Below are 144,179 nucleotides of genomic sequence, written 5' to 3'. Positions count from 1 at the left end.
CGTCCAATCCAATATATTCTATCATGGGATGATGCATCTTCTTTGACATGTTTGAATCCTTCAACCCCCATAGGTTACTACCAATAGTTCTGACATGTTAATCATTGTGATGACATCATAAGCATTCCCCTTAGTCTTCTTCCAATCCTTCATGGTGGGACTAACAACCTCTGCAACTGCTCGTTGTATAGACTTTTGTAATTGCCCAAATCTACCACCCCTAACACGCTTCTGAGTATACTCACAACATGACGCAAAATATTTTTGCTCGCATATCGGGCAAACCGGGATGGGTTATCCAACCTAAGGGATTTTGTTTTTCTTATGCCCCCTCTTTCCACAACCATAACATATTTCAAGAATCATCCATCATAAACCCGGGTGGCTAAACCCGAGTGGCTCTTCTTTCATATCAAACATTCCGGCTTATTGATGCCAATAATCCTCTTTCATTTCATAGATGCTCTCACCACATAAACTAGTTGCATGGTGACATTAATAGAAACAAGGACACTTCCCCTAGCAACTGGTTCTTTCATTCACTCCTTACTGCCTCGAACTCGTGGGTTAATCATATGGAAAATGAGACATGAAGAGGAAATTAGTTTCCTATCTTGAGTTCTATCGCACGATCTGTAGTATCAAAGAAGTGAGAAATTCCTAAATGTTCAAGTAGCCTCCTCATTATAGATGTGGTCGACAACACACCGATAAGAAGGACTCTACTAGACACGACTTCGAGACATCCTAGGACATTTTAAAACCTTAGTCTCTGATACCAAGTTTCTCATGTCCTAAACTCGGGGAGCACGACCGGCGCTCAACCGAGTGAACCCGGCCGAGCAAGCCTATTAGATTTATTTCTACCCAAACTCAACCATGAATAAAGAACAGATGTTCTCCATTAATCAAACATTGAAAAGATTTCATTAACAAATCCCATTTCATATCCATTAGTAGCTTCATTTATAATTTCCAAAATATTACAAGTTTATAGATATAATGAAAAACATGTTTGCTGAATAATAGCATTTCTAGTTCAACTCCCCACATCAAACACTACCCACAACGTGTCTACGGAGCCTCTAAGTACAACAGAAGAGTAACATGGAAATGCCGACAACAAGGCCTCGGCCATACATTAAAACAAAATATACAACTCAAATGAAATCAGGCCCGTAATAGAGTAGGGCTCACCAAAACCTTCTGAATAGATAGTGACTTCTAACGAGGACCAAAGCTGCCCGCTGATGAACCACCTGCATCCATTAAAGATGCAGCACCCCCGGCAAAAGGGACTTTAGTACATATGAAATAGTACTAGTATGTAAAGCTAATTGTCCTTTTTCAAAATAGAATGCCAATGTAAGAAAGGAAAAATAGTGGAAACAACAATCAATGATATTCAAATGCCAAGTTAAAACATAAAACATAACAATTTTCAAAATATAAAATTAATATATATTATTGGTTGGGAGATCATTAGCACCGATATACCACCGTATTTGTAGCACGGAGTCCGATAATGCCCGATCGGCTAATCCATCTCCCCACGAACAATGTGATTTGACATGTGATGCAAAAGAAAAGTACTACCTAAAGTAGTACCACCATGTGCACAACATGGCGTCCGATCTCCACCCGATCAGCTAGGCCGCCTTCCCACATATGTCGTGTGGGTTGACCATTCCAATCCATAATTATTACCAGTTTCATCCTAATTAAGGGGAATAATATCAACCCATCAATCTCATCCCACATAAGGGGAATAATCACAATTCACTCCTACACCGGTACGTGTAGTTTTAGGTATGGGTTGTTACAACCCACCCTTCCTCAGTTTGCTAATGATACTTCCCAAAAATATTATTTTTGTTTTTGCACATAAAGGTAACATAGGTACAAATGTATTTACCACATCGTCATTCACATTGTATGAATCTCCACTAGTATTTTCAACCAATAACAACAACAATATTCCCTTGGCTCTTTTGGCCATTTACAAGATTCTTTATTCAAGGCACGGTGGCCGTATTTGATATTTCACACTTTTATTTCTTCCTTATCATGTATCATCATCATAAATATCAACATATATAATATTCCGAAAATCAGAACTTTAAGTTCATTAGAAATGAACAATTTAAGCACAATAGATTTCTTTTCGAGAAATGGAGTAAAATAATTGGCAATTGATGCGCAAGTTAAAATCATCAACAAGTAACACACCATTTATTCTTGAAATACTTTTCCCCAAAAAGGGCAATACAAAATTTCCACTCACGAATATGTAAGAACACAAAACACATTGAAAATTCTCACAAAGCATAGCATTTGCTAAAACAGCCACATATGGGCATGACTTGAGTACATAAGCTTTTAGGCAATTCTATTTTTGAAATAATTGGAACATTTGAGTCAAAGCTCATTTCATAATATTTCCCAAATCATCCTATTTCATTGGCACCATTAGCCACAAGTATAACTTTCACTTTTGGCACGTTGGCCATATTTTATACCCCCAATTCACTTATTTCACTTCCAACCATCTTTATAGATTATCACCAATAAGATATTTCCAATAAAGACTTTAGGTACACATATGAGAAATTAAGAGTCTTAGGCATATCGAGTTTTTCTCACACAATTTGGCATACTAGCTTTCATTTGGAACACGACTCCAAGCCATAACATTTTAATACGCACTCAACACTTTGAACATATATATTCCGAATGAGCCTCATTCGGAATAGTCAAGTTTATAAGGGATAACCCGGAACATAAGAATTAGGAACTTAAGCCAACAATACTTGAAACTTACGGGAACATTATGGAATTCGATCCTAAGAGAGTAGTTTAGACAACATACCTCTCTTTGAGATTTCCTTTAATTACTACAACATTACGGGAATTCTAGCAATCCCAATCTATTTTGAGACATAACAAAATTGGACTCAAATTGGGAAGATATTCATGGTTTCAACTCATTTGAGCGTTATGTCGAAATCTTACATATTAGATGAAGATCTTGTGAAATTTTTAAGCCTTGAGCAAGAATTGATGAACAAAATAGCTAGGTCTTCTCTTTATCTCTCTAAGATAGCTCTCTCCTCTCTCTAAAAAAATCACATTTTACCTTCTAAAATGACCCCCTAAGGCCTTATATCAAAATTGGATAGGATATGAAAAATTCCAAATATGACCCCCGAAGTCAATTATGTGGTGCAATTGTGCTATAGCATAATCATTTTGTGAGCAGCAGAATTGATTATGTGGGCAGCATAATCAATTATGCGATAGCATAATAGTTTTTTCAAAATTTGTCCGTCTCTGTTCCACTTTGCGATGCTTATGCGGTCCGCGGAACCGTTTTGCGGTCGCAAAATTGACCGCAAAGCCAACCTTTGGGAATTTGTTCATAACTTCTTGTAGGAGTGTCCAAATGACAAACGGTTTGAAGCGTTAGAAACTAAACCCGAAGATATTGCATTTGATAGGTAGTTCATTACATAACTCCTTCAATATATGTAGATATGCTCATCTAAAGTTGAGTCTTATGAGTACTCATTTGGAATTTTAGTCTATCATGTAATTTCCAACTTGACTTAGACTTAGGGCTCTCCTTAGACCCCACATCACTTATAATATGACTCGTACACTTATTATCATATCCAATTCATATCCATCATATTAATAGTCCTCATCTGCATAATAAATAATATAATTAGCGCGCATAAACTTTCTTAATAGTGCTTAAGTACTTCAAAATTTTCTGGGGTGTTACAATGACTCTATTAGCAACAGTCGTGTATATATATAAAATGTTGAAAGTTCCTTCCATAATCAGTTGTGAGCATTTTTAGTTTTTGGTATTATACTTGGAGGCCTTGTTGGCCCAGATTTTAGGTTAAAGGGTCTAAGTATGGACGTTGGTTCCCACGAACCTTCGAGCGTCATGTGTCAGTCATACCTCCTGAGATTGGAGTGTGACATGGAGGATATGCAGGTATAGGTCATCCTAGAGGGGGCTTCTTGTCCTATTTTATGCTCTACCTCGTAAGACTGAGGCAGTCGCATCAAATGTGGTCATTACAAGTATTATTCCGGTCTGTCATAGAGATGCTTCAATTTTATTTGATCCGGGGTCTACTTATTCGTATGTATCATCCTACTTTGCTTCATATTTGGATATGTCTTGCAATTCTTTATATACTCATATTTATGTGTCGACACCTGTTGGGATTCTATTGTGGCGGATCGTGTCTACCATTCTTGTGTGGTTTCTATTGGGGACTCAGGGGCTAAAGCTGATCTTTTGTTTCTCAATATGATAGATTTTGATGTGATTTTGGGTATGGATTATTTATCTCCATTCCATACTATTCTTTATTGTCACACTAAGACCATGACGTTAGTTATGCTGGGGTTGCCAAGGTTGGAATGGAGAGGTTCTTTGGGTCATATTCCTAGTAAACTGGTTTCCTTTTTGAAGGCCCAACGGATGGTTGAGAAGGGATGTTTGGCATACTTAGCGTTTGTTAGAGATGTTAGTGATGATACTCCTATGGTTGATTAAGTCCCCGTAGTGAGGGAGTTTCCAAATGTATTCCCTGCAGACTTACCAGACATGCTACCCGATAGGGATATTGACTTTGGTATATATTTGGCACCGGGGACTCAGCCCATATCAATTCCACCATATCGCATGGCTCCAACAAAGCTAAAGGAATTAAAGGAATAGTTGCGAGAATTACGAGATAAAGGTTTCATCAAGCCGTGTGTTTCACCTTGGGGTGCACCAATACTATTTATGAAGAAGAAATATGGTTCCATAAGAATGTGCATTGACTACAATATATTGAACAAGGATACCATCAAGAATAAGTATCCACTACCACGCATTGATGATTTGTTTAATCAGCTTCAGGGTGCTACGGTGTTCTCAATGATTCACTTGAGATCGAGGTACCATCAGTTGAAAATCAGGGCTTCGAACATGCCTAAGATGGCTTTCAGGACTCCATATAGGCATTATGAGTTGTTGGTGATGTCTTTTGGCTTGACTAATGCTCCAACAACATTCATGCATTTGATGAACAATGTGTTCCAGCCTTATTTGGACTCTTTTTTCATTGTGTTCATTAATGATATCTTGGTATATCTCGTAGTAGGGAGGAGCACGAGCAGCATTTGAGGACGGTGCTCTAGGTTTTGAGGGAGAAGAAGTTATATGCCAAATTCTCTAAGTGTAAGTTCTTGTTAAATTCGGTGGCATTCTTGGTACATATGGTTTCTAGTGAGGAGATTTAGGTGGATCCAAAAAAGATTGAGGAAGTTCAAAGTTGGCCCTGACCTTCTACAGCCATGGGGATCAGTTAATTTTCAAGGTTTGGCTAGGTATTATCACCGCTTTGTGGAATGGTTTTCATCCATTGCAGCCTCATTGACTAAGTTGACTCAGAAGGGTACTCCGTTCAGGTGATTGGATGAGTGTGAGGAGATATTTCTGAAGCTCAATACTGCCTTGACTATAGCTCCAGTTTGGTTTTGCCTTCAGGATCAGGATCATATACATTTTATTGCGATTCTCCACGTATTCTTATCGCGTGTGTGTTGATGCAGGATGGTAGGGTGATTGCCTATGCTTCACGTCAGGTTAATCCCTATGAGAAGAACCTCCGGTGCATGATTTTGAGTTATCAGCTATTGTACACGCGCTCAAGATTTGGAGGCATTACTTATATGGCAAGTCTTGTGAAGTGTATATGAATCATCGGAGTCTCCAGCATCTGTTTAAATAGAAAGATCTGAATTTCAGGAAGCAGAGGTGGTTGGAATTATTTAAGGAATATGACATCACTATTCTCTATCATCCGAGAAAGGCCAATGTGGTTACAGACGCCTTGAGTAGGAAGGCAAAGTCATGGGGAGTTTAGCATTCATTCTAGTTGAGGAGAAGCCTTTAGCAATGGATGTACAAGCGTTGGCCAACAGATTGGTGAGATATTTTAGAGCCGAGTAGAGTCCTTTCTTGTGTTGTATCTCGGTGGTCCTTGTTTGAGCGCATTAATGCTCGACAGTATGATGATCCCCATTTTCTTGTCCTTACGGACATGGTACGGTGAGGTAGTGCTAAGTAGGTGACCATTGGTGATTATGGTGTACTGCGACTTCTAGGGTGGATTTGTATTCCTATATAGATGGGTTGAGAGAGTTGATCCTTGAGGAGGCTCATAGTTCACGGTATTCTATTCTTCTGGGTTCTGCGAAGATGTACCATGATTTGAAGCCGCATGATTGGCAGCGGAGTATGAAGAAGGACATTATTAGATATGTCTCTCGGTGTTTGAATTGTCAACAGGTCAATTATGAGCATCAGAGACCTGGTGGTTTGCTTCAGAAGATTGAGATACCAGAGTAAAAGTTGGAGCGCATCACTATGGACTTCGTTGCATGGTTGCCACGGACATTGAGGAGGTTTGATGTAGTTTTGGTCAATGTAGACATACTGACCAAGTCTACACATTTTATTCCAATCATGACTTCCTACACTTAGGATTAGTTGGCTAAGATCTACATTCTGGAGATTGTCCACTTGCATGGGGTACCTGTTTCTATCATCTCGGATCGCGGTACTCAATTTACTTCACATTTCTAGAGATCAGTTCAGCATGGTTGTGCAAGCAGGTTGAGTTGAGCACCACATTTCACCCTCAGACAGACGGGCTATCCAAATGGGCCATTTAGATTTTGGAGGATATATTGGGAGCCTATGTCATAGATTTCAGAGATTAGTGGGATCAACTTCTACCTCTAGCGAAGTTGGCATACAACAACAGCTACTAGTCCAGCATCCTGATAGCTCTGTATGAGTCATTATATAGGAGGCGATGTCATTCTCTAGATGGTTGGTTTGAGCTTGGAGAGGATAGGCTATTGGGCACATATTTGGTTTGTCATGCCTTGAAGAAGGTAAAATTAATTCAGGAGCGGTTTCGTACAACACAGTCCAGGAAAAAGCGTTATGCTAATAGGAAGGTTCGGGATGTAGCTTTCATGGAGGGTGAGAAGGTTCTTCTTCGAGTTTAGCCTATGAAGGGTGTGATGAGATTTGGAAAAAAAGCAAGTTGAGCCCTAGGTATTGGTCCCTGCGAGGTATTGGAGAGGGTTGGTGAGGTGTCCTATAGACTTGCTTTGCCACTAGTTTATCAGGAGTCCATATGGTGTTTCATGTTTCCATGTTTCGAATGTACTATGAGGATCCATAACATGTATTGGATCTTAGCTCGATGCAGTTGGACAAGGATATGGCTGATGATGAGGAGCCGATGGCCATTGTGGATAGGCAGGTTCGAAAGTTTAGGTAGAAAAATATTGCATCAGTGAAGGTTCAGTGGAGAGGTCAACTGGCCAGGGAGGTGACCTGGGAGATTGAGCATGATATGTGGAGCAGATATCCTCACCTTTTTTATATCGCAGGTATGATTCTAAACACGTTCGAGGACGAACACTTTTTTAAAAGGGGGAGAATGTAATGACTCGGCCAGTCATTTTGTGTATTTCAGCCCCATTTCTCCATGTGATGCTTCATATTTTTTGTTTTTGTTTTGTGACTTGCGGGGATAGTTGGTTTGGTTCCAGAAAGGTTTTAGAGTGAATGGGAACACTTAGTTCGTTTATTGGAAGCTTAAGTGATAAGAATTGATAAAGGGTTGACTTTTATGTAAACGACATCGGATTAGTGATTTGATGAATCCAATAGATTTGTATAGTGATTTTGGACTTCGGCGTATGTCCAAATTTGAATTTTGAGGTTTTGTAGTGTGTTGTGGTGCTATTTCCCAAAAGTTAGCAATTTGAAGTTTGGTGAGTTCCTAAGTTTGACCAGTGGTTGACTTTGGTGATATCATATTTGGATTTTAATTCCAGAAGTTGTATATGTTCGTTTTGTCATTTATGACTTGTGTGAAAAGTTTGGCTTCTTTCCGAATTGGTTAGGCTTAAATCAGACGTTTGGTTTGAAGTTTGAATGTTCATGAACTTAGGACAATTTAAATTTGCGTTTTGAATTTTCATTTTTTGTTGTCATGTTATCGTATGTGTTTGGAGGCTTTAGATAGGTCTATGTAGTGTTTATGGACTAGTTGGTGTGATGGGACAGGGTTTCGAGTGGCTCGGGTGAGTTTCGGACCACCTGGAACATTTCGGGTGTTGCGGGTTTTTGCTGGTGTCAGGCACTACTTCGCGTTCGCGGAGGTGTGTCACGATTGCGGAGTGCTTTGAGCTGGATAGGAAGTTCTTCTTTGTGTTCGCGATGGTGGAGTCTTGTTCGCGAAGGGTTGTGGCTGTTTAGACTTCGTGTTCGCGCTAAGGAGGCTACGTTCGCGTAAGAGGATGGCGGGCTGGGGGACAGCTGGACCTAAGCCTTCGCGTTAGCGAGAGGCTTGTCACGATCGTGTATTTTTGGGGGAGCTTGGGCATCGCGTTCGCGGGGAGGGGACCGCGTTTGCATAGAGTTAATATGGGCAGTGTATTTTTTGTGCTTTGCGAATGCGAGGCAGTGGCCGCGTTCGCGAAGGCTATCATCGAAGCAGACTTTAAGAGTTCTAATTCCGGGATTTACACCCATTATTTCATATTTGAGCCCTAGATTTTGAGAGGTGGAGATATTGGAGAGAAAATTCACTACTATATTGGAGGTAAGCAATTTTCACTCAGATTTGGCTTTATATCTTGATTCTCCATGAATTTCTACCCCTAAAACTTGAAATTTCAAAGGAAAATTTGGGGGTTTTGTCTGCAACTTAAGAGAGTGAAATTGGGGGATTTGGGAGTCGATTTGGATTCGACTTTGGAATCTAATCATATATTTGGACTCGTGGGGTAATTGGTAGTCCGGACCTACTCCTTAACTCGGGTTTTGACCTTGTGGGCCTGGGGTTACTTTTGTTGACTTTTGGGAATTTATTTAAATGTCGAAGCTTTATTTTTGGGGTTTTTTCCTATGAATTTATTTGACGTTATTGAGTTGTTTTTTGCTAGATTCGAGCCAGTCGGAGGTTATTTTTAAAGGAAATGTATTTTTAGAGTATTGATTTGGCTAGTTTGAGGTAAGTATCTTGCCTAATCTTGTGTGAGGGAATAAACCTTAGGCTTGGACTTTATTTATCTAATTGTAATGTTTTGATGTGACGTATATGCGAGGTGACGAGCATATATACGAGTTGATGAGCGTATATGCGGGTGTTATATATGAAATTGACCGGATTAGACTTTAGGCTTCTACTACGCCTTGATTTGGCTGCGTTATCTCTATGATGCATGTGTAATTCTTGTATGACTATGCGAGTTTATCCTTTCCATGCCAAAGATCTTGTTTTAGGATTATAATTTCCTAAATTGGCCAAGTTAGAAATTTGTGAAATTATTGATAAATTTATTTATCTGTAGTCGTGCTTATATGTTGAATACTTATCCGTATTTAATTATTTATTTATTATTATCATGTCCTTGTGCACTTTATTGATGAGTTATGAGGATATGCATCTTGATGATAATTTGTTATCTTGAATTGTTATGATTATGGCACATGTGGACATGTTGGGCGAATTGATTGAGTGTTGGCACAAAGTTTTTTCCATGTGATTGTGATTGATATTGTTATTGTGTCAATCTACAGAGCGATAAGAGTGGATATTGTTATTACAAAGCGATAAGGATGGATATTGTTATTGCGCAGTTGTACCCACACCAGCCGTATTGAGCATTTGCACTTTGTTCGGTGGTTTGAGGTCTTGAGTAGCTTCATATGGTGTATTACGACTTGTGTATATGATCGGTTTCGGTTTTCGAGCGATTGGAGATTTATTTGGAAAGATGATTCTCATTTTAGAAGCTTTATATTGGAAGAGTTGACCAAGTTTGACTTTTGCGTATTTGATCTCGGATCGGAGTTTTGATGGTTCTGTTAGGTTCAGATGTTGATTTTGGACTTGGGCGTATGCCCAGATTCGCATTCGGATGTTAATGGATGGTTTTGGTGCTAATTGGCGAGAGTTGGCAATTTGAAGGTTTGGAAAGTTCATGGGTTTGATTGGGAGTTGACTTCGAGGCTATCGGGTTTGGATTGTTGTTCCAGGAGTTGGAATAGGTCCGTTATGTCATTCGAAACTTTTGTGCAAAATTTGGTGTCATTGCGAGTTGATTTGATATGGTTCGGCATTAGTTTTGGAAGTTGAAAATTCATTAATTCATTAGGCTTGAATTAAGGTGTGATTCATAGTTTTGATGTTGTTTGGTGTAAGTTTAGGCCTCGAGTATGTCTGTGTTATGTTTTCGAATTGGTTGGTGTGATTGAACGGGGTCTCGAGGGGCTCGGGTGAGTTTTGAACCATTTCTCCTTCATGTGTGATTACTGGTTTTCTGTTGGTTCTGGTGTTGCGCATCTGCGATTGGTTTTGCACAGGTGTGGTGGTCGCAGAAGCGGATTCTTGGTCGTACCTGCGAAGAAGGCTTGAGGTGGGTGATGTCCGTAGATGCGGAGTAATGGACGCATTTGCAAGTCCGCAAAAGCAGTTCTTGTGCGTAGAAGCGCATATGTTGTCGCAGAAGCGGTGGGGAGCAGAGGTGAGCTATTTCGTAGAAGCGGAGGTGTGGCCGCATATGCGGTTCTGCAGAAGCGTGTATCTAATCGCAGATGCAACATAGCTGGCAGACTTTGATATATTCGAGGGTTGAGCTATTTTTATCATATTTTGAGTTAGAGAGCTCGGTTTTGGGTGATATTTTAGGGGATTTTTCATGATTTGGATTGGGTAAGTATTTTTACTCAGATTTGCTTATATTTCACGATTCCAGCTACTATTTTTTGTGTTTGATTAATGATTTGAATTAGTGAAATTGGGGATTTTAGTAAAAACTTTTCTAAATCATAAAATGGTGATTTGAAAGTCGATTTGAGGTCGGAATTGGATGATTTTAGTATGGTTGGACTCGTATCGGAATGGGTGTTCAGAATTTGTGAGTTTTGTCGGGTTCCGGGGTGCGCGCCTGGGGTTAAATGTTTTATTTTAGTTAAAGATCTTAACTTTTATTAATTAAAATTGGTTTCTCTTGCATTGCTTGTTAATATTAAGTCGTTTTTTGTTAGATTTGAGTCGAGTGGAGGTATATTTTTAAAGGAAAAGCTATTTTTGAGTGATGAATTGGCTTAATTAAGGTAAGTATCTTGCCTAACTTTGTGTGGGGGGGACTTTCCCAGAGGATTTGGTCTGATTTCACTATTTGAATTATGTGAAAGGCGTGTACATGAGGTGACGAGCGTGAACACGGGCTTATAAGTGGCATTTAACCGGTTTAGACTCTTAGGTTATTTATGTGCACTTAATTGAAGTTGTTATTTCGTGGAATATCTTTCATTTTTAAGTTTATTCCTTATGTTTCATTATGTTGTTGAAATTCTTAAATACATTATTGTTGAGCTGTGGGCTATATATGGCTTCGATCGGATTAGACCGTAGGCTATTAATATGACTTTATGTGATAGTGAGATCTATATAAAGCATGTTGAAATCACTTTATAACTACTTGATCATACTCACTACATTAATTTAGCCATAATCATGCCTTATTTAATTGAACATCCCAACGTTGTTATTATTATTTGATATGTCCTTGTGCACTATTGCCGGAAGTTGTGAGTTTATATCTCGATATGACTTGGTATCATTGTTGTGATATTGTGGCACTTGGTATTATTGTTTTGTGGTATCGTGGAACTTGTTGATATGTTGAGCGGATTGATTGGGGGTGTCAGCACGAGGTTTTGTCGTGTGATTACATCTATTGTTGTGTGCGTGGGACGAAATAAGGGTGGTGTTATCTCGGGTTGCCCACGTTGCAAAATAAGGGTGGCTATATGCGTATGTGGAGAAATAAGGGTGGCATATCATATCTATATGCACATATGACATAATGAGGGTGGGTATATAGGGATGTTATGTGATGGCCTCGGGGCGTGTTGTTGATGAAAGAGGAGTATCCTGGTTGCTTTTTTTGACTTCCTTGTATGTGTCATGCATATTACATGATTTGATGTGTTGTTCCCAATGTGCTACTCGGTGTATCTGATATTACTTGATGATTTGAGTTGTGATAGTACACTTGCATATGCATACACCATAGCATGTAATTTATACCAGTCCAGGAGTATGAAACTTGATGTTCGTTAATCATGTACATGTATTCTTGTATATCTGTTTTCTCTGTGTTATGGTTGGGACTGGTAGCCTGTGACCATGCTGGATGGATTGTGATATTGATCCTGTGACCACTCCGGCAGATTGTGTTATTGAGCATGTGACCACACCGGGCGGATTGTGATATTAAGCCTGTGACCATGCCAAGCGTTTGTGATATTGGCACGTGAGTTGTCTGTAAGGTTGTAACTTATGTTGTGGCATGAGATCTTTGCCGTGCGAGGGTGATTGATAATGTGGGTACGAGGTTCCATGTGTATAAGATTCGTGATTTGTAACTTGAGATTTATGGTTATGAGGTGTGGTGCCTCGGGGTCACTCCTGTTGTAAATCATGTGTCAGAACGGTTGTGGATTAGAACTGTCGTTGTTTGTCCTTAATTGCTTCCACTTGTATTTTATATGTGCCTTGATTATTTTTCCATTTTATCACATGATTACTCTTTGTTTCCATTTTGATTTTTTTATGTTGTTAGATTTATATTGATATTCTGCACAGGTTATTTGATTAGTGAGTGTCTTAACTTGAACCTCGTCACTACTCTACCGAGGTTAGTCTTGATACTTACTGGGTACTGACCGTGGTGTACTCACAATACACTTTTGTACATTTTTATGCAGATCCAAGTATTGGGGATAGCGGTCCCAGACAGAGTTAGCTTCTTGATCGCGAGGATTCAAGTTGCAGATGCTTGATCATCGCAGTCCCTTGGTGTTCTTCCCTTTATATTTGTACTGTCAAATTTTTATTCGAACAGTATTGTATTTTGAGATATTCTTATGTATTCAACTAAAGTTCATGACTTTGTACTACGTAGTCTTGGGGATTTATAATGATTATCGCCGTGTTGGCATGTGTCACCTACAAATTTCTCATTTATATTAAATTTTTCTTCATAATATCATGTTTAATTGGTTTAACTGTTGTAAGTGACTGGCTTACTGTCACGACCCAAATCTCAGATGTCGTGATGGCGTCTATCACAATACTAGGCAAACCGACAATCACAATAAATCATATATTTTTAAATTTGACAACATAATAAAATAAGCTTAAGAGTAAAATCTAATAAATAGCTGATAAGGAAATATCGCGACTCAATACAAAATCCCCCAAAATTTGGGTGTCACTGAGTACATGAGCATCTAAATGATAACACAGTCTGACTGATAAACATTGTCTAGAAATATAGAACAGTACAAATAACTGAAAAAGAAAGAGAGTTAAGGTCTACGGACGCCAAGGCAGCTACCTCGATAGTCTCCAACAGATAAAAGCTCCGAAGCTAGCAGCTGCCGTACCCGGATCTGTACACAAAGTGCAGAGTATAGTATGAGTATCACCGATCCAATATAATCAATAAGTAACAAGCCTCACCTTGGGCGGAAAGCAGTGACGAGCTCAACAAGTAAAGTCCAAATACAGAATTTAACAGTACAAAAATGTAGACATGCTTTCAAGTTTAACAGTTTAAGTTCAATAAGGATAAAATGTGCTAAGTGTGTCCGAAATGAGGAATGATACATCACTATATCTACATGTCAATTATGCATGCCAACTGTAATGCAACACGATAATGAAATCATATACACACTCTCGAAGTATCAATTCACTTAGTGCTCCCAGCCTTTCATTCCTCCCAGTCACTCATTCCTCACAGTCACTTAGTCCTCACAGTCCCTCAGTCCTCCCAGATGGTCCCACCAGCTCAACCACATCTGGAATATGCTCCTGAGCTGGAGAAACTGGTGGGTCTATAGGTACTGCTCTAGCTGTTGTACGAGCTACACCTTGGCCTCTACCGCGGCCTCGGACTCTCGTGGCCCTAGCTGGTGGTACTGGTGGTCGATGCCTTGAGTATAAAGGAGGTGAGTATGGGTAGTCTTGCATTTATTCCGGTAGGTGAGAGACCGCTTGCATCAGATGTTCAGGCCTTAGCCAATCAGTTCGTGAGGTTAGATGTTTCGGAGCCCAGTCGGGTTCTAGCTCATGTGGTTTCTCGGTCTTCCTTATTTGATCGCATCAGAGAGCGTCAGTATGATGACCCTTATTTGCTTGTCCTTAAGGACACGGTGATGCCAAGGAGGTTACCATTGGGGAGGATGAGGTTTTGCGGATGTAGGGTCGGATTTGTGTGCCCAATGTAGATGGGCTGCGGAGTTGATTCTTGAGGAGGCCCATAGTTTGCGGTATTTCATTCATCCTGGTACCGCAAATATGTATCAGGACTTGACGTAGAACTATTGATGGAGAAGTATGAAGAAAGATATAGTGGGGTCTGTAGCTCGGTGCCTAAATTGTCAGCGAGTAGGAGAGAAGAGCAGACCATTGAAAGTCTCAATTCCTATCCGCAAGTACGAGCATCAGAGACCAGGGAGATTGCTTCAGAGGCTTGAGATTCTGGAGTGGAAAATGGGAGCGTATCACCGTGGACTTTGTAGTAAGGCTCCCATGGACTTCGAGGAAGTTTGATTCTATTTGGGTGATTATGGATCGGTTGACCAAGTCCGTATATTTCATTCCAGTTGGGACTACCTATTCCTCGGAGTGGTTGGATAAGATCTGCATTCACGAGATTATTCGCCTTCACGGTGTGTCAGTGTCCATCATTTCAGATCGGGGCACACAATTTACATCACAGTTTTGAAGAGCAGTGCAGTGAGAGTTAGGCACACGGGTTGAGTTGAGCACAACATTCCACCCTCAGAAGGACGGACAGTTCGAGCGCACTGTTCAGATATTGAGGATATGCTATGCGCTTGTGTCATGGATTTTGAGGGTTCTTGGGATCAGGTTCTATCACTTGTAGAGTTTTCCTATAAAAACAACTACCAATCGAGCATTCAGATGGCTCCGTATGAGGCTTTGTATGGGAGACAGTATTGGTCTCCGATGGGTTGGTTTGAGCTGGCTGAGGCTAGGTTATTGGGTACTGACTTTGGTTCGGGATGCTTTAGACAAGGTTAAGTTGATTCAGGATCGGCTTCGTATGGCGTAGTATAGACAGAAGATCTACGCCGATCGGAAGGTTCGTGATGTTGCTTACATGGTGGGAGAGAAGGTACTTCTCAGAGTTTCACCCATGAAGGGTGTTATGAGGTTCGGGAAGAAGAAAAAGTTGAGCCCTCGATATATTGGGCCTTTTGAGGTGCTTGAGAGGATTGGAGAGGTGGCATACAAGCTTACTCTGTCGCTTAGTCTATCTAGTGCTCATCCAGTATTCCATGTTTCCATGATCCGAAAGTATATCGACGATCCGTCTCAAGTTTTGGACTTCAGCACTGTTCAGTTCTATGGTAATTTGACTTATGATGTGGAGCCGGTGGCCATTTTGGATCAGCAGGTTCAGAAGTTGAGGTCAAAGAATATAGCTTCAGTGAAGGTGCAGTGAAGAGGTCAGCCATTCGAGGAGGCTACTTGGGAGACCGAGCGGGAGATGCGGAGCATATATCCACGCCTATTTGAGATTCCTGGTATGATTCTAAACCTGTTCGAGGATGAACATTTGTTTAAGAGCGGGAGGATGTTACAAACCGGTTGGTGGCTTTGAGTATTATTGCCCCGCTCCCCCATTTATTGCTTATTAAATGCCCATTTATTGTTATATGACTTGCGGGGGTAGTTGGTTCAGTTCCGGGGATGTTTCGGGATGAATTGGGACACTTAGTCCCAAGGTTGGGAGCCTAAGTTGAAAGAGTTGATCAGATGTTGACTTATATGTAAATGACTCCGGAATAGAGTTTTGATGGTCTCGATAGCTCCCTATGGTAATTTTGGACTTAGGAGTGTGTCTAGATATTGATTTGGAGGTAGGTAGGTGATTTTGGCATGAATCGGCGAACATTGGAAAAATAAAAGTTTAGAGAGTTGAGAAGCTTAAACGAGAGTTGACTTTGTGGTTATCGTGCTCAGATTTTGGTTACGGAAGTTGAATAAGTCTGTTGTGTCATTTATGACTTGTGTGCAAAATTTGAGGTTAATCGGAGTTGGTTTGATATGTTTCGTCATTAGTTTCGGAAGTTAGAAGTTCATGAGTTCATTAGGCTTAAATCGATGCGCGATTCGTGGTTTTAGTGTTGTTCTATGTGATTTGATGCTTTGAGCGAGTTCGTATGATGTTTTAAGATTTATTGGTATGTTTGGTTGAGGTCTCGGAGGCTCGGGTGTGATTCCGATCATGTTCGGTGCATTTTGAACCTTGAAGAAGTGCTGATTTTTCAGTTGCTGGTTCCCTTATACGTGTTCACGAGAGAGATCTCGCATTCGCGAAGAGTACCTGGGAGGCAGGTGAAGATTGTTCATCACGTTCGTGAAGAGAGCTCAGCATTCGCGAAGGTCTGGGGAAATTGTGCATCGCGATCGCGAGGGGGATCTCGCGATCGCGTAGAAGGATGAGGTAGGCTTGGGCACCATGCCTTAAGCCTTCGCGTTCGCTTAGGCAGAGCTCTGTGAAGCATCGTGTTCACAAGGGAGCCTTCGCGTTCGCGTAAGAGGATTTTTGGGCAGTTGAGTTTTGTGCTTCGCGAACGCGAGGCACTTTCTGTGTTCGCGAAGAAGGACATCTAGGCAGAATATAAGATTTCAAAAATGAGGGTTAGAGTAAATTTTCATAATTGGACTTTGGGAGCTCGGATTGAGGTGATTCTTGGAGGGATTTTCAAGGAATTGATTGGGGTAAGTGATTCTAACTCGGATTTGGTTAATATATATGGATCTATCATTTTTTATCATTTAATTAGTATTTTGGATTGGAAACATTAGGGAAATTTGTAGAAACTTCATAGGCTTTAATTTGAGGATTTATAGGTCGTTTTGTGATTGGAATTGAGTAATTTTGGTATGGTTGGACTCGTGGTTGAATGGGTGCTTGGATTTTGTCAATTTTGTCGAATTCCGCGACATTGGCTCGGGGTTAACTTTTTGAATTTTGTTTAAGAACCTAGCTTTATCATATGGAACTGATTCCTATAGCTTGTGTTGTCTGTATCAAGTTGTTTGTCCAGATTCGAGGTGTTCGGAGGCCGATTCGCGAGGCAAGGGCTTAATGGAGTAGAGATTTTTACGGTTTGAGGTAAGTAACACTTCTAAACTTGGTTTTGAGGTTATAAATCCCCGAATTACGCGTTATGTGATTTGTGTTGAGGTGACACACATGCTAGGTGATAGGCGTGTGGGCGTTCACCGTAGGAATTGTGACTCGGTCGATTCCGTGGAACTGTGTAGTCATTTAATCTTGATATTATCCACATATTCTCCATATGTTAGAGAAATTGAGTTGTGATTCATATTAAAAATCATGCTTAGGCTATATGCTGGTACTGTTGGGACCCACAGAGGTCGTGTTGCTATTGAATTACTTGCTTAATTTGCAATTTTGTAATTTCAAATTAAGCAAGTAATTCAACAGCAACACGACCTTTGTGGGTCCCAACAGTACCAGCATATAGCCTAAGTATAATTTCTAACATGAATCACAGCTCAATTTCTCTAACTCGTAGAAAATACGTGGATAATAATAAGATTATATGATTACACAATTCCATGGAATCAACCGAGTCACAATTCCTACGGTGCACGCCCACACGTCCGTTACCTAGCATGTGAGTCACCTCAACACCAACCACATAACACGTAATTCAGGGATTCATACCCTCAGAACTAAGTTTAGAAGTGTTACTTATCTCAAACCATGTAAATCCGTACTTCATTAAGCCCTTGCATCGCGAATCGGCCCCCGAACTCCTCGAATCCAGCCACAAAAAACTCGATACAATCAACAGAAGCTATAGGAATCAATTCCACATGATAAAGCTAAGTTCTTAAGCAAAAGTAAAAAAGTCAACTCAAAAAGTCAACCCCGGGCTCACGTCTTGGAATCTAACAAAATTGAAAAATCCGAACACCCATTCAACCACGAGTCCAAACATACCAAAATTACTTAATTTCGATCACAACTCGACCTTCAAATTCTCAAATTAAAGCCTATGAAGTTTCTACAATTTTTCTAACCCAAACCACTGATTAAATGATTAAAAAAATGATAGATTCATGTATATTAACCAAGTCCAAGTTAGAATCACTTACCCCAATCAATTCCTTGAAAATCCCTCCAATAATAGCTCAATCCGAGCTCCCAAAGTCCAATTATGATATTTTACTCTAACACTCATTTTTGAAATCTTATATTCTGCCCAGATGTCCTTCTTCGCGAACGCGGAAAGTGCCTCGCGTTCGCAAAGCACAAAACTCAACTGCCCAAAAATCCTCTTACGCGAACGCGAAGGTGATGCTTCACGGAGCTCTGCCTACGCGAACGCGTCCCCTTGACCGCGAATGCGAAGGCTTAAGGCCTGGTGCCCAAGTCGACCTCATCCTTCTACACAAACGCGAGCTCCCCCTCACGATCGCGATGCACAATTTGCTCAGAACTTCGCAAATGCGGAGCTCTCTTCTCGAACGCGATGAACAATCTTCATTTGCCTTCCAGGTACTCTTTGTGAATGCGAGACCTCTCTCGTGAACGCGTATAAGGAAACCAGCTACTGAAAAAGCAGCAGTTCTTTAAGGTTCAAAATGCGCCGAACATGATCCGAATCACACCAAAGGCCCTCGGGACCTCAACCAAACAAACAAAAAAGTCCTAAAACATCATACGAACTTGCTCGAAGCGTCAAATCAAATGAAACAACACTAAAACTATGAATCGTGCATCGATTCAAGCCTATTGAACTTATGAACTTCTAACTTCCGAAACTAATGTCGAAACATATCAAGCCAACTACGATTAACCTCAAATTTTGTACACAAGTCATAAATGACACAACGGACCTATTCCAACTTTCGAAACCAAAATTCGAGCTCGGTAACCACAAAGTCAACTCTCGATCAAACTTCTCAACTCTCCAAACTTCTATTTTTTCAATTTTCGCTAATTCAAGCCAAAATCACTTACGGACCTCCAAATCAATATTCGGATACACTCATAAGTCCAAAATCACCATACAGAGCTATAGGCACTATCAAAACTCTGTTGCGGAGTTATTTACACACAAGTAAACATTCGGTCAACTCTTTCAACTTAGGCTCCCAACCTTGGGACTAACTGTCCCAATTCATTCCGAAACATCTCCGGAACCGAACCAACTACCCCGAAAAGTCACATAACAACAAATGAGCATGGAATAAGCAATAAATGGGGGAGCGGGGCTATAATACTCAAAACGACTGATCGGGGCGTTACACTTACCTAGTTTTAAAAACTAAGTGCAATCACGATCCTTAAGGTGAGATTTTGGGTCGTGACAGGAGCGATAAGGGTGTATATTTTTATTGAGGAGCAATAAAGATGGATATTGTTATTGTGACGGAATATGGGGCACAAGGTGACATATGCCTCTGTTTCTATTTGATGAGTTGTTTGTCAAAAATAAAAATAAAAATACGTTGAGTTATTATCACCTACTTTACCAAGATTCTTGGTATTATACTCCATTGTATATATTATTGTTGCCAGTTTTTCTGATATATATTACACAGGTTCTTTGGCTAGTGAGTATCATATGACTTGAACCTCGTAACTACTTCATAGAGGTTAGTCTTCATACTTACTGAGTATCGATTATGATGTACTCATATTATACTTCTGCATATTTTTGTTCAGATCCGGATGATGGAGGTAGCGTACCTCGTGAGTGAGCTCGTGACGGATCGAGAGGATTCAAGGTAGTACTGCATGGACGTCGCAAACCCTTAGAGTCCCTTTCTCTTATTTTATATTGTTGTATTTTCTTTCAAACAACATTATACTTATTGAGACTCGTTATGTGTTCTGTTTAGAGCTCATGACTTGGTATTACCTGATTTTGGGGTGTTGACTTATGTACTTATATTTTGGCTTCATTGAGACTTAATTTCATAGTTAATACTATAATTTCAGAGTTACTATAACGTATTTTGATGTTTTGTATCATTGTGTAATTGGCATACATATTCTTAGAGGTTATGTGACATCAAGACCCCTTTGGTGGGACTTGGGTTGTGACAATCTCAGCCCACATACCTTTTGGACGGGTCCTGCCTATTTATTGATTCGGTATATTTGACCAGTCCAAAATCAGCCCAACCGCTCATTTGACACCTCTAGTTGGAACTTCACTAAATTAGGCTAACTTTTTTGATGATTAAAATTAGCAAAGTTTTATCCAATTTTTTTTTAATTATAGGGTGTATATGGTATGAAAAAAAATATTTTTCTAGAAAATAAATAGTTTTATCACTTATTTTTTGATGTTTGGTTGGTGAGCGGGAAAAAAATTTGGATCTTTTTGTTAAGTGTTTGGTTAGTGAGTAAAAAATATATTTTTTAAAAAAATATATAATTTAAGCAAACACAATGAAAGATAAAATGGGTAAGGGGGTGGACGTGGGGTTAGGGAGTTGGGGATGAGGTGGTGGGGGTTGGTGAGGATGGAAAATAGGGTGGGAAAAGTTAAAAAAGAGTTTTGAAATATATTCTCTTCTCTTGATAGGGAAAATAATTTTCTTCAATTGGAGAAAAATGAATTCATGAGAAAAATATTTTTCAAAATACTTAAGCCAACAAAATATGAAAAAGTTAGAAAAATATTTTTTCAGAAAATATCATCCTTTATACCAAACACAATCATAGCCATTACATCTGAAGGAAAAAACACAGTTGAACCCCATTATTTTGACTAAAATTTTCTTGTTTGGCTGGAAAAAATAGAATTGTAGCCACTTTTTTTTTATTATATATTTTACCAGAGAAAGAAAAAATATAAAATTTGAACAAAATAGTCATTGCATCAAAAGAATAAATATAAATAAATAAAAGGCCGAGTAACATGTACATTGTATATTAAGAAGTAAGAAAAAATACCCAGTTGAAACAAATAAATAATTGTATATGATTATGTGCTAATTAACAATTGGACATTTAGAAGTTGATTTTTTGATTTTTCTTCGTTCCCATTGTACCTAAATGAGAGTGTATTCATGTTATTTACCACATCAACTTCTAGAGTAAATTATAACACATAGTTAAGGTCCAGATCGGTAACTAAACCTGAAGATTATAAGTCAACTTGGAGGGACTCAACTCAAACCAAGTGATCACGGATGCAAGTCCCAATAGAAACATTAACTGACATCAAATGAAAGTAGATACTTTTGAGTGAAGAGGAATTGCTAGGAAGACATCTTGAAAACTTGAGTGAAAACAATGGCCTCCATTTTTCTTTTTCACTTATTTTTGGACCCAAAATTGGCTAAAGGGGTAGTGGGGGCCAATTTCATATTATTAAAACTTTGGGGTTAACTAATACAATTAGAAAAGCTTTATTTTCTAGCACTTCTCTGTCTCTCCCCCCTCAAGAACTTCACCATAGACCTACTGCACCAGGTCGGTTTTGGTGTACCAAACGTCGATTTCGGTCCAAAAGCAGGCCACGATTGACTCTCTCGTGTCTACATAGACTCCAGTTCTGTATAGTTTTTTTTATTTTAATAATTTTAGGTAACTTCAAACTCATCTTTTACTTTTTCTTAGAAGTGCAATTTGGGTTAAAAGAATAAGTTGTTTCAAGTGAAATGTATGTATTGCTGTTATTTGTAGTTGGTTTTGTAAAACCAGATGTTCTATATCGAGGATTAATATTGGTCCCAATTGATCTACTTTGGGGTTCTATATATTCAATTACTGTAGCTATCGCGACCTAAGTTCTATAATAAACGTATGGTCGATTATTGTATGTTTTCATATGCTCGTCGGAACTGTGATTTTATTGATTGTAGCTCTATATTCAATTAAATGCAGCTCTATAATTTAATACATTTTCTTTACTTTACCTCTAATTATGGGATTTGTATCTCAATCAGTTGTATAAAGAGTAGACCATTATAATAGAATCAACACAACTTTATGCTCATTCTTCTCTAGCCTTGTACATTTTAAGTTCATGTTTCGAATTATTAACTGTGATATTGATCTTTTGTGTTTTTGAATTGCGATGTCGGTTGTTTTCGGATTTTAAACTATGATGTCAGCTGTTTTGGAATTTTGAACTATAACATTATTGTATCTCTAAATTCCTCTTTCCTTTTCTTATAGTCTTTATGTTTTTGCATTTTAAAATGAGTTTTTATAAGAAGTAAAATGCATGTGTTGATGCTCTTCTGGAGAGGGTGAATGTTGTCTCATGTTGATCTACGGATCAAATTGTTTGATTGTTGTAACAACTTGAGTCTATATACCTACTGTTTACAATCAATCCCTTTATATGTCCACAAAATATTATATTTTATTGCTCTACCATGTACGAGTATATTGACAATCACTGATTTAGTTGGTTACGTAGGTGTGATAAATATGGACACCATCCTTAATTAATTAAAAGGATCAATATAAACACAATCAATTCTATGAGTTGATAAGAAAATTCAAAATCTTAGAGAAGTTTGAGAGCTTTTGTTAATAAACATCCTTGGTATATACTTGTCGTGTAATAAACATCCTTTTCGGTTGACTATAAATTCATAATCCTGTCTGATAGTTATAACATCTCATCACAGGCTATTATATACAAAATCATTTAAGACGTCCTTTGCGGTTAGTAACACTTGATCTATAAGAAATTTATTTTTTAAATTCACTAGATCTAACCAAAACCAGATATTAGCTTTCACAATGCTTTGCTTTCACAATATCGGACTCACCGCAACGGTCAGTGTCACCTCGTAATGATGTCCCCAGATGCTACTGCGAAAAGCATGCAATTTTAAGGCGCTCATGGGGCTACTCCAATCCCGATCGCAGACGTTAGATCTGCAAATACTATGTGATTAATGAATATGTATATTTTATTATTCTTATAAGTTGTCTAACAGCTGATACACTCATTGTCATTTATTTTTAGGCATAGGATGAAGATCAATATGATTTCTAAAAGTGGTTTGATGAACCCTATCTGCAGGAATACTACAAAGCAGTGATGTTGGATCTTTGGAAAGGTACCGTAGAGCACGAAATGAAGATCTAGAAACTCGAAGAGAAATCTTACTTTGCTAAAAAGGTGATACATTGAAGAAGAAGTTTAAATTAGTTGAGAAAGATAATAATAAGTTGCAGAAGATATTCAACTGGTTAAAGTAGAGAATAATAGGAGAAAATGACTGAAGAATCAAGTGACTTCTTTTTTTATTGGCCTTTGTCGCATATTAAAAAATAACATAGTTGTGTCTTGAAGAACCTATTTTTAGTTTGATGTAGTTTATTTTTATGAATTTTGTATATCTAAACAATTGATTGGGTAATGACTCGGCCGGTCGTTTTAAGTATTTAGCCTCGTTTCCCCTATTTGATGCTTTACATATGTGTAATTGTGGTTACGTGACTTGCGGGATTGATTGGTTTGGTTTCGGGAGAGCTTTGGATTGATTTGGGATACTTAGTCCCTTGGTTGGAAGCTTAAGTTGTAAGAGTTGACCGGAGTTTGACTTTTGTGTAGACGACTCCGAAATGGTGTTTTGATGATTTCAATAGCTTCTTAAGGTGATTTTGGACTTAGGGTATATCCGTATTTGGATTCGGAGGTTCTTAGGTTATTTTGGCTTGAATTGGCGAAAGTTGAAAAATTGAAGATTTGGAAGGTTGATAGTTTTGACCGAGGGTTAACTTTGTTGATATCGGGTTCGTATTGTGGTTTCAGAAGTTAGTATAGGTCTGTTGTGTCATTTAGGACTTGCATGTGAAGCTTGAGGTCATTCTGAGGTTATTCGATATGGTTCTGCATGAGTTTTGGAAGTTGAAAGTTCATTAGTTTATCAGGCTTCAATTGAGGTGTGATTCATAGTTTTCATGTTGTTTGGTATGATTTGAAGCCTCGAATAGGTTCGTGTTATGTTTTGGGATTGGTTGGTATAATTGGACAGGGTCCCGAGGGTCTCGGGTGAGTTTCGAATGGGCTTTGAATTTTTTATGGCTATTTGGGATGTTCAATTCTAGTGCTTCCGTACCTGCGACTTATGGACCGCAGTTGCATGCATGCAGAAGAGGACATGGGTCCTCATATGCGATGCTGGTTGGAGTCTGGATGGGTGCGCAGATGCGAGGTTATTTTTGTATCAGCGTGTCCATAGATGCGGACAAGAAGGCGCAGAAGCGGACTTTGGCTGGAGCTGGGTGTTTTGCATCTACAAGGTGCGGGTGAGTGATCGCAGCTGCGCCTGGTCGGGCAATTAGTGGGACTTGCAGATGCGAACTTTTGACAACAAATGTGGTACCACAGGTGTGGTTGATGATACGCATAAGCGAAAAGGCTGGGGCAGAATATATCTTGAGCGAGAATTTATTTTCATTTATCACATTTTGAGTTATAGAGCTCGAATTTGGATAATTTCGGAGGAAATTTGCACGATTTGGATTGCGTAAGTATTATTTTTACTCGAATTTGTTTTATTTCATGATTCCAACCTCGATTTTAGTGTTTGATTGATGAATTGAGTTGAAGATATTGGGGATTTTAATAAAAACTTTTCTAAAATATAAATTGATGATTTGAAAGCCGATTTAAGGTCGAAATTGGATGAAATTGGTATGGTTAGACTCATATCAGAATGGGTATTCAGAATTTATGAGTTTTGTCGAGTTTCCAGGTGCGGACCCGAGGTTGACTTTTTGGATTAACTTTTTGAATTTTGTTAAAGATCAAAACTTTATTATTCATAATCTTTTCCTATAGTTTGTATTTATGATATTAAGTTATTGTGGCTAGATTCAAGCTGTCCGGAGGTTGATTTGCTCGGGAAGGGCTTATTAGTTGATAGATTTAGCTTGATTGAGGTAAGTATCTTGCTTAACTTTGTGTGGGAATAATTTCCTTAGGATTTGGTCTAATTTACAATATTTGTGCTATGTGAAACGACGTGTACATAAGGTGACGAGTGTGTAAAAGGGCGTATGTGTTAGTTGTGACCGGATTAGACCTTAGGATATTATTATACCTTGATTTAAAGTTGTTTGTTATATGAAACATGCTTTTATTTTTGTTGTTCACTCCCTACACCCTTATATTATTGTTATGATTTTTGTACACATTGTAGTTGAGTCATGGGCTATATCTTTTTTGTGCACATGAGTTGCGGGTGATTGTTATTGTTATCTTGTGATTGAGATGCGCATGCGGCGAAATAAGGTTGGTGTATATATTGATGCGCATGTGAAGAGATAAGGGGGCTTATGCGCGTGTTTCTAGTAAGGGAAAATACTTTATTGTGAAGCGCAAGCGGCGAAAAAGGGGGCTTATGCGCGTGAAGCTATTTCGAAAAAAATATATTTAAAATGTGAAGTTCATGCAGCGTCATAAGGGGACTTGTGACTCATGATCTGTGATTATGAGGTATGGTACCTCAAGGTGATTATTGATGTTATTCTTTTGTTGGAACGAATTGAGGATGTGAACTATCATTGTTTTCCTTAATTGATTAACTTGTATTTTAATTGTGTTTGGGTTAATTTGCTATGTTATCACATGTTTACTGCTTGTTGCCTTTTAATAAATTTTGCGTTCCATTGTCAGCTTTATAATGATATTCTGCACAGGTTTTATGTCTAGTGAGTGTCTTGACTTGAACCCCGTTATAACTCCACCGAGGTTAGTCTTGATACTTAGTGGGTACCATTTGTGATGTACTCATACTATGCTTCTGCACATTTTTGTGCAGATCCAGGTACCACTGAACGTGCCGGTCGTTAGTGAGATGATTTGAGATTGCTTTGGAGATTTCAAGGTATACCTGTCATTCTGCTCGCAGCCCTCGGAGTCACTGTTTGTTGATTTTCTAACAACTGTTTATTATATTTCCAAATAGTATTGTATTTTTGAGATTTCGCATGTACTCTCTGTAGAGCTTATGACTGGGTAACACCGGTTTTGGGATTTATTCTATTTTCTTGTTGTTATTTATGCATTGCATTATGGTAAGGGAGAGTGTTAATGCACGAAGGGTGATGCCGTGCCATATTGTGAGTGTTAATGCACGAAGGGTGATGTCGTGCCATGATATGAGAGTTAATGCACGAAGGGTGATGCCTTACCATTTTTATTAATTTTATGGTGAGATTGAGAGTAAAAGCACGAAGGGTGATGCCGTGCATTTTTCCTTACTGTATTCACTATTCCTGTTGATTCATGGTATATTGACTGCTCCGGTGATCATTCTGTTGTAGTTCTTTATCTTGTATTCCCCTCAGTATGTTCCCCTCCCGACATTTCCTGTTTAGTTCTTCATTTCTGTTATTTGCATATACACTGTTAAATTGTACAGGTTGATTTGTAGGTGCCTTGCCTTAGCCTCGTCACTACTTCGTCGAGGTTAGGCTCGACACTTACTAGTACATAGGGTCGGTTGTACTGATACTGCACTCTACATTTTCTGTGTAGATTTTGATACCGGCTCGGGTTGATCGAGATTTTGCTATTGGTACGCTATCCGGAGACTCAAGGTAGATCTGTACAGACCTTGAAGTTCCTGTCTATCTTTTCTGTTCTGCTGTTTCTTTCATTCAGAAAGTTGTATTTCTTTCAGACTATTACTTGTAATAAATTCCAGAATGTTCGTGAATTGTGACTCCAGATTCGGGTGGTAGTAATTAATACAGTTTTATGATATTTCGCACTTATTATATTTTATCTTAGTTAATTATTATTAATTACTGAATGGGAATAAGGAATTGGTTTAATGATTCTCTAACGTTGGCTTGCCTAGCAAGTGAAATGTTAGGTGCCATCACGGTCCCGTCGGTGGAAGATTTCGGGTCGTGACAGAGAGGTTCTCAGACTCCCGCTTCCTACACTCTGGAGCAGCGGGTTCATGTTGATCAGGCTCCAGGTGCTATTCTAGTACAGCCTGTGACTGTGGTTCAGCCTGAGGTCAGGCCAGTGGAATCAGAGAAGGAGCAGAAGAGGTTAGAAAGGTTCAAGAAGTATTTTTCTCCTACTTTCAGTGGCGCAGTTTCAGAGGATGCACGGGGTTTTCTAGACCAGTGTCACTGTATTCTTCGCACCATGGGCATAGTGGAGTTGAGCGAGGTCAACTTTACTACCTTCTAACTGACGGGATAGGCATATAGATGGTGGCAGGCTTATGAGGAGAGTAGGCCAGTTGATGCAGTTCCACTCACTTGGGCTCAGTTTTCTGATCTATTCTTGAGGGAGTTTGTTCCACAGACCCATAAGGATGCGTTGCGCACCGAGTTCGAGCAGTTATGCCAGGGGACTATGAGTGTATTTGAGTATGCTATGAGGTTCAGTGAGTTATCTCATCATGCATCTGCCTTGGTTTCTACTATTAGAGAGAGGGTCCGCATATTTATTAAAGGACTTGGTTACGGTCTCATATTTGGGATGGCACGGGAGTTGGAGACTGATACTCCATTTCAGCAGGTTGTGGAGATCGTTCAGAGGTTGGAGCGTATGCATGGCCATGACGAGCTTTAAACACATACTTAAATATCCAAGATGATCGACAATTTAGATTTGTGTGATTTAAAACTAAAATTTACTAAAAGTCTAAAATATGTACTAATGACAATCAACGCAAGTAATGAGTAAGGAAAGATATCAATGGGAGAAAATAAGGGGTTGATTGGATAGGTGCAAGATAATTGTCTGGGATTTAACTCTAGTCGATTCAATTCTAAGGTTCAAGTGAGTATCTCGAATTCACTCTATTATTAGTTCAAACGTTTAATAGAAACTCTTCTCTCGATTAAGTCTCAACCTCACAACAAGAACTAAGTTAAGCTCGGTGAAGATATGCAAGAATTTGTAGCTGATTGGTCTTTAGGAGAACCTCTTTCGATTATCCTCCTAACTAGGTCTAAATAATAATTCAACTAGCCTCTTTCGATTACTAAGAAGAATCAATGAATTTAACCAACAAGATACTGCAAAAATGTCACAAGTTATGCCTCTTTTGATTACATGAACATGTAAAAATAGATGCAAAAATTAAAACACCCAAAACGATTAAATACATAAAAACTAGAGTTAATATCCACAAAGAATTCTCAATACACCAAATCCATCAATCCCTAAAAAGAACTACTCCATAGATATGGAGAAATTCATCACAAATAAAGTTAAGTTAAAGGAAAACATAAAACAATCCAAACTCTTGTCTTGAGCGAGGATTGAAGGGTGAAATTCTTGTGCTCTTGCTTCTCCCACTTCTCCTTAGCCTCCTTAGGTCTAAAGTATGTCAAAAGTCCTCAAAATAATATTTTTCCATGTATATACACCAAGTAGGGTCGGGCCCAAACAAACACACCTTCTCTTTCACGAAATAGGACTCTTCCCGGACAGGACGTGATCGGTCACGCACCTGGAGATGTGCTCGCGCACTTGGTCGTGCATTTTGCACAGTACACTGCCTCACATGTGCGCCCAGTGCGCGCTCGTGCACTTCGGTGATGCCCGGGTCGATTCTTCGTCTCTCTCTTTGAATGCACTAGTGTCCGTTGATCCCCGAACTCGATCCCAACTAAGACCTTGGGCTTTTACTCAGACTTCAAAGCTCCAAAATAGCATGAATTCACCCCATAACATCTACATAGCTCGGAATCACTCCTACAAGGCATAAAATATATAATTAGTGCAAAACACTAGCGATTAAAGCTCAACTTAATTAAAGTGCAGTAAATTAGAGTGCGATAAGAAACTAAAACACGCAATTATAGCCTACCATCAACACCACATACTTAAACCATTGCTCGTCCTCGATCAATCAAACTACACTTTATAAAGACACGACCTTTTTAAACAATTCTCGTAACTCATCATACCAAGAATATTTAAAATAGACTAAGCACAATAGTGTAACATCTTCACCTCCAGATTTGACTCAGAAGTACCACGCATTATTTATAACTCGCTCACTTACTCTAACACAGAGGTCAACGACATTGCCTTTCCTTCATAAATCACATGCCCTCACAACAAAAGAGAGTAGTTCCACACACAATCAAATTTAAGCACAATTAGGAACTTCAAATAGAAATAATTCACTCACTCTTATAAATATCATTCATATGCCACAAACGATGAACCATAGGCTTGCCCGTAGTGTACTACTCTACTAATTTGAGCTCATTCAGTCAAGGATCAAGTAGGACTTTAATTGGTTGTAATGTAGACTGCGGGATAGGTAGGATACGTGTAGATATAAAAGTGACTACACCTCCCTAAGAAATTTAATACATACATCTCATTGTTAAAACCCCACACTTATGTCAAATCAATACTCCACCTTCTCATCAATTTACATTAACTCCCAACTTCTTTAAACACAAATACATCAAGAGTTACCACTCATCAATGAATAATTTTCACCACAAAACACTATGTATATTTTATTTTATTTTTTTCAATTTAAGTGGCTACTACTTTTTTAAAACAGTGCACCTTTCTCCTTATTTCATTAGCTCCACTCAAAAACCAACCCAATCACCCCACACTTAAACTTTTACAAAATTCATACAATTTCAAGTGCTCACTAGAGGTAAATGGTTCAAATAGATGGTTAATTCAAATAAATGGGTAAGGCTTGTAATGTGGTTACCAAAAAAACAGGATTACAGGCTCAACGGGGTTAACTACGATACATAACAATTTGGTGGATAAGGCATATAATTGGCTCAACAAAGAAATGCCTATATCACTTTCAAGACTGAATAAAACTACTATTTCGCTTTGCAAACACACGGGGCAAGTTCTAGATATCAAATGCAATGCACAGAATACACGAAAACTCACACACACATGGCACATAACTCACTCAAGATTGGATCATCAAGACACTCTAGCTAAAGCAGTTAAGCAAAGTTAAGATTATACAATTTAAGATACTTATGCAAGAATCAAAAACTAAGCCTAAGCGTCACAACTAAAGCACGCACTATTCTCAAGGCTTAACAAAATTAAGAGATATTGCCTCCAATTCAAATCATAGAACAAGGTTTCCTATTCCTAACAAAAATAAAAACTAACTACACCCGGTTCAAATAAAACCCTTGGAAAAGAACCGCTGCAAAAAGAAAAACCAAGGGGGAATTAATACACTACCTAACAAAATAAAATCTTTTTTGTCTTTTTCTTTCGACTTTAATCCCTCAAGAAACCTGTCGAATGATATCCATCGTCGGGAAAAATCAAAAATTTTAAAATTTTTATGGTTTTCCAATTTTTTTCTATCAACCTACTACAACTAACCAAAAGAAACTAACCAAATTAATATACATACAACATACATACAAATATATCCCCTACCCCACACTTTAAGTTGTGGCATGTACCCATGATACACAATTAAAAAGCATAAGGTAGAGGAAACTTTCCTGAATCTCTAGTTGGGGTCTGAGTCAAAGTCGGGCTCCATTCTTCGTGCCCGAACTAGTGCACACATCTACGCGGACAGCTTCTTCTCGGCTTTCTTGGGATACACCCAACACTTGTCTTTTTCACTCATCTCAGCCTTCTCTTTCGAACTTTTCACTCTCCACTCTACACTTGCAGCTAGCTTCTCCTTTCTCACCCCCATCTCCACATTTATCTTGAAAGTCATTGCCTCCTCACCCACTCTAAGCATGAGCTTTCTATCATGTATATCTAAAATTGCTCTACCCGTTTCTAAGAATAGTCTTCCTAAGATAAGGGGGACCTCCTTATTCTCCTCCATCTTCGCTACTATAAAGTCTACTGGAAAGACGAACTTATCTACCCGAACTAAGACATCTTCTCTTATCCTCCCGGGTATTATAATTGTTTGGTCTACCAGCTGCAAAGATATTGGTGAAGACCTTATCTCTCCAAGCTCATTCTCCAGCTTCCTGTAAATAGACAAAGGCATTAAATTAATTAAGGCACCAGAATCACACAAATACTTATCAAAATTAAGAGTGCCTAACGAGCAAGGTATAGTAAATCTCCCTTGATCTCCACACTTTTGTGGGAGTTTGTTTTGGAAGATTGCACTGCAATGCTCTATGAGCTTGACTACTGATGTCTCCTCGATCTTCCTTTTCTTTGTAAGGATCTCCTTCAAGAATTTTGCATAAGCTGGCATTTGTGAGAGCACTTCTGTGAATGACAAGTTTATATTAACCTGTCTCAGCATATCTAAACATCTCTCAAACTGCGTGTCCAGCTTTTCTCTATATAACTTTTGGGGAAAGGGTAGAGCAAGCATATGCTCGCTCTCATTAGATTCCTCCCTTCTTGAAGTTTCCTCCTTCTTCTTTTTCTCAGCTCCTTTCTTACCTTTCTTCTTCTTATCAGCTTCATTTTTCAGCTGCTCCTCAACTTCTTTTTCAGGTACCCCCTTTTTTTGGACTAGAGTGGGATCTTTCAATACTTGCCCGCTTCTCAAAGTCATGGCATTTACCGTTTCTTTTAGTATCAGCTGGTAGAGTACCTGGGATTCTCTTAGACAATACAGTTGTAATGTGTCCCACTTGCTTCTCCAAATTTCGCAAACCAGTGCCAAGTTCTTTGATAGATGAACCATGAACATCTAATCTCTCATTTGTCTTGACAATGAAGGACTTCATTAAATCTTCTAACCCAGGCTGAGTGGAATGTTGAGGCTGGAACTGCGGCCTCGGCTGATTCACAAAACCAGGAGCTCCTTGTCCTTGAAATCTTGGATTGTTTTGTTACCATGCATTTGCAGTACCCCCAGGTGAACTTCACGAAAAACCGGGGTGCTTCTGACCCATTGCATTGAAGTTATAATTCCCAACAGCGTTAACTTTCTCGATTGAGGCTTGACACTAATGAGTAGGGTACCCTCTTCCACATATATCACACGCTGCATGGGGCTCACTGTGTATCAAAGCTAAGGTCAGCTTCCTTATTTCTTTTGCCATGGCATCAAGTTGTACCTACACCGATGTGTTAGCGTTAACTTGGTGAACACCAGTTGATCTTTTTCTTTCAGCAATTTCAGAGGGCAACTGATTTGCGTCTTCAGATAACTCATTCAAAATGGTGACTATCTCCTCTGGAGTCTTTTTCATCAACGGGCCTCCAGCTGCATTGCTCAATGTTCTACGTGAGGTTGGTGTCAATTCATCCCAAAAATCTTGGAGTTGCATCCAGAGTTCAATTCTGCTATGTTGACCCTTTCGCACTATCTTCTTAAACCTCTCCCAAGCTTCAAACATAGTTTCAGTCTCGTTTTGGCAGAAGTTATGGATTTCTCTTCTAAACTTGCTCGTCTTAGCTAATGAAAAATATTTGTCAAGAAATTTTCTGGTCATCTCATCCCATGTTCTAATCGATCTATTAGGCAAGCTTCGAAGCTAGTGCTTTGCATCATCTTTGAGTGTGAAGGGGAATGCCCTTAAGTAAACTATATCTTTTGATACACCAGTGTATTGAAAGGTATTCATAATCTCTTCGAAGTCCATCAGATGATTGTTTGGATCTTCGTTCATCTTTCCTCTGAAAATATAAAAGTTTTGAAGAGTTTGAAGCAACCCCTGCTTCAGCTCAAAATTGTTAGCTGCAACTGGAGGTGGTCCCACACTTGATAATCCTTGATTGTAGATCGGTCTAACATAATCGCCAAGTAGTCTCCCAGCACGGGGATCTATGTTTTCGAATTGGTCTGCACCCAAAGGTAGATTTTGAGCAATTCTCTGAGCCATCTCCTCTTCATAGACAAGTTGTGCATTTCGAAGAGTTGTCTCCTCAGCATCTCTTGCACCTTTTTCTCTTTGCTGGGTTGCCTCTCTTGCAGCAAAATCAACATTATCATCATCTCCCGCCATAATTTCTTTGGTTGAGGATTGCCCAACCTTCTCTATATTCTCGGGGAGATTTCTTTTCTTCCTCAACTATCGCAGTTGTTTCTCGAATTCTGATTCGTATGGGAACACTTCCTTCCCAGAGGATCGAGTCATGCACCAATCTAACCTGTAGCCTGCGCATAATCAAGGAACACCAAACGTAAAAAGAGACAAAAAAATAAAAGAAAAAGAAAAATTCTTGAATTAGCACAACAAACTATTTCTAACACTATTAATTGTCAATCCTCGGCAACGGCATCGAAATTGACGAGCTTAAAATACACACTTAAATATGATTGCTAGTCGAATATAGTATTGAAAAATATTATATCCACAAGGATTGGATTTAAACAGTATTTTCGTAGCTTCTAGTGTAATTGCTATCCAAGATGATCGACAATTTAGATTTGTGTGATTTAAAACTAAACTTTACTAAAACTCTAAACTATTTACTAATGACAATCAATGCAAGTAATGAGTAAGGAAAGATATCAATGGGAGAAAATAAGGGGTTGATTGGATAGGTGCAAGATAATTGTCTGGGATTTAACTCTAGTCGATTCACTTCTAAGGTTTAAGTAAGTCTCTTGAATTCACTCTATTATTGGTTCAAATGTTCAGTAGAAACTCCTCTCTTGATTAAATCTCAACCTCACAATAAGAACTAAGTTAAGCTCGGTGAAGATATGCAAGAATTTGTAGTGGATTGGTCTTTAGGAGAACCTATTTCAATTATCCTCCTAACTAGGTCTAAACAATAATTCAACTAGTCTCTTTCGATTACTAAGAAGAATCAATGAATTTAACCAACAAGATACTGCAAAAACGTCACAAGTTATGCCTCTTTCGATTACATGAACATGTGAAAATAGATGCAATAATTAAAACACCCAAAACGATTCAATACATAAAAACTAGAGTTAATATCCACAAAGAATTCTCAATACACCAAATCCATCAATCCCTAAAGAGAACTACTACATAGATATGGAGAAATTCATCACAAATAAAGTTAAGTTAAAGGAAAACATAAAACAATCCAAACCCTTGTCTTGAGTGAGGATTGAAGGATGAAATCCTTGTGCTCTTGCTTCTCCCACTTATCCTTAGCCTCCTTAGGTCTAAAGTATGTCAAAAGTCCTCAAAATACCATTTTTTCATGTATATATACCAAGTAGGGTCGGGCCCAAACAAACACACATTCTCCTTCAGGAAATAGGACTCTTCTCGGATAGAACGTGCGCGGTCGCGCACCTAGATATGTGCACGCGCACTTGGTCGCACATTTTGCACAGTACACTGTCTCACATGCTTGCCCAGTGCGCGCTCGCGCACCTGGGTTATGCCCGGGTCGATTCTTTGTCTCTCTCTTTGAATGCATTAGTGTCTGTTGATCCCTGAACTCGATCCGAACTAAGACCTTGGGCTTTTACTCAGACTTCAAAGCTCTAAAATAGCGTGAATTCACCCCATAACATCTACATAGCTCAGAATCACTCCTACAAGGCATAAAATATATAATTAGTGCAAAACACTAGCGATTAAAGCTTAACTCACTTAAAGTGCAGTAAATTTGAGTGCGATAAGTAACTAAAACATGCAATTATAGCGTACCATCAGGCCGAGAGAGGGAGTATAGGGTGTCTAAGAGGCCTTGAGACTTTGGAGGGTTTAGTGGTTCCGACTCTACAGCTTCAACTCGTCATGGTAGAGGTTTTATCAGTCGACCAGTTCATTCTGCACTTCAGGCTACTCGCAGTGCTCCAGCTATTCAAGGACCTCAGAGTAGTCATTTTTGACAGCCATATTCTAGTGCACCTCGTGGACATGGTGCTTAAAGCGGTTATTCTAGTCGTCCGGGTTAGACTCAAAATCAATAGCCACGCTCGCAGAGAGGTTGTTTTGAGTGTGGTGATACTAGGCCTATGGTGAGAGGTTTTCCCAGGCTTAGGAGAGTTGGACCTCTACATGGTACTCAAGCTATGGTTTCTGCTCCAGTTGCTACTCCACCTGCGCAACCAGCTAGAGGTGGAAGAAAGGTGGGTAGAGGCCGTCCTAGAACGAAAGTCCAGGCCTGGTGTTATGCTTTTTCGGGTATGACTGAGGCCGTTGCATCGGATGTTGTCATTACAAGTATTGTTCCGGTTTGTTATAGAGATGCCTCAGTTTTATTTGATTCAGGTTCCACTTATTCGTATGTGTCATCCTATTTTGCTCCATATTTAGATATATCTCGTGATTCTTTCGTTACCCCTGTTTATGTGTCTATGCCTGTTGGGGATTCTATTATGGTAGACCGGGTCTATTATTCTTGTTTGGTCACTATTGGGGGTTATGAGACTAGGGTTGACCTTTTGTTATTCAATATGGTGGATTTTAATGTGCTTTTGGGAATGAATTGGTTGTCACCATATCACGCTATCCTAGATTGTCACGCTAAGACTGTGACGTTGGCTATGCCAGGGTTGCTGAGATTGTAGTGGAGAGGTTCGTTGGGTCATGTTCCTAGTAGGGTGGTGTCCTTTCTAAAGGCACAACATATGGTTGAGAAGGGGCGCTTGGCATACTTAGCTTTTGTGGGGGATGTTAATGATAATACTCCTACCGTTGAGTCAATTCCGGTGGTGAGAAAGTTTCCATATGTGTTCCTAGCAGACCTATCGGACATGCCACCAGATAGGGATATTGATTTGGTATTAACTCGGCATCGGGCACTCAGCTCATCTCTATTCCACCATATCGCATGGCACCAGTGGAGTTGAAGGAATTAAAGAAACAGCTTCAGGAATTTCTTGATAAGGGTTTCATCAGACCGAGTGTTTCACCTTGAGGTGCTCCAGTTCTATTGGCGAAGAAGAAAGACGTCTCTATGAGGATGTGTATTAACTACAGGCAGCTGAACAAGGTTACTATCAAGAACAAATATCCATTACCGTGTACTGATGATTTTTTTTATCAGCTTCAGGGTGCTAGGGTATTCTTAAAGATTGATTTGAGATCGGGGTACCATCAGTTGAAGATCCGGACTTCAAATTTTCTGAAAATGGCTTTCAGGACCCGCAATGGTCACTATGAGTTCCTGGTGATTTCTTTTGGGCTGACCAATTCCCCAACAACCTTTATGCACTTGATGAACAGCGTGTCCCAGCCATATCTTTATTCCTTCGTCAATGTGTTCATCAATGATATATTGGGGTATTCTCGCAGCTGGGAGGATCATGAGCAGCACTTGAGGATCGTGCTCCAAACTTTGTGGGAGAAGAAGTTATATGCTAAATTCTCTAAATGCAAGTTTTGGCTTGATTCAGTGACATTGCTTTCAAGAATTGCTATGGTCATTATGAGTTTTTGGTGATGTCACTTGGGCTGACCAACGTTCCAGAAGTATTTATGCACTTGATGAACAATGTATTCTATCCATATCTTTATTATTTTGTCATCGTATTCATTGATGACATATTGTTGTATTCTCGCAGTCGGGTGGCTTAAAAGGGTGCCCCATTCAGGTGGTCTAACGAGTGTGAGGAGAGCTTTCAGAAGTTCAAGACTGCCTTGACCACAGCTCCAGTTCTGGTGTTTCCTTCAGCGTCGGGTTCTTATACAGTCTATTGTAATGCTTCGCTAATTGGCATTGGGGGTGTGTTGATGCAGGATGGTAGAGTGATTGCTTATGCTTCGCTTCAACTGAAGCCTCGTGAGAAGAACTACCCAGTACACTATTTGGAGTTGGCAGCCATTGTTCACGCGCTGAAGATTTGGAGGCATTATATTTACGGCATGTCATGTGAGGTGCTCACGGATCACAGGAGTCTACAACATCTATTCAAGCAAAAGAATCTGAACTTGAGGCAACGGAGGTGGTTAGAGCTACTAAAGGATTATGATATCACCATTCTTTATCATCCCGGGAAGGCCAATATGGTGACCGATGCTTTGAGTAGGAAGGTTGAGATCATGAGTATTCTTGCTTTTATTCCAATTGGGGAGAGACCGTTAGCTTTGGATGTTCAGGCTTTGGCCAACAGGTTCCTGAGGTTGGATGTTTCGGAGCCTAACCGGGTTCTTACTTGCATGGTTTCACGGTCTTCGTTGTTTGAGCACAACAAGGTGCATCAGTATGATTATCCCCACTTGCTTGTCCTTAAGGACGTGGTGCAGCATGGTGGTTCCAAGGAGGTGACTATTGGTGATGATGGGGTGTTGAGGATGCAAGGTCGGATCTGTGTTCCGAATGTTGATAGGTTGCGTGAGTTGATTCTTGAGGAGACCCATAACTCGTGGTAATCCATTCATTCGAGAACCTTGAAGATGTACCATGATTTGAAACAACATTACTAGTTGAGAAGAATGAAGAAAGATATTGTGCAGTATATAGCTCGATGTTTGAACTGTCAGCATGTTAAGTACGAGCATCAAAGACCGGGTGGTTTGCTTCAGAGACTTGATATTCCTGAGTGGAAGTGGGAGCGTATCACCATGGATTTTGTAGTTGGACTCCCACGTACCTTGAGGAGATTCGATGTAGTGTGGGTTATTATGGATATACTGACCAAGTCTGCACACTTCATTCAAGTCATGACTACCTACTCTTCTGAGAAGCTGGCTCAGATTTATATTTGGGAGATTGTTCACCTTCATGGTGTGCCTGTGTCTATTATCTTAGATCGAGGCACACAGTTCACATTGCATTTTTGAGAGCCGTAAAGCATGAGTTGGGCACATAGTTCGAGCTAAGTACGGCATTTCATTATCAAACGGAAAGGCAGTCCGAGCGTACTAATCAGATTTTGGAGTACATGTTACGTGCATGTGTTATTGATTTCGGGGGTTCATAGGATCATTTTCTACTAATAGTAGAGTTCGCCTACAACAACAGCTATCTGCATCCAGATGGCTCTTTATGAGGCCTTATATGGGAGTCGATGTCATTCTCTGGTTAGTTAGTTTGAGCAGGGGGGCTAGGTTGTTGGGGGTTAATTTGGTCTGTGATGCTTTGGAGAAGGTGAAGTTGATTCAGGAGCGACTTCATACAGTGTAGTCCAGGAAAAAGAGTTTTGTTGATCGGAGGGCTCGTGATGTGGCATTCATGGTGGGTGAGAGGGTTTTACTCAGAGTTTCACCAATGAAAGGTGTGATGAGGTTTGGGAAAAAAGGCAAGTTGAGCCCTCGGTATACTGGTCCTTTTGAGATTTTTGAGAGAGTGGGTGAGGTGGCCTACTGACTTGCATTTCCGCCCATCTTATTGGGATTTCACCTGGGGTTTCATGTTTCCATGCTCCGGGAATATCTTGGCAATCTGTTACATGTATTAGATTTCAGCTTTGTGCAATTGGACAAGGATTTGACTTATGTTGAGGATCCGGTGGCTGTTTTGGAATGGCAGGTCCGGAGGTTGAGGTCGAAGAACATTACATCGGTGAAGGTTCAATGAAGAGGTCAACCGGTCGAGGACACGACTTGGGAGACTGATCATGATATGCGAAGCCGATATCCTCACTTTTTGGCACTTCACGTATGTCTTTATACTTATTTGAGGACGAACATTTATTTAAGAGTGGGAGAATATAATGAATCGGCCAGTTATTTTGAGAATTTATCCTTGTTTCCCCTATTTTATTCTTTACATATGTGTAATTTTTGTTACGTGACTTGCGGGGTTGATTGGTTTGGTTTCGGGAGAGTTTTGGATTGATTTGGGACACTTAGTCCCTTGGTTGGAGGATTAAGTTGCAAGATTTAACCGGAGTTTGACATTTTAGTAGACGACTCCGGAATGATATTTTGATGGTTTCAATAGTTTCATATGGTAATTTTGGACTTAGGCGTATGTCCAGATTTGGATTCGGGGGTTCCTAGGTTGTTTTGGCTTGAATTGTCAAAAGTTAAAAAATTAAAGGTTTGGAAAGTTGATAGTTTTGACCGAGGGTTGACTTTGTTGATATCAAGTTTGGATTATGGTTCCGGGAGTTGGTATAGGTCTGTTTTATCATTTGGTAGTTGCATTTGAAACTTGAGGTCATTCCGAGTTGATTTGATATGGTTCAGCATGAGTTTTGGAAGTTGAAAGTCCATTAGTTCATTAGGCTTCAATTGAGGTACGATTTGTAGTTTTGATATTGTTAGGTGTTATTTGAGGCCTCGAGTAGGTTCGCGTTATGTGTTGGGATTGGTTGGTATGATTGGACGGGGTCCCGGGGGCCTCGGGTAAGTTTCGGATGGGCTACGAATTGTTTATGATTGTTTGGGATGTTCAGTTTTAGTGCTTCCACACCTGCGACTTATGGACCATAGGTGCGTGCACGCAGAAGCGGACATGGGTCCACATATGCGATGTTGGGTTGAGTCTGGATGGATGCGCAGATGCGAGTTATTTCCACATCTGTGTACCCGCAGATGCGCACAAGAGGCTGCAAAAGCGGACTTTGACTGGAGCTAGGTGTTTTGCATCTGCGAGTGGATTTTCGCAGATGCGGGTGAGTGACCGTAGGTGCGCGTGGTTGGGAAATTAGTGGGACTCGCATATGCGAGCTGTCGAATGCAATTGCGGTACTGCAGGTGCGGCTGATGGTCTGTAGAAGTGAAAAGGCTGGGCAGAATATATCTTGAGCAAGGGTTTATTTTCATTTATCACATTGAGTTATAGAGCTCAGATTTGGACGATTTTGGATGGGATTTTCATGATTTGGATTGGGGTAAGTATTTTTTACTCGAATTTATTTATATTTTATGATTTGAACCTCAATTTTAGTGTTTGATTGAAGAATTGAATTGAAAAAATTGAGGATTTTAGTAAAAACGTTTCTAAAATATAAACTGATGATTTGAAGGCCGATTTGAGGTCGAATTGGATGAAATTGGTATGGTTGGACTCGTATCGGAATGGGTGTTAGAAATTTATGAGTTTTGTCAGGTTCCTAGTGCGGGCCTGAGGTTGACTTTTATTTATGATATTAAGTCATTGTGGCTAGATTCGAGCCGCCCGAAGGTTGATTTACGTAGGAAGGGCCTATTAGTGGATTGATTTAGCTTGATTGAGGTAAGTATCTTGCCTAACTTTGTGTGGGAGAAATTTTCCTTAGGATTTGGTCTAATTTGCAATATTTGTGCTATGTGAAACGACATGTACATAAGGTGACGAGTGTGTACACGGGCGTATATGTGGTAATTGACCGGATTAGACCTTAGTCTATTAATATGCCTTGATTTGGAGTTGTTTGTAATATGAAACATGCTTTTATTTTTGTTGTCTACTCCCCGCACCCTTATATTATTATTATGATTCTTGTACATATTATTGTTGAGCCTTGGTCTATATCTTATTGTGGCATTGGTATTGTTATTCGTGGTGGCACATGTGTATGTGGGGTGCGGGCGATTGTTATTGTTGTCTTGTGATTGAGATGCACGTGCGGCGGAATAAGGGTGGTGGATATATTGATGCGCATGCGAAGAGATAAGGGGCTTATGCGCGTGTTGCTAGTAAGAAAAAATACTTTATTGTGAAGCGCAAGCGGCGAAAAAGGGGGCTTATGCGCGTGAAGCTATTTCGAAAAAAATATATTTAAAATGTGAAGCTCATGCGGTGTCATAAGTGGGACTTGTGATTCATGATTTCTGATTATGAGGTGTGGTTCCTCGGGGTGATTCTTGATATTATTCTTGTATTGGAACGGCTTGAGGATGTGAACTATCATTGTTTTCCTTATTTGATTCACTTATATTTTAACTATGTTTGGGTTAATTTGTTGTGTTATCACATGTTTACTCCTTGTTGCCTTTTTTAAAATTTTGTGTTTCATTGTCAGCTTTATATTGATATTCTGCACATGTTTTATGTCTAGTGAGTGTCTTGACTTGAACCTCATCACTACTCCACCGAGGTTTATCTTGATACTTACTAGATACCGTTTGTGGTATATTCATACTGTGCTTCTGTATATTTTTATGTAGATCCAGGTATCTCTGAGCATGTTGGTCGTTAGTGAGCTTATTTGAGATTGTTGTGGAGACTTCAAGGTATACCTGTCATTTCGCTCGTAGGCCTCGGAGTCATTTTGTGTTGATTTTTTTACTATTGTTTATTGTATTTCCAAACAGTATTGTATTTCTGAGATTTCGCATGTACTCTCTGTAGAGCTTATGACTAGGTAGCACCGGTTCTGGGATTTATGTGACTTTGTATTTCCGCTTTTGGTTATGTTAAAGCACTTTTTAGCTTTCATTATTATTTAAGTTGGTGCTTGGTTCTGTTGATCTTGTTATGTGATAGGCTTACTAGTCCTGGGAACTAGGTGTCATCGCGATCTTTAAGGTGAGATTTTGGGTCGTGACAGATTGTTCATGTTTTTAATCTACAAGACTTAAAGCAAAACGCAAGCCATTTTGTACACATTGATTATAGACTCTCAATTTAGCTGATTGTCAACTATTTGTCGAGTAGGAAAAAATATTTATGAGCAATGTAAAAATAACGAGTTTGAAACAAATAAGAGTTGTAATGATTATAGACTCACAATTTATTCGATTGTCAATTATTTGTTGAGTACGCAAAAATTTATGAGCAATATGAAAATAACGAGCTTAAACAAATAGTAGTAGATAAATGAAATGGGGGAAAATGACGAATTTACAAGAGTCGATTACAATATATACGATTTTACAAAGTATACGAATTTACAGAATACGCGTTTAGGGAAGATTAATCTTAAAAATATCTCTATTCTCTATCACTAGTCGCAATAACCTTCCTACATGATATATAAACCCTAACTCTGAACCCTGAATCCTAATCAATAAACATCCTTAATAGTCTACCATAAATTGTCGGTATCGTACACAGCTAACATTGGGGTCGAGCGGAAACTACTGATCACGTAGTGATAAAATTAATGATTAACCTTAAATTAACCACGAAATTAATAAAATTATTATATTAACCCATGTTATTAATCATTTTATAACATCAAAACTTATTGGAATGGACAAATTCATAATATCATAAGGATCTAGTTATTCTAGATGTGCATTGTGTCAAGAGAATAGAACAAATATCGAGGATATAATGAAAGTAGTGGTTAGTCATTTGATGTTGTACAATTTAGAGATGAAACGTTTCCGAATACCATTATATATTAAAGTCAATTTACAATATGCAATTACATAACAATATGTTATCATGGAGGAAATTTTAGAGATGGAATATCTCCATAGCACAATCAATGTCACGTTTTAATTTATATTGATACTTGTTTTGACTTGACTTATGAACAACAAGTATAGAATATCACGAGAATAGTCTTAATTTCTTAATTCACTAATTTTACAAATAAATGTATTGAATCAAGTTCCTGTAACACTGCAACCATTGATAGAGAATAGACCTATATTGGAGTTGATTTTATTTGAACCTCTACATATTACACCTGCAATGGAGTTATAGGCGACTCACGGGGTAGAGTCTACGTTATAAATTACTCTAATTTGAAATTATAGACCACATGTGGGATAAAGTCCAGACCATAGGTTACTCTAAATTGAAAATCAAATTTCATTCAAGGATATATGGAGACATCTCTCTATATAAACCATGAATCTTGTTAACTCTACCACTGTCTTCTACTCCAACTAAACACAAAAGCATCACAAATAATCCAAGCGATTAGGCTTTGAGATGCAGAATAACTTAATGATTTTGACTGGTATGCCTATGCAAAATTGTTTCGTTCCCCTAGGTGTCAAACTTGGTTGCTTGCCGGATTAATTTTATCCACCACTGATCGCAGCTAGGCCTGACGTACTAGTAAACAACCAAGGTCGTTACCCCGTCTACCAGCACGTGTCATTTTGGTGTCCACTAGGGCATCAAGTCCGGTTAAACATCGCAATATTTTTCATTGGACTTGTTCTTAATCTTTTTTTCTCAATTCCTTTCCAGATTCTTCTTCATAAAACAATAGAAAAGAAAATAGACATGCAAAGGGACATGAAATATGGCACAAGTATCCATGTCAGAAGGACCGCTTGCTATGACAGAAAGAATCACCGTTAGCAATGAAACTGCTAGCAGACAGTATCAAAATGTGCTCTTTAAACGTGCGCAACTCCAATTTGTAACATACTGTTTCTAAAAAGTGAGCAAACTTGTGATAACAAAAGCGTGCTCACAACTTCTTCATTTTGCACAAGTACAGAGTTGTTACATCTATACATATGTGAGGAAGAAAAGGTTTGAAAGAACTAAAGAATTGACCATACATGATAGTGAGGATAGCAAATCAGAAATGATAAAGGTGACCTAATATACAAGAATGGGCTCTATCACATACTCTAATTTACAGACACCTAGGGCTTTCCTTTGAACATATACAAAAGGCTGTTAAAGCTTAATTATTATCTCCATCCCCTGCTGTAAAATGATATTGGAGAGGAGAGAATGAAATATCAAACTGGTGAAAATCTCAAAATCTCTATATGGTCATATTCTTGCAGGCGTACTCTCAGGAGACTTAAGAGTCTGCCGTTTTAGTATTATTAGTTCTTTCAATGTCAAGCATAGGTTTTATTCTTCTCTCAACCTCATTGCTCAGTAACTTCAACTCTTCATGAATCATAGAAAAAGCAGCTTTGCAAGATTCCTCATCTCGAAAAGCCAGAGTCCACCTCCCATCGACCAAAGCTTTTGACTTAACTCTCGCATGGGCCGTAACCTTTGCTGCATCTATGCAAGGGAAAGATGATGGACGTATTCGAAGGTGTAACCATCTCAGGTGTTTCTCGTCAATTCTGGGCTGAAGTGGGGAAAACAACGAAGAGAAAACATTAGAAATAAGCCACAAAAAGACACTACTTACCAAAAATTAGTCACTACCAAAAATAGCCAGAAAACGTTACCAATGATATACAACATACAAACAAAAATAGACAAAAGGAATTTTTTTTCCCCAATAGATATGGTTGAAATTCATTGAAAACATATAGATGAGGCAATACATAATTTTTGAGGAAAATTGAAGATGATTTGGACTGGTTTGAAGTTAAAATTCGTTACTAATGATATGCAATATTCAGCAATCCTAGGCAGAAAAGCTTTTATTTTCAATGGGTATGGTTGAAATTCTTGTAAATACATAGATGAGGTAATATACAAGATTTGAAAAAGATTGGAGGTGATTTAGACTAGTTTGGAGTCAAAATTCATCGTTAAAATCGAGTTTAAAAATTTCTCAGCGACACGTGTATCTAATATGTATCTCACATACATGCACAGGTATACATGCATATACAGGAAATACATAGGAGATACACATCTATATATATCTATAAGGGAGGGCCAATGAGTGTTGACATGGCACCTCTTAGAGATTAGGATTCCTATTTATCTTTTTTCTTAAATTTTTGCTTTTTTCTTTATTAAGTACTCTATTAAAATAAAGGTCACTTAACAGTCATTTAAAAAACAATCTGAGATAGGAGTAGTCACAATTGCAGATACGATCGTTCCTACAAGCTATTTCTCTGTTTGGCAGTTTTTTCCTTACAAAAAGGTTTTTCTTTCCTTGCCTTTACAAATTCCAAGTAACTAAAGAACATGGAAACTCTTTGCTTCCCTCATCATTATATTTTATTATTCTCATCTTTAGATGAAGAAAATTCCGATGGATTGGCGAAAGTGACTTGCCGCTTGGGTAATCAACTATCCTTAGACTCCTGACCAAGTTGCTCTAACCTCAAATTAGTACTTATCGTTTAGTGTTAAATTTGTATTATTGTTGTACTACCATACAAAGATGTAAATCAGCTGAACCATTTACAAAATAAGAACTTAAATAACCCATGTTTTTTTTGTTTGTTTGATCTATTAGATAACATTAACAAAAATAGGCTATGTTGGCTCTTTCAACATTTTTCCCCTCGACAAAGCAGGTTATATTTGTTCGTTGAGAAACTAAAACTGCAAATGTAAATGGAAGTGTATTTGCTTAAAAAAAGATTACAGTATTTTGTTAAAAACTGAAAAAATTGTTACTTTCAGTTTTGGATAAGAACTGAAGGGGGCTTTCTTTCTATTTCTGAAGAATCGAACTTGAGAATTAAACCCAGAGGAACAATAATGGTGGATTACTATTTGAATAGAGACATGTTAGTAGGGGTACATTTGATTGCGATACATGCTTATTCCTTATCCTTGATATCAAATTGTTTGTTTTTTTGGTCACTTATTGCTTTTTACAAGCTAACCGAACAATCGTCGACCATAATGTATTTGGTAGTTTATCTATATATTACTGGAAATACTTTTCAAGTTACAACATTATGTAATTATACTTTTATTCTAACTGAAATTCATTTTCGTAAGTTTGGTGATACCAGTTCCAAAATTGAATGTAAATTGAGCATTCATATTACTATAACTTTTGGAGTATGATCTATTCTGAAATTCTTATTTCTAATGAGTTTAAATCCCCGACCGAATATTCTCGTATATTAGGTTCTATAACTTCACTAGCATTATTTGGCATCATAGCGCTGTTTCAATGTGGTCAGATAACTTTTTCTTACTTTGGTTAATTGTTTGTCGTGAATATGGTAAATTTATCTAGATCTCATTCTCTAAACCTGAGTGTCATTGGTGATTGCATAATAAGGTGTGACATTGTGTTATGCTCTACATGCTTAACATGATAATTCAAAGTTATTGAGACCATTCATATGCTTCAAGGTGGAATTTGAAAAGAATAGATTGATAGACTTTACAACAACAACAACAACAACAACCCAGTATAATTCCACTAGTGGAGTCTGGGGAAGGTAGTGTGTACGCAGACCTTACCCCTACCCTGGGATAGAGAGGCTGTTTCCAAATGACCCTCGGCATCCTTCCTTCCAAGAACTCCCCACCTTGCTCTTGGGGTGGCTCGAACTCACAACCTCTTGGTTGGAAGTGGAGGGTGCTTACCATCAGAGCAACCCACCTTGTCCTTTAGTTAACTTTAGTTAACTTTAAAAAAATTGGATATAATTTTAAAATTTATTATCTTAATCTTTTATACTTAGATCTTATTTAGGAACTTTATAAGAAATGAGATGAAGATGTTGTTAATTCTGGTAGAAGAACTTATATGAGATCTTGGATTCAAGGATGAATGACAAATACGGTTGTGGTTTTTTCCCTTCATCATGAGGTTATCAACGATTTATGTGAAAGTGGTGATACTATATAAAGTGATGTACAAAATCTCAACTTAACATGGTAATCGTTTTTTTGAGTGATGTTTATATATTATGTGACTCTTTTTTGATCACTTCATTTTGGGTCACACTTACAATAAGCGTGAATTCACATTTAAAAACTCTAATTTGAATAGAATTATTTATATTTGTAATTTAATCTATTTATATAATTATCTTTTGTATGCATATACATGAAAAACTTTATCTCTACTAATTGAAATTCTAAAAATATGCTCTGTAAATACATTAACGATTTTTATGACCGCGCGAAGCGCAAAAAATTCACTAGTTTGATATATATGTGAGATACACAAATGATACACGGGTGATACACAAGGGGATACACATCTCATCTTCTTTCAAGTTTCATGTTCATCTTCTACTTCGAATTTTCAATCAAAACATCACCAAATCGTCCCAAAATTGAGATTCAAACTTCTTAAAATGTACCCTATCTATTCCACCAGCACCCACTTGAAACAAATTCCAACTTCGGAAATCCGAATTTTGGAATTCAAGCGTAAGCAAGCTTCAATTGCTTCCGGTGGAATTTTAACTCATCTCCTCTCTTCAAATTATTTTGCTAAGCAACTGTATCTACTTGCATTTATCTTAAAACTAATATTTCCACTACTAGCGTCCCATGTGCAATATCTCTTTGGCTGCTAACAAAGCGTCGATACAAGGATGACTCACATTTATTACTAAGAAATTAATTTTTGATATAAAAATATTCAATTGATTATAGAAACAACTAGTCAAGTGAAAGGACACGTATATAGCCCTAGTTGTTGGTCCCAGTTGTCAGACCAAGTTGTTAGATCCATCTCAAAGTTGTATTGGTAGCTAAGTTGCTCGGACTCGAGTGCGGGTGTCGGATACAGGTGCGAATCTAGAGGTCGGATTCTTCATGATCTAAACTTTAAAATTCGGGGGTACTGATCCAAGTATGGATAAGGAAGCGGGGATTCGGTTAAAAATAATTAAAATACCTAAACATAGAGTTATAAAAATTTACCTAAATTGTGCTGGACTATTTGGAAGAAAATGAATGCACGAATCTTTGAGAGCATGTTGACTTGTAAATATCTTTAAAGCACCTTCTATTTGCCAACTTTTTAATACAAATATCTTTAACGATTAAAAAAAACATATGCCTAAATTATGATCACCCTAGCTTTTGTTTAGATTTCAGAAATTATTGTATCTGTCTTGAATTTCTCTATCGACTTTGGTCAAAGTACCCAAAATCGATTGACTAGTTTGGGTACAGATCCGAAACCCACAACCACACTCATGATATGTCGACACGGGTGCGGTACCGAAAGTGAAGAATCCGAGCAACTTAGATTGGAGGAGCTTTAATTTGGCACTTACGTCCATTATATTATCAAGGCACACAATTTTATGTGGATTTAAGAATTGTTTTTATTTCTGCTAACTGACTACGTGAGATAGAAAGAGGGAAGAGGGAAAAGGTAGACTAAAGAAAGCGAGAAGCATACAAATAACCAATTAGGCTAATATTGGTAGCATTTGGCTAATATTGATAGTATTTCATAAATTGACTAATATTGGTAGCATTTTTGCTCTGAAAGGCCAAGCTAAGTAGTTTTCCAACACGAACATGACAACCTTAGACAATATGGATTAATTAATCTAAACCACTTTTTTCTCCAAAGAATATACCAGTCTAGCACAGATTGGAAAGTAACTAGTATGAATTCCATTTCAAAGATCACTGGGATTAGGGATCCCATCGTAGGGTAAATTTATCAGATTCAATCCTGAGTAGGTTGACCTAAGTTACAAGTCCCTGAACCTTTGCCACTTGAACTAAACACCGGTTGTTTTTCTCTCTTTTTGGCAGTTTTAAAGCTACTCAATGCAGGGTCTGTCTTTTCTAAAGCAGCCTAATCTTTGTTACAACAAAACATCTATGTAAAAGCAATTATGTAGCACAGGATATAACTTATTCAAGAAAAAGGATAGCAGAAAGGTATACTCACGTTGCAACCACCCAGAGGAGCAACAACACGAACCACACCATAGCTTGGCCTCAAAGGTAATTCATCTGCAAGGATAATCCATCCGGAGGATCCTACAGAGATGGCTAAAAAGTGGAAATGACGTTCTTTGCCCCTCTCAAATGCAATTCTACAAGGAACCGCATCAACTACAGAACAGCAGAGCAAATAAGGTTTAGAATGTTGACTATAGGTTCCTTCATAGGCTAGATTATATCATACAATTTGGTCTAGTAGTAACACAAGAGTAAGATGTGGTTTGGCCATGCGGGGTTACGAATTCTTGTTTTTGTTTAAGCGAGGTTCAGAAATGCTGTTATAAGAAGAATAGGATCCAGCAGGAAGAACAAAACCAGAAACTAACCAAGACTTAATTCAACACTTGGTTTTGGACCCAAACTGTCAACGCCAGCCCTTTTTGCTCGGAATGATTCCATGACATCAACTGTAGGATGTATAGGAGGTTGATCGGGCAACACTTTTCCTACTGAAAAAATATGAAGCTGACGAAGTAATACAAACACCTGTAGATTATTAAAACAAAGATTAGCAGGATATCAATCTCAAAACTGAATTTATAATGGGTGGTTCCCAATCGACACTAGCTCTCCATCTCAAATCATTAGGATGCCCCAAAATATTCAGTAAATGTCAAGATTCACGTTCATGTTTCACTTTTATCAAACAAGTGCTAAGATGGAGTACAACCTTAACCATCTCGCACAACCTTTCACCAGCAGTAAAAGATGATTCCCCAGAAGCAGGTTCTACCATGGAAAAAACAGTACAGCAAAATTAATAGCAGGAAAAGTCAGAAAACACCAATTAAACATACAGTAGAGAACTAGAAGTTACTTTTCATAACCTTGGGAAAATTAAAGCCAACGATCAAGATGGGAAGAGAGGAACAATCATACCTTCAGAAAGGGACTTGTGTGATGGCAAAAGCATGGATTTGGGATCTTTCCTAGGAGAAGAAGCTTCAATTACTGCAGTTGTCATTCTCTTCACATTAAGTCATCATCTAAAAGAAATTAACAGAACCATTTAATAAAGATGGACATAACATACTTCTTTTGCAGTTCCTCCACTCTTCACAAAGTACCATAATTAGCAAATCAGGCCAAGTTCCTTTTGATTCGTCAAGAATACAGCTGGTACAACTGTGGAATGAATCCTTCACACATTACAACCACCACCTCATTAACAGCAGCTATAACAGGTTAACCAAGAAGTGACTACTACAAATAAAGTTGAATTTGTTTTATTATTTGGAAAAGAGAGAAAAAGTAGGAAGCAACCCTTATATGAAGATACTTTGGAAATTTGAAGTCCAGCAAGATAATAATTCTTAGGTTGAAAGAGGCAGAATCCTCATAATCTGAAAAGACTTGCTTTCTGCAATCTTTTATGCCACAAGCCTTTCTTGAACCAACTACTGCTAACTTAATTAGATATAATACTCAACGAACATAGATAAAATAAATAAAATAGTACAAGAGGAAACTTCTGGATTGTTTGCAAAAACAAGAGGAAACTTCTGGGTTGTTTGCAAAAACAACTCACTTTCAATAATCTAAGATGATGACCGTTAAAATCCGCCTCACTGTATGGAAGCAACTGGCGCAAAAGCCAACCACCATCCCACAATGTTTCTGCAGAGATATTTGACCTGCAGAATAGACTGACCAATGCGTCCAGTACCTATAAAAGAAGATCACTTATTTGAGATTATTTAAAGCTTAAACTAAACTAAAAATTCAATCGAATCACACGAGACCAAATACAAGGAGCTACTTAATAGAACTGTATATTAACCTTCAAAACCAGAGGCTGAAAATTCTATCCCTGTAAAAATCTAACTTAATGAATCTGAAGCACTATAACAATTTAAGTCGCACCTTTGAACTTCATCACATATAAAATTGACTTTTTCTCCTTGCTATATGATTACAAGCTTAAACTGGACCATAGAAATTCTTAAATATCTGATGAGTTCACAAATCATCACAAAACCAGAGCAATTATCCAGCCTAAATCAACTGTACAGCCTTTTATTTTGATATCAAGTTAAACGTTCACAAACAAGGTTAATGAAACAATAAGCAAATTCATGTTTGATCTTTATAGAAGATAGCTACATTATCCACAGATGGGTCCATAGCCTGTTGGAAACTTGTTTCATATCTGACGATTGATGATTAGTTCCAAAATTTCAAGTTTTTGTAGCTGCTTTGAAATTTAGGAAGAATTTTTATCAACTTCTTTGGTTTTTTTCAAGGAAGTTGAAAGTTTTCTCCGAACTTTGGAGAAAACCAAAGAAGTTGATAAAAATTCTTCCGAAATTTCAAAGCAGCTACAAAAACTTGAAATTTTGTTTTGTCAGAAAACTGAAAAAGAAAATTTGTCCACATGTGGATCCAAATTTTAATTTGTCTAGTCTTACGTGATCAATCATGTATACTAACATTCTCATTTACAACACTCTTCATGTGGATATGGTTGGCCTTATAAGCCCAACATTTGCTTCCATTATAACATTCTTGGTGCAACAAACCTCCGTCGGAGTTGTCTTTCACTTCGTGCTATGTCTACCTTTCTCTTTAATATTTAGAAAAACAATAAAACTTTTCTTTCCTCTGGCACAATGCTTCCATAGCACTCCTCCATTTCAGTCATCCTCCTTTAGTTTTACAAGTTACATTTTCATCTATTATGCTTTTCTCCTGAAAACTGAGCATCCATATGTTAATTGTCTCTATGATGGAACTGCAATAGCATCTAGTCTCACCACAATTTCATTCTTTTTAGGAAGAATTACAGCCCTTGTCACTTGGCCTAACAGCCCAACCGAAAATGGCCCACGTTTGAAGTCCTTACCTAGTTTGACCCAGGTTGTACATAATCTGAAAGACTTTTAGCCCACTATTAAAGACATACTTTTAGGGTTTCTTTATTTTCTTTTTTCTTCATTCCCAGCACACTCTGTACTCTCCACCCGCCTCTCTTTGCTTTCTCTTTTCTTGCTATTCTCTCACTCATATAGATCTGAATATTTATAGATATCAAACTTGATTTAAAGCATTTTCTCTACTAAGTTGCTTAATCTTCCTAAATATTTATAGATCTCAAATATTTGAATCTCGATTGATGGGTGTCCAAATTTAAAATTGAAGTTTTGTTGTGTCCATATTAAAAACTCCATTGAAGGAGCTTTGAAGCTCTAAGTTCAACTCAGATTTGAAAATCTAACTCTAAAGTGATTGGGTTAAGTTAAAAATTATTGTAAAAGCTTGTAATAATATGAATCTCGAGTGTTGGGTTACTTGTGTTCGATTAACATTGGTTTTGGGAACCATACTAGTTGAAGAAGGAAGTTGAAGATGAAATCCAGTTTTGTATACACCGTTATACATCATTATACAATATTATATAACAATATACAAAATTATAATAAGGGTATAATGTTGTATAATATTGTATATTGAGGTATGAAAATACTGTTATACAACATTGATCTTTCTTTTGAAGTAAGTTTCTCTTTCACTGTAGTAATTTTAGTTTTGTTGCATATTTTTTATTTTTGTTTTGCCGGAGTTCCATTTTGCTTTTGTTTTGGTTACTTTTTGTTTAGATTTTTCTTTTTTGCTTTTACTTCGTATTCTCTATATTTTCTATTAAAACTGGTTTTGCTTTTCTATGCCAGCGAAATACTAGTATACATTATTCAATATTTCATATACAAGTTTATACAAAGTTATACACGTACTGTACAGATGCAGTTAAAACTGAAACTAATTTTTTTGTATTTTTCTTACTTTTTTCGAACAATTTATGTATAAAGTTAATTTTTTCCTTGATTTTGATTTCTCTATTAAATCATGAACTTTCAAATTTTTCTTTCCTTGTTGATTTTTCTGCCAAATCAGAAATTTTGGAGCAAATTCATCTATATAGAACTTGGAGAATAAGAGAGTTTAGGTCTGTTTTTTGTATTTTTATAGCTGGAATAGGAATGTATAAACTTGGGTAAGAAAGAGAATGAAAAACCATGAAAAATTTGTGTTAGAATAAAAAAAAGGGCATGAAGGTTGTTTTCTGATCTGAACCAACTAATATTGGGCTACATATTTGTAAACTTAAATTTGGGTCATCCGGTTGCAATGTAATTCTCCCTTCTTTTTATACTTATCCAAAAGAAGAACGATTTCATTTTTCCCATACTAGCTAAACTTAGGGTGCATATTCTTGTCTTACTTTTACTTGTTTTAAAAATGTTACTTTCTCAAGTGTTCTCCATATTTTACCGTTTGATTCACTCGCTAGTTTCATCAATTAACATTGTTATCTTCAAATAGCATACAACTTAGATAATGCTGGATTATAAGTGATTGGAAAAATGGAAACACGGAAATCCGAAATGCATGGAGAACTTAATTGTCTAGAATCAAGCAAGGAAGAAAAGGACTGGATAGGAGAAGAGGAAAACCAGAGCATCCTGGCAGAATTGGAAGAAATAGGAAATGCTTATGAGATTTCAAGAAGACAAAGGTCAACATTTATGTAGATAGAGCAGGAAGACAAATAAGAAGTTCTTCCATAAGATGGCCAATAAATAGAAGGTATCACTATATCGAAACTAGAAGTTAATGGCAGGAAGCAGAAAATACAATATAGATAAAGAGGAATATTCTGCAATCAAGAATTGAAAAGTTAAGGCTAGCCTGGAAACTGTGGAACTAAAAAAACTTCGGAAGAATTTCAAGTTTTTGTAGCTCCATATTCCCTATGAATAGGGGCGGAACTGTGGAAGTATTCAATCTACAGCCAACATATCAGAATATCAAAGTTGATGAATTTAGGACTTCTAGGATAAATATAAAGCCCATTGTTTAGGCAGGCAGCAAAATTGTAATTTGATACATGGAGGAAACAGCCTCTCTATCCTCACAAGGTAGGGGTAAGCTCTATGTAAACACTACCCTCCCCACACCCCACGGTGTGGGATATTACTGGGTATGTTGTTGTTGTTGTACACGGAAGAAACAATATCTATCTACGAGAGGAAGATTAACGCTAATTGGTAGTATTTTGGAGCATACCTACTTAGCTAATGTTTTCGTGTATCGCGTGAAAGTTAAGCTGGAAAGCTATTAGATAATAAGGACAGAGTTTCTCCGGCAAGGAGATCCGATGAAGAGGAGAATACATTTAGTCAAGTTGCAACAGTAAATCCATGCAAAGAAGAAAGGTGGGCCAGGAACTAACAATCTGATTGCAAAAATCTTACTTATTCAATGGCTGTGAAGATTCAATGATGACCAGCAGGAAAATTCTACTGATAAAAGAAAATGCTGGAAATTCTGTACTAAATGAGCAACCATATCACATGGACAGCAGTACAGAAAATAACAGAAATCTAGGTAACTGCAACTATACAGTTTAGTAAAGTTGGAAATTGGAAATTGGAAATTGGAAGTGGAAAAGTAAATAAATTTGGCATGAGGTGAGATTGGAATAGAAACCATTAAACAGCATAATCTCTAACCTAAACAACTTGACAACCTCAAGGATGCCTATACGGCAGGATGCTGCAGCAGACAGTGAGGCTGACTAGATTTTAAAGGGAATGCAAGGACTAGAAAGTGGACAAGGTCAGACAATTCTATTGAAAATCGGGGACCAGAGAACCTGACTCTTCGAGTCTGTTCTATGGAAAGGCAGGAAAGAAGGAAAATTCAAAGTGAAATCTTGATATGAGGTTTTGAATAACATTTTACAAAAGGAAAAACAGTAGATATGGAAAATTAATGGTAAAAAACAAAGCTCCTCCATAAGTTGCACGCTTTGCTTGGATTAACTGCATATGATGCTTGCCTAATTTTAGTCATCTTTTTTGATAAAGTAATAAATTTCATTAAAGGAAGGGCAAAAATGCGCTCGTATACAAACAAGTATAACAAAAAGTAGAAAACCGTACAAAAAGACATACCCTCTATACAAGAAGGAACCTCGTGGGTGCACCACAAGGTAATAAGGGAAAAGAGAGTTTCTTTTTCCTTTTTTTTTGAAAAGGTAACATATGAGACTATTTCTCAAATGTACAAAATGATTCTCTAATCCATCAAAAGCTCTATTGTTCCTCTCTCTCCTTACGTTCCACATAAGTGCTACAGGAGCAACATCCATGCCCTGTGTCTTCTCTTCCTTCTTCTAAAAGTCCAACTAAACATTGTTTCTTTTATAGTGCCCGGCATCACCTACTCAATTCCAAACCATCTCAGAATTGTGCACCATTAACAGGATGCAATCCGCTCCGCCTAATTCTAGACATCTTATAAAGGTGAAGGATGAATATAAGACTAGATGCTTCTTACACTGACACTCATTTGAAACTCCAACAAATTTGCCTCTGCACAGTTCAGGTGGAAGATATGGGTTCATTCGTAAATCCCTATGAAGTATAATGGGTTGTGCCAAGAAAGTGAAAGACACTTTTGACAGCTGGAATGGGCAGATGTAAGGACACTGCAGGCCTTTTGGAAAACTCTCCCTGCATGTTTTCTACTGAATCTGTGGAAGGAATGTAACTGTAAATGTTCTAAAAAAAAAGTCCGAGGCTGTACACAACAAAAATATTTTTGTATAAGATGAACAATGTAAACTATGTTGACACATTGATGCATTTCATTGACTCCTCGTGTTATTGAAGGAGCATTGGTCCTTTTCATCTTTGCACCTTCTTGGCCATTATAAATAAGAAGCTTCATTTACATATCAAAAAAGAAGTTACCTAAGCAGGTTTCCTACGTGGCTGCAAATGAACTACAAGACACCATTGTAAATGAAAGAGAAAAGGCACCCTTTGCTATATAAGATCTAGTCTCCAGCTTCTGTTGCAGTTGCGCTCAAAGAACTAGCAAATGAAAGAGGAAAACAATTCATATGCAAATAATATCAGAGCGCAACCTCAAGAGCAGAATTATGTACAGTTAACTGTTTCTTTCAGTACCCATGAAAACGCAAATGTTAACTTCTTTGCATGCTTAAACAATAGTTGCCACATGTTATTCCATGGTGTAATGATTCATGGAAGATGAGATATGTGGAATGTTGCTAAAACATATATTACAAACAAAGTACAAGGGAAAGACAGAAGAAAAAGTGGGTAACAAAAGATAACACGTGATAGTCCATGGCAAAGTACATACTTGAAGTCTATGTATGCGAGGGCTCACTGTAACCTCCTTGCACACGCATAACAATCCATACTGCTCCTGTCAGAATCAAGCTAAATACAATCAGACACGGGAGCATGAATGACATCACCAGCCAGACAAACATTAGACCTTATTTCTTTTCTAATGTCGTCCTCCACAAGCAAGAGGGGGAAAAAGTAGCGAAGGCATTATGGCATATACTTATGTTATTACTAAGTAATAAGATATCATGACACATACTTATTTAGTCCCAATTTATGTAACAATGATTTATGGTTAATCTTTTTATTTTTACTTTTTGATAAGTCAATTTGTGGTAAATCTTCATAACTTTGATGATAATTCTTCAGTTGTAATAAAACATTTGAATCTCTGGTCTTGATCATGATAGAATTTTTAAAGTAATTTCTATATGTTCGAGTTTTAGTTTTACATTCGGAGTTAATGTCATCAATTCCAACTCAAAGTTTGAGAGTTCTAACCATAAAAAACAAAGTACATGACAAATGGCAGAAGGAACATATTTTTTTTGTTTTACATCAGTGCTTAAGTCAATAGTTCCTGTTGCTTTAAAAAATATTTGCACATGGATACTACGAAGATAATAGAGCCACAAATTTTGATTGCTAACAGATCATGAGGGAAGACCTCCTAGAGATCTAAGCATCGCTTATAGTCACAAATGAAGCAAGCATAGTTTCAACATACAACTACATAGTCATTTTATACTAGTGAAATTTTAATCCCTACAAAGCAAACATTTTGGTTATAAAAGACAAGAAAATATAGCCTAGAAACCCAAAGCACCCGTCTGTCGTGTTATTCTTTGCCTTTAAAGATTGAATGTGGAATTCGGGATGTCTTCTGCTCAATATAGTTGCACATTACTTATTTTTTTGGGATGAATTAAGATGTTATATTACTGGCATCAAGAAGATGCCAAGAACATTACAAAAGAGGTTGGTTAGCTCCATTTACACAAAAATACAGTTCTAGTAAGGGAGCTAACCAAAAGCACCAAAAACCTAAGGTTGGCAATCAAGCCAAAGTCAAAGAACTAATAAAATCTAGAAATGGAATTAACTCATTTACAGGGGAAAGGTTGCTCCAGCTATATAGATTCCCAAGGCACTTTGCTTTCAGGGAGCAGTTGGGAGTTGATATGCCCATCAAAGCATCTGCGATTCCTTTCTGTCCAAATACACCAAAATATACTTGCTGGGATCATCTGCCAGATCTTCTTGATGGTTCTATCAACTTTCCATCGGTTCCAACTTTCAACTGCTTCTTTTATGCCTTGTGGGGTTGTCCAACTAATGGCAAAAACCGAAAGGAACATGTGCCACAGATCTGCAGCCACTCTGCAGTGCAATAGCAAATGGTTTATAGATTCTGAGTTGCCTAGACACATGTAACATCTATTCACCAACTGGAAATTCAAATTCCTTCTACATAAGTTGTCTTGAGTCAAGATAGCACCTTCAAGAGTTATCCAGGTGAAGCACATGCCCTTTGCAGGGAGTTTTGTCTTCCATATAAGCTTCCATGGCCAAAGCTCGATTACTTCATTGCTAGCACACAATTTCTTGTATCCTGCCTTCACTGAATAACAACCTCCATTGAGGTTGCCCCCCCTTAGATTGTCTTGAGCTTGTATGTTCATTTGAAAGCTTTACCGGAAAGGATCAAAGAGTTCACCAAGTTCCCATTCCTGCATGTGTCTTCTGAAGAGGGGATCCCATACGATCCCTGATCTATATTGGGCAATTTTAGAGTCTGGATCAATTGTTGTCTGGTACGGGGCTGGATAGGTGTCTTTTAATGGCAGATTATGAAGCCATCTATCCTTCCAGAACCTAACTGAGGTGCCATGTCCAACTTTAAATGATACATCCTGAAAGAATTCTTCTTTCATACTGTTAATAAATTTTCAGGACCAACACCATGAGGGGCTCTACTCTATTTGGTACTCCAGTGGTCTAGCTTCCCGTACTTAGCATTCACTACTTCCTTCCATAAACATGTTCCTTTCTGGCCATATCTCCACCGTCACTTCATAAGCAAACTCTTATTGTGCTTGGCCAAGTCTCTAACACCCAATCCACCATGCTCCTTAGACTGAATTACCTTTGACTATTTCACCAAATGAAACTTGTGACCTTCACTGTTCCCATTCCATAAAAAGGGTCTTCTGATTTTGTCCAGTTGTCTTTGGATCTTGCTAGGCATAGCAAATAAGGACATGATGTATGTTGGAAGGCTATCTAAGACACTATTGATCAGTGTCAATCTTCCTCCCATGGAGAGGTATTGCATTTGCCATGTTGCCAATCTTTTTTCCACCTTCTCAAGAACTCCATACCAAACCCCTATTGCTTTGTATTTAGCTCCCAATGGAAGGCCTAAATCTGTTGTTGGAAAGGGGCCAATTACCCAGCTCATAATTCTAGCCAACTTTTCCAAGTTGGGCACTGTATTCACAGGGTAAATCATACTTTTTTTCATATTAATGTGCAGTCCTGAGATAGCTTCAAAAATTAGTAAAGTTAAATTTAGGTATTGTACTTGAAGCTTCTCAGCCCCACAGAAGATTCAAGTATCATCTACATAGAGTAAATGTGACACTGCAGCTGTGTTGTTGCCCACCCAGAATCCTTCAATCTACTGGATTTGTTTTGCCTTGTCTAACATTCTGCTCAAACCCTCCATTGCAAGGATAAAAAGAAAAGAAAGTGGATCTATATGTCTAATTCCTTTATGCGGTGAAAAGAAACCAACTGGAACCTATTCACCAAGATGGAATACTTAACAGTACTAAGGCTGTACTTGATCCATCTTATCCATCTGTCACCAAACCCCATTCCTTTCAGAATAGAAAGTAGGTATGACCAATTAACTTGATCAAAGGCTTTTTCTATGTCCAGCTTACAAAGGATACCGGGAACACCACTTCTTAACCTCCCATCTAGCAACTCGTTAGCTATCAATGATGCATCTGTGATCTGTCTATTTTTCAAAAAAGCATTTTGCTCTTTTGAAATCAGTCTGTTAATAATTGTCTTGATCCTCTAGTTTAGCTATTATCTTATAGACACTTCCAATGAGACTTATGGGCCTGAAATCTCTGAGTTCAATAGTACCTTTTCTCTTAGGAACTAGAGCAATAAAAGAAGCACTATTGGACCTCACCATATAACAGTGTTGGTGGAAAAGATTAAGAGCTCCCATTAAATCCAGTTTAATAAAGACCCATGACCTTTGGAACCGTCCGGGCCTGGGCTTTTGTATGGTGCACAAGAGTTGATTGCAACCAACACCTCGTATGCCTCAAATTCTCTCCCTAACCATGCCTTCTCTGCGAGAGATAAACTTGGCAGATTTGCGCAGTTATATTTAGGCCTCCATTGTTCATTCTCAGTGTAAAGGCCTTGATAGAAATTCAAAATTTTCAGCTTTGATGACTTCCTGTCTTCACATAGCTCATCTCCTATCACTAGCTTATGTATGTTGTTATTTCTTCTTTTGGAGTTGCCATTCTTTGGAAGAACTTGGTGTTCTTATCCTCTTCTTTAAGCCATAGGTCTTGAAGAACTTGGAGTTTGACATCTGGACTTTTGTCTCCACGAGACTTCCTCAGCCTTTGCCATTCTTTTAAGGTCTAATTTCACTGCATGGATTTCTCCTTTTCTGCTTGGCACATAGGTCTAGTTTTAGTTGCTTGTTCTAATAATGCGAGGTCCTCAAGCAGTTTGTTCCTATGTGCTTCCACTCTGCCAAAGGACTCATTATTCCAAACTGTGATGTCCTTTTTCAAATTTCTCAATTTTTGCATTAGGATGAAATCAGGACTGCCCCTAATTGTGTAGCTCTGGCACCATCCTTTGACCTTGTCCATAAAACCTTCCACTTGAAGTCATATATTTTCAAACTTGAAATAAGAGGGATTGGCTTCCCAATCACCGCACTCCAACAATAAAGGCCTATGATCAATAGTAACCCTTAGAAGAGCTAATTGCTTAATTGCCTTGAAGTTTTCATTCCACTCTAGAAATATTAAGAACCTATCAATTCTTGAGGCTTGCATGGAATCTTCTCCTATGTACCATGTGTAGTGAGCTCCTGGAAGAGGAAGATCAATGATATCTAAGTCTTGAATTATATCAGTAAAGGATCTCATCGCCCTGGACCTTCTGACACAATTATATCTTTCACTCTCAAATCGGCAAACGTTAAAATCTCCCCCTATGACCCACTGCCCCTCCCATATACCTCTTCCCATATACCTCTGATAGCCGCTAGTTCATGCCATAGAATCTCTCTTTCTGGATTTGTATGGGGCCATACACCCCAGTGAAAGTGTGAAACACCATCTAAAATCCTCTTGTGGCTGTCCAACACGCATGATATAGTGTAGAGGCCTTGATGCACTCCCCTATTAACCCACTGTCTCTTATCCCATAAGACTATGATGCCACCACTACTCCCTTAAAGATTGAATGTGGTTAATCCCTACGAAGCAAACACTTAAGACTATTTATTTTCTTGCCATAGAAAATCCCTTCTCAATTTCTCCATTTGCTTTAAGACTAAAGCAGGGGCAAGAAATAATGACATTGTGTAAGTGGGAATAGCATCCAGACGCTATTGATTAGAGTAACTCTTCCACCCAAAGAAAAGTACTGTCATTTCCAGTTTGATAGTCTTTTCTTCATCTTTTTGAGAACCTCATTCCAAATGGCCACTGACTTGTGTTTTTCCCCCAAAGGAAGTCCCAAATACTTTGTGGGAAGAGAGCCAATAATGCACTGTAAGATGCCTGCCAAACTGTGAATATTGGCGACATTGTTGACTGGGAAAATGGAGATTTTTGCAAAATCAATACGAAGACCATAAACAGCCTCAAAAATGGTCAGAATCATCCTCAAGAACAGAAATTGTTGTTCCTAAGCTTCGTAAAAGATCAAAGTGTCATCAGCGTAAAGAATATGAGAGATTTTTATACCTTCAGGACCCCTGAAGCTCGCGGCGAAACCAGCAATCCAATTTGCCTTAACAGCGTTGTGTATCATCTTACTAAGTCCCTCCATCACTAGAATAAAGAGGAAAGGAGAGAAAGGGTCTCCTTGTCTCAAACCTCTTTGGCTAGAAAAGAAACCATGTGGTGTACCATTTATGAGTACCGAGAACTTCATGGATAAAATAAAAAAGCTAATCCAATTGATCCATTTGGAACTGAAGCCCATTTGTCTCCATAAATCCAGCAAGATGCTCCAATTTACATGATCAGACGCTTTCTCTATATCCAATTTGCAAGGAATTCCAGGTTTTCCAGTTTCATCCTTGAGTCCAACCATTCGTTAGCTATCAAGGCTGCATCAGTGATATATCTATCACTTAAGAAAGCCATCTGAGAAGTGTTGATCAGCTTGGATAGCACCACTTTCAATCTGTCCGCAAGAGCTTTGGAGATAATCTTTCTTGAAACTGCCTATCAAACTGATAGGTCTAAAAACTCTTAGCTCCTTTGCTTCGCTCTTCTTTGGGATGAGCGCAAATAAAGAGGAATTTAAGCTTCTCAAAATGCTCAAGATTGTGGAAATAATTTATAGCTCGTATCAAGTTGCCTTACACATTCTTGAGGAGACAAGAATGACAAGCTGTAGACCTGTTGACACTCCTATGGATCCGAATTCTAAACTTCTATCAGGACAGGGGGAGCCGCTTAGCGATCCTGCAAGATATAGGCGGTTGGTTGGTAAATTAAATTACCTCACAGTGACTAGACCTGACATTTCCTTTCTTGTGATTGTTGTAAGTCAGTTTATGGATTCTCCCTGTGATAATCATTGGGATGCAATTGTCTGCATTCTTCGGTATATAAAATCAGCTCCAGGCAAAGGACTATTGTTCGAGGATCGAGGCCATGAGCAGATCGTTGGATACTCAGATGTTGATTGGGCAGGATCACCTTCTGATAGATGTTCTACGTCTGGATATTGTGTTTTAGTAGGAGGTAACTTGGTGTCTTGGAAGAGCAAGAAACAGAATGTCGTTGTTCGGTCTAACGGAGAAGCAGAATATCGAGCAATGGCTATGGCAACATGTGAGCTAGTTTGGATCAAACAGTTGCTCAAGGGGTTGAAATTTGGTGAGATCAGCCAAATGGAACTTGTGTGTGATAATCAAGTTGCCCTTCATATTGCATCGAATCCGGTAGTCCATGAGAGAACTAAACATATTGAGATTGACTGTTATTTCGTCAGAGAAAAAGATACTCTCAAGAGATATTACTACAAAATTTGTGAAGTCGAATGATTGGCTTGCAGATATTTTCACCAAGTCCCTCACTGGTCTTCGTATTAGTTATATATATAACAAGCTCGGTATATATGATTTGTATGCACCATCTTGAGGGGGAGTGTTAGAATAGCTATGTGAATATATATGTAATTAGTCCTAGTGCCGTATGTAATAGGAGTAGGTTCTATTATGTGTACTTATAAATAGGATTCATTGTATTACAATTAATATCAATAATATATTTTTCTCCCGTGCTTTCTCACAAGTATCAACGCAGTTCCAGTTTCTTCTATCCCATAGGCTAAGAATACCCTTTTAGTTCCAGAAGCTTTGAAGTTCAGCCCATGCCACCCATCTATTCCCCCAAATTTGCCTTATCAGTTTCGAACTCCATTCTTCAATTTTCGTTTCCTGTAAGCATACTTTCTTTCGGTCTCCCTTTCTTGCTGATGCAATGAACATAATTTGACAAAACCGCTATAAAGTGGCTTTGTGGATATAAATTCGACTAACGAATATGGGTCTTTGTTCGACCAACTCGTACTAAATTTTGCTACTAAATAGGAAAACAAAAAGGACCATAATTCAGATTGCTAAATATCTTCATTTCCTGCAGGTCGGGATGAATTGGAATTCACTATTGGTTACTATCTCATTTGTTACTCTCTATATTTACAGGAAAGCACCAAATACAAGAATGTAAAAATGAGTGAAGATAAGAAGGAGAACTGGTACTGCAATGGTACCTTCAACTTTTGGAGGTAGCAATCCATTTCACTACATATTCCATCCTTTACCATATTTTCTGAGGAAAAAAGTTGCTCTTCAGCAGATCCTTCACCAACCAAAGCTTGCTGCAGTCACAAAAAACAAGGCAAGAACTATGTTTACAAATAATCAATCAAGTCGTCAAGCAATACATTTTTAATTCTTATCAAAGCGAGGGATTCGTTTCAGGCGAAATCAAATCAGAAGCAATTTTTACCATAAGAAGTACATGCCATATTGCTGGGAACCAACAAGGATAAACTAGCTAAAGAAGGCACATACAAAATGTAGCCACTGGACGAACTCCTAAGCAAAAGAGTTAGGCCAGCTGTTATAGCAGGACTCTTGTTAGCTCAATCTCCTTTTTGCTTTATAACTGAGCAATCTCCGTGGACCAATGGTGTCTCATTTCCAAGAGACATGCACGATGATTGGCCCCGTTTGGAAAATATTTGGTTAAAGTTGAAACGACGAGTATTTGAAGTTGAAATTGAAAAAAGTACTTGGAGAAAAAGGCCTGAACTAGAAAAAGCACCTGACTGGAATACAGGCACATTCACATAAATTCTAAATTTCTAATAGTGGATCAACAATATAACTGGACAAAGACTGATCAGGGCCAAACTACTTGTGGAAAATCAATGGGACTAAAGCTCTGTTCTCTCGCCAATTTTCCCCAAAATTTTAGGAAGCTGAAACTCATGCACTTACTAAACTATAAGAGTTTATCGATGACTGTCCAGAGTATCTGGCTTTCAGCATGCAATTACACTCCAATCAAGAGATCTAAACTTGCTGGTCTTTCTTAGTAAATCTCCAGAAACTTAGTTAAAGATAGGAAAGTTTTCTTCATGAATAAAATTTATCAATGTTTAAGATGCATATGGGGTAAATTTAGAAGTAACAATGACAATTAGTCGGTAACATTAAAAGGGATAGTGAAGTCAAAAGTTACTGACATCAAGAATTTATTCTGTATTATGGGAAACGAGCTATGACGGGACAAAGGGGACATTTAAAATATTTATTAATATCTCAATAAAGTATACCGGGCACCTCCTAGACACCAAAGTTTGGTGCAAGATTCGCGATAATTGAGTTCAAACTTCACGGATTCTAATGCTCCCGCTGTTGAAACTTGGGGACAGGTTTTCCTCAAGAACAAATATAGGATATTCCATAAAGCTCATCAATGAGCAGGAATTGAAAAGGTTCGGAGTGGAATCATGTCAACGCAGTTCTAGCTAAACATTATCCTTAATCAATGTAGCTCGACCCAATCTACAGTTAACAAACAATTTGAAAATGTTAGTTTCACATGTATTGTTCCGACCAAAAAAAAGGGTAATCAGTTTTATGGATGATTTTGTCAGTAGAGTAATAGAACATTCATATATAGGTAATAATCATTATCTAACACCATATGCTACCTAGATCTTAACCTACGCTAGTGTTGGATAGGCTTTTCATATTTGCACCTTTCACATTTCAGAAGCTATATAGCACAGGACCTACTTGAATAGCAACTAGTTGAATAACAAATCTCAGCTTAATTTCAAAAAAGGACCTTTTCCTTATAATGGTTACTTCACAGCTTGGACATACCAGCAAGAGTTTCTTCTGTTGTTTTCTTTGTGGAAGAATTCCAAGAGCATCAAGCATTGATTCTTCCAGCTCTGCAGTCATAAAGATTCTTATAAGTAGGGGGGGAAAGCATCTGAAGGAAAAGAATAACAAACCACTTAAATAACCTTTAGTCTGCAATAGTGTAGCCAGCACACTTAAAGAACCCAAAACTTGAACATCATCACCAGTAGTAATATAAGAAAGTAAGGCCTCCCTACAGAACAGAAAATTAGCAGGAAAAGCAGTAAGTTGAAGTGAATTGGCTGCTCACTTAAAATTTATAATATTCTACTTTTACGTGCAAGACACGATGAAAGCGCCAAAGCATACATGCAAACACTGCCTACTGCTACACCATCTAAATAAGAGTAGAAGATAGAAAAAAACAAAAGCAGGAAAAGAATGAGAAAAGAAAGGGACTACATCTATTTTTCACTCGACTCATGCTGAGCTGGTGCTAGTGAAAATCATTTTAAACAATATCTAGAATCCTATAATTGTTGCAAAAAAGAGTAGAGGAACAGAGAAGGAGAAATATACAGAACAAAATGATCAAAAATCCTACAGACAAACATGACAATAAGGACTAATCGAGATATGTAAACTAGTAACTTAATGATTACCTATAATCAAGATATGTAAACTAGTACTTAATGATTACTCATCAAGAAAAAACTGGAAGCTTAATGATTTAGAAAACCCTAGAAAAAGTGAAATGGAAAACTAAGATGATGAATGAGTTAGGGTCAACTGTCTCAGAAGTTCACAAAATTAGATAATCGGACAGGTTTCAACTCTTTATTTAAAAAAACTTTAAAAAGTTATTGTTTTAACCATGAGAAAGATGATAGGAGGTTCCAACATCTTGCCAAAAGTTCTTAAAGCTCAGGTGTCACTAAGAAACTTAGAGATTTTTCTTGAAGCAATTTTCTGAAGTTTATTCTTCAATAAACATTACATCCCTGTAGTTACCGATTACTGTTCGTCCATGACAATAGTATTTGAACGAAATATGTTTTAATGAAAGTTCCACCTAGAGCAGAGTGTTACAAGTAAACTTTGGTTCGCCTCATGCATCTAACAAATTGATAGCACCTTACAAAACAACAAATAATTAAGAATAAGAAGTGGAATGTGAAATACCATAATGCAGAATGTGAACTCCCATGATCTGGTTGCGGAATATCATCTTCTGGGTGACCATTTAAAGAGCTGGATATGTTTGGAATTAAAACCCGTAAAGTTTGACCATCAGAATCCGATCTGAAGCCACCATTTTCTGAATCTTGATTTTCATGTGACATACCATGGTTAACCATGAAACCATTCAGTTTAGCTTCAGACTTTGGGACGAATGTTTCTATATCACAAAGAAGAGCAACAGCAACAATATTCGCCAAATCTTTTATCTTAACAATGCGTAAGATGCAACAAAGTAAATATAAAGAAGTTGCGGTTCCAATTCCTGTATCCTACATCAAAAAAACCATGAAAGTTAACAATTGGACGTGCATAAGAAACAAAAGACAATATTTGCAGATAAAATGCCAGCAACCAGCATAAAGTGAAAACAACAAATGCCGAGGGGGGAAAAGTTCACTCAACATACTATTTCCTTGTCACTTCAACTTATGTCACTTAGCCCCTTGATCTTGTGCTCTTGCCTAAGTACAGCCACTTCAATTAGCTTCCTTTAAAAGAACTACAGAAGCTTTACATTTTAACCCCCAGTCCCGAACTTGTATAACATCTTAGAGCCACATTTAATGCTCGGAGCAAAACCTGTATAATTAGTTAAGGATGAAAGGGAAACAAACCAAAGAAGGACATAATTCTTTGTTGCTATCCTTTCCTCATCTTCTATTTTTCTACTTACCAGAACTGTAATAATAAAAGAAATATAAGACTTGATTTCCACCCTTAAGATACTACTTTTTTTTGTTTCATATCGGTGGTGTCGGGGCCAACATGCGCGCACCTTAAATGTTCCATCAGATACCTACTACCTCCCACCAGTATAGGTATCCAATAATTATTTGCCTAAAAAGTGAGAAGCGAATATCTATTTGATTTACTCAATTATTGAACATGCTTGATCATAGAAAATACACATATGTGAAAAGTAGAAACACTTGATGGTTTGCTAATGGAAGCAAAAAAAATGGCTAAGGAAAAAGTGTTAATGTTTGAATTTACTCAATTATTGAACATGCTTGATCATAGAAAATACACATATGTGAAAAGTAGAAACACTTGATGGTTTGCTAATGGAAGCAAAAAAAATGGCTAAGGAAAAAGTGTTAATGTTTGAAATATATGACCATCTCATCTAAAAGATCACACACTTCAACATGATATCAACGTAGCAAAGGTCGTAGATTCAAATCTCACTGTCGCATATTATCAAAAAGAATTTTCACGTGCATGGCCAATGAAAAGAAGCAGGCTCACATGTGAGGAGGCATGGCATATCGAAAACATAAGTAGATGAAATGGTCACACATTTAAACATGGTATCATAGCACATTTTTATCAATTCAATTATGTCTTCAATGTGCAAGTTGATTCTCTTTTATGGTCCAAGCACGTGGAAATTCTCTTTGATAATGGATGACGGTGAGACTCGAAACCAGGACCTCTACCTACTCTGATACTATATTGAAGTGTGTGACCATCTCATCTAAAAGCTCTTCTTTTTTTTAATTCTGTAAACTCCGCCCCTCCATATCACCCTACCCAGGAGCTCAGCAATGGCCTGCCCAGGAGCTCAGCAATGGGCCTTTCCCTAGTGGCCCTTTACCACTTTTCTCGAATCACTATCTTACGATTGGAGGTGAGGGTCCTTACCACTAGGCAAAAGTGTTAATGTAGAAGCCTAAGTGAGGTAATATCTGGTTAAGGTAAGGACCTTAAGTAAACTTTCAAATGTTGGGGCTTCTTTTTCACGAAACATGTCAAGAGAGAGAAAGGTTTAGATCATTACACTGTCTTTAACTACTTCCATCCGTAATGAAGGAAGTATTGATGGAAATATCAGCACCTTCAACATGAGGTCTGTTATGAGCCTCCCAATGTCAGGAATCCCTGCTGAAATAACATCACTAAAGTAATATAGGTTGTCCTCAATCTCATCAACAGAGGAAATGATAGAACCACTAGTATCTGGACCCAGACACCTGCATAATAAATCATATGAGCTGTACAGCAAATAGGTAATGCATAACCAGTTTCATGGGACAAAAATTAAAAATAAAAACTACGTACTTTGAAGCATTAACAACCAACTTGTCCAAGCTGATGCATTGCTCCCCGAAAAATTTGACCAAATTTGAGAAATAATCGGCATGAGGAGCACTGGCAACAAACTTGTTAACCGCCTCATCGCCAACTGTCAACACGTTGAAGATTATTGAATATACTACCGAAAACACTGGGAATGAGGGAAAATATAGATAAACATAGAAGAAGTATAAAAAGGAGCTCACCATGATATACATTCAGGGTTAGCGCACGTACCGCAGTTCGAATCATGCTTTCTTCATGAAAGGCAAAGCGTATCGCCTCAACATAGAGTGGGAATGAGACTACTTCTTCCTATTCAAAGATGTAGACCAAAATAAGAAGGATGAGAAATACAGAAGATATAACAGCAAAGTGGGATGGATATTTTTTATAAAAAGAAGATACATGAAAATGGTTGAATTCCAAGTTCATAATCGGATTGGTAGAATATACATTAAGCAATTGAACTGAGTTAACAAGCACCAGAAAAAATGCAAGTCCAGATTTTTTGTCCCGAAAAAAGAGAACAGTGCACCTATTTTATTGTTCAAACTCCAGCTTGCAAGCAGTGGAAAATCAAAGATGCAAGAGAGACCTCCCCTCCTCTTCCCTCATTTTAGCTCCCCATCTATCATAGTTGACAATGTTCTCCACTCCTAAAGCATACAGTTTTTAACTAAGGATCTCTAGTTTTTTACTTTTTTCTTTTTTGAGATGGTAACAATAAGGATCTCTAGTTTTTTTTATAAGGTAAATGATTTTATTCAACAAAAGAGACCCAATCCTCTCTACAAATAGGGATCTCATGAGTACACCAAAAGGAAACAAGAAACAGAAGACTATTTTGTAATTTTACAAAATCTTGTTCCACCCCTTCAAATACCCTCCTATTTCTCATTCCAAATGACCCACATGATTGCTAATGGGGCAATGCACCATGCCCTTAGACTTTTCTTTCCCCTCTTGTGAGCCCAGCTATGCAACGCCTCCTTCACTGTGCCTGGCATCACTCATTGCGTCCCAAACAAATTAAGAACGACCTTCCACAACCGATTAGCCACCTGACAATGTAATAAGAGATGATCTACATTTTCGCCCGAGCTTTTGGACATGAAACACCAACTAACATATGTGATCCTCCTCTTCCTTAGATTTTTCGCTTCAGAATCACTCCCCTTGCCGCCAGCCACGCAAAGAAGCACAGCTTTCTCGGTGCTCTAGGAATCCAAATAGAGCAACGAAGAAAAATATGATCCTTCTTCCCTAATAACCTCTTATATAAGATTTAATAGTGAATATTGCCGCCGCTGACGTGACCATCTCCAAAGGATATGCCTCAATCTGTGGCAGATCAACTATAGGGGGAATGTGTTGGGAGACGACCTCCCGCCGCGGTAGTATGAGCCTTCCCTTTCCTTGATGTTACACAGGATGCGCAATGGGGGGTAGTACGAGGTGACTGATAGCATTACATTATAAGAATAGAAAGAGATGTTAAAAAGAACGACCATGGAGACTTGGGGATCTAGAGCAGGTCTTTCTTGTATATCCCTCGTGTCGAGAGCAACTTCCTCGAATATCAACGCAGGGAGCCGCGAGGAGAGGACTTCCAGGGCTCGATCTACGGCTGCGTCCCGTGGTTTGGTAGAATAGACACTTCCAAGGATAGTCTACACACACAAACCCAATCTCGTTTTCTTAGGGTTATGGTGGCACTATGTTTAAATTGACTTCCCCTCCCCTTCAACCTGCCCCAACTCCCTATATATATTATCAAATAGAAGAGTCAAATATAAGAAATGCAGTAATCCTACCCATTGTGAGAGGCATCTTCCACTTTGTAATTGAAGGGTTCCAAACCTCGCTTCGTTACTCAGTCCCTTGCTTCTTTCCTCCTCTTTTTCCTTTCCGGCTCTTTATACCAATGTGATTTAATTCCAGGTGCATATTTCAATTACGTCTTCCATGATTCTTAGATCTAGAGGTAGCACCGATCCATCAATAGCAGCATCCCTTCCTCTCGCACCTGGTCTAGCATCTCTTAGGTCGATATCCAATAGCTCCAGTAGCAGCACAGGGAGAAGATCGGTAGTAGAAGGTAACGAACTAGACTCAGAGAGAGATCAAAAGCAAAACTCGGCAAGGCAAGGAGAAGGCGTAACCAAGGTGCTACACTAAACTAGGCGTTACCTGGGGCCGCACAACTCAGGCAGACTCTCTACCCGCGCGCGTGCCTATTTTGCTTTAGGAGGTATAAGAGCGAAGTTTTGGGTAAAAACCTTTCAATTTCTGTTAATTCTCTTCTTGTTGTATCATGTACATGACGATAGCAGTGGAGTGTTGTCAGTGGCGGCTGTTGTTAAGGAAACAATCAAGGATCGAGTGACCCAACTTGATGGCAAGGTCGACCATTTGGACGGACAACCCTCCTCCAAAATGCATTCTCCTCTTGCATCGCCATATCCGCTTCCCTAACAAAGCTTTATTAAACACCTTGAGATCTTTCACTCTGAGTCTTCCCCATTCCTTTGGAGATGTGACAATTCTCCTATTCACAAGGGGTCGTTTTGTAGGGTGTATAAGAATAGTACTAAATAGGTTGTATTAGTAATGTTGAGATTAGTTATGCTGAAATTATTTTTTATCGACTGTTTGGTTTTATGTATTAAAAATAACATGCATTGCATAATTTTTTGGAAAAATTAATTGTTTACAAAAATACCCTTCACATCCTTTGAAAAGAATTTGGAAAAGGTTTTGAAAGGACGTTTATGTCTTTATACATGCTTATCCATGTATTAAGAACCATGGTATTGCTAATGCCATGGTTTGCTATGTATAAGAATAGTATTGTTTAAGATGTATACTAATACATGTATTAGTCATACATAAGTTGAAAAACACTACCAAATTAATAATACCACAGCTAATACATGTATTATTTTTCCTAATACATCCTACCAAACAACCCCCAAGTGATACTTCCTTGCTCCTTCCGCTGAGTCCCATAAAAAGTTTCACTAAAGTCTTTCCCGCCTTACAGTCACTTTACCAGGAGCCTATAAGAGTGACATGAAATATGTGGGTATGCTAGAGAGATTGCTTTTGATCAATATTTCCTTCCCTACTTTCCACAAGTACCTTTTCTACCAACCCGCTAACCGCTTCTCTACTCTCTTAATCACCAGATTCCACACTAAAAGATATTTGCTCGAAGCACCCAATGGTAGCCCAAGATAGGTAGTAGGTAAAGTACCCACCTTACAATTCAACACATGCGTGAACTCTTCAATATTATCCACTTCTCCCACCAGTGTGATCTCACATTTTCTGAGGTTGATCTTAAGCCCTAACACAACCTGGAATCAAATCAAAATTTGTCTCAAGTAAACTAGCCGGGACACCTCTACATTACAAAAACCACAGTATCGTCTACAAATAATATACATATGTAACTGTCATATTACTATGGCCACTGAACGAAGCATCAAAACGCTTAGATAACCCTACAATGACCGTTTTATCCATCATTTTGCTCGATGCTTCCATCACCAAAATGAAAGCATAGGGGATAGTGGATCCCCTTGTCTCAAGCCCCTCGAACTCCCAAAAACTACATGGACTCCCATTCACCAAACCAGGAATCTCACAGTAGAAATGCAAAACTTGATCCATCTCCTCCATTTATTCCCAAATCCATCTTTAACATAATGAAATCCAGGAAATCACAGTTCACATGATCATAAGCTTTCTCAAGGTCTAGCTTACATAAGAAATGGCCTCTAATATGGTCCTCTCTTGAATAACTCTATTCTTCTAAGGATCAACATGAGAAAGCAAACCAGCAAATTGCAGCACAGAATTCTCTTGGGGTCAACAAATAGGGCTATGAACAGTCAACCAGAGGTAAAAACTTTTGTAGTTGCTTTACCAACCCTTAACTGTCGCCCAGGCATGGGCATGTACCATGGGAAGAGGCTTAATCTACCATAATCATCTCTGAATAAGTCGCTTCTTCAACCCTTAAAAAGATCTATGTCGATATTCTCATCATCCACATTCAGGTGTGGTTTCTGTTGAAGCAAACCCGAATTTTGAAGGTGATTCAAAAGTTTGCAATGGGTGGTGATGGATTGTCAATAACAGCTGAAAGAAAAAAGAAATTGGTTTCCTGGATTTAGGATATAAGAACGGGTTTGAAGTTTCAGTCAAGCAGAGGAGAGAAAGGAAAAGTGGAAAACTATCAGGGGTTAGGTTCTCATTAGGTACTTCAAGAAAAGCTATATTTACCCATTCAAGAATATAACAGAATGATCATCCATCCTACTCCATCCTCCACCTTTTACGATTATGAAATGTCAACTACTTTATACTTAACTAAACAATGAAAAAATGATCTAGAAAAATGATTTTCCTACATAAAAGATTTTCCCCGAAAAGCTTTTTCCATAGATAACATTTACGCCATATTAAACACAACTAAAATTGATAGGTTTTCCACCTTAACATGTTGCAAGACAATTCACATTACAACTAAATTGATTTTTACGCGCTAAAGAGATTCAACAATTCAAGTAACTTTTCCTAACCAATTTTATATGCAGAGATGAAGATATAATCTATCTAGGACCGGAAAAATAACATTTAACTCAAACTGACTCCTTAGCATGTATTTATATTTTTCTTAATGAAAGTAATACTGACTTATTAGTACCCATCTCCATGGATGGAAGGAGCATTTAGCATATTCAAACTCTTTAAACATTTTAAATTTAAGGTTACCAGCTCATGCTTGTAAAATAATATGGACATTCATTTTCCTTGATCTTGTAATTAACTAGTATATCAAGAAGCATACATACCTTATCATGTTAATGAATTTGTCGCTTGTCAATTGCAAGGGATGTCCAAATGATAAAAAAGAACCAAAGATTCAAAGATTTTTCACTCTCGGGGTACCACTGGTGTTTTTGTTCAAGTTTCCACATTTCACAAACAGGTTTTGTAGGCACAGACCTTTCCCTAGGAGGGGGGGGGGTATAACCTAATGACTGTTTCCAAGAAAATTCCTCCAAAAATGAAATTTCTTAAAATCTTTAGGTCAACAGATCTTATATTGGTATACTATTAGAATTCAACAAACAGAATAGTAACCTTAAAACTTATTAGAAAACCGTTAATAACTTTACTAATCCAACTTACATTAAGAGTCTTCACAAGAAGGGAAATGGTGTTTTTGTTCAACTTTCCACTTATTGCTCTTTGTATACACATGCATCCAAAAACGAGAGTCAACAAGAAACATTAAGTAAAATATATTTCAAAGTAATGAAATGCCTGTATAGCTGCTGAGTTTTAGGAAACACACCTTAGAAAGGATATGTAATAAGACAAAAGCTCTTCATTACGAAAGTCAAAAGAATATGTTATAAGGTGGTTAATGTGCTCATTACTAAACATGTAATCTGCAAAATTTGGGGAAAAAGGTGTCAGAATAACAAAATCCGTAAAGGCAGGAATATTGTATTCAATACAACACATTTCAACAGTTTACTTACAAATAGAGTGCTCATTTTTTAAGTTCTGGATCACAATACTCATCGTCTGCAACAACTGAAGCGAAACAATAACAGTTCGACTAATTCTTAATATACGTACAAGCTCCCCCATCACCTGCTTCTCCATGAAAAACCTGCAGAAATACCGACATACTTGTAAGGACAAATATCACGTCACAGAAAACTTGATTGGTCTACTTCTGGCTAAAATAAATGGTATTCACCAAAAGGGAAGGTCCTTAGCGAAGACATACTCAAAATAGGCCACATCATGTTGATCACCATATGTTATCAACTCTGCAATTGATCTTAGTGCCTCAATCACAAAATCCTTCATGTCACAAGAAAAGATTCAAATATATGAAGAATAATCATACCTGATGGCAGGAAAGCATAAAATATAGATAGTCACAGAAAGCAGAGATAAAGGGTGAGATCAGAGAGGTATAGTAATAACCTTGTTGACCTCATTAACAACTTGAACCTTCATCAACTGATCCGTCAAAAATCTGCAACAGGCAGGAACACAACTTAAAACTCACAATGATCAGGAATTGTCATCTGAGCATCATGTACTACAATTCTACAGATTACTTGTCCACTAGCACTTAAGCAGTACCGATTGTCCATACGAATTATCAAAAACGTTTTACCTAAACTTCATTATATTAGAGGAAGGATTTTATAGATGCAGTTATCAGCTGTGACAACAAAATAGCATTAAGTTGTCACTGTGTTATCAACAAGTTTCTAACAATGTCCCCCCCCCCCCCCCACAAAAAAAAAAAAAAGCCCGAGTCTTTTCTTTGTTTAAGAAACTGCCTTTGGCCACATTTCCAATTCAAAAAGCAAAAACATTGTATCCTTGATTCTTCTTACAAAGATTCTAAAACTTCTAAAATTGAGTCCCGAGTCATCTGTAATTTTTTCTTTACACCAAAAATGAAGCAGAGGAATACAACCCATCTTAATCGAACATTCGCATCTACTCTCTGTTAGAGGATGAACAACTTCACTATAGCAAGAACATAGCGATCGAAGAGCTATGGCTCAGCTGCTTCGCATATTACACTGTATTGCCTGAAGAGGGCATTTCTTGCATAGGTGAGTGATAAGCATAGGAGGCGTGCCTGAAGGGCAGCGACAGCAGTTTGGTTACATATGCCGTCGCTAGATTGAGATTTGCAAGGTGGCAGGCACTTGTATAGTTTTCGAAGTGGTTTTGACTGATCAAAAGAAGACTACTTCAACTGGTATGTCCTTAGGCACGGCCAGATTTATTTGTTTCGATAAAGTAATAAATTATTGATTTTGAGCAAAAATGTACTCATATACAACAAGTATACCAAATAGTAGTAAACTTACGAAAAGAGATGATTTAATACGAACGACACGCAATCTTCTATACATAAAGGAATCCTATGGGTGCACCAAAAAGAAATCAGGGATAAAGCACTACTCATTAACTGAACAAAGTTCATCTCAACACCCTCAAAAGCTCTCCTATTTTGTTCACTCCAAAATACTCACATAAGAGCTAATGGGGCAAACTTCCATGCCTTGCGTCTTCTCCTACTACCATAACTCCAACAGGCCAATATCTTCTTTATCGTCCGGCATCACCTAAAATATACCAAACCATGCAAGAATTTCGCAACATAATCTCGATGCTACCGCATAACGAATAAGGAGATGGTCAACATGTTCACCCAAACCCTTGCACATAAAGCACCAGACCTTCCTCTTCCTTACATTCTAAGCGGTCAAGATCACCCCTCTAACTGCTAACCAAGTGAAAACACACATCTTTCTCTGTACTTTCAGGATCCAAATCCACTTATACGAAAAGTTCGCCTCCTCCCTATTCAAAAGCTTTTCATAATCGAACTTGACAGAGAACACTCTATTATCACCCAGCCCCACCTCCCTACATCGTGACCATCATGTGTAATGTTTTGGTTTGTGGAGTAAGACAATTAAGCTTCAAAAGTGTTGTCAAAAGCTCACTTAAGGTGCGGTTAAGCCCTAAAGCTCAGAGAAGCTCAAAGTGCTTCTTCACTTAGGTTGCGTCAGCGTAGGCAACGCACTAAGGATGGGCTTCATTGCGCATAAGTTCTATCTTGAATAGAGCCCTAATTGGCAAAAAGATGTATTAATTGTTAAGAAATTTTGAATGAAAATTGTTACTTTTTTCCTGCATTAGATAAATATTTTTATTTTTTCTTTATTGCGCCATTTTAACTAAAGCCCATACTTTAATTGTGTTCTGTATTTAAAGCCCTGATAGAACTGGAGAGCTTTTTTAACGCTTTTCGCCTTTGACAACTCTGCTACCACCTCTCAATCCTGAAAATTCCACTTGAATTTCAAATCCCAAAACACTTCACCATCTTGCAATCTTCGGACTCGCTGGACTGTCGCTTCCTTCTGGCATGAGATTCTGGATATGTTTGGAAAAGTAATACTCAAAGTGTTTTCCCAACACCACTTGTACCTCCAAAAACTAACCCTTCTCCCATCCCAATCTGGACGACACATTTGCGCTAAATTCTTCCTATCTTTTCATAATATTTCTCCACATACCACATCCATAAGGCAAATTGATATTTTTTGTCCTCCAACCCCCTTCCAAAATCCCATATATACATAGAAATCACACTGGGAAAGGATGAACAATTAGCAAAAGCATTGAATTCTATTTGGCTCTTTTTAGGGGAACATAATCTATCTTCAAAGCATCTTAAGTTTCTTTCCTCCCAAATAATCCACCAGATGCAATAAGGGCAGCATGGTTCTCTAAAACTCAATCAAACCGAACCTTATCAAATCTTTTTAGGTTTTTAAAAATAAAATTGTAGGTTTCTATGTAAATCTATAAGCATACCGAATAATTACGGCAGGTTTTTAATTTTATAAAAGAAACCGAGAATATACCGAATCGAATTAATTAAATATATGATAAATTTTATATATAAACTTAACAAAGCATTAAAATTATTGATTTCGAGTGTGGGGTGGATACAGATAAAAACAACTAAAATTACCATTCAAACCTAGTCTATTAATTTTAAAAATAAATTGACATTGACTTCGGCAATCTTCGCCAACAAGCCACTGAGGTATATTTTCTCTTTATTTTTAAAAATTCTCTCCCCCTCCCTTAATATCTTTGTGGTATTTAAGTCAAATATCAAGTCTATTCTTTTTTCCAAAAATTGTACTGATAGTAACATTAGTTTTGCAGATTTTGTGCCTTTTGAACTACATTTACTCGTTAGCAACTCAGTAATCATTCTGAGTAAAACAATATTTTTCTTGGTAAAAAGCGGGTTGGGAGTGAACAGCCCGTGTTATTGTAAATTGTTCCATGTGAATCCAAATCAGAAAAAATATCTTTCTTGGTAAAGAGCGTGTTGGGAGTGCGCAGCCTGTGTAATTACAAATTCCCCCATGTAAATTCAAATCTTGCTTGAGCATTGCATTTATATAAGTTCTAGCGGTAAAAATTGTACTCAAAGACCATATAACTCCCTTTGTGATTGTAGTGAGCAACTTTATTTTAATCTTAATTTTTCTTTTTGCAAGTCTGCAAAAAGCAATCAAGATATAGACCCATTAATGAAGCTATATTTCGGACAACATATTGAATAGTTAGTGGTGTTGGTTTGGGGAATGAAACTTGTAAATAAGTTTTGCAAAAGATCTAGACAAGCAAGAAAAGTTTATACTTCTAGGAATTAAATAAGTGATATTAATAGCTATTTAGAGTGGACGGAGGGTAATAGGTATTTTATTAAACACATCATACATAGCGTAATAATAATATCTTGAACTTTACGTTATGTGTTATATTAAAACTAGTTATTGATCTTAAAAACTAACAAAGCATTAAAATTATTTCGACAACTTTAGTATTGAAGCTTTTATGCTGGTGCAAGAAGACAAATGAGTTTTCGTTTTTTGGAGTCCAATGTAAATTATCCAGCAACTAATAAATGCATGAGTTTTCAGCATAAAATACTGAAGAACATTGACTATTGGATATGATGGACTGTCTTCAAAGTATTGAAATTTATAGTTGAGAGTCTAACGTTGGCACCGGAAGTATGACCTAGCAAATGAGTCAACCAGTTCAACAAAAGCACTAGCAGTGGTAAAGGCCAAAAGTAAACAAAATCCCAAGGATTGCTAGATTTTAGACGCGAAACACAACTCAAGATGTGCTATAGTGAAAAATTTTGCAAAGGAATAAAACATAAAAAGATATACACGTGTAAATGTATGTAAAAGAACTATAAATGCAACCAATAAATGAACACATAAAGAAATAGAAATAAAACTACAAGTAAAATATATGAAGTGAAAAAATTTAAAGTTAAAAACATCTTAATCTATTTTACTAGGAAGCAAAGATATTGTTTTAAGCTTCTAATTAGGTTAAATGACTAGTTTTTATATTAAGTTTCTAGATTCTATTCCTAGAAAATAACATATCAATCTAATATCTTAACGATTAATATGTCAATTTACTAGCATATTTGTTGCTTAGTGTTGTGCTACTCAAGAGAGAGTTTATAGGCAATGAGAGACACACCTCAGTGAGTTTGTCCTGCACAAAAGCTATGCAAGGAGAAGCGCCAACCTGAAGTGCGCTTAGCTTCAAGTCACATCACATTCTTTCTTTAAAACTTTCTCTCACAAATTTACCCATTGGTCTAGGTGTTGGCTTATACTTCCTTCTCATTTCTAATCGTTCTCTTCCAATGCATAAATTATTTGATTAACTGATTAACTCCTTGATCACCAAGCAATCACGATTCCCTAGCCTTTATGGTATCTGCAAACATATGAGCACATAATGGAATTCCTTCCAACTCAACACTTTTGTGGCAATCGGAAATGGTATGAAAGCGAGATTTTGGATAGACCAACGTTGGTTGGGCCCATCAGCTCTAAAGGATCAATATCCAACTCTTTTCACTGTGGTGCAAGACTATGAAGCCTCAGTTTCAGATTACATATCAGAATAGGGTTGGAATATCATATTTAGATGGATTATAAATGATTGAAAATGGCCAACCAATCCTCACTTCTATGCAACTTCATAACTCACCACTCTTAATGCCAAAGACCTGTGCTCTAACTTGGAAATGGGATGCCAAAGGGAAACTCTCTGTTAAGTCATGCTACTACCATAAACTAAAACCTCTTCCCTTGGACTATTGGTCCCGGAAATGTATTTCGAAAAATAACACACCTTTGAAGGTGGAACGCTTTACCTGGTTGGGGTGAGGAAAGCATGTCTCACGTACGCAACCTACATAAAATGCGAATTTACATTTGCAGCAGGTTTCCACTTTGCAAAAACTATAATGAAGATGCTAGCCACCTTCTTCTCTATTCTTCCTTCACGTCATAGATATGGAGCTTCATTTCAACATTCTAAGAGTCATATGAGCAATGCCAAGGGCAACAATGGACTTGATGCAAAGCTAGCACTTGGAGGATTTGGGAAAGGCTGCACCCAAGGGTGTGGCCTATTGGTCAATTAAGTGGGTTGAGAACCTGATGTCTCAGATTCAAATCTCAGCGGAGACAAAAACGCTAGATAATTTTTTCTCATTTGTCCAAGCCTTGGTGGATAGACTTACCTGGTAACTGTTGCGGGTTGGAGATAGTAGATATTCCCTGGAATTAGTCAAGGTGCGCAAGTTGGCACGGACACTACGGTTATCAAAACAAAACTAAAAATCTGGAACTCTTTTTCCTAAGCAATATGGTGGACTATCGAGAAGGAGAAGAATGCAAGAATTTTTTACAGCAAAATAGAATCCATTATTACTATTAAGTACAGATGTCCATCTTTAATTTATTTTTTTGTTGCAATATGGCGATTGCAAATGATATAGATGCCATGATTGACCCTTTAGGCTCAGGACAATTTGCAAAGGAGAGGCTTTTCCTTGTGTAGGATGTGCTTTTTTTACAACATTGAGCAGGAAACAATTGAGCATCTTTTCCTACATTGCAAATTTTCAAGACAATGTTGGGAGCTTTTCCTTAAGGGTGTATCTCTAGGTATACCACAGAAGATCAATAGCTTTCTGGAAGTCTGGCAGTCTCAAAGAGTTAAAAGGAATTTGAAGCAGATACAGAGGACTATTCCCAATTGTATATTGTGGACTGTTTGGCTGAAAAGAATCAAGGCACGCTTGGAGAGGAGGAGGCTACAGATTCCTAGAGTCAAAAACAAATGTATCAAGAATTTATATTTTTGATGTTACGTAGTACTCTAGATAGGATGGACTAGTATTTGGACTTTCTGTATCTTTTAAGGGTCATTACTTTTTTTTCATCCGATCTCTAGCCGAGGGTCTATCGGAAACATCCTCTCTGCCCTTCCAGGGTAGGGGTAAGACTGCGTACATCTTACCCTCCCCAGACCCCACTTGTAAGAAATTACTGAGCTTGTTGTTGTTGTTGTATCTTTTAGGGGGGAACATGTAGTATGAACGGTGAAAGTGCCTCAGGCTTGTTTTGTGCCTGTTTCTATAGAATCTGTACCATCTTGGTACTAGTTTAATAAAAGATTGTACCTATCGAAAAAAATGATACCTTTTAGGCTCATTACATAATTCGTGATGTAGCTATCTTGTACATTTTTCAGCATCTTCTTGCTGCTAATCTTCAATATACCACTTTTAACAATCAAAAATATTATTTGATTATATGAAAAATACCAGATTACATAATTATTATGTCATGAGTCCATTGTGGTTTGTTTGTACTTAACCCAAAGTACTCTCTCTGTCCTTGCGGTATATGATTTGGCATGGATTTATGAAAGAAAAAAAGACTTTTGAGTCTTGTAGTCTAAAACAAGCTATATACATTTGGGTGGCTATAAATCAACTCATTATTACTGCTCAAAAAATTTGGTAGTATCATCTCAGATTTAAACTCTTTCTCTATCAATAATTGGGAGATTTCTCCTGATTAGAGTTCTATGAATTTACCAAGAGAAACGAAGTGGAACTCTATAGCCAAATGATATTTCCTCATATTCCCTCTCTTCCGAGCAACAACAATAACAACAATCCAGTGAAATTCCACAAATGGAGTCTGGGGAGGATACGTGTACGCAGACTTTATCCCTGCCCCGGAGGAGTAGAGGGGCGGCTCAAGAAGACAAAAAGAGACAATAAATGAGTAACAGCAACTCCCTCTCTTCCGAGCAAAATTGTTAAATGTGTAGATTTAACAATTTACGTTAAAGTACTGACTTGGGAAATGTGCCAACTATATCTCTCTCTCTCTTTGTAACATGCTCCGGCAATATTTCTTTCCGTTTACACTCCGACTTCTTTTAAAGTACAATGGAAAACAAAATCTTTTTCATTTCAGGTGAAAAATCTTTCGAACTTATAGACTACGGTGAAGGGTGGTTTGTGTTGATTGAAAGAGGCAGAAGATTTTCAAGCAGGATTAAAATCGATGAAGAAAACCTTAGATGGGTTTGTGATGTTCTTAATCAAGCATCAAAGAGAACAGGGAACAACTACAGACGATGGGGGAGGAAGTCACATGCATACATCTACATAGCCTTTCAGAACTTCAATATGTATGGCCGTTACATGCGTATTGAAACATTGCAGGGGATTAGGAAATCAGCAGTAATAGTTCCTGAACCAGACAACAGGGGATGGGGAGACATAGCTGGGAAAATTTTACATTTTCTCGGGAAGCATACAACAAATAGATTCAAGCATTCTAACACTCCTCAGACGAAGTCTTATATCGATACCGCCAAAATTGCCCAATGGCCGGAGTTAGCGAAATTCCCAGCGACGGTGGTTGATAAGGTGATCAAGGTCAACCCAGCAACAGAAGATAGCAATCACCAGTTTTTATCGAGATGCTTGGTTGGAACTTTCAATGATTCTTTTAATCACAACCCAAATCAGGAGGTGATTCAAAAATGGTTCTTGAATAGATGGAAGATTTGTGCTGGCATGAAAGTTACCCCTCTTCTCCCACAACCAATTTCTGTTTGAGTTACCATCGAGACAAGAAGTCGTGAGAGTTCAGGCTGGTGAATGGTTCTGGAATGGACGACGTCTAACTTTACAGTGGTGGTCACCTTTAACAGGAACCGAGTTGGCCAGGCAGAAATCCAAGAGATCTGAGCATAAATGGGTCAAAGCTTTTGGGATTCCTCTCCATGCGTGGTCACTTGATACCTTCAAAACAATTGGGGATCTCTGCGGTGGTTTCATAGGTATTGATGAGGATACAAAGCATCGAAGTCATCATTATTGGGCGAGAATTTGTGTCAACATCTCTGATTGTAAATGCCCAGAGAAGATTGAGCTCGATGTGGAGCACTGGAGGTACGAATTTTCAGATCTAAAAGATGTTACCGCCACCCCAAAGCCAATCCTAGTCTTTAAACTTGCCGGAGAAGAAGACGCAGGGTGCTCGTCAGTCAAAAGAACAGTGGGTACATCGAGTTTGGGGGTTGAAGAACCTGTCTATTCGAAGCACGTGGGTAGACAGGTGGCTGCAGAACACTTTTAATTCAAACCATCCGGGCCGGGTCTCAAAAGATACCACCAAGGTAAATGGTTTAATTAAGGGCAAGGAGAAATTAAACTTGGGCCCAGCTTCCGTAGTCCCATTTTATTCCAAAGGCCCAACAAAGAAGGCCCATACAAAGCTTATAACTAAGCCCTTACAGGAGTGGAGACCTAGAACAGCTGCACCAGATATCTGTTTTCAATATGGACCTAAAAGCCTCTGTATACTACCAATGCCTCTCCATCACAAATTCTGCATCAACCCCAAGTCGATAACACCATCATCATCGCACAGTCACTGCATGCAACAACTGTTAGTTTACAGATATGTATAGTGTAGTCTTGTCCCACATTGGAAGAGGAGTAATATCTCCTTGTAGTGTATAACTATAAATAGGGACCTCTTGTATTGTATTTATCATCCAATATCAATAACATATTTTCTCCCGTGCCTTCTCACATGGTATCAGAGCATTAGTGAGAAAAGATCGATGTGCGTCATTCCAGCGTTAACCGGGAAGAAAGAACTTAGTCATCGTGCAATTTTTCCGGTGACCTAAGGCTTGTCTAAGTGAAAGTCACTTTCTGTCAGTGTTGTGCTAAAACCAACACCACCACGAGGTAGATCACCCTCCGACGACCAACCCCTGAAATTTTATCCGGCAGAAAAACCGCCACGCACCTCCACGCGCCGGCAACAACTTTTCCGGCGAGGGTTCCGGCTATTTTTTCGCGAAGCTTCTTCAGGACAGTGTGCTCTCCTCAAAATTCCGAGCCTACCCATCTAATTCAAATCAAATTCCGACCACTTTTATATTTTTCCGACGTGAACAGTGACCTTTCCGGCCATTTTTTGAAAACATTTCTTCATGACAGCTTGCTCGCAAAGGAATTCCGAGTCTATCCATCCTGGTTACGACAAATTCCGACAACTTTGGAATTTTCTGGCGAGCTGCAGTATTTCCGGCGTGAACAGTGTTTTCGGCACAAAACAATGCTCTGTTTTCCTGTTGTAAACAGTGTTTTTCAAGCCGTTTCTTCAGTTTTCTCACAGGAGTTACATATTTCCACTATTTAAAGTTAACCCTACTACTACAAATTGTAGCGACATGGGAACCGATGCTTTGAATAGTCGGATGGTTTCTTTAGCAGAGTATATTGAGTTCCTTAGGTATAAAGCATGTAAGCAGACATCTTCTAAAATAGCTTATGTTATTCAAACAGGTAATAGCGTGACTTGTTTCTCCTAATCTTCATCCTCTGAGTCTTGGGTCATTGATTCAGGTGCATCAGATCATATTTCTAGTAACAAATCTCTTTTCACTACTATTTCGTATTCTCAATCTCTTCCAAAAGTCACAATGGCCAATGAGTCTCAAACCATGGCAACTGCAATAGGTCAAGCAAGCCCACTTCCTTCCTTACCTTTAGATTCAGTCCTTTATGTTCCCAATAATCCTTTTAATCTCATAGATGTTAGTCGCTTAGCCAAATCACTTAAATGCGTTGTTTTATTTCTTGATGACCATATTTTTATACAGGAACGCAGTACGGGCGGATCATTGGTACCGGGCGTGAATCAAACGGGCTTTATTACCTTATCCTTGCTAAATCACATGGACTCACATCTTGTCTTCCTTCTAAAACTTGCCCTGTTACTGATTCACCAGATTTATTACATAAACGGTTGGGACATCCCAGTTTGTCAAAACTTCAGAAAATGGTATCATGTTTATCTCACTTGTCAGCTCTAGAGTGTGAGTCATGTCAGCTCGGTAAGCATACCCGCTCCCATTTCCCTCGGCGTCTTGAGCGGCGAGCAGAGTCACCTTTTACTTTAGTCCATTCAGATGTTTGGGGTCCTAGTCGAGTCAGTTCCACCTTGGGATTCCGCTACTTTGTCAGTTTCATTGATGATTATTCCAGGTGCACTAGGATATTTTTGATAAAAAATCGATCTGAGCTATTTTCTATTTTCCAGACCTTCCACGCTGAAATTCAAAATCAATTTGGGGTTTCTATTCGCACATTTCGTAGTGATAATGCCCGAGAGTATTTGTCTTCCCCATTTCAGCAGTTTATGAAATCTCATGGGATTATTCATCAAACATCTTGTCCGTACACATCTCAACAAAATGGGGTAGCTGAAAGAAAGAATAGACATCTTATTGAAACTGCTCGTACCCTACTCATACAATCTCATGCTCCGTTGCGTTTTTGGGGGGATGCCGTTCTTACATCTTGCTATCTTATTAATCGTATGCCATCTTCAGCTATCCAGAACCAAGTTCCATTCTCTGTCTTGTTTCCCCACTTACCTTTGTTCTCTCTTCCACCTCGTATCTTTGGAAGCACTTGTTTTGTCCATAACCTTACTCCAGGAACAGATAAGTTAGCTTCTCGTACTCTTAAGTGCGTATTTCTGGGTTTCTCGAGAACACAAAAAGGGTATCGATGCTACTCTTCTGACCTCCAGCGGTACCTTATGTCCGCTGATGTTACCTTCTTTGAAACCCAATCATACTTCACAGGTTCAGGTCATCTCTTAGATATTTCTGAGGTACTACCAGTTTCATCTTTTGGAGATTCAGTCACTCCAGCTCCACCACCTACAGCTCCAGTTGTAGCTCCACCACCTATAGTTTCGGTTGTACCACCTACAGCTCCGGTTGTAGCTCCACCACCTATAGCTCCAGTTCCTCTACATAATCCAGTTCAACTTTCTGCAACTCCACCACTCTTGACTTATCATCATCGTCCACATCCAGCATCAGGCCCAGGTGATTCACGCCCCGCATTAGATTCTGCATCTACTGCGGATTTGTCTCCTCTTAGTCAACCAATTGCACTCCGCAAAGGTGTACGATCCACACTTAATCCTAATCCCCACTATGTCGGTTTAAGTTATCATCGTCTGTCGTCACCTCATTATGCCTTCATATCTTCTCTGTCCACTGTTTCTATCCCTAAGTCTACAGGTGAGGCACTATCTCATCCAAGATGGCGACATGCTATGATTGACGAGATGTCTGCTTTACATGCGAGTGGCACTTGGAAGCTTGTTCCTCTTCCTGCAGGTAAGTCTACTGTTGGTTGTCGTTGGGTTTATGCAGTCAAAGTCGGCTCGGATGGCCAGGTTGATCGGCTTAAGGCTCGTCATGTTGCAAAAGGATATACTCAGATTTTTGGGCTTGATTATAGTGATATTTTCTCTCCGTGGCTAAAGTAGCATCTGTTCGTCTCTTTTTGTCCATGGCTGTTGTACGTCATTGGCCTCTTTATCAGTTAGACATTAAGAATGCTTTTCTCCACGGTGATCTTGAGGAAGAAGTTTATATGGAGCAACCACCTGGTTTTGTTGCTCAGGGGGAGTTTAATGGTTGTGTGTGCAAATTGTGCAGGCCACTATATGGTTTGAAACAGTCCCCTCGAGCTTGGGTTGGTAAGTTCAGCACAATTATTCAGGAGTTCGGCATGACTCGTAGTGAGGCTGATCACTCTGTGTTCTATCGACATTCTGCTCCTAATCTGTGTATTTATCTAGTGGTTTATGTTGATGATATTGTTATTACTGATAATGATCAGGATGGTATTACTAATCTGAAGCAACATCTCTTTCAGCACTTCCAGAATAAGGATCTGGGCAGATTGAAGTATTTTCTAGATATTGAGGTCGCTCAGTCTAGCTCAGGTATTGTTATTTCACAGCGGAAGTATGCCTTAGACATTCTTGAGGAGACTGGAATGATGGGTTGCAAACCTATTGACTCTCCTATGGATCCGAATGCTAAGCTTCCCCTTGGACAGGGGAGCCTCTTAGAGACCCTACGAGATATAGGAGGTTGGTTGGCAAATTGAATTACCTCACAGTGACTAGACCTGACATTTCTTTTCCGGTGAGTGTTGTAAGTCAGTTTATGGATTCTCCCTGTGATAGTCACTGGGATGCAGTTGTTCGCATTCTTCGGTATATAAAGTCAGCTCCAGGCAAAGGATTACTATTCGAGGATCGAGGCCACGAGCAGATTGTTGGGTACACAGATGTTGATTGGGCAGGATCACCTTTTGATAGACGTTCTACGTCTGGATATTGTGTTCTAGTAGGAGGTAATTTGGTCTCGTGGAAGAGCAAGAAACAGAATGTAGTTGCTCGATCTAGCGCCGAAGCCGAATATCGGGCCATGGCTATGGCGACGTGTGAGTTAGTTTGGGTCAAGCAGTTGCTCAAGGAGTTAAAGTTCGGAGAAATCAGCAAAATGGAACTAGTGTGTGATAACCAAGCTGCTCTTCATATTGCGTCAAATCCGGTGTTCCATGAGAGGACTAAACACATTGAGATCGACTGTCACTTTGTCAGAGAAAAAATACTTTCAGGAGATATTGTTACAAAGTTTGTAAAGTCAAATGATCAACTAGCAGATATTTTCACTAAGTCTCTTACTGACTCTCGTATTAGTTACATGTGTAACAAGCTCGGTACATATGATGTGTATGCACCGGCTTGAGGGGAAGGGTTAGTTATAGCTATAAATAGGGACCTCTTGTATTGTATTTATCATCCAATATCAATAACATATTTTTTCCCGTGCCTTCTCACAACAACTATTAATCATTCTGAAGTGGATGAAGATGCGGACGACGAAGCTGACAACTTCATCAACAACCATAGGGGCTTTCCCCACAGTTTAAAATGGTCAGATGTTGCCTCAACAACTTCAGCATGCTCAGTCACTGATTATTCATCTTCTTCTTATAATGACATGTTGTTAGCCTGGCATGATGATTAGCATCGGCAATTGCAAGAAATTCAGCAACCTGCAGTCATTGAGACCTCGAGATGGACCAAATTAGTAATAGGAAAATCTTGCAAAGCTTTTGGGATAAATGTAACTGGTTTTGAACATAAGATTTTTGAATTAATTATGAGAATGGATCAGAGACGTCAGGCTCAGATGCAAAGTAAAGGGGAATCAGCAAGTAAGAAGAAAGGGAAAAGGAAAGGGGAAGCAGAAGTGCAAAACTTTATCTGTGGTATCAACAATGATGGCGGCAGTAGAAGTGGTAGGGGCAGGTACTACAAAGCAACACCCAGATGAAAGTCAAAGTTCTCAGTTGGAACATTAAGGGGATTTAATGACAAGAATAAAAGGAACACTCTCGACTCATTAGTTCGAGAATGGAGAGCAGACATTGTGTGTCTTCAGGAAACCAAAATGGAAGACATTCCTGCAAGTATGTTTTATCAAATATGGGGGAATAGATGGGTTGAATGGGCAGAATTGAAGGCATCTGGAACCAGGGGTGGTATTGTAGTTATGTGGGACAGAAGGTTTTGGAAATGTAATGATTTTCACCAAGGCAGCTTTCTCAATCACATGCTTTCTTGAAAGTTTACAAGAAGGTTTCAGATGGGCTTTCACAGGTGTGTATGGTCCACACACCAATGCAGAGAAGAAGGAATTGTGGCATGAACTACGAGCTGTTAGAGGTATATGGAGTGACCAATGGGTGGTTGGAGGGGATTTTAATGTATGTAGATTCGAAAATGAAAGACTCAACTGCACTAGAAGATCCAGGGCTATGAGGAATTTTTCAGATATTATTATGGACCTGCAGCTATTAGATTTACCTCTCCAAGGGGCACAATACACTTGGGCAAGGGGGGAGGATTGTTTACAGGCCTCTAGGATTGATAGGTTCCTTATATCCTCTGAGTGGAATGAAAGCTTCAAAGCAATCAATCAGTTGGCCCTCCCAAGAGCTCTCTCTGATCACAAACCTCTTCTGCTAGAGAGCGGGGAATGGGACACACCACCTTCTTATTTCAAGTTCGAAAACATGTGGCTGCAACAAAAAGGGTTCATTGACATGGTGAAGGAGTGGTGGCAGAGTTACCTCATAAGTGGCAGCACAGATTTTATACTAGTACAAAAATTGAGGAATTTAAAAAAGGACATAAGCAATTGGAATAGAGATGTCTATAGCAAAGTGGAAGCAAAAAGAACTAAGGCCTTGGAGGAGCTCTCAGTTTTAGATCAGACAACAGAAAACAGAGCTCTAACACAAGCTGAGAAGCAAATGGTAGTAAACCTGAAAGTGGAACTAATGGAATTGGCTAAAGCTGAAGAAATCTCATGGAGGCAAAAATCAAGATGTTTGTGGCTCAAAGAAGGAGACAGGAACACAAGATCCTTCCAAACAATTGCAAACTCACACAGGAGGAACAACAATATTGACAAGCTCAAAGTGGATAATGAAATATCAGATGATAAGGATGTGATCAAAGAAGAGATTTTGAACTATTACCAGAACTTGTACACTGAGAGTGAAACCTAGAGGCCCAGTGCTAATTTTGATGATGTTGCCAGATTATCAAGTGAAGACCGGGAGATGTTAGAAAAAACTTTTGAGGAACAAGAAGTGCATGCCGTTGTCCAGTCATGCGCTCCAGATAAAGCACCTGGTCCAGATGGATTTACTATGGCCTTTTTTCAAAAGACATGGGACTTTATCAAGCCAGAGGTGATGGGGGCGCTCAACCACTTTCACCAGCAGTGTTACATGGTGAGATCATGTAATGCATCTTTCATCGCTCTGATCCCCAAAAAGAAAGGAGCAATTGAACTCAGAGATTATAGGCCTATTAGTCTCATTGGAAGTATTTACAAGATTACAGCGAAGTTACTGGCAGAAAGGCTGAAGAAGGAAATTGGGAAGCTAGTCTCAACCATCAGAATGCCTTCATTAAACACAGACAAATAACTGATGCAGCTCTCATTGCCAATGAGGTACTAGACTGGAGGATTAAAAGCGATGAACCTAGGGTTATGTGCAAGCTAGATATTGAGAAGGCTTTTGATCAACTTAATTGGTCTTACCTTATCTCTATTTTAAGGAAGATGGGATTTGGGGAAAAGTGGATCAAGTGGATCAGATTTAGTATTTCAACAGTGAAATACTCAATTATTGTTAACAGAGGACCTGTGGATTTTTTCTCTCCGCAAAAAGGGATAAGGCAGGGAGATCCACTCTCGCCTTTCCTTTTCATCCTAGCCATGGAGGGACTGAGCAAAATGTTGGAAAAAGCCAGACAAATGCAATGGATCCAGGGTTTCAGTGTTGGTTCAAATGCTGAGAACACTGTCAAAGTATCACATCTGTTGTATGTCGATGATACTTTGATCTTCTGTGAGGCAGAAAGATCTCGAATGCTATACTTGAATCTGACTTTTCTGCTATTTGAGGCTTTATCAGGGCTACATGTCAACAAGTTGAAAAGCATCATCTATCCGATAAACAATGTGCCAAACTTAGAGGAGTTGTCTAGTATCGTGGGCTGTACAATTGGAGCACTTCCTACGACCTACCTAGGTCTCCCATTGGGGGCTAAATTCAAGAGTTGCGAGGTATGGAATAGAGTCATTGAGAAATTTGAGAAGAGATTAGCATCATGGCAGATGCAATATCTATTTATGGGTGGTAGGTTAACTCTCATAAATAGTGTGCTCGATAGTATCCCTACATATCACATGTCTTTGTTCCCCATTCCCAAAAAGGTGCTAAATCAACTAGACAAGATCAGGAGGAATTTCTTATGGGAGGGGAACAGCAACTCTCATAAGTTCCACCTGATAAAGTGGAACAAGGTCATGCAACCAAAATACAAAGGAGGTCTAGGTATCAGAGACTTAACCATCCACAACAAAAGCTTGCTAATAAAATGGTTATGGAGATATGACACAAGTGATTCAAGCCTCTGGAAGGAGGTAATCAACGCCAAGCATGGGAAGAGAGATAATTGGAGCACTAAAATTGCCATTGCACCTTATGGGGTTGGGCAATGGAAGTACATCAGCAAACTTGGACATGAATTTGTCCAGAATGTTCACTACAAAGCAAGGAATGGAGCACATATCAAATTGTGGAAAGACAAATGGATCAGCAACACCCCACTCATGTTTGAATACCCCACCATTTTCCAGATTGTCCTTGATAAGGATTCCTCAATTGCCCAGAACAGAACTGGCAATATTTGGGATGTGCACCTCAGAAGATCTATACAAGATTGGGAAATGGACAGCTTGATGGACATGTTAGCCAGAGTGGAGGTCTTCACCATCGATGAGAATCTACCTGACACTAAGAAGTGGGAGAACAAAGGCATCTTTACAGTGAAAGAATGCTGTAAGCACATCTGTACTCAGAACCAGGTATTTGACTCAGACCCTTGGCCATGGAGACTAATATGGAAGACCAAACTACCCACCAAGGTTATTTGTTTCAGCTGGATTGCTCTATATGAAGCCTACTGAACACAGGATAATCTCAATAGAAGAGGCTTTCAACTGGTCAACAGATGCTACATGTGTAAGGAAAGCTCAGAGAATGTCAGTCATCTGCTCTTGCATTGCCCAGTTGCCACTGATTTGTGTAACATGTTTTTTTGTCTTTTCGGCTTGAACGGGGTCATGTCATTGTATATTAGAGAGGCATACACAAGCTGGAGTCTTTGGGAAGTTGATAAGGCCATCAAGGAGATCTGGTTAATGATTCCTGCAGTTATTTTTTGGAGTTTGTGGAATGAAAGGAACCAAAGATGCTTTGATGGAATCTTAACTCCAAATCACACACTTAAAGCTAATTGTTTGTTCACCCTTTTTAGTTGGGTAAAGTTAACCCCTGTAATTAGCACTGACCACCTTTTGAACTTTGTTAGCTCCTTAGTTATAGTTTAGCACATCGTAAAGGGGCTTACAAACTCTTGTTTTTCTGTATTTTTGTCTTCTTATTTTGTAAGTATTGCATCTACTTGATGCCTTTCTAAAGAAATACCTTACTTCATCGAAAACAAATTGTTAAATGTGAAAAACATTGCAAGAACTAAATCATAAATACTAGGAGGATAGAACACAATCACAAAATACACAGAAGCTCAACCAACTCGGGAGATAATAAGAAAACATCAAATTGACCAAATATTGTGGCCAATTCACTTATCCTCTTCTTAATTAAATAAAAGCATCTAAATTTGATTCAATTTTTCAGTCAAAATGGGGCCAAATGTAGACGACAAGAGCAAAGCGCCTCGATTATATTACTCATCTGTAATAAAATGAATAAAATCCAATAAAGCCTCGGCTAGCTCTACCATGTCAAGGTGAAGTTCGTACAACTAGAAGATCTTCAAGTTCAACTTGCATTTAAGTATTTATGCTTCCAACACATATCTTAGTGCTCTTCTTACTTGTGACTACATAGAGGGCAGTTTCCACTCACTAGTGGTGAGTAAATATTTTAAATTTTTTATTTTTTATAATAGTGGCGTCCGGCCCAACTTGGGAACATCTGGACTATCCCTCATAAATACAACAACAACATACCCAGTAATATCCCACACCGTGGGGTCTGGGGAGGGTAGTGTGTACGCAGACCTTACACCTACCTTGTGAGGATAAAGAGGTTGTTTCCAATATACCCCGACTCAGGAAAGCATAAGCACCACATTAATGAAAATATAGACAAAAAGGGACAGTACCAAAAAGCCATATAAAAGCAGAATAAAAACAACAAGACAGTACGGTAATCAACAATGAAAGAAAACACCGGTTAGTCATAAAAACCCACTACAACAGAAAGCGAGACTGTGTGCCAGTACTACTGTTATGAACACTCTAGACTACCTACTCTACTACCCTAATCCTCGACCTCCATATCTTCCTATCAAGAGTATCGGTCAGCTAAAGTTGCGCCATGTCTTGCCTAATCACCTCTCCCCACCTCTTCTTTAGCCTACCTCTACCTCTCCGTAGGCCCTCCAATGTCAACCTCCCACACCTCCTCACCGGTGCGTCTGTGCTTCTCCTCCTCACATGACCAAACCACCTAAGTCACGCTTCCCGCATCTTGTCCTCAATAGGGGCCACACCCACCTTGTCGCGATATCTATATATATATATATATATATATATATATATATATATATATATATATATATATATATATATATATATATATAAAGTTGGGAATAGAAAAAGTGATGTGACACCCCTGTATAGCCAGCTTTCACATTTATCTTTTTCTGATTTTTTTGAATTTTTCTGTTATTTCACTCCTTCACTCCATTTATTTCTAATAATATTTTATTAGCCCACTACTCAAAATAATAAGTGCTACTAAACAGCCCAAAACATTAAGCCCAATAGCCGTTTTGTTTTACCCTTTCACAATAAAAGTCCAGATAGACGTTTTGTTTCCTCTTACCCCACATTCTGAGCAACTCTTCCCTCAAAGGTCAGAGCTTCCTCCAAGGTAAAATTGCCAGCCTTTCTTCAGTTCATGGCATGGTATAGCCGTTTGATTTTTCCAGCTATCTTCACCTAATAATTCTCCATTCATCCTCATAATTTCTAATTACAATGATATTTAATATGTATTAATTTCTGATTATTAGATTGATGATTAATCTTGTGCCTATTGATACTCTTTTTTGATGGACTATATATAGATGGTGATGAATGTTGTTCATACTGTAACTTGCTTGCTTTCTCTTGCTTTTCCTTATTTTCTTAGAATGACATACTCTTTTCTTTCAGAGTTGGGTCTTCGGAGGGATGATCGGTTGATAAAGGTTAGAATTTGTAGAATGTGGGATTCTTTTAATCCCAAGAAAAATGGAGAGTTGATTGGCTTGGATATGATATTTATTGACGAAAAGGTACCTACATGATTTTTAATCTTTTATATGTAGATTCTCTTTGTGACTTTTAATCTCAAAATACTTGTATCAGGAAAATTTGATACATGCTACAATCAACAAGAAACTATATAACAAGTTTAAGGATAAGTTGACTGAAGGTTCTTTGTCTATTATCAAGAACTTCAAAGTTGTTGAAAGTAGTGGTGGATATAAGCCTGTTGAAAGTAATTTTAAAATTAATTTCTTACTTAAAACTGTCGTCAAGAGTCTTGAGGAAGATATTGTTAGTATTCCTATAAATGGATTTCAGTTTATCACACCAGATATGATCGACTCAAGGGTGAACAATAACACTGTGTTATCAGGTATATTCATTATAATTTTTGCTATCTTTTTTTTAAATATCCATGTGATTCTTAAATAACTACTTTATGCTCTTCAGTTGAAAATGTGGTGGGCTGTTTGTGCGGAGTTGGAGACATGGAGATTGTTGGCTCGAGGTGGAAAAAAAGGGACATTCAAATTGTTACTGATTAGTGAGTCGCTTTTCATTTTATGTTTGTTTAATTTGTAAATCCTCCGGAACTTTCATTTCCTATTATGTTTCAATGCCTCTTCCTCAATTCATCTTTCTGTTGTAGTTCTGTCAAAGCAAAAATTACTTTATGGGAAGAATTTGGTGAGAAATTCGATCCTTATTTGTACAAGAAGGATTCTGGCCCGTACATCGTGATAGTAACCGCTACAACAATTAAAGAATTCCGTGGTAATTGTTTTAGATTTAATGATTAAAGTTATATATTCTGTTACTTTGAATATTAGAATAAAACTAATCATTATTGCATTCATTGTCAATAGGTGAGGTTAGCTCCACACTCTAAAACCACTTTGACTTTTACACATAACCATAATCCATTAGTAATTACCTTTAAATAAACTTTTAAAATCAATGCTTTTGAATTCTATACATTAATCCAAGCATCATGATTCTACACCCTTCCAAAGATTAAAATATATCCACTAGTATACCTAACTCAATCAACTACACTTAATTTCAGTTTATAAGGAAAAAAACGAGTTACCTGAATTCATCCAAGGAGAACCGATCTCTGGATCTCCAAAAGGAGAACCACATGGCGTTTGCTAGCAATTTCAATAGCAACAAATCGTTGTCGCGATTTCACCACAGCTCATTCTCCGTGACTTCAATTCAGAAGTCACCGCATCTTTTGATCATTGATTTTGTAGTTGAATTCAAATTCTTCTTCACTGTAACACAGAGGTATGTATAGGTATAGAGATCGCAAGAGAGAAATTAGGGTTTGACAGAAGGCGAGTTTGAGGAAATCTAGATACACGCAGAAGTGCGTGTTTGTGTGTGCGTGCGAGATCGGAGAAGATTGATTGCCCTCCGGTGAATGGGAATGAAGGAGAATATGCCGATTAGAGATAATTCCGAAAGTGGAGCTTTCAGATTTCTGGCTTCTCTCGCTGTTGCCTGAATCCCGATGTGTATTTTCTTAATTAATTTACTTCCCAATTATTTGGTGTATTCAGTGTTAGGCTCGGGTAGATAAGCAGAGAAAAATGTGTTATGACACATTTATCCTTAATAGATAGAGAAAGATTCAAATTTACACTCTAAACTAAAAGCTCTTTAGAAAACCACCTATGAATTAAATTTGGGTGTAATTGGATATAGTGTAACGAGTTGACCGGTCATTTGTATAATTGCGCCTCGTTTCCCCTTTTGATATTTCACACATGTGTGTTTATGGTTTTATGACTTACGGGGTTGATTAGTTTCGTTCCGCGAAGACTTCGGTTTGATTTGGACCCTTTGATTCTTGGCTAGAAGCCTAAGTGGTTTATGTTGACCAATAGTTGACTTTTGTGAAAACGACCCCAGAACGGTGTTTTGATGGCTCTAATAGATTCGTATCGTAATTTTGGACTTGGACGTATGCCCGTAATCGAATTCGGAAGTCCGTAGGTTGATTTGTGTTGTTTTGCCGAAATTTGGCAATTTAAAATTGAAAAGTTTGACTGTAGTTTGTCTTTTGGCTATCCGGATCGTAATTGGTTTTTTGACTTGGAATTGGTCTGTTATGTTATTTAGAACTTGTCTCCAAAATTTGGTATCGTTTGGAGTTGATTTGATAGGATTCAGACGTTTAGTTGCAATTTTAGAGGTTCTTGAAATTTACTTTGAAATTCATGCGTTTTGGTGTCCGATTCGTAGTTTTAAATGTTATTTTTTGTGTTTTGATTGCGCAAGCGAGTTCGTATGATGTTTTTAGACTTGTGAAGATGGTTGGTTTGGAGCCCCGGGGGCTCGGATGAGTTTCAGACATGTTTCGGAATGTTTTGGACTAAAAATGGAATTGTTGGTGTTGCTGGTGCTCTGTTATGGCAATTGCGAGCACTAGCCTCACAATTGCGAAAGTGACAGTGGGGTCTCTAATGTCGCAATTGCGAAGCCTTTGTCGCAATTGCGACAATTGTTGAGGCTGCAGCTGGACAAAAGGGCTGTGAGTCGGGATTTTTCAACATATTCTCTCATTTTAGAATCTTAAACTCGGCATGAGGCAATTTGGAGAGGGGATTTTTATCTACAAACATTGGGTTAGTGATTCTAATCAATTTCCAACTATATTTCATCAATATATCTTAGATTTAATATCAAAATCATGTGAATTTTGTATGTAATGACCCGGCCGGTCGTTTCGAGAGTTATAGCCCCGTTTCTCCCATTTCTGCTTCCTTTTGTTCTTTTCAGCTATATCTATGATATACCGGGTTAGTTGGTTCGGGTCTAGAGTGATTTCGGAGTGGATTGAGACACTTAGTCTCTAAAGTAGAAGCTTAAGTTGGAAAAGTCAACCGGATGTTGACTTATGTGTAAATGATCTCGGATTTGAATTCTGATGGTTCCATTAGCTTCGTTAGGTGATTTTGGACTTAGAAATGCGTCTGGAATGTGATTTGGGGGTCCGTAGTAGAATTAAGCTTGAATTGGCGAAAGTTGAAAATTTGGCGATTCCAGTCGGCAGTGGAAAATTTGATATCGGGGTCGAAATGAAATTTCAGAAGTTGGAGTAGGTTCGTGGTGTCATTTGTGACATGTGTGTAAAATTTGAGGTCATTCGGACGTGGTTTGGTTGGTTTCGGTATCAGTTGTCGAATTTGAAAGTTTAGAAGTTCTTAGGCTTGAATCCGTCCATAATCCGTGTTTTTGATGTTGTTAGACATGATTTGAAGGCTCGACTAAGTTCGTATGATGTTATGGGACGTGTTGGTATGTTTGGTTGAGGTCCCGAGGGTCTCGGGTGAGTTTCGGGTGGTTGGCGGACCGATTATGGCCTTTGAGAGATAGCTGATCTGCTGGTTTTTTTTATTGCTGGTTTCCTCTTACGCGTTTGCGAGAGGGGGCTCGCGTTCGTGAAGAGTGTTTCTGAGATGGTGAAATTTCGTTCTACGCATTCGCGAAGGTGAGGACGCGAACGCAAAGGGTAGGGCAGTGTGTGCATCGCGAATGCGTAGTGGTGTCGCGTTCGCGAAGAGGAGTAAGGATGTTCATGCGTTCGCGAAGAGGAGTGAGGATGATGGGGACCCCAAGTCCTTGGTCTACGCATTCGCGAGGTGAGGGTCGCATTCGCGAAGGTTTGAGCTGGTAAGGCATCGCGGCCGCGAGTGGTAGATCGCGTTCGCGTAAAAGGGATTTCTGGGCAGAGGCAGTTGTGCTTCGCGAACGCGAGGGTACTTCCGTGTTCGCGAAGAAGGAAATCTGAGCAGCAGTGTTAAATTTCAAAATAGAGGGTTTGAACCCATTTTTCATATTTTGAGTTAGAAACCACGGATTTAGGTGATTTTGAAGGGATTTTCAGGGAGTTGATTGGGGTAAGTGTTTCTCACTTGATTTTGGTTAAATTCCATGATTATATCTTGATTTTTATCATCTAAATTGTGATTTGGGGTGAAAAATTGGGGGGAAAATAAAAGTTCTTGAGATGGATTTTTGAGTTTTTGAAGGGGATTTTGTTGTCGAATTTTGGTAAATTTAGTATGACTAGACTCGTGAGTGAATGGGCTTTCGGGTTTTGTGACTTTTGTTGGATTTCGAGACGTGGGCCTGGGGGCCGAATTTGAGCCAATTTTAGATTTTTGGTCTAAATTGGTAGTTTTTCTCGTGGAATTCACTCATTTAGCATAAATTGATGGTATTATAGTGATTGTGAATATATTCGGAGCATTTGGAGGCCGAATCGAGGGGTAAGAGCATCGCGGAGTAGGGATTTGATCGGTTTGAGGTAAGTAACAATTGTAAACCTGGTCCTGAGGGTATGAAACCCCGGGATTTTGTATCACTTTACTATTTGAAAGTGGCGCACATGCTAGGTGACGGGCGTGTGAGCGTGCACCATTGGGGATTGTGACTTGGTCCGTCCCGTATCAATTGTAAAGTTGAATATTTTGTTGAAACTATATGATTCTTATGTGTTTAAGAAAGAATTTCTATAAGTCAGGCTGGATGCCATGTTTAGGCCTTATGCCAGTGTTGTTTGGACCCTTAGAGGTATTTTCTTGCTATCCTCTCATTGTTTTTGATTAAAATCTATACTCAGTCATGTTTATACATATTTACAGCATAACTCAGTCCCTATTACTCTATTTTGATGCATCACATAAATGTTGTTTGGGCTGAATACTTTGTTTTTCTGAGAGTCCGAGAGGCTGGAGAAGTTTATGACTGAGTGAGGCCGATGGCCAGATTTGTGAGGATATTTATGGGATCGGACTGCACGCCACAACATATTTGATATAGGCCGAGGGCCTCATTGTTTTATGTCATGATTGGCTTGTTATAGCGCTTGGGTTGAAGGAGCTCCTCCGGAGTCTGTACACACCCCTAGTGAGCGCAAGTACCTACTGAGTGCGAGTGCCGAGTGCTGAGTGACTGGGAGGCATGAGTGATGGTGAGGTCTGCCCGAGGGGCTGTATACGCGTGATTGTGAGGTTTGCCCGAGGGGCTGTATATGAGTGATGTTGCCCGAGGGGCTGATTATGATTTCATTATTTTTTCTCACCTTTGCATTGAGCCTTTGTTTGAAAACTGTTGAAAGATGTCTTTAAATGATTTTACTGGAACTGGATTTAAAAGAACTGATTTGATTCAAACCCTGGTTTTAAAAGCATGCTATATTTTACTGAATATTTTTTGTGATATGAACTTTACTTGCATTATTGCTCGTCACTACTTCTCAGTCTTTATTTACTGTTGTTACTTACTGAGTTGGCATACTCACATTACTCCCCGCACCTTGTGTGCAGATCCAGGTGTATTTGGACACGGTAGCGGCTGTTGACTATTCCGGTTGCAGATTTTCTTGGGGATAGCAAGGTAATTGCCTGGCGATCGCAGCCCTGCTCTTCTCCCTCTTATCTTCCTTTAGTTGTATTTAGCTATTTTCCAGACTATTTAGTCTCGATATTGTCAAACAAATCATAGTAGATGCTCATGACAAATGACACCCCGATGTCAGGCTTTTCTTTTCCGCACTTTTGTTTGAATTTGAACTCCTTTACGGAGGTTTTTATGTTAAATAGACTTGAAATTATCTTTCAAATGAAAATATCAGTTTGTTTTGGAAATGAGTCGGCTTGCCTAGTTCCACGATAGTCGTCATCACGACAGGGTTAGTTTGGGTCGTGATAGTGAAACTTTGTCAAGTTTTTAAAAAATAAGAATTTGAGTTTTGAGAGTCGATTTAGACTCAGATTTTGAAACTAATCATATATATGGACTCGTGGGGTTATGGGTAGTCAGAATCTACCCTTGGACCCGGGTTTTGACCGGATGATCCTCGATTTGACTTTTGTTGACTTTTTGGAAAAAATATAAAGATTGTGTTTTATCTATTGTAATTGTTTTTTCTTGCATTGTTTGGCGATATTAAGTCAATTTTGGTTAGATTTGAGCCGTGTGGAGGCGAATTTTAGGGGAAACGCTATTTTCGAGGGTTGAGTTAGCCTAGTTGAGGTAAGTATCTTGCCTAACTTTGAGTGGGAGAACTACCCCTTAGGATTTGGGATTTTGTGTTATTTGTGCTATGTGAAAGTCGTGTACGCAAGGTGACGAGTGGGTACACGAGTTGTATGTGGTATCTGACCAGTTTAGGTTACTTAGACTCTTTCCATGCCTTAATTGAATTATCATATCATGTTTTACATTCTCATAATCGACCTACTCTTACTTGTGTTAGTTTATCCTTACATGCCTTATTTGACTTTGTTAACACTTGTATTATATCTTACTTGATACTTTGCTCTTATGCTTTAGTTGAAGTTGTTGCCTCTTTCATTGTTACATGTTATCTCTTCCATTGTTACATGTTATCTCTTCCATTGTTGACTTATCCTTATTTGAAGTTATTGCTACATGTTATCTCTTCCATTGTTGGTTTATCCTTAATTGAAGTCATTGTTACATGTTATATCTTCTATTGTTGACTTATCCTTATTTGAAGTCCTCGTTGTATATAATTTCTCCTAATGTGATTTATTCTTATTGATATTGTGGTTACACATTTTCTCTCTCATTGTTGAGTTATTTGTGTTGAAACTGTGAAAGTCGTTATCACATTGAGGCGAAGTTGTTAATTGTTGAGATATCTTTCTTATTGAGAAATTTACATTCAGTGTTCTTGTTGATATTCTAGTATATATTGTGGTTGAGCCATGGGCTATTGTTGTAAAAACATAGATATTGTTGATTATTGGCAAGTTGTGGCATATGGGCACTTGTGGTGCGAGTTGTTATTGTGATGTGATGTCGATGCGCATGCGGCTGTATAATGATAGGAGTTAATATACATGTGGCGGCATAAGGTGGGACTTATGTGCGTGTTGCTAGTAAGGGAATTACTTGAAGTCACGCGGTGTCATAAGGTGGGCTAAAGTGTGTGTAGCTATTTCGGGAAAAATATTTTCAAAACTATTTAAATGTAAGGCTCACGTGGCGGTATAAAGAAAGACTGTGATTGAAATTGATAAATGTGAATACGAGGCGGTACCTCAATTGTGATTATTGTTATATACGAGGCGATACCTCAGTTATGATTCTTGTTGTATACGAGGAGGTACCTCGTTTGTGATTCTTGTTGTTCATCTCATGTTGTGAAGAGTTATTAGTGGAATACTTCTTGTTGTTTTTATTCATTCTTGTCTTATCAATTTTGTTCGTATTTGACTATTGTGGTTCTCTTTAATTGCTTCCTTCACGTTATCTCTATGCTTACTGATCACGCCCAACTCTAGTCCTAAAAAGGATAAGCGATCGCTGCATATATAATCCAGTCTAAGAGTCCGGAGTCGAATCCCACAGAGAACTAAGGTTTCGCTATAACTGTTCAATATTACTAAGAAGATAAGCTTGAACAATTCCTAAGTTATAAATTAAGATTCTTATATCTAACTAATTAACTAACAAATTAAAATAGTAAATTAACAACTAAAGATACTAAGGGTTGGAGACAAGATTAAGGAGTTCTAGAGTTATGATTTCCTCAATTGTCGGAATCCTTCCCGCTACATCTCCTATAATTTTGCCTAATTATTCTCTACTGATCGTGAGCACTTCAGATGTCGTAATTCTCTCCCGAGAAACTAGAATAATTTACTAGACATATTCTCCCAAACTACGCTAGCTGGCACAATCTTACCACTCACTATGACCACGTCAAGGCTTTGTTATTCCTAAACCCACCTTTAAACTTACCGTATTGATTCCTCATATAAGTTAGGAGTGACATTGTTCAACAACTACCTAAATATATACTCTTTCCCAAGTAATACATAATAAATAGGCACAGTCAATTGATGGTCATTCAATCAACAGAAATAAGCACGTAGTTGAACAAGTAAAGAAATTCAAAGGCTAAATTAATATTTCAACTTAACAAGAATTCATCCTCCAAAAGGTTCCATCAAACCCCTAAATAATAAATTAGCTACTCATATTACTATGCGAAAATACAATACTAAAATTCATAGCCAACAATAGAAAATAGGAAGAAGAAAGAAAAAACTCGTGGTTGAATCTTCCTCCTTGATCGTAGTGTATTCTTGCCTCCAAAAATGTTGTCAAAAATGTTGTGTAACCCTAAAGTAGTGTCTCCTCCTCCAAATGTTTGTAAAAATCATGTTTAGCATGTATTTATATGACCTAGGTATGGTGGAGGGTCGTCCAATACAATACAATCTCGGGTAGGAGAGCTGGAATCCGTGTCTACCTTCGCGCGTCACGCGCCTATAGACGCGGACTCAGCTTTCGCAATTTTCCAGTTCGCGAAGCGATCCGTGCTTTCGCTTCACTTCGTTGTTTTGTGCTTTCAGTTTTCTCCTTTTTCGCGTTCGTTTTCGTTCCACACACGAGATTGGACGAGCTCCCAATTCTTTCCATCTATTCCTTTTTGTGTCAAGTTGTCATCTTTTGATCATTTATAATCCAAATTCGTTCCTACACATAAGAAATACATAATGAGCATATTTCACTTCAAAAAATACGTAATCTCCCATGACTCCAACAAGAATTAATATGCAAATGTACTAAAAAATATGCAATTTTCATCATTTATCACCATCCCACACTTAAATTCTTGTTCGTCCTCGAGCAACTTAAAATTAAGCACGTTGGCAAGTACACTCTTCAAAACATACTCAAGCATCCTACCAATGACAATGGTTTATATCAACGTGTAGAACCCAACATATGCACTCTTCATACATTTTCTCAATTTTAAATTCATGTCAAGATTATTTAAAATATTCATGTGACTCTTTCTAACATTCTCGCCTCAAAACTTGACTCAAATGCATTGCATACTATGACTCGCTCCTTGTGCCAACTCAAAAATCAAGGTCTCTACTAATCCTTTGCAAATCATGTGCCTTTACCAACAAACCACAGAGAAGGTAGTCCACACACTCAATATAAGTTCGCAAAGTCTAGGATCAAGTAGGACTTTATAGGTTGTAATGTAGGCTAAGGGACATGTAGGATATATTTGAGAAAATAGTTACTAACCCTCCTAAGCACTTTAATACACTATACTTCACTTTTAAGCACCTTCTTGTCATGACCAATTCGGTTTTTTTTTTGCCATGAAACCATGCACATTTAAGTCTTTCTTCATTAAGGGCATCAACATATAGATACTTACTAGCCCAGACAACGATATGGGAGGTGTTATTCCTTTTTTTTTTTCATTTATTCCTTTTTCTCTCTCTCCTTAATTTGGTATTTTCAGCTACTACTTTTTTTTTTGGTTTATACACAAATGTATCTTGTCGGCCTTTCTATGGTTCCACTCAAAAGCTACCAAATCTCTTTCTTTACTCTTCTAGCTACTTAAGTGCTTTCGAAAGTAAAGGTTCAACAAGATTTGATTAAGAACAAAGCGGATTCAGCTTGTAATGTGGTTGCCAAAGAAAAGGCCTATAAGCTCAAAAGGGTTGACTACGGATAATAATAGCACTAGTAGGCAAATAGGCTAAATGGTCAATCAAAGAAAGCCTATATCACCTCCCAAACTTACAAGACTTAATCATTTCACTTTGATTCACACACGGGGTAAGTTCTAGGCTAGCAAGGATGGCACAAAGTATACCAAAATTTCACCTCACACAATGCACATGACTCACTCAGGATGGCTCGGACCCATTTCTCAAGTTAAAGCAACTAGCACAGTCATCATAAAATTTAAGCACATGAGAATCACAAGAGTCAAAAGATGAACCTCGGTGTCAAAAGAAAGCCACACATATTTTTAAGGCATGTAATTACAAAGACTATGAAGAAAGTACTTAGTTCAAATGCTCCAGACCTAGGCCCTGATATAAAACATGTCAAAATGCATAGATACTCAAGTTCTCCCCGTTCCATTATCAGTTCAAAAGAAAAAAAAAGATTTTTTTTTGTATTTTTTCTTTGGACTTTAAACCCTCAAGAAAACTGCATAGGAAGTCCATCGTCGGGAAAAGTCCAAAACTTTTTAAAAATTCTACCTGCAAGAAAAGAATTACTACCCGGTTCAAAGAGTTATCCCTTGGAAAAGAACCGTGGCCACAAGAAAATCAAGAGGGATTATTTTTACCTAATATTTTTTTTTTGATTTTTGATTTTTTTTCAACACACATAAAATAACACAACTAAAATAGCATAGAAAATTACTCAAACAGTCTCTTCACCCCACAGTTAAAACTATGCATTGTCCCCAATACACACCTATAAATACAAGAGGGTAAAAGAAACTCTTTGGTAGGCCAAATGCCGACGCATTAGCAACTCATGAGGTACTCAGACTTCTCCCATACTTGATTCTTTGTGCGGGCACTCCACATTTAGTTCTAACCATCTCATTTGCTTTTGCTTTCTTCCAATAGCATTGCTTCCCATGCTCCTAGAGAAATAAAAAATAATACTACAAAAATAATACAATAATAAAAAATAAAAAAATAAAAAATAAAAAAAAAAGAAAGCAGTAAAGTTGGGTTGCCTCCCAACAAGCGCTTGATTTAACGTCACGGCACGATACGAATCACTTTTTGCCTCTATCTCGAGTTTATGAATTGAACCCCAAGTTTTGATTCAAGCTTATGATTATGCTCCTAGGGCGGTACAATTTCTTGTGACCCAAAAATTAAGTAAACTCTCATGCACCTTTTGGATCTCGATTGAGGGGTGTCACCTTGCCTAGACGGTCTTGAAAATTTCAAAATATAAGGCTCATATACCTCTTCCCTTGACTCCTTTTTATGCTCATAAGGATCAATTCTCATTTCACCATCCGAACATAATGTAGAGAAGTATTTGGAATGAGGTCTGACACGCTCAAATACCCGAACTTCAAGATTTTCAGCCTCCTCGATACAAATTATACTAGAGTCAACTAAATTTGTATTCTCAATATCCTTACCTAACTCTAGTATCATTTCTTCAACATTGACATCATCAAATTCTAGCTGGTTAGAGTGTTGGTGTTCTACTCTGGACCCCTCCATTGGCACCTTAATTTATGTCTCTAATGCACACTACTTCTGGCTACTATCCACACTATTAACTCATTGAGCATTAAAAGCTTCAAATATTTGACTCACTTGAGCCTCCAAGTTGCGAATAGTTGCCTCTTGCCTTTGTATCTGCAGTTGTATCTCATTATTATTTCCCACAAGGTACCTTAGCATATCCTTGATCTCCTTCAGGTCATCATCCCCGGGTCCTTTGTTCCTATTCACTTCCCAAGAAAAAATAGAACCATCATAGTAAGGGGTTGGGGGAGGATAATAAATATAAGTACAACCATGAAAGTGACCATTTTGACTACCACACACATCACACACATTCCACAAATAAGATTGAGTTGGTACACATAACTCGCTCTCGAAAATATTTTGATAATTTTGTTACATGTGGTTTCCTTCATAATATATATGAGAATCAACAATAGAATTACCAACACCTAAACTCCCATAATTCCAAGATGTCATGTTTCTCAAGCCAACAAGTAGAATCAAATAAAATTAAAAACATAAAATAAAACAAAACACAATAAAAGTTCAAACTTCAAACCTAGCAATATATACAACTACACCGTTAGTCCCCCGACAACGACGCCAAAATTTTAATCACGACCAACTCTAGTCCTAAAAAAGATAAGTGATCGCTGCAAATATAATCCGGTCTAAGAGTCCGGAGTCGAATCCCACAGAAAACTAAGGTTTCGCTATAACTGTTCAATATCACTAATAAGACAAGCTTGAACAATGCCTAAATTGTAAATTAATATTCTTATATCTAACTAATTAACTAACAAATTAAAATAATGAATTAACAACTAAAGATACTAAGGGTTGGAGACAAGATTAAGGAGGTCTAGAGTTATGATTTCCCCAATTGTCGGAATCCTTCCCGCTACGCCTCCTATAATTTTGCCTAATTATTCTCTACCGATCGTGAGCACTTTGGGTTTCGTAATTCTCACCTGAGAAACTACAATAATTTATTAGACATATTCTCCCGAACTACGCTAGCTGGCACAATCTTACCGTTCACTATGACCACGTCAAAGCTTTGTTATTCCTAAACCCACCTTTAAACCTGGTGTATTGATTTCTCATATACGTTAGGAGTGACATTGTTCAATAACTACCTAAATATGTACTCTTTCCCAAGCAATACATAATAAATAGGCACATTCAATTGATGGCTATTCAATCAACAGAAATAAGCACGTAGTTGAACAACTAAAGAAATTCAAAGGCTAAATTATATTCCAACTTAACAAGAATTAATCCTCCAAAAGGTTCCATCAAAACCCTAAATAATAATTTAGCTACTTATAGTGATATGTGAAAACATAATACTAAAATTCATAACCAACAATAGAAATCAGGAAGAAGAAAGGAAAAATTCGTGGTTAAATCTTCCTCCTTGCTCCTAGTGTATTTTTGCCTCCAAAGATGTTGTGCAACCCTAAAGTAGTGTCTCCTCCTCCAATGTTTTTGTAGAAATCATGTTTAGCGTGTATTTATATGACCTAGATAGGGTGGAGAGTTGTCCAATACAATCCAATCTCGGATAAGAGAGCTGAAATCCGCGTGTGCCTTCGTGCGTCGCACGCCCATGGATGCGGACTCAGTTTTTGCAATTTTCCAGTTCGTGAAGCGATCCGTGCTTTCGCTTCACTTTATTGTTTTGTGCCTTCAGTTTTCTCCTTTTTCGTATCCGTTTTCGTGCCACGCACGAGATTAGACGAGCTCCCAATTCTTTCCATCTGTTCCTTTTTGTGTCAAGTTGTCATCTTTTGATCATTTATCATCCAAACTCATTCCTATACATAAGAAATACATAATGAGCATATTTCACTTCAAAAATCATGTAATCTCCCGCGACTCCCACAAGAACTAATATGCAAATATTCTAAAAAATATGCATTTTTCATCATTTATCACTTACAATTCTGTCATTAGTCTATGTTATTAACTTATTTCGTATCATTTATTTCTCCGCCTACCTTTACTTTTCGTTATTATATTTTCATTCTGTTTATTATGTCCTGGTAGGTGTCTTGACCTGGCCTCGTTACTACTCTACCGAGGTTATGCTTGGTACGTACTGGGTACCATTATGGTATACTCATACAATATTTCTACACATCGTTTTGTGCAGATCCAGGTACGTCTGCCCGTGCTGAACGTTAGTGTTGATTTGTAGCTGTCATCTGGTGACTTCAAGGTATACCTGCTTGGCGTCTTCACCTTCCCTTACCTTTTTATTCTGTTGTGTTTCTCATTCAGACAATGTTGTAGTATACATCCTAGACTATTCTGTAGAGCTTATGACTCAGTTCCACCGATTTTTGGGAAGTATGTTGTTGAGATCCTATTTGGAATTTATTATGAGTTTATCAGTCTTGGTTTAGTATTTCTGTTGGTTATTTCATCTAAGTTATTGTTCAGTGCTAGGCTTACCTAGTTTTAGAAATTAGGTGCCATCACGACATACTAAGGAGAAAAATTGAGGTCGTGATATGTAATCATATTTATTTGAATTACTTGATCAACATAAAATTTGGTGTAATTGAAGGGTAATTACTCTTCAATTCTCATAAGGGAGGTAAGAATTGACTGCAATTACACATTGTTATTAGTATGATTCTTTTAGGCTACAGAATTGACTGCAATTACACAGTGTTATTAGTATGATTCTTTTAGGCTACAGAATTGACTGCAATTACACAGTGTAATTAGTATTATTCTTTTAGGCTACTTCTCTTTCATTTCTCTTATTCTCATTTTCTAATCTTCCGACATGTTGCTTATACCTACTTTCATATAATTTTACGACTTTTCATATTTTATTTATTTGTAATTTTTTCTTTTCTTTTTCTTGTTTTAGTTGTTAAACATAATTTTATATTTAACTAACTTTATTTTCTATTCATCAATATAAATAATTATTAAGAAACAATATCTTTTAAATTCATGTCTATCCTTTTGTTTTTTTAAAATAGTGAAATAAATCATAAGTTTCATATTATATTCATATGACTTGGTAAAAAAGTTAAATTCATAATTATATATGTTATTAATTATTTTAAATTAAGATATTCGTTATTTGAAAGATAGTCGGATACCAATTAGTTTTTTACGATATTAGTTTTAATATTTTTATTAAAAAATATTGTTTATATACATAGGTATAAATAATATCCAATACTTCTTATGTATGCATATATTTTTTACACATTAAAATTTACCTGATTTTTATTTTACTAATTTTATTTTCTAGCCATTAGTATAATTATTTGTTATAAAAAAATAATAAGCTTATAATTAAATATTTTATATTCACATGAGTTAGTGAAAAGATTATATTCATTATTGAAATTTTAATTAATTTATGAAATAATATTATTTATCTATAAGATACATATATTGTTTATGATATTATTTATCAATTTATAATTATTATACATTTTATAGAACAATATCTATTTTAAATGCCTCATAATAAATTATTTTTTGATATTTATCATTTACATATATGTTTGTCATATAGTAAAACTTATTCACATGTTAATAAAAAAAATTATTTAACTATTTACACTTTTCCAACCAAACGTGACAGTAGGAACTACACTGTAATTATGTTGTGACAAACAAACAGGTTATTGTAATTACTATACTGCTTAATTACCATGGTGTGTAATTATTATCATAGTAATTACACCATCAAGTAATTATACATGTCTTTCCAAACAAATCCTAAAACGTAAAGTAGGAGTACTATGTTGATGTAGCTACTATGTACTTTTATAGCTAAAAGTTAGTTAGACCCCACCCATCACTATCTCTCACGAGTCATATGGTCTCTTCACAATTCATCTCATTTTCTTTCTTCTTTTACTTCGCTTATTTTCATCCTCTTCCTAGGTTCTTTTACACATGAAACTAAAATCAAGATTTTAATTATGGAAATTGGGAAAGACCTAATATTTGATATTTTAAGGGGGAGAAATGTCATTTGGTACTTTTTCATATAATATTTATATATAACACAATTTAAGAACTTTTAAAATCAGGGGGTCATTTGGTACAAAAATGGGATATCCCACCTTTTATATGAGATAAATTACATCAAGATTTTGGAACAAATAAATACTGATTTTAGCTAATATCTCCAACTAAATACGGGATAAATTTTATCCTAAAATTTATAACAGAATAACCCACTTATTCCCTTGAACCAAACGACCCTACATATCAAACACTGAAGCTCGAAAATTAAAAGGGAGTATTTATATAAATATTTTTTATTTATAATATAATATTAGTTTCATGTAATGGGATGGTGAAATAATCCACCTAATCCCCTGAACCAAACAATATTATATTTATTAATATAGTATTAATTTCAAGTTTGTCACGACCCAGAATCCTACCTAATCGTGATGGCACCTGACCCCAACATGCATGTTTACCCTAAAAAATGAGTAACAATTAAATTTGTACGCGGTTTAAAAGATATGCGATTTAATTCAATACGAATGATCTAAGAACAACAAGTAATTAAATTAAAGGAAAAATGAACGATCAAACCAATCGTAATATAATGATCAAACCCGATCTCAAGTTGAACACTGAAATTCAGCCTTCGATTGGACCCTCGATATAAGCTCGATTGCGATTAAAGAAGAGAGCAACTGAAGAACACTTGGAATAATAGCTAGAAGACAAAAATAAACTTTTATTGCTTTGATTTGCATGTCAACAACATGTCAAAATAGAAGAAACTTTCCCCTTTATATAGTAGAGAAATTTCACTCCTAGTGTAAGTCTAAATAAGGTAAAAATCTTCTTTTTTTCGGTAAATGCCGATTCACAGATGATATCGGACAGGATTCGCGCCGTAATATCCGGTTGAGGGCGAATATTTCGGCTCCTTACTTGTCATGAATTGTTTACCCTAAAAAATAGATAACAATTGAATTTGTATGTGATTTTAAGGATATGCGGATTAATTCAATACAAATGATAAATGATGAAAGATTAAACAAGTAAAAGACATAATAAGTTGTCAAACCAATAAGGAGAATGGTCCAAGACTCAGTAACGTCTTAACGAAGTGCTTGCCTTCGATCCCGGGCTCACACTAATGAAGAACTAATGAGCAAAAGTAAGAATTTTGGATAACAGAGAGAATAAGAGTATATTGCCTTGATATGTGTGTTACAATGTGTTTAATGAACAGTTAAGTTTCCCCTTTATATAGTAGGGGAGTTTCACCCTAAGTATAATTCTAAAAAAGGATAAAAATCTTTCTTTATGCTAATCACTGACTCACTGCTGATATGGGTCGAGATTTACGCCGTGACATCCGGTTGGACACGTATGTCACGGCTCTTTGTTAGTCTTACTCGGCCGCTTGGTAATGCTCTTCGAAATTGAGGGACTCAAATCGAACCCGAGAGATGTGGACCTGATGCTTCCGAGGGCGGATGTTATGCCCGATCCCCGATGTGAGAGGTTTTCCGCCCAAACTCCGATTCCTTATGATCACTTTCCAGTCCCGTTTGTCTTACCGAGAAACTGAGATATTCAACAGGCTCGATTTTACCCATATACAGATAGTCCCCTCGTTTCTTAGAGAGGAGGTTTACCGAAACGATGAGAAACGACAAATGCTTTTCACCTCCTTATTTAATATGCCGTAACAGAAACGACAAAGAAACCAAAACATCCCGTCAGTCACGTCGTTCTGACTTCGAACACGTGTCAGCTATCGGAAGGTAACCTCTCAATGTGAAGCATCACGAAACCCCTATAAAAGCGTTCATCCTTCGTTCATTTTTCACCGTTTGACCAAGCTTCTACCTTCGATTCTTAAAGTTGTTACTCACATTCTTCATACTTCCATATCTTTACCTCCGTTCTTCAAAATTTCTTAGTAATTTCCGGGTTTTTACCTAGTCTTTACCCAAATCAGCATATTTGACTGTTCATTTTTCAAAACCTTTTCTTAGACCTTTCAATGTTTTTAGATAACAATGGCCAAAACATCCAAATCTGTTCCTCAACAAGTCGCTTCTTCTTCTTCCCAACCGACCGCTGAAATTGAGGCGGTCACTCCTGATATAGTCATCCTTGAGGTGTCTGCTCCTGGCATGACTACCGATGAACCCGCTCCCGAGCCTCCCTTGAAAATGTTCATCCCTGAGGGCTGCTCAGTCGCAGATGACTTTAAGGTCGAAAAGCCCTCATCGGTGCAGGGCCAAGGTGAAAGAGTATCGAGGTATATATGCTCCATTACCGAAGACGTACTTCCCATGGTCCGAGAGGACTGCAACTGGACGGGTAAGGTCGTAGTAGTCCCCAGGCCTAAGGATGCCATCACTACCCATGTGGAGGGATATCTAAGTGTTTACACTTACCCCTTCACATTGGGCCCGGTGGACCCAATTATTTTGGACTTCTGCAAGAGGTACGAAGTATGCCTCGGTCAGATCCACCCGTCGTTGCGGAGGGTCATGATCCTCCTTCGTTACTTCATGAACAATACTGAATCCCGTCGGTTCACCATCGATCACATACTCTGCCTGTACAATCCCCAAATCCTTTGACAGGGACTAATAAAGCTCACATGCCGGGGCAACAAAGCCCCATTCTCGAGCATCGATGAGGACCGGGCCTGGGGCTGGCAGGGATGCTTCTTTCGGGTGAAGACCAAAGACTTGATTCTCCCCTAGTTCATGCCATTCCCCGAGAAGTGGAATGCATCTCGTAAGTACAGTTTCATTTTGAACGCCAATTTTACGTTCATCTCATTTTTTCCTCACTGGTACTTGTGGTGGTGCGGCCATCGCTCGAATCCCAAATGCTATCCCTCAGCTCAAGGAGTGGATCGAGGGCATTTGTTCACAAATGCCTTATTTTGAGAACACATGGCATAAACTCTCGAGGGCCCGGTAGGAGGCCTGTTCTCACGGTAAGATACTTCCCAGAATAGGTAACATCGGGCTCTCACATTCGCGTCGTACTCACTCTCTTTTCTTCACTTTTCTTTTTGTAGGTTTGCCTAAGACCATTGAACTCAGGCCTTCAAGAGGGGACGAGGATGTGTCCTTGTCCGTTGACCCCTCCACTTGGGGGCATCTCGGGGCTGCAGCGGGGAAAAAAGAAGAAGGAAGACTTTGGGCTCCTCGAGCTTAGAGAAGAAGAAGCCAAAGAAAAGGTTTGCGCGTAAGCAAAAGGAAAGTTCGAACTCCCGAGCACCTGACTCGGACTCGCTCTTTCAGCTCAGGGATGAGCCCGAGGAAGACAATATTTTCGTGGCCCACGGGACGACTTCTCCTAAGGAGCAGGCGGCTATTGAGGAGGAGATTCATAAGGTCGATCTCCCTCCGACCCGGGTGTTTGATGAGGAGACCAAGGCTGAGACTTCCTGGGATGCCAGCTACGCTCTGAAGGGGCTCATGGCTTGGACGATCCCCTTCATTCCTTTTTCGATGGCGTAGACTCGTCCGTTTTGGAAGACTTTTCTGGGCTGGGCAACCTGGAAATGCCGAGAAAGGATCCATCTTCAGAAGTCGGCGGGCTGATGTTACACCCCATATTTTTCGTACGTGAAAGTACGCCATAAATAAATTGATGAAAGCTCGTAAATGAGATGTTACATCCCGTATTTTTGTACGTTAAAGTTTCGTCGTAAGTTAATCGATGTAAGTTCGGGAATGAGATTATTTTGATATTTTAAGCATTTGCTATTTGAAACAAGTGACGAGTAAATTCGTGAAGGTGAGAGGGTAAGCAAATTGAATAAAATGAGTTTCGTCGAAATTTGGCAATTTGGGATAAAATACGGTCCAAGCTATAATACCCCGTATTTATGGACTAGTGCCATACAAGGTACCACATGACCATGATAGTAAGATGTATAAGGTGTGTTGAAAGTGAGTAGTATTATAAGTAATTTGAGATAATTCTTAATTATGTGGATAATTGGTTAATTATTGGTTAGTGGGAGATTATTAAGTTAATCAAGAGATTAGTGATTAATTAAAGAATATTTTGGATAAGCTTGAGGTGCCTAACGTGGCAGCCCAAGCAATGACTCTTTAGTTATTTAGAATAGCTGTCGCATTAAGGAATTTGGTGGCCAAATCATTCCTAAAGCGGAGGCAACATCATAAGACATCTTAAAACTTAAGAAGTCATTCAACAGTAACGTTAACCTTCAAAATTCAACTCACTTATAAGATTTCTCTATCCTAGTAACATGGGAATTTTAGTATCTTCAACAAATTCAACATGATTTCATAAAAATTCAACGAGATTTCTTAGCATTATCTCATGAGATTTTGCGATTCTAAGGGAGTACAGTGCAACCTTTCTCAAGAATATCGTACGGATTTTTCCCTACTCCAGGTATGTTAAGGCTAAAACCTTCCTCCATTTTGGTATGATCTCGTAGTTACATGTATTTGATAACGAGGCATAAAAAGAAGTTCATACTCCCGAATTTATATACATTATCCTAGTCTCATAAATTACAGTATTCTCCTTATCGGGACTTCATATTTAATTGAGTATTGTCTTCTTTCAGTCAAGAGAACAGAGAGCCTATATATACAGTATTACAGTATTTTCATTACCATCGAGCTATAATCGATGGGCAGGCCTCTATTGGGCAACCTTTGATCAGATGGTAAGTTATATACCGAGCCTACTATGGTCGAGCGCCTATGAGCTAGCCCAGCATGGTCGAGGATACAAAGCCTAGTATGGCCGAGCGCCTATGAGTGAGCCTACTACGGCATAGCAGTTATATATACCGAGCCTTATAAGACCGGACAACTATTTTACTTACTATATTGAGAGAGTTGAGTCAGTATCAGCAGGTGAGCATATCTTCAGATTATCTTTGACTCCCAGTTACTTACATATATATTATATTATCAGTTCAGTTTTAACTTTCAGTATATTGCCTTACATACTCAGTATATTATTTCGTACTGATGTCCTTTTTTTTGGGGCGCTGCATTTCATGCATGCAGGTTCAGACAGACAGATGGGTAGACCTCCTAATTAGGTGTTGCCCGAGTTCAACTTGATCGGTAAGCTCCATGCCCTTCGGAGTTGCCGGGTCTAGAGCTTTACGTACATCTTGTGTATATATGTATATATGTTATGAGTAGGTTGGGGCCCTGTTCCGATCATAGTATATCCATCAGTAGAGGCTTGTAGACATATCCTGTCAGTTAGTGCAGTATGTTGGGCTTGTAGGCCTTTTATGTATAGTTTGTTGGTTTGCGGCCTTGTCGGCCCAGCTTTATATTGATGTTTAGTCAGCCTTCAATTGTCTTGCAATGTGGCCTATGGCCTAAGTATGACATTATATATTCAGAATCCCTTAGTCGCAAGTTGGTATGCAAGGATAGGTGAGGCACAGGGTGCTGGTGTCGCCCCCCAAGTTCGGGGCATAACAAAAGTGGTATCAGAGCAGTTCTGTCCTAGGGAGTCTACAAGCCGTGTCTAGTAGAGTATTATTTATGGGTGTGTTGTGCACCACACTTATAAGCAGGGGGCTACAGGGAATTTAGGACTGTCACTCTTTCTTCTTATTCTAGATCTTGTGGTAGAGCTCAGTTGTAAGAACTCAATTTTTCAAACCCTATCTTATTCATAATACGACGATGCCTACATCCAGAAAGACGGTTGGTAAGAGATATAGCTGTAGAAGAGTTGAGTCAGAGGAACTCGATTTTTGCATCATGCTTATGATGGATAAATATGAGGTATTCGGCAGATCATGTGTATACTAAGATGTGTAATCTTTTTGATAAGGATCCCTAAGGCAAGAATGCATATCCACTCTTATGGTAAAAAGCAATGAAAAAATCAGAAGGTATAAGTTTCAACAAGTAAAAGAAGCAAGGTGAAGAAGGGTACGAGGTACCTAGTTAGTAAAGATGAACATTATCAACAATCCAAACAGAGAAATATAAACATTTTGAGTTACCTTCAATTGTAACAGAGGTACGTACATATGGCCACACCCATCTCATTTATGTCCTATGGAAGCTAACAGAAGTAGTATAAGAGAAGGACGGGATATCAGGATCTGGCTGGGGTTAGAGTAACCCAAAATGGTGAATGGATTGTTTGCGTTAGTTGACATTTCTGAAGGATAATGCAAATATGCTAATAGATCTCCTTGTGAGACACCTAGATGGCTTACTCTAAAATAGTACAGCTAGATATGAGTACTACAAAGATGGGCTCTGGAAGTATGGAAGTGATAAATATTATCTTCGTATGGCTCTCGTCTTGAATATGCGTCTAAGAAACTTAAAAGTTCATAATCTGTAGTAGAATCAATTAATTGATCTATATGTGGTAAAGGAAATGAATCATTAGGACAAGCCTTATTTAAATCAGTATAATTTACGCAAACTCGCTGTTTTTCATTCTTTTTTAGAATAACAACAGTATTGGCTAACCAGTCAGGGTACTTTACCTCTCGTATTGAACTAATTTTTACAAGCTTTTGTACCTCATCATGGATCACTTGATTTGTGAAGGACCCCTGCTTCCTTTTCTTCTACTTAACAGGTGGGCGTGAAGGATCCTCATTCAGCTTATGAGTCACTAACTCCGGTGGTATACCTGTCATATCTGAGTGCGACCAAGCAAAGCAATCTGCGTTAGCTCGTAAAAATTCAATTAACTTACCTTTCATTTCTGGGCTTAAATTTGCTCCGATGTAAATTTTTATGTCTGGCCAGTGGACAAATAATATTATAGCTTCGAGCTCCTTGGTATTTTTTTTAATATTTTTATTTTCTTCTGGCTCTTGAATAACATCTGCTTGACCTTGAGAAAGTCTGACTTTCTCGTCTCGACCTTGATGGATCCGGCATGGGCCTTTACAAAAGCATCTGCAAGCATAGCAAATGAGTTAATAGAATTTGGAGGTAAATTGTGATATCATATCATTGCTCCCTTGGACAAGGTTTCCCAAACATTTTTTAGCAACACCGACTCAATTTTGTCGTCTTCCAGGTGATTCCCTTTGATTGCGCATGTATAGGAGGTTACATGCTCATTTGGATCCGTGGTCCCATTATACTTGGGAATGTCGAGCATTCAAAACCTCTTTGGGATCGGCTTCAGTGCCATGAGGGAAAGGCTTCTGAATGAACTTTTTGGAGTCCGGCCCTTTTAATATCGGTAGTGCTCCCGGGATCTGATCGACCCTGGAGTTATAAGTTTCTACCTTCTTATCGTTGGCCTCTATCTTTTTCTCACCAGACTCCACCCCTTTTGTCAACTTCGAGCATCTTCATCACCACGGAAGTTTCCCCGGGCCCGAATTCACCCGGTTCCATGGAAACTTGGTCATCCCTTCGAGTATTTTCCCGGGACTGCTCGGGATCGACCTTCTTAGGGGCATGGCTATGGTTATGTAATTACACTATAGCTGCTTGCTTATCTTGCAACATTTCAAAAATCAACCGCAGGCTCACCCCATCACCTTCACCTTCGGGCGCCTCCCGAGCCGCTGGTCGGGGTCCCCTGCGAACGTTGTTTTTGAGGTCAGTTGGTAGATTGATGTTGATTGCAACCACTCAGTTAGCATCAACCGGGACGGCTGTTGGGACACCATTGGGATCGACATGGGGCACATCATTGCTAGGTATCACATTATTGTTCTCGCCGTGATGTCCTGACTCAACTTTAATTTTCAAGTGAGTAGATTGAGAATTTGACATCCTTAAGCTAACCTGGAATCAAAACTTCAAAGAACAAGCGTAAAACAGGGTGTGTTATGGAGATTCATATCAAATCACCACTATTATTCTTAGCCCCACGGTGGGCGCCAAACCGTTTACCCTCGAAAATGAGTAACAATTAAATTTATACGCGGTTTAAAGTATATGTGATTTAATTCAATACGAATGATCTAAGAATAGCAAGTAATTAAATTAAAGGAAAAATGACCGATCAAACCAATCGTAATGTGATGATCAAGCCTGATCTCAAGTTTAACACTGAAATTCAGCCTTCGATTGGACCCTCGATATAAGCTCGGTTGCGATTAAAGAAGAGAGTAGCTAAAGAACACTTTGAATAATAGTTAGAAGACAAAAATAAACTTTTATTTCTATGATTTGCGTGTCAACAACATGTAAAAATAGAAGAAACCCTCCCCTTTATATAGTAGGGGAATTTCAATCCTAGTACAAGGTTAAATAAGGTAAAAATCTTCTTTTTTCGGTAAATGCCAATTCACAGTTGATATTAGACGGTATTCGCGCCGTAATATCCGGTTGAGGGCGAATATTACGGCTCCCTACTTGTCATGCATAACCATTCCCCCTTTTCCCGTGGTCTCGAAACTTTACTCGGTCCGGGTCCGTTATTTTGCCGTGTCTGATCCCGTATACATCGTTCACTCCTCCCGAGTTCCGATACAAGGGGTCCTTCGACCTTGCTTGTAGTCGCGTCGAACTGTGCTTCCATTTTATTTCCTTATCGGGAAATCGGGGAAAACTTTGCCCCCAATTTTACCTGTACACAATGCTAGGTAAGAAAAATAGCCAATAACACAACTCGAGTGAAGGATCATCGATAAATAATAAAAGAAGGTGAAAATCCATACAAATATCCCAAGGACTAGTAGTACTAGTCATGAGTCACTAGGATTTATTTACAAAGCTGGTACGAAGAATAAATACAACATCTGTTTGAATTTTACATAACCAGAAATGAAGTCCTAAACTACGATGAACAAATGGTAGCTTGAATCTCGATCGCATTTACAATTTCAATGCAAGACTTCGTCATCCATAGTAGTTCAGCTCCAAGATTTGCAGACAAGGTGCATAAGTGTAGTATGAGTACAATCGACCCATGTCATACCTTATTTTTGAGGGACAGGCAAATGAGTTTTTCTGATTTAAGTGACATTATTTGAAAGGGGATTGATTGTATTAATTTTAAGGAGTTGCAACTTAGAATTATTTGATTTCGGTGTTCCAAGTCACCAATTTTCAAAATCCCTATTCAAGAAATTTTTTTGACTCCGAGGTCCGTGAACACAGAAGACCGGGTAATAAATTCTGTTATCCGGGGAGAAGGTGTGAGGTACTCTCCGAGTTTCGTGGTTTTAGCACGGTCGCTTAACAAATTACGCTTGGCTTAATTAATCCAGATTTCTATGTTTTAGGAATTTTATGCCTTTCCACTTTTATACCGCTTTTAATTGCTTATTTAAGAAATTATGGAATTTATCTTGAACAAGCCACGCGTACGTGCATTTGTTATGTTGTATATGTAAAAAATCGGGTTACCCCTGTGTACACATGTTTAATAACATCCTTATTATAGTTTGAAGTTGATGGATCAAGTCGCATAAATGCGCACTTAAACTTTGCAATTACGTATCACGGTTATGCCAAGAAAATCGTACCCATAACTATGATAAATTATTATACGCACCTAAAAGCATGCTAGTGAATATGAGTTATTTTCCTAAAAAAAATTTGGGATTATTATAAGGCCAAAGTTATGGATATTATTGTGGAAAGAGTATAGGTTTTAGTTATCTAGAAATATTTAAAAAGAGGCCAATTGCATTATTGGGCTACAAAGATGTTCATTCTTGCCAATGTCTTATATAAAGAACCCATACTTAGGATTAAGTAGATAGTTACGTTACTAAAGTGTTTATTGCTTGACAAAATTAACGAAGAAACACTGGCAAATTATTGGAGTGAGGGCAAACGCAATTCATGAGCTTTAAGTTAGGCTTAACACTAAAGTTTGTTCATCTTGAATTTGAAAGAGGTTGCTGAAGACTGAGAGGTTATAATGAAGGCAAATGTAATCATTTAATCATATTGATATAAAATGCATGCTTTATTTATTTAAAACCTGTCCGAGTTGCCTTTGTGCAGCAGCATTGGGCCACAAACTAAGTGCGCAGAATCTAGGCCTGTTAACAGGTCATGGAGCCATTGGGCTCGCAAGGATCCAGACGAGTTTCGGCCCATATGAACAAGGCCCACATGGCCTTTGCCTCGTCTTGGACTTGACAACTTTGGAGATCAAGCCCTTTTAAAGTTCATATCCACAAGTTTATTGCATCATATTTGCAGTTTTAATTATGAATTTAATTATGAAAAGTATACAAAATTATTGCAGGCATGGCCACTAATAAAATCAATTACAACTCAGCATTCACAAAAGAGAAAATAACACTAAATGCCTATCACTCCCAAAATATTTACCCGGATTTGCCCATTTGGAGATTAATTACAACTTCTACCTAGGCAATCTAAACTTATTACCCGTAAATTCACTTGCCTTTTCCCTTTTAATTTGCTTTACGCTTTTACCCAGCATGAGGGGCAAATTGAAAATACAAATCTTTTTTTCGTTCTGTTTTATTATATGATTTGAATTCCAAAACTTCTGACTTCTGCAAAACATTAATCTGCCATTGGAAGACCTTGAAGCTTGAAACTCATAAATTGGGTTTGTTGAGTTAGTGATTATTTTGATCCGATTCTGACCGGATATGTTCGAAATGTTAATTGGAGGATGTGGCTATATTCCGAGTCAATTTGGTGAAGATTTTAGAGTGGATTTTTAAATTTTGGGTTGAAATTGAGTTGAACTAGCAAAAAAGACAGATTGGTACTGTATACCAAAATAGTATATTGTATACTGTATTGGTATACAATAATTAATTCAAGAGTATATAATTAACTACAATAGGATACTACTAATTTTTTTTTTGAAAGAATGAACTAATCCTCTGTATACCAAAATAACATATTATAAACCATTTTGGTTAATTCAATAGTGTTTGTGTTGAACTAGAGAAGAAGAATTTGTATTGTATACCAAAATGATATATTGTATACTATTTTAGTATACAGTTCACTCCAATGATATACTATTATAATATACTATATAATGTAATGGTATACTTTTACAATTAGGTCCTTTTAGAATTTTTTGAAATTTTTATTGACAATTGATATTATTTCAGTTTAATAATTGAATTAAAAAATCTTTTTTAAACTCTTTGCGTACAATTGTATACCCTATTGGTATAGCTATATACTATGCTGGTATCATATGTTAGTTGAAATATTTTTTGGTTGTATTAGCTACATTTAATTGGTACATTGTTTGATTTTTTAGTAATAGTAGAATAGTACAGTATCTTAAATTTGTTTTAATTTTCCTTTATGCATGTGTATTATGTAATCATTTTGATTTTTTCCTTATGCTTTTATTTTATATAATAGTATTATAGTACAATATCTTAAAATATATTATTATATTAATATGTGGTACACTATTTTTTGATTTTTCTCTTTATGCATGTGTATTATGTAATAGTAGTATAATCATATATAGTTACCTGGAATTAATTAGTAGAACTGTATACCCTATTGGTATAATTATATGTCATATTGGTATCATATGATAGTTGGAATATTTTTTGGTTGTTTTAGCTACATTTTTAAGTGAATTCTATTCTGAAATAATTTATATGATCATGTTTTGCTGTGTTGGATTTTCTTGTACCAATGGACATAGATTTTGTGTATTATGTAATAGTTTTTATAGTTATACGCAGTTGTTGAAACGACCCCGTACAACTATATACCCTATTAGTATAGCTATATACTATATTGGTATCATATGCTAGTTGAATTATTTTTTGGTTGTATTAGCTGCATTTAATTGGTACAATATTTGATTTTCTTTTAATAATAGTAATATAGTACAATATCTTGAAATACCTTATTATATTAATATGTGGTATACTATTTTTTTATTTCTCTCTTTATGCATGTGTGTTATGTAATAGTAGTATAGTCATATAGTTTCCGGGAATTAACAAGTAAAATTGTTTACCATGTTGGTATAGTTATATGCCATATTGGTATCATATAGTAGTTTGAACATATTTTTTGTTGTTTTAGCTGTATTTTTTATAGTTATATGTCATATTGGTATAGTTATATGCCATATTGGTATCATATGCTATATTTTTTTGGTATAGTTATATGATATATTGGTATCATATGGGAGAGTGTGTACTGATATTTGAAGGGAAGGAGATCAAAGTTTGCATGCCAATCATGTGTTGATTCTTAGAATCTGATTATGTAATTTATGGTGCTCACCAGCAGTCAGTGTGATATTCAGTGAATTAGATCAAGTGACAACTAATATTATTTTAGTTTAATAATTGAATTAAAAAATAAAAAAAGACAAAAGGTATATTATACTAGTTATATTAAAAAAAGGTGAACAAATATTTACTATATCAATTATTTTTTCTTATTGTATAAAAACAAGAATAATAAAAAATAGTGAAAACAGTAAATGAAATTAGATTATGAAGAGAAAAAGAATATAAAAAAAAGAAGTTAAATGAAATTAGAAAAGGAACAAGAAATAAAGAAAATAAAAGAAAAAAAGAGTAAAATGGAATTAGAAAAGGAACAAGAAATAAAGAAAAAAATAAAGAAAAAAAATAAAGGAGTCAAAATTGAGTGTGAAATAAGTTATGGTAAAAATAACAATAATATGATTTGGGCAAAAATAAATGAATAGAAAAAGAGAAAAAAGAAAAAAATAAGAAGAAAACGAGAAAAAAGAAAAGAAGCATAGAAATAAAAAAGAATTGGACAAAAAGAGAAAATTTCCCACAAAAACTACTATGGGTAGGAAATGTAATTAGTTTGATGAGTAAAAAAACAAATGAGTAGGTAAAGATAAATAGTTTTATTTTTGTGGATAACTGTGTCATTCACTCTTCACAAAATCTGTTTTCACTTGAACTCTAAATTAATAAGAATCAAACAGTTACACTTATAGCCACTTCAGTTCTGATTTTTGCAGAATTAACATTTCGCAATGAAACTTGTATCAACAAAGTGTGCTACTACATGAATAGCCACCCTTGAATCCATCATCAAAGTACATCTACCTAAAATCTAAATCTCAACGTGAAACAAACTGATCTTCAGCGTATATCAAACTACATATGACTTATAACAATGAAACTACAGAATTCCTGGGATTCTACTATCTTTCGCCTTTTAAACTGCAAACCTGACCAATTAAAAGCCGGATCTGCAAATCTTGGCTTTATGCCTGCAAATGCACAGCAACAAAAATCTTTCCATCATCACAAACATAGCAGAAATTTAAGTATCTAAGCAGATGCGGAATATTTAACTACTTCTAGGTTTAATGATCCGGCCGGTCGTTTTGAGTATTTCGGTCCCGTATCCCCTATTTGATGCTTTATATATATGTATTATGGTTACTTGACTTGCCGGGTGTGACGACCCGGCGGGTTGTTTTGAGTATTGTAGTCCCGTTCTCCTATTTATTGCTTCTTCCATGTTCATTTATGGTTATGTGAATTGCAGATGTGGTTGGTTTGGTTTCGGGGATGTTTCAAAGTGATTTGGGACACTTAGTCCCAAGGTTGGAAGCTTAAGTTGAAAGAGTTGATCGGAGTTTAACTTTTGTGTAGACGACTCCGGAATAAAGTTTTGATGGTTTCAATAGCTTCGTATGGTGATTTTGAATTTAGGAGTATGTCCGAATGTTGATTTGGCGGTCCGTAGGTCGTTTTGGCTTGAATTGACGAAAGGTAGAAAGTTGAAGGTTGGGAGGTTGAGAAGTTTGACCGAGAGTTCACTTTATTGATACTGGGCTCAGATTTTTGTTTCGGGAGTTGGAGTAGGCCCGTTGTGTCATTTATGACTTGTGTACAAAATTTGAGGTCAATTTGAGTTGGTTTGGTATGATTCGGCATTAGTTTTAGAAGTTGGAAGTTCATTTGTTCATCAGGCTTGAATTGGGGTGTGATTCGTGATTTAGATGTTGTTTGATGTGATTTGAGGATTCGACTAAATTCATATCATATTTTAGGACCTGTTGGTATGTTTGGATGGGGTCCTGGGGGGCTTGAGTGTGTTCCGGATCAAGTTCAGACTCATTTGGACTTAGAGGAGTTGCTGATTTCTGGTATCTGGTTTCCTCTTTCGTGATCGCGAAGATAGGGACGCAGTCGCGAAAAGTTGTTATTGGCAGCTAGAAATTTGTGCTTCGCATTCATGATAGTAGGCTCGCATTCATGTAGCTTTGTGAGTCTCAGGTCATCGTGGACGTGAGAAGGTTCACGCGTTCGCGTAGAGGAGAGGTCAGCTGGGGGCGTTAGGCGTCAGGCTTACGCGATCGCGTAGAGGAGCCCGCGTTCGGGTAGGGGCATGGCAGGTGAGCATCGTGTTCGCGACTGGATGTTCGCGTTCGCGTAGGCTATTTGAGGGCTGAGATTATTTTTGTTCTTCGCGATCGTGACGCGGGTAATTGGGCAGATTGATAAAAACCCAAATTGAGGGTTAGGATATTATTTCATATTTTGAGTTGTAGAGCTCGGTTTTGGGTGATTTTGGAGGAAATTTTCAAGATTTGGATCGGGGTAAATATTTTTGACTCTGACTTGTTATTATTTCATGATTCCATCTTTGTTTTTAGTATCTAATTAGTGAATTAAAGTGAAGAAATGGGGGATTTTGTGGAAACTTTTCAAAAATAAAAAATGTGGGATTTGAAGGTCGAGTTGAGGTCGGAATTAAATGATTTTGGTATGGCTGGACTCGTAATCGAATGGTGTTTCAATTTTGTGAATTTTGTCGGGTTCCAAGGTGCGAGCCCGGGGTTGACGTTTTGGGTTGACTTTTTGATTTTAGTTAAAGATCTTAGATTTATCATTTAGAATCAATTCCTATGGCTTTTATTGATAGTATTACATTATTTTGGCTAGATTCGAGCCTTCTGGAGGTTGATACACGCGTGAAGGGTTTGTTAGAGAAGTAATTTGACTTGCTTGAGGTAAGTATCTTATCTAAACTTGGTTGAGGCACTAGTTGCCTAAATTATTCGTGATAGCTACGTGCTATAGGTGCGCACATGTGTGTGGTTTGAGCCCATGTGCTAACACTGGAGTATTTATCCATGCTCGGGTAGTACTTAGGCTATGATATTCCTAGAATTTACTGTTATGCTTTAAGATATAATGTTTCTTATATTTGTAACCTTGTTGTGAATTATTTGGGCCATGTTTGAGGTTACATAGAGGCTAAATCTCTGAATGAACTTGATAATTGTTATCTCTGTGATGAAGTAGCCGGTTTGAGCTATGATAGCACACTATACACATTCCTACACTTCAGCATGTCACTTATATCCACGAGTATGAGATCTGTTATTCATTCATCATATACATGTATTTTTGTATATTTGCTTCTCTGTGATATAATTTGGACGGGATGCTTGTGACCATGCTAGGCGGATTGTACTGTTATTCCCGTGACCACGCCGAGCGGAGTATGTTTTTATGCTTGTGACCACACCGGGCGAATTATGTTGTTATGCCTGTGACCACGCCAGACGAATTATGTTGATATGCCTGTGACCACGCCGGGCAGATTGTACTGTTATTCATGTGACTACGCCGAGCGAATTATGATATTGAGCACGTGATAACGCCGGGCTGGTAGCACGTTGAATTGGTCGTGCTTGCATGTGGATATGGATTCATCCCCCTAGGGTCATCCTCTCATGTTTCTCTCTTGATAGTGTACGTGCGAATATTGAGGAAAACTGATCAATGGTATGGTACGGATATGGAAAGGTTGAGGAATTCTGGCCAGTGTTTGCTTGGATTTTGCATTTCATCTTTACATACAATTTCCGTGGTTAATTACTTGATTTAACTGCATATCATCTCTATATGCTGAACATTGACTGAACAAAGTATTTGAGTAACTGTACACTTACACATACAAATGCTTCTTCTTGTGTTTCATGATTTGATTTCATTATTGTTCTGTACCTGTTAAAATGATGAGATTGTACAGGTTATAGCTAGTATCATTTATAATTCGTGCTTCTTTTACCTCATCGATGTTAGTTACGATACTTATTGAGTACATTAGGTCGGTTGTACTCATACTACACTCTACACTTAATTATACAGATTCAGGTATGGGGACCAATTATTATCAGCAGTAGATTTTTTTGTTGGACTGATCATCGAGAGGTGAGGTAGATCTGCATCCTTGGCCGCAGTTTGACTTGTCTTTTCTTATGTACTATTGTTTCAGTTCAAATAGTATTATTATTTAGTTTTTCAGACTTGTATTTCGTAGTAGAGCTCGTGACTCCGTATTTACTAGTTTCTCGGAAATTTACCATGTATTGGCAGTACTTTATTACGTTGAGGTTTCAAACTTATGTTATTTCTATAATTTATGTATTTCTGGTTCTTTATTGTTATGTTTCGGCTTGCCTAGCCGGTATGTTAGGCGCCATCAAGACGGATTAGGATTTTGAGTCGTGGCAAGTTGGTATCAGAACCCTAGGTAGGTATTACGAGTCATGAGCAAGTTTAGTAGAGTCTTGCGGATCAATACAGAGACGTCTGTACTTATCTTCGAGAAGCTACCGAACTGTTAAAAAACTTCACTTTCTTGTATTCTTGTTGTGCAGATTAGTTACTTCCAATAATTTGAACTTGACTCTTTTATTCTCTCACAGATGGTGAGGACACGTGCGACCAAATCAGGCGGATGACCACCAGTACCACCAGCTAGGACTGCGAGAGGCCGGGGCCACAGTAGAGGCTGAGGTTTGGTTCGTACTATAGCTAGAGCAGCACCTATGGAGCCACCCGTTGCTCAAGCTCACGAGCATGTACTAGATGTGGTTGAGCCGGTGGGACCAGTTGAGGCACCAGCAGTCCCCATTGTGATTCTTGGCCTTCAGATACTGGTGTTGGTCCCAACGGCATGTAGAAAAGATCTTGATCGGACTGGCATTCAGCAGGAGACTTGAGGTAGAGCTGCTGGTATTCGCAGTCCCTGAAGTCCCCTTCCACTCTGTCTTTACTGTTTACCTTATTTCAAACAGTTGTATTGTTGTTCAAACTTTATCTGTAGTACTCTAGATGCTCATGTATTCGTGACTCCAGATTTCTGGGATATGTTTAGACTACGCTACATGGTATTTATCATATCTATTTCAGACTATCACAAGTTATTATTATTAATGTTTTGATTTAAATTTTTAAAACTTGTTAAGTAATTAACTAACGTTGGCTTGCCTAGAAAGTGAAATATTAGACGCCATCACGATCCTGAGGTTGAGATTCCGGGTCGTGACTAGTTGGTATTAGAGTACTAGGTTGCCTAGGTATCACGAGTCATGAGTAAGCTTAGCAGAGTCTGGAGGATCGGTACAGAGACGTCTGTACTTATCTTCAAGAGGCTATAGAGCTTTAGGAAAATTCCACTTTTTTTTCTCTCTATCGTGCGACTTTATTCTACAACTGAAGTTTGAGCCATTCTATTTTTGTTCTCTCGCAGATGGTGAGAACACGCACAATATCTACAGTCGGGAAGGAGCCAGAGCCCCCTGTTGCAGCCACTACCAGGGGTAGGGGCCGGGGCCGAGGTTGGGGCCGAAGCACAGGCAGAGCTCAGTCTAGAGCACGTGCAGCAACACCCATTACAAATCCTCGGCTAGAGCATGAGGATGAGATCCTTGTTCAGATCGCACTAGTTAGACCCGCTCAGGTCCCGGAGAGATTCATTGCTACTCCTGTACTTCCGGATGCTCTATTCCGCCTGGTTGGACTCATGGAGAGTGTGGCCCTGGCCGGAGTATTTCCTATGGCACTAGCTGTCTCTTAGGCTGGGAGAAGAGCTCAGACTCCCGAACTCTCGCAGGCTTTCTTTTAATCTTCTCATGGCTTCTGAGATTTTCTCATTCAAATTACTTTCAAATGCCATAGCTGCCCAATTATTAGGTACACGTGGTAACATCATTCTCTCCTACTGGAATCAATCTACGAATTCCCTGAGCAATTATGTACTTCCTTATTTTACTTTGAAGATATCTTCCATCCTCTTTTCTACTTTTTTAGCTCCCGAATGTACTTTAATAAATGAATCTGCAAGCTCAGCAAAAGAATCAATAAAATTTTCAGGTAAGAGTGAATACCAAGTTAATGCGCCTTTTGTGAGGGTTTCGCCAAATTTTTTCACCAACATAGATTTGATTTTCTGCTTGGTTAAATCATTGCACTTGACTCCTGTAGTAAATGCGGTAACATGATCTCGCAGGTCAGTAGTTCCATTATATTTAGGGATATAAGGTATCTTGAACTTCATGGGAATTGGCAATGGTGATGCACTCGGCTTCCAAGGTTGTTGCGAATACTTGTCAATATCCACTCCGTTAATCATGGGTGGTACTCCTAGTATCTACTCTATCCGCTCATTTTGTTCCTTGAGTTGCTTCTGCAAAGTTAGTACCAAATTTTATAAATTAGAATTATTTGGTATACCTGACTCTCCGGCTCCGAATTATTTTGTATTTCACCACTTCCTGAGTTTTCCAAACCCAAATGAGGGTTTTCAACAGTTGTATTCACTGGTGGTAGAGCCTATACAATACTTGGTAATCCACTTGCAAATGCACACAAAGCTTCACCAATCTGTTGAGCGATAAATTGTTTCAAATTATCTTGCTCATTTGTTGGTTCGTCAATTTGCTGGCTAGCGTTACAATTAGCAGATCTTTCAGATGAATTTTTTCGTGAACGTTGTGGAGTAGTCGTGGGTGTATGGTGTGGTGAAATTCCACCTTGTTGTCTTACTTGTTCTTCTTCACCCACCTGAATAATTTCATTAGTCGTAGACATATTTTGTTGCTAAAGATAAAATACAGAAAGTAAAAAAATTATTAAATTCCCTGTAACGGAACCAATTTGTTTAACCAAAAAATAATTTCAGTAGTCAAAGCAAATATAGAAATAAATCGGGTTTCTAATAACCAATTTTACTTCACTTTTCTAAATATACGAGAACTAGAAATAATAGAAGCTAAATAGTCAATGAGTAAAGGAAAGGAAATCTTATTAATTATCGCAGCTTTCTTCCAAGAATTGAGAGTAAGAATCTTCAATCAAGCAAGAAAATAAGAGTAAAAAACTGATTGCATATATTTGTAAATTCCTTGATTCTTGTACAAAATATGGAAAGGGAAGTTTATATAAAGATACAATATGTAACGGCTTTCCTCACTTAATTCTTGTCCGTTACTAACATTAACTGCATTAATTGCCCGTTACTCAAATTATTCCATAACAATTATGGTAATAATAGACAATCGCATATAATCAGGGATTATGCTAATTTTTTCCCCATATTCCTAACCATCAATGAATCTTCCCCTTTTGTAGTCTTCATGCATCCCATGACTATCTTTTCTTTCCCGATTGTCAGATACGATATCTTTGCAAACAACCCCACGGGTGTTTTAACCACGCCTCATCATTCCTGTTTATTGCTTTTATCCAAATGCCACCTTTTAACATTCATTCCTCCACGTGTCATATATTTTTTTTCCACCAATACAGTTAAGTTATAAAACTCATGTAACATAAACACCCCCCCCCCCACCCACACACACACACACATAATTTTAGGCAAATGTTTTAGACATTACTTATGGTAAAAGAGCAACCTGCCATAAACCTCCAGTAAGTTAGTTGAAAGAAGTGTGCTCTGTCAAATCAGCGTAAAACGTGGAACAGACTTGATACTAATTCTTTTGTTCACAACAACACAGTTACAACTCTCTAGCCTACTCTTGCAGCAATATTGCAAGGCTTGGACATTACAACTCAAACTGTTACATAATTGAAATAAATTCCCCTCAAACTGCAAAGGGTTTTACGTGGAAATATCAACCAAATCAAGAGCCAGCTAAAAAATTGCAAAAACGTACATCGACCATATCGAGTCAATCCTGCAAATGAAAACAATAGTGGGAGGTAAGTGCTTGTAAATCCTCTCGGGAAAAAGAAAAAAGGAGAACACCCTTCCAGTCCCCAAAGAAGAAGAAAAGCAATGGAGAAAAAGGGGAATTATTGCGAAATAATCTAATTTTACTGCTTTTTTATTCGAGAAACAATTGTAACATAATCATTAATCAGTTTCCATCGAGAATGATGAACATATGGTGCCTTAGACTTACAATTCACATTTGTTTCTCATGAAAAGATCTTAATCTGACTGAAGCCATAGTTTAGCAAGCCAAATTATATATGAGACAGAAAAGAAATTTTCCGCTGACCATAGATCCTACCTTCTTTAACCTCTCAATTTCACTTGTTCATCACAGTGTAGCAGACATTCACGAGTTTTAAATGACTTCGTCATTCGTCAAGGTTCATACACGGATAAGGTGGCTCAGGCGGCTTTTGAACCAAACTTTGTCAAGGTTCTTTCTTTTCTTTTAAATAATATTTCAAATGTGGATCAACTCTTGGCTTTTCATAGACAAACTTTTCCTATTCCCAAGAGTAGAGGCAGATATAGGATTTAAAATTAATGGGTTCATAATATATAAGCTCCATCCGCCTCTACCAAGAGTGATCTCCTCTTGTTCTGTTTTCCAACTTCACCCTCCAATGCTTCTCCTAGATTACTTTGTCCATATACATTCATACTGATTATCAATCATCTTCAATTCTCCCTTGAGCAGCTTCTCCCTATCCACTCACCCGCTTTCCGTACCACCCCTATCATAAAAAAACAACCACTAATTAACCCCCTCCAAGTGATGAAAATCACCAACCTGATAACATTAATTTAATAATCAATCACCCATGGTACCAAACGTGAGATCTGATAAAGTGGATCGAAGATAAAGAAGAGCTCTCTCGTGACTTTAACTTGAGTTATTCACAAAAAATTCTGCTAATGAAGATTCAAAGAGGCTGATAACTTAATAGTTAGGTCAGTCAGACTCAAGACGGAATGTTTGGAAGGATGAAGGAGATTAATAGTTCTCTAGACCCTTGAGATCTATTCTGATATGCTTAGTTGAAAAGTACGCTTACCAAGTGTTCCGAATGGGAAGACTTTCTGTACCAAACAATATGTAAAGTTGCATGCTTATACCGTGTTACTTATTTAAACTGAAGATGTGAATTTAAGGCAAAATGAAAAAAATAAAAAAGAATACTAAATGCTATGATGTAATCAAGTTGGATTAGAGGTAATTAGTGTTGAAACTTTCTAAAAACTCACTCATGGGATTGAATCACTTTTAAATTTTCAAATGCAAAGAATACTTGTCCCTACGGACTTAGGAAGCAATGTACCTGTATAGGCATACCAACCAGTTGGGATTAGGGTTAGTTGTTATTGGCACACTCGCACTAGCATCCAGTGCTTGATAGGAGTTTTTGGTCGGTGTTTGACATGACTTTTCTCTATTTGGTTTGAGAGTGTAGGAACTGACGAACTGTAGACATAGGCGTGAGATGCAGTGAATTTCTGGTTTTTACGGAATTCTAGTCTGTCCTAAAATAGACAAACTATTAAGTAGCAGAACTAGAGAATTCTAATTTTATAGAATTCTAATCTGTTTAAAAAGACATTATTGAGTAGCAGAATGGAAAGGGTCCAAATGAAGCATAATTACTGAAGAGGATTCATATAGCTAATCCAACTAGTTTTGCGTAGAGGCGCAGAAGTAGTAGTTGTTGTTATGCAAAGAAGACTAGTTAAGAAATACTGCTTCTGTATCAAATTCTAGCTTGCTTCCCATAAATTAACAAATAAATGAATAAATCAGATAAGATTTAAGAGATAAGATTTAAATCAGATAAGATTAACTTGTGCCTTGGTTTTCCTTCTACTCCTTTACCATCTCTAAAATTTTAAATGTTTAAAAGTATAGATACATTAATTGTTTTCTGATTAAAAGATATGAGCAAAGTTAAAAAGAATAATAAACCTAAGTTGCTCCGACACAGCAGTTTAGGTGCCGCACCCATGTCGACACGACACTAGTATGGGTGTGAATATGACATTCGTACCGGATTTGGTCAAACAATTTTGGGTACTTTGACCACGACAGACGAAAACATTCGAGACGAGATACAATTTGATTCCCAAAATCAGAACCAAAACTAGGGTAAATTTGAAGAAAATAGCATACCTTATCTAGGAAATCAATCATTTACTTATCTACAATTTGAGGGAAAAAAAGAAAAGAAATCCACACTTTACAAGCTATACGTGAGTCTTCCACAAAATTTCTCATACATTAGAGATATTTTTATATTTTTGAATTATTTTTGGCCAGATCCCCCCACCCATATCTGTACTAAGGATCCATATCCCCGTATCTTAGAATTTACATCTCAAAGGATCCGACCCCTAGATCCGCTCAAAACCGGGCAAACGAGGTCGAAACTGTAATTTGACGACGCATACAGGTTCGTGTCGTCATTTGTGACCCATAGGGTGTCGGACACCGACGCCCGTGTCCGAGCAACTTAGCAATAAACTGACTGAACTTTTAATAAGGTAAATCATCCATAACGATGTACAAGTTCCTAATCAACAGGCACAAAAATGCTATAAAGGGATGTCTTAACTATCACGACCGTTGTTAATTAGATCCTTCATGGGTCTTGATGTAATGGCGTCAAACGGGTGTCATACAGGTATTGACTCTGCGATATTTCTCAATTACACTAAATACTAGAAAAAATGGTGCACATCCTTGTGTATCACATACTTGCACATCTTACATCTGTGTAGGATCGGGTACACACCCATAAACGACTCTATATAACAAAGATCATAACTGCAACAATTTGTTCTTTTTCCTTCTTTGTTCTGGCCCCATGCTTTTAGGTACCCTATTAAAGTGGAACCTCTCTAGACCACAAATTATGAAGTATCTATTTGGCCAGGGATTCACAGCACTTCTAGTTTTCTCTCTTTTAGAACAGCTCAAGTGCGACCCACAAAAGCCTTAAAAGCCTAGTGCTACTTTCTGAAAGCTTAAAGCACTTCAATCTCAATCATTCATAAGATATAACATATCATCCATGCATGTTTACAAAAGGTAACTGCAATTCTGGACGGAAATATATCCTACCTACAGCAAGATGAAAAGAAAAAAGACAAAAAACACAAATCAGATACATTACTCCTGCCGTCCGAATTTATGGGGCACTCTTTCCTTTTTAGTCAGTCCCAAAAAGAATGTCACCTTTTCTTATTTAAAAACAATTTATCTTTAGAATTCCTACTTTACCCTCAATGAATTGATTTACAGCCACATAAATATCTATGGTTTGTTCTAGACCACAAGTTTCAAAAGTCTTGCTTTCTTTCTTAAACTCCTTGCCGAGTCAAACACCGCCACATCAATCAGGACAGAGGGAGAATATCTTAGCAAAAAGGCTGAGAAAGCAATTAAGAAAACCAACAGAAAGAACAGTCTATACCTGATACTTCCATGCTAATGATTGTCTGTCCCACAAGACTTGCTCATCAAACTTGGTCAGTACACCATCATCAAGTCGTTTCCATGTTCTGATCTTCTCCACACCCATCCACAACTCTTTTCCCTTTCCAAGTTCTGCCTGTATAACCCTTGCTCTTCTAGGCCATCCAGCTACACCATAACCATGATATCCAAAGCATCCACCGTAGCAAAACCATATACCTTCTAGATTCCCACAGAAATCATTAGTATGATCATGACCTATAAAAACAGCCTTAACATCTCCCATTGAGACAAAGGTCTTCAAAACTCCGGAGTTTACTGACGAACATGCCACATATTCCCGGTCCGTGCCAACGATATCTTTTATGGGACCTTGACGAATTTCTGGAATCGGGATATGGAAAAACGCTAGTGCAGGATGCATCATTGGCAGAGAACTCTCGACTGATTGATCAGCATTCTTCCATTGTCCCTGTGATTGTATTGACCTGCAAAATGTTACTACTAAATTCTGAATAGGCTAAACCTACCTCGTCAGAGCAGAAACAATTAATGAAAACACAGAACAGAAAGTTCTAAGAAATGGCAAAATTGGGATAGAATGCTGAGCAGTGAATCACTAAGTCATGCACATGGAAGGCTAATGGTGGACATGGAAGGAGAATGCTGAGCAGTGAATCACCAAGTCATGCACATGGAAGGCTAATGCTGTCCCTGTGATTGTATTGACCTGCAAAATGTTACTACTAAATTCTGAATAGGCTAAACCTACCTCGTCAGAGCAGAAACAATTAACGAAAACACAGAACAGAAAGTTCTATGAAATGGCAAAATTGAGATAGAATGCTGAGCAGTGAATCACTAAGTCATGCACATGGAAGGCTAATGCTGGACACAGGCACACATGTGTGTGTGTGTGTGTGCGTGTGAAAGAGAGAGAGAGAGAGAGAGAGAGAGAGAGAGAGAGAGAGAAAACATATATGCTTCCTTCTAATGTCTGCCATTACAATACCTGATATCTTTTAGAAATATCATGAAGCCAACTTAGTTGAGATTCCCTGATCCAGTTATAAGTCCGAACTCCATTGACAACAGCTCTATCTCCACTGTCTAGAAAATATAGGTTAAGAATGCTGCTGTTACTAAAGTATGAGCCAGGTGCACCCCACACTTCAAGATTGTAGTTGCCAAATCCATCAATATTTGTTATTGGTTGCTGTTTTACTGGATCCGAGGTAACTTTGGTTGATGGGAAGGTTTGTGACACAGAATAATCCATCAGGGAGATTAAATACATAAGTTCCTCACGATTCATGGTAGATTCTTGATCATGGTTCCCTAAAACTGCTGCCCATGGAATTTCGGATTCTATAGCAGGAGCAAAAACTTCAAACAAAGATTCTGCAGCATCAGTGGCACTTGCTCCGAAGATGTTATCTCCTGTATAACAAAGTGAAGTGAGCTTTACAAAGAGTACAGATGAACACACAACAAGAATGCACCTGGACTTTTACACTAATATATTTGCAAATTAGAATTCTATAATCTCAGCCACCATAAGATTAGAAATGAGAGTTTCATACATTATTGACTCATTAGAATATTTCAAATTAAAATGAAATAACCTATTATTTAAACCAAAACATCCATGTCCTGCACAAGGATAACCTAAACAAAGACATGGGTACATCCCTACATCATTCAAAGGATTCTTTACAGAAGAAGCACCATGTAGCTAAAACAGATTTTGACAAGTTCTCCCTTCAAATAACTGAGTGAGACTAGAGCGAAATAGCAAAGATCATAGATCAATGACCTAATCAAGTTAAACTGGCCCAAATTTGATCCAAAAGATTGGAAGTGCCTGTGCACATCAGGATGCAATGAAACTCAAGTGTTAACAAGCAAAATGATAGGAAAGTGAACTTCATCACCTGTTTTCTCATGACAGTGAAATTATAAGAAGTTTTAAATAGGTTGTGGACGTCTGTTTTCTTGTTTTTTCAATTATAATTTGTTAGTTGTAAATGAAAAGTTTTCTCCTGAGATTGCACAAGTATCAATGCAAATGTTGAGATGTGGATTACTTAATCGTAAAAATGACCTATATAACTCTTTGCTAAATACTTATACGCAGGATATTTCCATTAAACCAAGCAATTTAATCTTAGAAGCTAAAAATTAAAATTAGAATACACATCCGTGGTTAAGTGATAAATGTGTGTATGAAACATACTTGTGTTGCATTCATTGGATTGGTGTAAACACCATGTGTGGGTGGATTTTATGTAACTTTTTGTCGAGCATAATACACCTTAACTTTCTTTTTATTAATTAAAAATAAAAATTAATTTTGTTTTGGTTGGGCTAGCCAAAGAAAGGAAAGGTGAGTGCTCATAATTCAATCTGTAAACGACGAAGAAACTCATATATCACCGATAGTGAGTGCTGTAAATAAGCTTTGTTTAACTTCCTTTCTATGGCTGTTCCTTAAAAGTTTGTCACTGTATGATTAGGCTTGGAGGATTGATTTCACTAGGCTTGGATTCAATAGCTTGGCTTAGATATTTTTTACAATTCACCTTGATTGCCTTAAAGTACTGTTCCATGTCCTAGCGGTCTTTGAGCCTTGGCATTTCTTGAATCCCGTTGAATGGCTATGGTTCTGGGACTCAAGTTGGGAGTCTCTAGGTGAGACATTCGGTTGACGAGCCAGGAACCTATTTCCACCGCAAGCTCCTCAATTTGACCCGGTCTATCACGCTTTCGACATTGCCACCGGGATCTTGATCGATCGATTTAGGAAAGATGAAAACACAAAGGCCCCCTCTTTGTCCAGAACTTGGACTCAATCCACATCCCTTGCTTGAACCTTCGGTGTTGCTTTAATAATAAATTAGTAACCTTTATGTCTATGGTACTGTATGGACAGCAAGTAATCATGCACCCCTTCACAGTGTCAATTTTCTCGTTAAACCTACAATTCCCTGCTTGTACTCTTATGTAAATTATACCCTTCAACCATTGCCTCCTCTTACTCTCATAAGTTATACCTTCCTATTTTAACTTTCTCCAAGATTTTTTTTTCTCATTTAGAAACTTCAGCCCCGTCTCGCTGCCACCAAATACTTGCTATCTGCAATATAATACTCCTTTATCACCTAATGATATTTAGCATGCACACCCTATTATTCGTTTAGTTTCTTAATTAATCCCATATTGTGGCTACGGAAAAGGCAGTACAAGACATGAGGACTCAAAAGCCACACGATTAACCCTGCAACCTGTATACGAACCAACACACAATCATACATATGAGAGCAAGATTAAATTGTATCAAGTTCTGCAAAGAGGATGAGAGATTGAAACAACACAAGGCTAATATTTTAAGCAGAGAGAGCTTCATAGTTAGTTCCCATTCTCAGTCACGAGTTAGTTTTTGAATGTGATTGACAATCTTCCCAAATCTTAATCAATTGCTCCAAGTTTGTTAACAACCAAAAGTATTGATTATTAGATCCAACTGGAAGACAATAGGAGGAACTTGCTCTTGGAAAAACAATAATAATCAGATCCGTAACTACAAACCGTCGTATCCTGTAATAATGAAACTTTATTGGTCTTCCTGAAAGTATTTTATTTTTCTGAGTGAACTTTATATCTATCAACATTGTACTTAACAAATCACCCCATACCTCTTAAATGCGATGGCTATAGATAAATTCTAATGGCCCTGCCCTAAGTCTAAATATTGCTTCAGCAGTTCAGCTCATTGAAGGGAAAGAGTTTCACAATTCAATAGGGGTCCAACAACAATTTTAAGAAATCTTCATAAATAATTTTCATCTTAAGCTGGAGTGGCTTTGAAAGGTTTACACAAGTAAATTCACTAATAAAAGATGATTGAAATTAAATTTTACTTTGGCCGAGTTTGATTTACAAAGAAAACATGCGATAAACAATAACGTGAGAAGACAGTAATTTACTTAGGTCGCTAGATTTAGCATATTCTGAATCTCTATTATACCATTTGGGGAAAGGCAGGAAGTTACTGAAAATTGATCTTAAATTAGAACTTCTGCTGTGAACACCCTGAAAAGGAAAGTGTTTTTCTTACTTCAGATAACGTCAAGGCAATACATAAAGGTTACAGTTTCCTATGGTTCCGAAAAGGAAAGAACAATAAGAAATACATACTTGATTTAGTTCTGAACTCTGATTATTAACAGAAGGGAAAAGTTAAACTTATTACCGGTAAATACAATCAAGTCTGGATTTTCAATCTCAATCATTTTCCTCAAGAACTGAGTAGTGTTGAGGTCGGAACAGTAATTGAACTCACTCTCCAATACATCTCTACACCGAGTCACCATCCCATTCCCGTAGTGCATATCCGCCACCTAAAACCATCAAACTGAAACAAAATTACAACAAAGTAACAAACAGCTGATCAATTCAGCTAATTTTCCTAGTAAGTTCCTATTATAACCTGCAGAATTTTGAAGGTTCCATCAGAGTTGAAATGCAGAGGCAGCTGAGGCTGCTTCTTGATCAGCTGGATATTTTGGTCGGTGGTTAGTTTACTTGAGATAATCAGTCTGTCTAGTAGATGTAAAGAAGCAATAATGAAGCTGAAGAACAACAAAGAGTGGATCCAACTCGTTGCAGATTCCATAGTTTGTTTAAGGATCCAAATGGAGAAGCAGCAATAAAGATAATAGACTTCATTTTCACTAAGCTACCTACTTTGACTTGTTTATTATTTTCAATTGGAGGTTTTTCTTATGTTTATTTTTTTTTCTCGTTAAATGTGATTAACCACTTCACTTAATTTGGATAGACTACTCAGACCTGTACGATCTAAACCAAGATTTCCGACAAAAACTGGTGTTGGCTATACATTTTCTTGACAACAGTACCGTCATTTTCGAAAATTGCCATTTCAGTCCATTTGTTTCTTAAGCTAATTTCTTAAAATTACAGCTTTGTAGCAAATAATGTTGGGGCTTGTTTGATTGGATGAATTAGGTATTATAATACCTGCATACCACCCAGGTGTTTGGTTCCTTTCTTCGATACTTGCAAAAAATTCAAGACATTATAAATTTTTGGTGTCGTGAAATCAAATTTTTCGGAAGGGTGAATTTTCGAAAATTTTCCCAACCATTAAAGCTTAGCTCAAGCTTTTGCACATAAGCACATTCTTTAATTTTATTAATGGGTGAATGTCTTAATCTTCTTCTCTAGGAAATATACTTTTCTCCTTATTATTACAACCTCATTGCTTCAGTTGTGGAAGTCGGAATGGCCGTTTGTGTAGTTGTGCCATGTTCCCCTATTTTATGCTTTCCGTATGTTTGTTTGTTGTTTTCTGACTTGCGGGGATGATTGGTTTGATTTCGGGAAGGTTTGAGAGTGATTAGGAACACTTAGTCTCTTTTGGATGCTTAGGTTGTAAGAGTTGACCAAGGTTTGACTTTTGAGTAAACGCCCTCAAATTGGTGATTTGATGGTCCTAATAAGTTCGTATGGTGATTTAGAACTTAGGTGTATGTTCGAATTTGGATTTGGAGGTTCCTAGAAGGTTTTTGGTCTATTTGCTGAAAGTTCAATTTGAAGGTTTTGATAGTTCATAAGTTTGGCGGGGAGTTGACTTTGATATTATCGGGGATCCGATTGGTGTTCTGGGACTTTGGATAGATTAATTTAGTTGATTGGAACTCTTGTGCAAAGTTTAGTTGGAATCTGAAATATTTAGGCATGATTCAGGCGAGTTTGGTGAAGTTAGAAAGTTTCTGAAGTTAAGAGATGGATTTTGAGCGTCGATTCTTTGTTTTGTTGTTGGTTGTGGTATTTTGAGCTTTTGGATAAGTTTGGATTAGGTTTAGGAACTTGTTGGTATGGTTGAATAGAGTCTTGGGGGTTCGGCTGTGTTTCAGACCATTTCCTTTGGTTTGGAGTAGCTGGTTTTCTAGTGTTGAGCAGTGCTTCGCAATAACTTATCTCGTGTTTGCGAAGAAGGGGAGCTAGTAGGTGAGATTTTCTCTTCGCGTTCGCTGTGTTGGTGTCACATTCGCAGAGGGCTGGGAGGCAGGACCATCGCATTCGCGTGCAAGGGGCTGCGTTTGCGATGGTGTGGTGCTAGGCAAAGGAATTGCCTTCGCATTCGCAGAGCAAGGCTCGCATTCACGTAGGCTGAGGGACTTCACGTTCGCGAAGTAAAGCAGGAGCTGGGTGTATTTTTTGGCCTTCGCAATTGTAAAAGGGATGTTGCGATCGCGGTGCATATCACTAGGCAAAACACTTAAGTGATTTATTTCGGGAGTTTACCAATTCTCTCATATTTTGAACCCTAGACTTCGAGATGTGGAGATTTCGAAGAGCAATTTTACTACTACATTAGCGGTAAAGAATTTTCACTTGGATTTAGCTTTATATCTTGATTCCCCATAGATTTCTACACCTAAAACTTGAAATTTTAAAGTAAAACTTGGGCTTATTGTCTACAATGTAAGAGGGTATATTTTGGGAATTTAAGGGTTAATTTGGACCCGATTTTGGAATTTAATTACATATTTAACTCGTGGGATTATGGACAGTCGGGATCTATCCCTTGACTATGGCTTTGTTTAATATTATTGAGTTGTATTTGACTAGATTCGAGTCGTTTGGAGGTTCATTTGAGAGGAAAGTCGATTTTGGAAGGTTGAATCTATTACTTGATAGAGGTAAGTCTCTTAGCTATCCTTGTAAGAGGAAATTCTTCTCATAGGTGATCTATTTGCAACTTGTTGCTCGATTTAGAAGCTACGTATATGCGAGGTGACGAGCATATGTGCGTAGCTGGGTTTTGACCATATCCGGTAGATTTGGCTTATGTTATGCCTTGTTTGGATTATGTGAAGTTATTATCCATGTCTCAATTGATTATATGATTATGTGATAATTGATGAATATGGTTAGGAGCATTCTTAAGGTTATGACTTGTTGATTTGGGCATAGAGGATTGTTTTTCCATATTGAGCTTTATTACTAATTCGTTGTCATACACTTATCTTTTTTGCTCTATGATTTGGTGGTTATATGGCTTAAATGACTCATGTTAAGCAATATGATTAAACTTGTGCATGCTTTAATAGCTTATTGAGCCATTGTGATAAATTAAATTACATGATTAGCCATAGTCATCTTCAAGCCATATGAACTTTTATCCGTATTCTTATTGTTATTGTCCGGTGCTCTTTTATTACGGAGTATATTATTTAGTACACATATGTATGAGTGGAGAGCTGGTTATTGAAGAAAATTAATGAGTTTGGCACTACAGATATTGATTTTTGGTTATTGATCATTAAATGTAGAATGATCAATGCTTAGATATTGGTTCATCCCTCCGGAGTCAGGTGATTATTCATGTTACTTTGGGCCTTATGAGCATAGGAAACCTGGATTTTTGGTGCTTGTTGGTACTCTTCTTTATTTACTCCTTTCTGCATCGGGACTGATAATTGGATTGGATCTTCTTAAATAAAGAAAAGGTGCATATAAATTAGGTTTTGGCTCGCAAGCACATGGATTTGTGCTGTGCGTTGTCATGAAAATGAATTCTGAGCATGCATATTAATGTCGTTGACGCATATCATGTCTTGATGTGAGGATCGAGGTGTTGATATCTTAATTGATCTCCTTATCTATAAAGCATGCCTAAATTCTGTATGAACTTTATTTCTTGAGATTTCATACTCATTTGTGTATATCATGCATTATTTCGTATATTAATCATATTTCCACCTGATTATCAGACTATTTGTGAGTGTTGATGTCGACCCTTCGGCACTAATTCTTCGAGGCTAGACGTGATACTTACTAGATTCCATGTTTTGTACTCAAACTATACTTCTGCATATTTTGTGCATGTTCTAAGGTTGGTATTGGTGGTGTGCATCCAATTGAGTAGGAGATTCTGTGGAGATTTCATGGTGAGCTTCTTTACTCGTCCGATCCGCAGTACGTGGAGTCGCCCTCCCTAATTATCTATTAAGTCTATCTATTTCTTATCAGACAGACATTGTTGTTCATTTTTAGACTCTTACTTTTGTTAGATGCTTGTGATAGTTGTGACATCGAGTTTTGGGCATTGTTGATAGTTGTAGTCATGTTTAGACCCTATCTAAGATATATTACATCTATGTTATTGGTTTTGAGATTGTCTTCGTTTTCATATTATATCATGTTTATGTTAAAGATTTGGCTCACCCATTTTGATTATGATTGATTGAATGTTGGCTTACCTAGCGAGCGGGTAAGGCGCCATCACGACCTTTGGTGGGATTTTGGATCATGACGAGTTGGTATAAGAGCTCTAGGTTCTAAGGGTCTCACAAATCATAATAGTCCTGATAGAGTCTTGTGGATACGTACAAAGACGTCAATACCTATCTGCGAGAGGCTATAGGGCTTAAGAAAAATTTTCCTTTCTTGATTTTTCATCGTGCGCTGATTATTAACTTGAGTCTAAATCTGTCTCTTCTATTCTATCACAGATGGTGATAACCCGCGCTTCGTCAGTGGCAGCTGGTAGCGAAGAGGCAACACCATCGGCTATAGCTGGGAGAGGTAGGGCCCAAGGTAGGGCCCAAGGTAGGGCCAAAGCTCTAGCTAAGGGCTGCATTGTCATAGCTAGATGTGGAGCATCCACCGAAACCCATGGCAATACCAGGACAGTTGTAGCAAACCCACATGTGGATCAGGTGGAGGATTAGTTCATAGATGATCATGTTGAGGCTCCAGTGCACACCCAACCTCCAGAGGGTTTTGTTGTTGTACTAGTATTTCAGGAGTCCATGGAAATGATGGTCAGCTTTATAGATACATTGACTCAGGCTAGATGAGGAGCTCAGACCCCTGTCACTTGTACTCTAGAGAAACTAATTGTAGAGGCTAGACCCGTGGTTGATCTTTCCATGTCTGCTGATAAGCAAAAAAGATTAGTGAGATTTAAAAGGGTATCCCCTCCACACTTTAAAGGCAGTGCTTTAGAGGATGCCCGGGACTTTTTAGATAGTTGTCATTAGATGCTTTGCAACTTGGGCTTGGTAGAGTCCAACGGAGTGGACGTCACTACATTTCAATTTAGAGGAAATGGTAGACGATTTATGAACTAGAGAGGCCAACTGCTTCATCTTCTCTTACATGAACTCTTTTTTTGCATCTATTTCTTGAGAGGTACCTCTCACTCACGAGGAGGGATGAGTTGAGAGGTCGGTTCGAGCACCTTCAACATGATCATATTTCAGTGACTGAGTATGAGGTGAAATTCAGAAAGTTATCTTGTTATGCCGCTTTCTTGATCCTTACCGAGGCAGAGAAGGTGAAGCGATTCATTGAGGGATTGACCTATGGTATCAGGATTGCTATGGCTCGAGAGGCTGAGATTGGGACAACTTTTCATTAGGCAATAGAAATAGCTAGGAGGATCGAGCGTATTCCCAACCATAGGAGAGGGGGCATGGCGAGGGACAAAAGGCCTCATCGTTCTAGTGGATTCAGTGGTACTTCATCTGGAGGTAGAGGTCCGTTTAGTATAGGACATCATGGTAGACCAGCTCATTTTACGCAGTGGCTCGATCATCTTTCTGCACTCCAGTTCCGTCATCCTTTAGTGCTCTTCCAGCAAGCTCATGACGTGTTCCATTTGTTCAGGGTTCCACTAGTGGGTATTCGAGTCATTAGGGGTCGTATCAATCTTAGTAGCCTCATTCAGCTAGGGGTTGCTATGTGTGTAGAGAGTTTGGCCATTTGAGGAAGTATTTCCCTAGACTTGGTAGAGGCGCAACTCATCAGAGTTCTCTGTCAGTGGTTCCTGCGCAGGTTGCATAACCCCTGCCTAGTTAGCTAGAGGGGGAGGGCATGCAGTGAGAGGTCTCCCTAGAGTAGGAGGTCAGGTTGGTGGAGCTTCGACCAATGGTGGTTGTTGACGATCAATTTTGACCATCCCCTTTTAAATATTAAATTTTACGCATATTGATCAACAATAATGTAATAAGGTATTTTAAAATTATTATTTTCTATTTTTTGAAAACATAAATAATATAATAAGTAAATTATAGTAGTAATAATAGTTATTAACATTAGTTATATGCCCATAATTATATTGTCTAATTATAATTATGCCACCTTTATTACTTTAATTAATCAAACAATTGGCTTTCATAATTTAATATATTAGTGTTTTAAATTTTCTAATATTTTGATAATATAAAGTTAGCTTATAATAGTTAATTAATAATACATCCGTTAATTATAATTTATTATATTTTATTGGAATTAAATAAGTTTAAATAATTTAATTTAGTTCATTTAGGTGAAGGGGGTACCATTTAAGATTTCTTTCTTTATGTGGAGGTTGTGGAAGGCAAAGCTACCACTTGATGATACAGTTAGAAGATTGGGATACATGTTTCCATCAAGGTGTTGGTGTTGTAGAAGCCCTAAAGAGGAAACACTTGCACATGTCTTCTTTAGATCTCCAGTGGCTAGATTTATATAGAAATACTTTAGTACAACTGCATGTATTAATATTGAAGGAAAGCTATTGATACAGGTAATCAATGAGTGGTGGAAGAAGCTAGCTAACACTAGCTTCAAAGCTGCCAACCAAGCAATGCCATCAGTGATTGTTTGGCCATTGTGGAAGAGGAGGAATGCATGTATGAATGGGAAAGTTGTGTCCATTAACAGGATGATCTATGAAGTTTCTACCTCAATACATATGCTACTGAAGGTGAGAAGACCTACCTTCTCAAGCGTCACTGCCAATTGGCCAGACTTGCATGACAGATTGAAGGCCCATATACCTAAGTTGAAGTACACTAAGGTGTTATGATAACAACCTCCTACAAGTTGGATAAAGTCTAATACTGATGGTGTATGTAGAGGCACTGACGGTAGAGATTCTTATGCTTATTGTATTAGAGATGGGTTGGTGACCTACTATATGCATATGCAGGTGAGATTCTAGATACCACTAATAATATTGCTGAAGCCATGTCTATCGTGGAAGCACTCATGTACATTATACAATCTCATCTACCCCCTTGTGTCATTGAAACAAACTCATTGTTGATGAAGAAAATCTTGGATAAAGTATGGGAACCTCCATGGAATATTGTTGAGCACATGGAAGAGATTAAAAAGCTCATGTCTAGTTGTATAGTTGCAGTAGCTCATGTACTTAGGGAGGGTAATAAGTTAGCAGATCACCTTGCTAACTTAACTTTAGAGTTGAATGCAATCATTCAAATTGCCTCATTTAGTGAGATGGACACCTAAGAGAGGAAGATCTTGAACACTGATAAGCTTCAAATCCCTTATATTAGGGTGAAGAAGGCAAAACCTAATCATATATAAAGATGGTAGATGAATTGGTGGATTGGTTGTTGAAAATGATGTGGAGGAATCATGGTATAAGTGGAATTGGAGATGATCACTCTATACTTCCTACTAAAATCTGTAAAGAGGAGAGTTGGAGGTCTTTTTACACTAACTATGGTTTCGTTTTTGCAGGTACAGATGGTAGGGTTGTGATCTATGTGTTGGCCAAACTTACAAAGGTGGTATTAGCATCTATGATGCTCATTCCCTTTAGGTGTAACCAATGTATGATCCTGCTTATTTGTTCACTAACAGTGTCACGACCTAAAATCCCAACCTATCGTAATGACACATAACACACCGGCTAGGCAAGCCGAAACTTAAAAATAAAGAGCCAAAATAACATAAATATTAGAAATAGCATAAATCTGAAACCTCAATGTAACAAAATACTGCCAATACAAGGACATTCCCCTTAAAAAATGATAAATACAGAGTCATGAGCTATACAATGGAATACAAGTCTGAAACTCAACAATAATAACATTGTCTGAAATGTAACAACAATATGTAAGGAAAAGACAAGCCAAAACTGTGACCAAGGATGCAACTCTACCTCGCCTCTCGGATATAGTCCAATAAGCAAGCCTAATGGTGATAACTGGTCCCTACACCTAGATCTACACAATTAAGTGCAGAGTGTTGTATGTTTCCTACCCGACTCATTCATAAACCAAGAAGGGATCGCATCACCATTTGTAAAACAAGGGAGAGATCAGTTATATAAATATATAACGTTGCTAGTTCATTTTTCCTTATATACATTATGCCATAGTTGAGTTCCCAAAATACAACTCGATCCAACGACCACCCCAACATACATACATGACCCACATAAACGTCTACGGAGCCTCTATGAGTACAAAAGAGCAACATGACAATGCCGGCAACAAGGCCCCGGCTATATCTCAAAATATGAAAACTTATACAAAAGAAGGACTACATGACCCCTGAGAGAAATGGGGCTCACCAAGACTGTTGTGAGGAGAGAAAGAGAGCACCACTATCTACGATCGGCACTATCTGCGATGGAACCACCTACATCCATTCAAAGATGTTGCGCCCCCGGCAAAGGGGACGTTAGTACTGTCGAATAGTACTAGTATGTAAGGCAAACACCAATCTTAGTAGAATGAACAGTGAAACAAAGAGAAGGCAGTCATAATAATCAATAAGAGCTTCATAGAAATACAAAGAAAACACCAAGTAAGGGTCACATAGTTTCCAATTCAATCTTTCCATCTTTTTAGATTAATAATCTTTAGTGTCAAAGCCACAACTCACAATGCCACCGTGATTTTATACAGAGTCCAGTCTCGGCCCGACCGGCTAAGCCATCTTAAGTGAGATATATCCATATCCACAATGTAAATCAATAATTTCAACACAAATGCCACCATGTGTACAACATGGTGTCCGATCTCAGCCCAATCGGCTAAGCCATCTCACTTGAGACATAACCTCTTTCAATTGTTCACTCAATTAACATTTCTTTCCCATCTTTCGTTATATGGCACAAATAGCCTCATTTATTAGGTAGTACTTGGCACTTGGGAGCATTTTACAATTCAAGTCTTTTCCCTTTTTATCTGTTTAAATAACATCATCATTCATGTCGATAAGTACCATCATATAAGGCATTGCACACATAAGGGAAGGAGCTTGGAAACAACATAATTACATTCTCAAATAGCATGATGACATGGTAACCATCTAAAATAATTAGGGAACATGAATCTTTCAATCCAACACACTAAGGCAAACAATTATAGTATGATCAAGTTAGAACTTACACCCATTATTCGGACACCAGGAGTTCGATTCTAAGAAGAAGAGAGTTAGCCATACATACC

At 38.0% G+C, this 144,179-nt stretch overlaps 2 protein-coding genes and 1 long non-coding RNA gene across 7 annotated transcripts; 1 reads left to right on the top strand and 2 right to left on the bottom strand.

Moving 5' to 3' along the window:
- Positions 1–43,243: 43,243 nt before the first annotated feature.
- On the bottom strand, positions 43,244–93,953 carry LOC107760996 (protein TRANSPARENT TESTA 9). Of its 2 annotated transcripts, XM_075221617.1 has the most exons (22): positions 93,489–93,952; positions 77,729–77,971; positions 73,592–73,643; positions 73,389–73,465; positions 73,135–73,268; positions 72,945–73,041; positions 72,779–72,836; positions 67,780–67,888; positions 67,559–67,682; positions 67,278–67,470; positions 65,438–65,766; positions 64,420–64,508; positions 64,274–64,344; positions 62,647–62,754; positions 55,592–55,657; positions 49,947–50,084; positions 49,452–49,557; positions 49,298–49,369; positions 49,089–49,147; positions 48,745–48,904; positions 48,363–48,529; positions 43,244–43,910 (listed from the first exon to the last, which is right to left on the bottom strand). In XM_075221617.1, the coding sequence occupies exons 3-22, from the start codon at positions 73,622–73,624 to the stop codon at positions 43,629–43,631; spliced, it is 2,472 nt and encodes an 823-aa protein (XP_075077718.1). In that variant the 5' UTR covers positions 73,625–73,643; positions 77,729–77,971; positions 93,489–93,952; the 3' UTR covers positions 43,244–43,628. The 2 variants fall into 2 exon arrangements, with proteins under 2 accessions (XP_075077718.1, XP_075077717.1); XM_075221616.1 differs by lacking the exon at positions 77,729–77,971 and having other exon boundaries at positions 93,489–93,953.
- On the top strand, positions 92,727–92,981 carry LOC142164207 (uncharacterized). The gene is made up of 2 exons (XR_012694848.1): positions 92,727–92,771; positions 92,849–92,981. It is a non-coding gene; the product is annotated as an uncharacterized LOC142164207 (long non-coding RNA).
- A 33,197-nt stretch (positions 93,954–127,150) lies between the features above and the next one.
- Positions 127,151–135,697, bottom strand: LOC107831938 (putative inactive purple acid phosphatase 28). Of its 4 annotated transcripts, XR_001658463.2 has the most exons (7): positions 135,383–135,697; positions 135,146–135,293; positions 131,906–132,333; positions 131,576–131,623; positions 130,892–131,365; positions 127,726–128,161; positions 127,151–127,386 (listed from the first exon to the last, which is right to left on the bottom strand). XR_001658463.2 is itself a non-coding variant. In XM_016659734.2 (6 exons), the coding sequence occupies exons 1-6, from the start codon at positions 135,566–135,568 to the stop codon at positions 127,381–127,383; spliced, it is 1,290 nt and encodes a 429-aa protein (XP_016515220.2). In that variant the 5' UTR covers positions 135,569–135,695; the 3' UTR covers positions 127,151–127,380. The 4 variants fall into 4 exon arrangements, 2 of the variants coding, with proteins under 2 accessions (XP_016515220.2, XP_075077716.1); XR_001658464.2 differs by lacking the exon at positions 131,576–131,623 and having other exon boundaries at positions 135,383–135,695; XM_016659734.2 differs by lacking the exon at positions 127,726–128,161 and having other exon boundaries at positions 135,383–135,695.
- Between the last annotated feature and the right edge of the window lie 8,482 nt (positions 135,698–144,179).

Source organism: Nicotiana tabacum, chromosome 9 (genome assembly GCF_000715075.1).
Source record: "Nicotiana tabacum cultivar K326 chromosome 9, ASM71507v2, whole genome shotgun sequence".
Classification (NCBI taxonomy): Eukaryota; Viridiplantae; Streptophyta; class Magnoliopsida; order Solanales; family Solanaceae; genus Nicotiana; species Nicotiana tabacum.
Note: the sequence above shows the minus strand (reverse complement) of the source record. Positions and strands in the feature narration are given on the sequence as shown.

What these genes read in the sequence shown, in the direction of transcription:
- LOC107760996 (XM_075221616.1), bottom strand. Translation starts at nt 93,541, where the DNA reads ATGTGGTTCTCCTTTTGGAGATCCAGAGATCGGTTCTCCTTGGATGAA. An exon ending in TTCTCCTTGGATGAATTCAG is followed by an intron (nt 73,644 to 93,488) that starts GTAACTCGTTTT and finishes TGCCTGTTGCAG; the next exon opens with ATTTTTGACGGATCAGTTGA. An exon ending in TTGTTAATGAGGTCAACAAG is followed by an intron (nt 73,466 to 73,591) that starts GTTATTACTATA and finishes TGTGACATGAAG; the next exon opens with GATTTTGTGATTGAGGCACT.
- LOC107831938 (XM_016659734.2), bottom strand. Translation starts at nt 135,568, where the DNA reads ATGGAATCTGCAACGAGTTGGATCCACTCTTTGTTGTTCTTCAGCTTC. An exon ending in AGACTTGATTGTATTTACCG is followed by an intron (nt 132,334 to 135,145) that starts GTAATAAGTTTA and finishes TTTGTTATACAG; the next exon opens with GAGATAACATCTTCGGAGCA. An exon ending in ATATTTCTAAAAGATATCAG is followed by an intron (nt 131,624 to 131,905) that starts GTATTGTAATGG and finishes AACATTTTGCAG; the next exon opens with GTCAATACAATCACAGGGAC.